The 116619-nt window shown below is 41.3% G+C and overlaps 5 protein-coding genes across 10 annotated transcripts; 4 read left to right on the top strand and 1 right to left on the bottom strand.

The window, feature by feature from the left end:
* Positions 1-442: 442 nt before the first annotated feature.
* On the top strand, positions 443-6250 carry LOC145445764 (transcription initiation factor TFIID subunit 1-like). The gene has a single exon (XM_080323898.1). The coding sequence runs from the start codon at positions 529-531 to the stop codon at positions 6112-6114; it is 5586 nt and encodes a 1861-aa protein (XP_080180024.1). The 5' UTR covers positions 443-528; the 3' UTR covers positions 6115-6250.
* Positions 6251-8754: 2504 nt separating this feature from the next.
* LOC145446778 (uncharacterized) lies at positions 8755-14732 on the bottom strand. 3 transcript variants are annotated; one of them, XM_080325147.1, is made up of 8 exons: positions 14514-14732; positions 13679-13825; positions 13364-13603; positions 13227-13301; positions 12866-13171; positions 11731-11902; positions 11264-11352; positions 8755-9927 (listed from the first exon to the last, which is right to left on the bottom strand). In XM_080325147.1, the coding sequence occupies exons 4-8, from the start codon at positions 13278-13280 to the stop codon at positions 9835-9837; spliced, it is 714 nt and encodes a 237-aa protein (XP_080181273.1). In that variant the 5' UTR covers positions 13281-13301; positions 13364-13603; positions 13679-13825; positions 14514-14732; the 3' UTR covers positions 8755-9834. The 3 variants fall into 3 exon arrangements, with proteins under 3 accessions (XP_080181273.1, XP_080181271.1, XP_080181272.1); XM_080325145.1 differs by lacking the exon at positions 14514-14732 and having other exon boundaries at positions 13679-14505; XM_080325146.1 differs by lacking the exon at positions 14514-14732 and having other exon boundaries at positions 13364-13559; positions 13679-14505.
* Positions 14733-31920: 17188 nt separating this feature from the next.
* On the top strand, positions 31921-35231 carry LOC145446915 (hippocalcin-like protein 4). Of its 2 annotated transcripts, XM_080325284.1 has the most exons (4): positions 31921-32185; positions 33218-33386; positions 34738-34990; positions 35069-35231. In XM_080325284.1, exons 1-3 carry the CDS (start codon positions 31977-31979, stop codon positions 34954-34956), a joined length of 597 nt encoding a protein of 198 aa, XP_080181410.1. In that variant the 5' UTR covers positions 31921-31976; the 3' UTR covers positions 34957-34990; positions 35069-35231. The 2 variants fall into 2 exon arrangements, with proteins under 2 accessions (XP_080181410.1, XP_080181409.1); XM_080325283.1 differs by having other exon boundaries at positions 31922-32185; positions 34738-35231.
* Positions 35232-49713: 14482 nt separating this feature from the next.
* LOC145446847 (rho-associated protein kinase 1-like) lies at positions 49714-79798 on the top strand. 3 transcript variants are annotated; one of them, XM_080325221.1, is made up of 31 exons: positions 49714-50717; positions 52136-52217; positions 52961-53121; positions 53186-53439; positions 54286-54370; positions 54437-54550; positions 54619-54788; positions 54849-54940; positions 56182-56341; positions 59122-59200; positions 59760-59851; positions 60685-60847; positions 61698-61883; positions 62695-62851; positions 62913-63019; positions 63091-63238; positions 64509-64669; positions 64736-64858; positions 65549-65680; positions 65742-65845; positions 67179-67344; positions 68746-68839; positions 69244-69404; positions 69472-69600; positions 70452-70611; positions 71209-71371; positions 73646-73724; positions 73788-73992; positions 75334-75393; positions 75458-75668; positions 77288-79798. In XM_080325221.1, exons 1-31 carry the CDS (start codon positions 50607-50609, stop codon positions 77745-77747), a joined length of 4569 nt encoding a protein of 1522 aa, XP_080181347.1. In that variant the 5' UTR covers positions 49714-50606; the 3' UTR covers positions 77748-79798. The 3 variants fall into 3 exon arrangements, with proteins under 3 accessions (XP_080181347.1, XP_080181346.1, XP_080181348.1); XM_080325220.1 differs by lacking the exon at positions 67179-67344 and adding an exon at positions 66489-66672 and having other exon boundaries at positions 50411-50717; XM_080325222.1 differs by lacking the exon at positions 67179-67344 and adding an exon at positions 66489-66672 and having other exon boundaries at positions 50418-50717; positions 78445-79798.
* A 20158-nt stretch (positions 79799-99956) lies between these two features.
* On the top strand, positions 99957-109321 carry LOC145446713 (rho-associated protein kinase 1-like). The gene is made up of 7 exons (XM_080325065.1): positions 99957-99965; positions 100830-100950; positions 104253-104415; positions 106460-106538; positions 106601-106805; positions 107801-107860; positions 107928-109321. Exons 1-7 carry the CDS (start codon positions 99957-99959, stop codon positions 108032-108034), a joined length of 744 nt encoding a protein of 247 aa, XP_080181191.1. The 3' UTR covers positions 108035-109321.
* Positions 109322-116619: the final 7298 nt, after the last annotated feature.

The raw sequence follows: 116619 nt of genomic DNA, 5'->3' as shown, positions 1-116619 counted from the left end.
CTTGCTAGAGGTCGGTTGTAATCGGCTGTTTGTTGTATAGGTCTATATCCCTTAATTATTTCCATCCACCGTGCATGCCACTCATTTACAATGCCTAGGCATATGTGGGTGTCTGATTTCAAAGATTAGCCTACTCCAAGTCATTTCGACACCTTGTCATTCCATAGCAGTCTTGAGTTTTGAAATAATGAAATTAATAATAAACTGATGTAGGCCTAGTAATTGTAAAATGTTTCAAACAAGATATATTGTGTTGATGTAATATCTTCTAGTATGTTTGTGTATTACATATTTCATCATCTAATAATATTCCTCTGATAACTGAGCAGCAGGTGATACAACGAAGTCAGTATATCAACAGGTCAATAGCTTGCTGGGTTCTAATTTAGTAAGAAAATAATTCCTATTCCTAATATTAAATATGTTTTGACTTTTGGAATATTCAGGTTGTATAATATTAAAATCATGTAGTTATCATTATCATGCAATTATTAAAAATGTTTTTATCATATTCAGGCTGTATATAAAATGTCCAGCTCAGACTCGGACGACGCTGGCACTACCGACCTCACTGCAATACTTTTTGGGAATATTGACGAACACGGTAGATTGGAAAATGACATATTCGACGAGGAATCGAAGGGACACCTGAGTCATCTGAATGCCTTAACGGGAATCGGCAATTTCGTAAAAGAATTCGAAGACGGTGATGAGGATTATGATAACGAATCTAACAGTAGCGAAAAGTCCCAGTCACGTATATGCAATCTCCCGAATGCGATAGACTACAGCAATATCAACGAAGAGATTGACGATGATTATGATGATGTGACTACTAACGTAAGATCCATACCAACAAGTGACGGCTCAAATGACGAACGGGCATCCAGTTTCAATTCGACCCAGGCCTCGTCATCTGAGCAAAAGTCTGGTTTTGGTACTGACATCATTTTACCTTCAATTGTCACCCATTCTTCTGGTCAAGACGCGGACAGTCGGAAATTATCATCCGACTCTGCAGCACACACCGGAGACAAACGCGATACTAAAAAGAAAAAGCACAAACTCGATAAAAGGAAGAGAAAGAAAGAGAAGCAAGTCGTGCAAATGAGCGAGGAGGAAATAGCGTTTGAGAAACAAATGAAAGAAATGGAAAATCAGGTGCAGGAAGCGAAAATACAAGATTTGTTCCCGGAATTTCGTTCCGACGAAGTCCTCAGGTTTTTGAGATTGTTTGGGGCAGGAAAAGTCTCGTCGCTACCGAATCGGTGGCGAAATTGCCGGAAACGAAAAAGGAAAAAACGACCCGACGGGACATTGCCAGCGGCCGAGAAAGCCGAAACGCCGGCTGGGTCTGCGGAGACTTCAAAAAAATACGGATACATCCCTAGTCCGAGCGAGTGTCTCACAGATGATGAAGTAAAGATGCTTCGTCCTGAAAAAGTAGCGCGGCGAGTAGTCTCATCTAAGAAAGCTTCTGACGATAAAGCCGCGATACCGCCTTGGAGATATGGCCCAGCGGCGTTATGGTACGATATGCTCGGCGTTCCAGAAACGGGTGAAGGATTTGATTACGGTTTTAAGTTAAAATCTCAATCTAGTTCCGATAAAGAGACCTCTTCGGAACCGAGTAATGTACTGGGTCCGTCTACCGATCACTTCTACATGGTGTCTCAAGTGAAATGGGAGGATGACATCATTTGGAATTCCGACGATATCATAAATAAAGTCGGGAATAAAAATATTCAAATGCCCGCTGAACTTGACGATAAATATAAACTCCGGGTCAATCGTGCTGCGCAAGCAGGATGGGTACCCACAAGCACACAACGCACCGCCTTGCCAAATGGAGGTCAAAGTGGAAAGAGTCCACTATCCTTTCCAGCGGCCGAACGCATTAAAAAGGATAGCGACACGAAAAACGAAAAGAAAGAAATCAATTCGATATTTCCGATAGAAAATTACGATCTGATATATGGAGATTGGGAAAAAGATATTATTTGGGATGATCAAAACATGGATTCTATCCCCTCGCCCAAGGTTTTCGCCTTGAATCCTAACGACGAGAATATTATTCTTGGCATGCCACCCGAACCAAAGCTGCTTGGCTCTGTGGAAGAAAAGGAAAGTAAGAAAGAGAAAAAGGCAAAGATTTTGCTCGGTAAATCCAGCGCGAAAGAGGCGGAAGATGAAGAAACGCGAAAAGTGGAGTCGAAGTTGGATCGGTGGAATTTGTCAAACGATCAGTTTTACGACCCGCGAAAATCCAACGATAACTCTTTGGCCGTCACCATGGTGGGAGCTCTGCAGCATTCGATACCGGCTTTGGACCTTCAACAGCCTTTCTTCCCAACACATATGAGTGCCATACGTCTGCATCACTTCCACAGGCCGCCTCTTCGAAGGTATCAACGAGGGCCTTTGAATAAATCAGCGTTCCACGTGGTGCAGTGTCTACGCAAACACATCAGACTGAAAGCGAAACAGAGAGAACAGGAACGCGCCGCGTCTGGTGGTGGCGACGTGTTCTTCATGAGGAGACCTGAGGATTTATCGTCAATGGACGGGATATTAGCGCTTTCAGAGTACAGCGAAGAGTACCCCTTGCTGTTGTCTCAACCCGGCATGGCAACAAAGGTAAAGAATTACTACAAGCGCAAGCCCGATAAGGATTCTCATCATCCGCGTTTTCGGTTTGGAGACACTGTATTTTCTCAGACTTCCCCATTTTTGGGCTCGATCTTACCCGGTAAATCGTTGCAAGCTTTTGAAAATAACATGTTTCGATCGCCGGTGTACGAACACAAAATGCCGAGCACTGATTTCCTGGTGTTACGCACCCGGCACGGGTATTTCATCCGGCACCTGCCCCATATATTTACAGTAGGTCAGCAGTGCCCGATCATGGAAGTGCCGGGCCCTAATTCCAAGAAAGCCACGAATCACGTCAGGGACTTTCTGCAGGCGTTTATTTACAGGTTGTTCTCGAAGAGCAGCGATAATCCGAAGCGTATCAAAATGGAAGAAATCCGCAAGGCGTTTCCGAGCCACTCGGAAAGCAGTATACGGAAACGTTTGAAGCTGTGCGCTGATTTTAACCGCACGGGGCCTGACAGCAACTGGTGGGTGATCAGGCGCGACTTCAGACTTCCGACAGAAGAGGAGATTAGAGCCATGGTATCTCCCGAGCAGTACTGCGCGCATATGAGCATGATTGCAGCCGAACAGCGTCTAAAAGACGCTGGTTACGGAGAGAAGAATCTGTTGGTGCAACCTGAAGATGAAAATGGAGAGGACCATCAAATGAAAGTGGACGAGGAGGTGTTGAACGCTCCTTGGAACACGACGCGCGCTTACTTGTCCGCTGTGAAAGGAAAGTGTCTTTTGCAAGTCACAGGTCCGGCAGATCCCACTGGGTGTGGAGAAGGGTTTTCTTACGTCAAAGTGCCAATGAAACCGCAACAGCAAAAGGATGAAAGCGCGCCAGCGCCACCAAAGAAATTAGTGACAGGCACAGACGCGGATTTGAGACGCTTGTCTCTGACTAATGCAAAGAATATCCTACGGAAATATGGCGTTCCGGACGAGGAGATCAAGAAATTATCTCGTTGGGAGGTTATCGATGTGGTCCGTACCATGTCGACTGAGCAAGCCAGGGCTGGCGGCGCTAGTAAGTTCGCAAGAGGCACGCGATTCTCTGTAGCCGAACACCAAGAAAGGTACAAGGAAGAGTGTCAACGTGTCTTCGACTTGCAGAATCGAGTCTTGTCCTCTCATGACATCCTGTCGACAGACGAGGACTCGAGTTCCGGAGATGACTCCGACTTTGAGGAGCTGGGGAAAAACATTGAGAGTATACTGAGCAACAAGAAGTCTACGTCGCAAGTGTCTCACGAGCGAGAGGAACAGGAAAGGAAAGAACTTATAAGGATGATGAGCGAAGGAGGCAAAAGCAATGATGGCAGCAATCAAGGTACTTCGATTAACAAAAAGGATAAAGACCAGGACGGCGCGGCAGGTACTTCAGCCGGGGCAGGAAAATGCTTGAAGATTTACCGGAAATTTCGCAGCGAAGATGGTGAGGAGTTTGTCCGTGTTGAAACGGTACGTAAGCCTGACGTGATTGACGCGTACGTGCGGATACGCGACTCGAAAGACGAAGACTTTATCCGCAAATTCATCATGATGGACGAGCAACACCGGGAGGAGATGAGGCGAGAGAAACGCAGGATTCAGGAGCAGCTGCGCAGGATCAAACGGAACCAGGAGAAAGAGAAACATAATCAGGAGAGGCACAAGGAGAGAAGCGTTAAGGCTAAAGACAAGCAGGAGCCCTTGAAGACTGCGCAAATGAAGTGTGGCGCATGCGGCCAGTTGGGGCACATGCGCACGAACCGGTTCTGCCCGATGTACAATCGGTCCAACGCGCCACCAGACCGGCCCGTGGCTCTCACTGAAGAGCAAGAGGAAGACATGGAGAGGCAGATATTCGCGGACGCCCAGAATCTCATCAAAGTGGAAGGAACTAAGATCACACTGTCAAAGAATCTCTTTAAAAACGTGGAAGCCGTCAGGAGAAAGTCTCTGGTGCTTAAGTTTCACAAGCCAGAAACTCCGCAGCAGAGCGCTCCACAGCAAAGGCGCAAACGCCGGTATCAAGGTTCTGCGATACACTGCGATTACCTGACGCGGCCTGCGAAAAAAAAGGAGCGAAAACGCGCAGACCCGGTCGTAACACTATCTTCTGTGCTCGAAAATGTCCTTAATGGCGTGCGCGATTTACAGTCCAGCCATCCGTTTCATGCGCCTGTAAACCCACGCACGGTCAAGGACTATCACAAGATAGTGGAGAAGCCGATGGACCTGCAGACGATGCGCGATCACCTGCACAAGCATTCGTATCTTTCGCGGGCCGATTTCAGGGAACATCTGGAGCTGATCGTGAACAACTCGAAGTTGTACAACGGCGCGGAAAGCCCGCTGACTAAAGCTGCGGTGGATATGATGGAGTACTGTGACTCGCGGTTTAGTGAGCTGGAAGATAAGCTGATGCGATTGGAGAAGGCGATAAACCCGTTGCTTGATGACGATGATCAAGTTGCGTTCTCGTTTGTGTTGGAGAACGTAATAGGTAGTAAAATGATGGCCGTCCCCGAATCTTGGCCGTTTCACAATCCAGTCAATAAAAAGATAGTACCAAACTACTACAATGTAGTCGATCACCCGATGGACCTCGGCACGCTGAAACGAAACGTGCAGAAGCACGCGTACCAAAACCGCGGGCAGTTTATGGAGCATGTTGAGCTGATCTTGATTAACAGCTCGAAGTTTAACGGTCCGGATTCGAAGTTCACGGAGACTGCCAAGAGAATTGTGGAAACTTGCAGGGCCACGCTCGATGAATACGACGTGCACCTGACCCAGCTTGAAAACGATATTGCAGCAGCTAAAAGGGCCGCGGAAGAAGAGGCAGAAGCTGCCGGGGCTGATGATGATGTCATCGGTGGCGCGGATGACAATAGTATGGACGCGAATGTGGATGAGGATAGTAACTCATCGTATCTTGGAACGCAGCCTGTCGATAAGGACGGTATGGATACAGAGGATGAAAAGATAGACGTGGAAAGCCGCGATGTACCGTCTACGAGTGATTTCGTGTCCGAAGCCGCAGCTCAGATTATGGACAAGGGTGACGATTCTAATTTCGCACCGCAGCCTTTGCCTGAAAGCAAGAGTCTGTTGCTGGAAGACCTTTTGATGTCAGATGGCGAAATGTCTGCCAGCGACGAAGGAGGTGATAACACGGAGGAAGATGAACAAAATCCGTTCGGACAGTCTGAGAGCGAAGCCAGTGACGACGAAGGACTGAAAATGAGTGCGTCTGCTCAGCCGTTGCCATTTCCGGGTATGGAAGATGAATCTGCCAGAGACGCCAACGACTCTCTAAATGTGATGGATGTGTCCGAGCCCGTGTTGTACCGGGATACAGAATCAACTTCGCAGCAACCAGTGACGGCGGCTACTCTTAGTTCTGACGGAGAGGACAGCGAGGAAGGGAGCTTCGTGTCTGTGGGCGGAGAGGTCGTGAGCGAGAGTGACTTGTCTGAAAATTAGCAACCAACTGGTGATGACTTTTTGGACTTGTCTCCGACTGAGAACTGCTACGTTTGTCGCTGCAGGTGAAGAGACAACGCATTTTGTTCTGCTGCTGCCTCTGTTATTGCCAGGGTTATCTATACTCTAGTCCAGATATCCCTGGTTGAAACCTTCAGACCGAATCTGGAGTGCACTTCGTAACTCAATCTGCGTTAGAGGCGCGTTGTGGATGACTAGTCGCGAGTACCTGCGTTAGTAAGTTTAGCGTCGAACCCTGTCGCCTGTTAACGGATTTGGCACGATGTCGCTCATCGAGAACATTTTGCTGTTGACTTCGTTCTGAATTTTGGGTCAATTGAACCGCGGTTGTAGATCATGATTTTGAACATGACCTAATTCCACCTGATTATACGTCGGCTATTTCAGCCATCGCTTTCTGGATTGGCCTTTCCGTAATTAGTCGGACCGCGGCGCAGTGCTGATTTCTCAGTATATTTTTCATAGGAATCGTTGGATATATGTTGAACAACTTATTGAGCTAATGAAATCATTTTTTATTGTAACGTCTGCCGCTCTTTATTCCCGGATAGTTCATGTACTGTACAGATATGCGGCGACTTGGAAGTAAGGGTTATTTATGCAGGAAATATGCAGGAGCCATTGTGCAGGGTGTTTTCATTGTCTCTGACTAATTCGCTTGGTCGTGCCAGCTCCATGTCGTATATCCTAGTTTTATGTGACACTAGCGAAAGTATCAGTGGCGCGTCGAGCCACACAGTTCAGAATTCTGCGAAAGTACTCTCACTACCGAAAATCTGGTCGCTATGATTCATATAGTCTGTGAAACCTCAAGATTTAGTTCAAATGCCTCGGCGATGGGAAGTATTGACTTACTGTGAATGTATACTAGCCAGTCTTCAGGATTACCGGACCTCGCCACACGCCACCTTATTTTGTCACTTGCGTATTATATTCTCTGCATTACTTTTCATTCAGTGTGCATTAGGGTTATGACTAAAAAAAAAAATTTCGCCTGTAGCAGGAATTAATGAGCATTTCGGTATAGATTAAAAAAATTATAATCATTTTGTTCAAATCGAAAAAAATGTCCCGCACAAACCAACTTCAATTTTCGACACCGGTCCAAATATAGAAAAATTTTACAATTCAAAGGTATTCTTTGCTACAAATTTAATCTTCATATATATGTCCTTTTGTACTTCTGGTAAGTTCATCCATCAATTTGACTTCTCTTTCTGTTATTATGTTAGTGCCAGGGACATCTACAACGGAAATATCCGACTTCCAATTGGATTTTAAGGCACTTTATCGCTGCAGGACATTTGAGCCCAGAAATAGCAGCAAATAATCTTTGGTATACTCTAGAGCCCGATCGATGTTGTATTATTGGGTCGATACCAATAAAACCGATATCTCACACCTTGATCGAGAACCCCAATACATTCAGCCGATATTCAAAAGAAGTTGGATATACATAAGCACATTTTCAAAGCTTCAGAGCATTTATTTGAACATCTTTACAGCCATTGTTATATTTTAACATTAAATAAACTAGTAAGGCTACGTCTGGACACCAGTTAAGTGTAAGCTATGTGACATATATCAATGTTCTCAGTCTAGCCGTCATACATTATAGTTTTCTGACTTCCTACTGCCATGTTGTGACGTCACGAAAATTGCCGATAATTTTTCAGCGTCAATGACTGATACCGATAATTCTTTCAAAGTGTGATATCGTCCCGATATTATCGGCGAACCGATAAACGGTCGGGCTCCAGTATATTCCATCTATAGACATCTGGTAAGAATACCAGGCTTCCTGACACACATTTGCGAGGAATAAGCATGATATCTCAAGAGTTACTCTCCGTCTGGGGACTTGGAAGTACGGAATTATAGCCCCTGAGCTCCATCTCGCATTGCGTGGAGATGGAAGTTTATGCCATTTGATTACTGGTAATCTACTATTTTCTCTGAAAGAGCGGCATGCTCTGCACAGCACATAGATAAACTTAAAATCATCCCTCCATCCTCGGTTTTCTAATATTTGCATTTGAAATCCTGGCTTGATGGATTGTACCAAGTTTTCGTAGTGTTTTACTATATCATCTCCAAATTTGTAGCTGATTGTTGGATTTGCTGAGGATGTTGGATTGAAGAACTCTGATATAGGCTTTGAGAATCGATAATATTATGTTGGCAACGAATGTATTGTGGTTTATGAAAACCCTAGCTCATCATTGCAATTTGCAGTTACGCAACAACGCCATTCCGCCGCCCAGTATCAACAGATGCTGAGTCACATATGATATGACATTTTCAAATTTTCATCATATTCCTCTAATCGGCTTTCTAGACCGCTGAAATTATGTTAAGTTGTTCTACTTTCGCCTTTTTGAACAACCAGTTCGATTTGTGTCAAACAAATTGAAATTATACGATCCATACAGTCTACATCTAAAATCGAAATTAATAATTATTTATTAATTATTTAATTTTGACTGTAAGCAAGAAAACGATAGGAATAATTCAATACGAGCGATCAAAATTTACCAAAATACTATTTTAAATCTTCGTAATTGGAATTGTGTCAGTTATAAATTCAAATCAGTCGGTATATATATTATATAGTCTGTACCCAGCAAACACAAAACTTATTAAAGATATTTTTTAAACATCTTCCATGAGTTCAAAAGATGTCCTTCAATGAAGTGCAAAATATATACATTTGTCGACAGAAATGGATATATATAAGATGTCCTGTAGGACATCCTCAAAGATATCCTGATAGACATCCTCAAAGACATCCTGATAAACATCCTCAAAGATATCCTGATGGAGATCCTCAAAGATATCCTGATAAACATCCTCAACGATATCCTATAAGATATTTTTTGTACAATTCGACCCTGTGTGGCCCTGAACCCTGGTTGGCTAAACCTGCTATATGCTGCACTTCACACATGAACGAATACGAATCCTCAGTTTTACAAATCATGTATGGCTTTTTGTTCTGTATTGCACCAGTTCAAAACACAAAAAAATGCATTTGACTAGACCTCGACGAAAAATTGGAATAAAAATGGATGAAGAATGAAGGTAAAATAATAGTCCCTGCCATAACATACGTTAGCAAGAAGTAGGCCTTTTTGTTCAGAAGGAAAACTAATTGCCAATTTTAAAAATCAGCATGTATATTAGGGTTGTTCAAAAAAAAACTTTCATTTCCAAATCGAACTCGCCTAGTGACTAAATCGTCAGGTTGTCCAAGAAAACGATGCACACCAAATTTGACTCAATTCCAACCAGTAACGGCCGTGCAATCTTGAATTGAAATTTTAAAATTATTATTAAAAATAAAAAAATAAAAATTCTCAAATTTTTCTGTCAACCCCATGAAATTGTTGAGCTGTCTTCAAAAACGATGCAAAACAAATTTGAGTCAATTTCGGCTAGTAGAAGCGGAACTATTTGAGTTTTTCGTTGATAATTCCACAAAATTTCAATTGAAGATTGCACGGCCGTTACTGGTTGGAATTGAGTCAAATTTGGTGTGCATCGTTTTCTTGGACAACCTGACGATTTAGTCATTAGGCGAGTGAGATTTGGAAAAAAAAGTTTTTTTTGAACAACCCTAATGTATATGGCTTTCTGTTCTGTATGAAATCAGTACAAAACACAAAAAAAACATGGATGAAGAAAATACGTTAGCAAGAATTAGGCCTTGATACAGAACTGTACAATCACTTCAGCCAATATTTCTGCCTCCTCGATAACAGTCTTGCTCATGTTTTCTCCTTTATCGTTGTCCTATAACATAAATGAATTGATTACTTTGATTGATTAGCAGTAGAGCAATAGTCATTATATGTGTTTGTTTGTGAGTAATGCGGGACGGTCATGTCAAGTCACATTCATCCAAGGATTCCGAACCGTCTTTAGGAAGTCACGACGAACTTGGTGGAGTGTGACAGCCAAGTCAAACTTTACCATCTACTTCGACGACATTGTCAATTTAACTCTGCGCGCCAAATTTGGCTGAATTCCAACATATAGAAGCCAATAAACCAGGGGTTCTCAGCCATCTTTTGGGCGTGGCCCATTTTCGGGTTTGAAAATGTTCTTGAGACCCATCTCTTACCACAGAGTAGCGTCGTAGTCCTTTTCAATGTGTGGTAATCGCCACCACCAATTTGCATATTTCTCTATTATAAGCACCTTTTTATCTTACTAATCATATTTAAATGTAGACCTACAGGGACAAAAAATCGCGCAAAGCACGACAAAAATCTACTTCAACAAATGACCAACAAAGTAATTTTGGGTTCAGTCAAGCTCCCCTAATTGGGTGTTTGGAGTGTGACGGCCCTGGAAGATCGTATAACTCATCGTTATCGTTCTGGGCCAGCTTCAAACATTTATTTGGTGAACGGGATACTATAGCTAGCTGTAAAATGTACCTAATATATATACCAGCGAAGTTTCAAATCCCTAATTTTGTATCTCAATGATTTGACTTCTACACGTTGGAATTGAGCCATATTTGCCATGCATCTTGTTCGCCACCGAAATAGCCGACCCAATGCTCCCTCTAATTTTTGACGAGTCTGCACACACTCACCAACTCACAGTAGTGCATAACGACTAAAAAAAATGACATCACTTCAGATTTTTTCTGTGCGCAGAGACCAACTAAGCACTGTGCAATTGCGCACGTGCGCAGTGCAGCTTAGAGGGAACATGGGTCAGGCAATAGCAATCTGAGCCCCCCACGCGGTACGAATGCGACCAGTTGAGGATGAACTTGCTTCCCGTGTAGAAATGTGAATTGAAAGGAGTTTGAAATGAGTGACGGATTATTGGCAAAAAAGTTTTGGAGACATTGGTTCGTGGTTCCACCGCTAAATCTGAGCAAGTGTAACGAGATGATCAAAAATTTATGCAAGCAAGACCAACAATTTTGACAAAATTAAATGACTATAAATTTTTTTAAAAATTACATCACGTCAAAGTTTGGGAACCACTGGTATAGTGTTCTGAAGATGAATGGAAGCGGCCCTGGAGGTAGCAACGATTCACTTACTGTCAAATGATATGATAAAGAACGCAGCTGTCACACAGACGTCAGATTCATAAACAAAATTACCTTGCAAGCTCCAATAACAGTTAAAAATCGTCCCACTTTGGTTGTAATTGTTGTACTCTCGGCCGTAGGATGAGCCACTTTACATGCTCCTTCAAAGATAATATAAGTAGATCAGGGGCTGCATTACAAAACAATGCGGCAAATCGGAATCTCTGCCAGCGGTAACAATCTCTCTCGAATGTGATCACCCCATAGTGTCAAAATTGGTATTTCAAAACATTCCAGACTCAACACCGAGTTGCGCAATCAACGCACTTGTTTGTGATTTTGCCATGTCGGCAATGTCAGTGGAAGATGACTTCAAACGAGGGCTTATAAGGCTGTGTGGTCAGCAACGATTTGCAATTTAGCTGCGATGATCTTTCACAAGAAGGGAAAGCAAAATACTTTAACTCTGTATAAATGCTCTCGAAGGCATTGTTATCGAGGGTTTTGTAATCTCGATTGTAATATCAGTAACAACTTACGTGTAATAGTCTTGTAAAGAGTAAAATTTTGAAAACTTCTTTTTTGTCCATTTTTGCTTCTTTGACCTTTTAGGCTGAACAATTGCCACACATCTTTTACAGCTATGCTTGTCATGATATTTCTGACCGTTGAAGCCAATTGTTCACCGTGAAGTCCTTTCAAAGCAGATACCTGTAGTACAAAATACAAATGGCTCTGCCTTACGATAGTGGTGTGTACCAGAATGAAAAATAACTAGATCAGCCCAAAAAAGAAGTAGGGTTTCGATATTTTGCGAATTCACTAATATAGCATCAATTCATCATGGCAAAGTACATGCATAAATGACGATTATACCCCCAAACCCCCCCTCTAGCTACGCGTCTGCATAAACATCAAATAACTTGATGGAACGTTGATCTTGACGAGAGGTTAGATCAGGGTGGGCAACTTCTCCAGTCGGCAGGCCGGATATAGGAAAATTAAGTACTTGGGCACCGGATTGCTGAATCGATGCATTATTCTCCATTTATCCACAAGGAATATATCGTATCTAATGAATGTATTTTAACGACAGCAATGTCACTTCAAAGCCATTTCTCGCCGATAATGGAGAATACAATGTGGATTTGAGAATAACATTGTCATGTAGGCAATCTCGATACTGAATTCATGCGGCCTGTGTCCTCTACCAAATTCAAAAAGTGGCCTACAACCCATTTTGAGTTGGCGCCCCTGGCATAAGCGGTGCCTTACAAAAACCTAGAAGTGTGCCGTGCAACAAGTCGGCGGTTACGGAATCAAAAATAGGAAATATCAGCCTGCTGACCATTGAAGTCGACAAAAATCATGATTACCACAGACCACATTAGGTTTGATTGCATCGTCAATGCCGATAATGCAAGTCTTCACGCTTCAACGAACTCCACTCTCGCAACGCTGCGCAATGCGCATACACGTATAATATAATAACATAGTCACTAAAATTTGACGTAGTAAGGAATTAGTGGGGAATCTCGGCAAACTGGGGCGGGGCATCATCATGTAGGACAGAAAACTGTCGGCGGGCCGGACAAAATCACTTCACGGGCCGTATGCTGCCTGCCCCTGGGTTAGATACTCCAGCTAAGTTTGCTCTAATCGACAAAATCATACCAGTTCAGATTTCTTGCAATCGCCGTCAGTCAAGTTCTTTTCCAGTTGTTCCAGCTGAGATACGGTTTGACAGGGGTTTTCAATAAGATCTTCAAGCAAGATTGGGGCTGTTGTACTGTGTTTATTTTTTGAGTCGTCGATGATGTGACTTTTACTTAGATCCATCATCTGGTTCATCTGCTTGGAGCAGAGGTCCATCATCTGGTTCATCTGCAACTTGATGTCTTTGATGTCTTTACGCATCAGAGAAATATATAGAGTGGTCACTGTGTGCAGATGTTGGAGTTGATGAAGAACATGGAGGAGCTAAAAAATTATTTGAATTCAAGAAAACTGGATTGATCATATGCGATAAACTTACCATTACTTTGTGATAGGCCGTGTTGTTGACAGTCAGAATTTTGCAGTTCAACATTGCTTACAAATGAAGGATCGTCTGGAAAATAGAGCGACTCTATTGCTTAAATTCGAGAATGAATCAAAGTGTTAGGAGCTTACTGCATTGGTTGATTCCCTGCAACTGGCCGCTACATTCAATGTTGGGATCATGCTGTTCTTGAACACTCTCCTCACTTGATGATGGCAAACTTGCATTTGAAGCATCATTAACAAGAGCACTTTTGCTTGTCACACTTTCATCGCCAGAATCAGGAGGTGACCGCACTCTTGGAGTTGGTATAGGCATGTCTTGTGTCTGAATACTTGGGTTACGTATTTTCTTTTAAGGAACAGCATCATCTACAAAGTATGAAAGTTATACATATGTCACTTCTGCGTATAACATATTAGGCAGAATAACAGTGTAGGCTATACCTTGATTATCAGATGACATGGACTTGTCAAAAAATCTTTTGGCGGCTGACGTTTTCGGTTAGGCCGTTGTAGGTCCTCATGAAGCGGAGGGCAAGCTACTATTGTCTGCAACTGCCCTCACATCACGAAAGGCCTTGACCCATAAATCTAAAACAGATGGATAATATAGATGGTAAGTTTCCAGATTTATCAAACTACTGGATTTGTAAACAGCGCAACTAGATCTAGAATTACTCAAATTTGAAAACTCGCACAAACTTGAAAAAACGATATTGTATCGCACACGCAAACATAGAACTGCTAATGAAATACTGTACGCAAGTAACTGTATATATAGCTTAGTGGTTCCCAACCTTTTTCGGTGTCAGGGCCAAATTTAGAATTTCAGAGTATATAGTTGGGGCCGCACGAATTCGTGACTGCTTTAGATCAATAAAAAGTTCACAAAATAGAGTAAAATCGAGGAGAACTGCTGCTGGGTTTTGCCTCAGCGTATTCAACCGTGAGTCACGTGTTGTACATCTATTCGTAGATTAGTTATCAATACCTATATACAGTAGTGACATAACGTTAGCACTCTACTCAGAACTTTTCTGCAATCCTAATTAACAACTCCAGACTCCAAGCTAAGCAAGAGAATTTTATAAATATAAATTTTATATCATAAATCGATTTCTTTAAATTTTTGTGGGGGACGCAAGACGGCTAGCTCGAGGCCGCGGTTGGGAATCACTGGTATAGCTACATGCTACAGTCTCATTTTTGTCATGATTCAAGTCATCCCAACACTGGTACTGAGTAACGGTAAACCTTCACAAATCATGAGTTGACTTACCGGATGAGCATTTGATACCTATTTTGTACAGAGTCCAATTGCCCGTGTCATATTTCACTTGACGATGATGAAACGATCCGTCCCGTCAAATCGGCGGTTCTAGCTCGCTTGAACCGTAGCCACTCTTTCTGGTATTGCCTACGTCTGTGCTTCCCCCGTCTTATTTTATATCTGGGCATTACCACGTTGTAGCTGAGCTCTTACTACACTATTATGGACAAAAGTACAAGAACATTCGATCACAATGAATGATTTTAGCGACCACCATCTGATGATATTATATAATCCAGCACTGTCACAATAACTTATACGATATTCGCAAAAGTGCAAACCAAGTTCTATACTCTGTGACATTATACCATTCACTATATACCTATGTTTCGTATCAAGCATATATAAATTACCATCTACAGTTCAGTTTTCAGGTATCCTCTGAAGGAATATGGTTGGTTGAGCCTTAATTTACCACGATTAATTCCAGAACGCAACTAAACCTAACATACGACTGCGTAGCTGTACGAGAGCGCTTTGTCTGACAGTATTTCGCGCCGAAACTTATGTGAACTCGCAAGGGAGAAATGGCCTCTCGTTTACACTCCGGATCAGAAGCCGGAGTCGTAGCAGGATTTCAGCCGGACTGGATGCGGATTCTGAATTTATTTCGACAGTCGGATTTTGGCAACATTCTTAATTATAATCTTAAATACGACATCATGATTTTGGCAGAATTTTTTTGGACGCAGAACCGGAAATTCTCCAGTCGGATTCTGCGGACTTTCAAATTTCCTTCCAAAATTTGGGAACCGACCAATTCCAATCAAATACAACCCAACCATGCACCGAAAGCAGCGGAGGTAGCGGAGCGCGAGGATGCGGGCTAATATGATATTTAATTTTAGTCTGCAAAATGGCAAGAAAGAGCGTGACACTAGGTGGAACATACGGTAGTGACACAGGTGATTAATCGCCCCATGAGAGTAAAAGTTCAATATAATCTACTGTACATTTATAAACACCACTCTACCATAGTAGGAAGCAATAATCGAATTTGATATTCCTAACAAATATATTTTCAGCATTCGACAAAATTTGGCCAAGAAAAGTTGTGGTTCAGCACAAGGTATGCACATAGCAATTTACAACGTAGCTACGTTACAAATTGCTATGGTATGCACAGGATATGATTTGGACTTGACTGGACAAGAACAAGATATATTTAAGTCGTGCTTCAGCACAAGGTATGGACAAGATATGATTTGGACTTGACTGGACAAGAACAAGATATATTGATGTCGTGCTTCAGCACACAAGGTATGGACAAGATATGATTTGGACTTGACTGGACCAGAAAAAGATATAGTTAATTCGTGCTTCAGCACAAGGTATGGACAAGATACGATTTGGACTTGACTGGACAAGAACAAGATATATTTAAGTCGTGCTTCAGCACAAGGTTTGCACAAAGATATGATTTGAACATGACTGGAGATGAAAAAGATATATTTAAGTCGTGCTTCAGCACAAAGCATGCACAAGATATCATTTGAACCTGGCTGGACAAGAAAAAGATATCCTGACAGGTTCAAAAGACATCTAGTGTTTGCTGGGTATCTACAAAAAAAGCCTATATCCTTCATACCGTGAAAACTGGAAAATTTTTGTGCGGGAGGTTTTTGTTTAACCAGTCTTAACTTTTGGTATTTTTGCAATCAGGACACAAAAGTTCATCGTTTGTGACTACAGGACACACAAAATTTTGAATTTTTTTTCTAGTCATAACCCTAGTGTGCATGCCTCTTCTTTACTTCGCCTAGGCTAAGGTGGGTGTCTGATATTAAAGGCTACTCTAAGTTGTTTCGACACCTTCCTATCTTTTCATTGTATCGCAGTCTTGTGATGTTTTGAAACGATGAAAATATTAATAAACCTGATTGATTGTACTGTTCCAGTTCTGCGGTCCGTAAGTGACCTACGAACCGACTGACTTGCCGCTATCCCCGATGAAAACTAAGCTGAACAAGTAGCACCGAACTTTATCAGCGACTTGCTATGGGGGGAATATATCGTTGGATAGGATATTTTCATCCGATCAAGACGCGATACAATGAGAAGATTGGACGGTGCCAAAACGATCAGTTATGCTTTACTCGGCATTGTCCGCGATGTAACAATGTTCGATCACCATGTTTATTCGGCTGTCTTATTTAGCATTTAGGTTAGGCTTACCATATTTTGGAAATGTAAAAAGAGGACACTTTTTTAGAAATTTCAGACATGCAAAACTGGAGAAGAATCCTCAAAAACTGGTAAATTTTTCCCAATTCGTGATCGGTTGACTAAAAAAAAAGGTCATCACTTTCACTCACAGCTCAAAATAACGTTTCTCTCTCCACATTGCCAGGTGGATGACTAAAAAAAAAAAAGGTCTTCTTTTCGCTCAGAGCTAAAATCACCGCTTTTCCCTCCGAAATACCCGCCTCAAAAAAGAGGACAAAAGGGCGTCCTCCGAGGACACTTGCAAAAACGCCAAAAAAGAGGACAAATCCTCTTAAAAGAGGACGTATGGTTAAGCCTAATTTAGGTGCTTTTCCTTGCTCCTTTCATACTTTTCTTTGTGTGGTTCGTTCAGCGGGTCTTTTTTGTGGCAATAGACCTAATTGGCGCTCAAGCTGCCAGGGTATGGTGTTGTATGACCTGGAACGAAATTTGGGTATGGAATATGGAAATGTGCAAGTATGGTATGGAAATTTCCAAGTATAGTATGGAAATGTTTTTCCATAGGCTACTTAGGCAGTTTTGCCGGAACCATGCCAATGATCCAACTTTCGATTTGTCAAATCGATTTCATACCTCAGAAAATCGTTCACTGACAGGTCTATATTCTTGGTCATATCTCAAATTGCGACTCAGACCCACTTTGTTCGAGTGCTGAAGACAAAAAAGTTGTGCAACTCCCATATGAATGAAAATAATATTATAATGATAAATTATTCCAATCTGAATCTCATAAAAACGAATTTTGCTTAAACACCTGATGAATAGGAGCAGAGCTCCGAAAGCTCGATCGTGTATCTAATAATTTTATAGGCCTATTCATACAAGTGGACGTCAAATAGGGTGATAGGGTCAAATAGGGAAATTATCAAGGTCTTACGTTTATATATATCGTATGCTGTCGGCAGGGCCGTAACAGCACTTCGTCAGCCCCCCCCCCCCAAAACGTTGGTCCTGGGCCCCCATAGGTCGATAAACCTAACTTCTGGGGGCTTCGTTCCCCAGACCCCCCTCAGGGTGTACGTTGTTTACCGCTGCTTATCATCTATATTGGGGGCCGTTTAGTGAGTCAGTTTTTATCGCCTGAACGCGCCAAGCGCGAAAAAATTCTATAATTCATGACTGAATCGGGCAATATGATCAGGGATTGCATATATATTGCTATCAATTTTTATCATTTTTCTGCTCACGTAATCAGATTTACCGGTAGAGCAGAGTGAGGTGTGTTTGAAAGGGTAGGACCCCTCAATAATAAATAAACATCTCCGGGTATATTGTATACCCGATGGCAGGAACGAAACAGCACTTCGTCAGGCCCCAAAAAACTGGAGTCTTTGGCTCCCATAGGGTGACAAACCGACCCTCCAGGCCGCCACCGCGTTGCTCACTTTGCCACAAAAGTATAGATGTATGGCGTGGTTAGCCAGCGCGAACCGCGAAAATTTTCGATAATTCAAGATAAAATCGGTCAATAAGATCGGGAATTGCATATATATATTGCTATCGTTTTCTTGTCCTCTACACTTATAGTTGCTCACGTAATCAGATTTACCGCGGTAGAGCTGAGTCAGGTGTTGTCTTGGAAAATGTAGAGCCCGTAAATAATAATTAAACATCTTCGGGCAGGTGGACCCGTTGGTATGACTTCGTTACATGATGTTATTTCGTGATCTCCTGTCTGCTATATCAAAAATATACAATCGCCGAAACGTATTAAACTAAAATATCTCACGATTTCAAATTGGTATTTCTTCACTGGCATATAATTTTTCCCTGCGGGGTGGTATTTGTCTTGTGAGGTTCAGATTGTCCAGACAGGAACATTTAGGTGCCAGTCATTTAGGCGCCTATGGACTATTAAACCCACATGTATTTTGCAATACTTGCGTCCTTTTCGGCCAAGGTTTTCTCGCTGCCGATCGTTCTGGCACACTTCTTGCAGTCGCATGTAACATGGCCTAAAACTTTACACGTCTCGGTGCGTCGTGGCGAGGTCATGGCCGACGCTAATGTGCCCATTTCTATAAATCTTGCGTATTTTTTCTTGTGCGAAGAGTAGCCTACCCAATATTCAAGATACTTGACAACTTGAAATCGCGCGCGGCGCGAAAAATTTTTGATAAAGTTGCTTAAATTTTCAAAAAATACTCTATAATTTATGCTAATTCACGAAATAATTTTGGGTCCCCTTCGAGCTCGGGCCCCCCCAATTGGGGGGTTTGGGGTGCGGCAGTTACGGCCCTGGCTGTCGGCGTAAAGAAGTATAAAAAACTAATCATATTCGACCCCTGTCGCGTGGCATCGTTAAGCTCCGTAAACCACTACTTATTCCTCCACTTTACTCTGATAATCATCATGCAATGCCTATTTGACAAGCATCATTGTAATTCAAAAATATGTAGCTTGTCTCGGAGCAACGTTACGCCGTGCCGGCCTCCAACGCGCATTGTAACTTCATTAAATCTGATGATCTCTGATGAATGAATGGACACTTTGATGTTGGCTAATGAAGCTAATGATGACCTACACATTGATGGGGTAATCGGACATTTAATCGGCTGCCTTAAAATCCCTAATGATTGTAGCGATATAAAATTGTAGTCTGACTCTGAGATATATTCTAATATAATATAACGATATAATTAGTGCATCAATTTCATCCAAAATGATTAGAATGCCAACGCCGGCGGAACATCGAAAATACAATATAATTATCTGAGAGGTTGAGAAACTGCGAAAGTAGGAAAAAGTATCAAATATGGTCAGAGGTGGTCAGTAACGAAGTACTTCTACTTTTTCGAAGTACTCAAGTAGTTTTCCTCTACTTCTGGTACTTACTCAAGTAGATCTGATTTTCGCTACTTCTACTTCTACTTACTTACTTTTCGCTATTTTCAGTTTGTCAAGTAGAAGTAGTTCAAGCTTCCAATCAGGAAGATAGCCTGAGGAATTTCGGGGCTGTTTTCACGGAGTATCAACATTTAATTTCATAAAAGTTTAGTAAATCCCAGAATTTTCGTCACGCTTCGCGCACAGTGCTGGAGGCGGAGTGACCAGTATGATTTCACGAAAGTATCGGTGAATATAATTTAGGTATAGGGTTAGCGTGGTTCCGTTCACACCTCATTGTCGCCTTTCGTCCATATCAAATAATTCATCACAGTATATAACGTTTGAAACAAATGTTTCGCAATCTAGCATTTACTTGTCATATCGTTATCTACCATGTCGATGGCGTGTCCAAATCTGGAAAAGTGGTCTCTGACTTTTTTTTTTAGTTTTAGAGCAGTTTTAGCATACCAACTTTGAAACTTTCTGGACTAAAAACATGAAATACATGTTCTGCTTTTAGAAGTAGTATTTATATTTCACTTTCAATTCCCAGTATTATATATAGCCTACTTTGAGTTATAATTATTATAAGTTCTTTTGTCTGGATAACATATACATGTAGAAGTATAAAAGCAAGTGTATTAATGCCTTTAATTTCTGGGAATAAAGCTACACAATATGGTATTTTTACGGTCCACCATACTTTTTATTAGCGTAAACTTACTAATCGCGCAAAGTGTTTACACCGTATCCTATACAACTTCTACGTATTGCTCTTCGACTAAACTACGGGCCTTATAATATGGGGAATGGCGCCATACCCAGGGCCGCAACAGCACTTCGCCAGCCCCCCCCCCCCCCCCCCAAAAAAAACTTTGGTCTTGGGCCCCCCATATGTTGATGAACCGAACTTCTGGGGGCGTTTAATGGGTCAGCTGTTCTCGCCTAAACGCGCGAAGCGCGAAAATTTTCTATAATTCATGATTCAATCGGTCAATATGATCGGGAATTGCATATATGTTGCTATCAATTTTTATTCTCTCTCTTGCTCACGTGATCTGACTTACAGGTAGAGCTGAGTGAGGTGTCTTTGAAAAGGCAGGACTCCTCAATATTATAATTAAACATCTTCGGGCGTATACCCGTTGGCAAGAACGAAACAGCACTTCGTCAAGCCCCGCAAAAATATCTTGGGTCTTGGGCTCCATAGGGTGATAAACCTACCCACATTAACTTGCTCGCTTTTGCCACGAAATGCGTTTACTGCTTAGTGAGCTAGCACGAAGCGCGAAAATTTTCGAAAATTCCTGATAAAATCGGTCAATAAGATCGGGAATTGCATATATATTTCCATCAACTTCTTGTCCTCTCTGCTCACATAATCAGATTTACCGGTAAAGCTGAGTGAGGTGTCTTGGAAACTGTAGGGCCCGTTCGTATGACTCCTTAACATGATGTTATTTCGTGACCTCTGTCTGCTATATAAAAATATAAAATTGCCATAACGTAGGCTACGAAACTAAAAGACGCACACGATTTCAAATTGATATTTATTCACTGGAATATAATTTTTCCCTGCGGGATGGTGTTGTCTTGTGAGGTTAAAATTGCCAAGACAGTATTCTGTATATATAACGAAGTTTTCGGTCAGCATTAGTGCAGTCCTTTTCGGCCAAGGTTTTCTCGCTGCCGATCGTTCTGGCACACTTGTTGGAGTCGCATGTTACATGGCCTACTTTATGTCTTGTCGCGGTAATTGCCAACGCCGATATGCCCATTTCTATAAATTTTCCGTATTTCTTTGCTGAGGGGAGAGTACCCAAAAATCAAGATAATTGGCAACTTGAAATCGCGCGAAGCGCGAAAAAGTCATGAAAAAGTTGCATAAATTTTCAAAAAATACTCTATAATTTATGCTAATTCACGAAATAATTTTGGGCCTCTTTTGAGCTCGGTCCCCCCTGAATTGGGGGGTTTGGGGTGCGGCAGTTACAGGCCCGGCCATACCATGCTATTTTCTAAAACGTTTTGTTCGAGAAAACAGAGGATTAGCATCGCATTTCCATATCAATACTATCCTTTTCTTCCCATGGTGTGGACGAATACTTATGCTATCGAAAATTGGATACCTGCTGGTATGCATCAATATGAATCAAGCTCATCACCTATCGCATAGCTCAATTTGCACCTTTTTACAATCCATGTGAACGAATTAGGATCGTTTTCATAACTACTTACTTACTTGAGTACTTTTAAAGTCAGTCAATTCTACTTCTACTTCAAGTAGTTTTAGGTTGCTTATGGAAGAAGTACTTCTACTCGTACTTGAGTAGATTTTTTCGTTGCTACTTCCACTTCTACTTGAGTAGATTTCTTGACTACTTTGACCACCTCTGAATATGGTATGGTATGGTATGGAAAGGTTGATGCAGGTATGGAGTATCTAGGCTTGCCATATTTTGGAAATCTGAAAAGAGGACACTTTTTCAGAAATTTAAGACTTGCAAAACCGGTCCGCTCAGAGCTCAAAATACCGTTTTTCTCTCCACAATTCTAGGTGGATGACTAAAAAAAAGGTCATCTTTTCGCTCAGAGCTAAATTCACCGTTTTTCACTCTGAAATACCCGCCGGAGCGTCACTTCTGTGCTAATTTACGGCATATCACTCGCAATTTCCTCTAAATCTGACCTAAATTTTCAAAAAAGAGGACAAAAGGGCGTCCTCCGAGGACACTTTCAAAAAAGTCTAAAAAGAGGACAAATCCTCTTAAAAGAGGACCTATGGTAACCCTGGGGGACATTTATCATTCCATACCACACCCTATGCAAGTTGGTCATGGTCATTGGTCACTGCTGTCAACAGACTTCTGCATTCTGCACTGTTTGTCAACAAATCTATTTGAGAAAGCACATTCATAGTTATATGCGATTGAAAATCTACACGAGTACCAGTATCAATAAAATGTGAACGAAGGTTGATGAATTTCCGACTCTGTCGCGAATCGAAAATTCACAATAAGCGCTCAAGATAATGGCCGGGTCGCGATGGATAGACCATTGCCTTTCGACACGTGTCAGGGTTATTGTTTCTTCTTTCATTTAGTGTGCAATGTGCGATGTGCATGTCTCTTCTTTATATCGTCTAACTTAGGGCTACCGTACGTTCTCTTTTGAGACGATTTGTTCTCTGTTTTTTTTTATTTTCCCGAATGTGTCCTTGGAGGACGCCCAAATGTCCTATTTTTTGAGAATTTGTCCTCTTTTTTGAAAATGTTGGTTAAATTCGTGTTAACATTCGACTGAGATATAGGAAATCAGTAGGTTACTCAAGTAATGTTCCGGTGGGTATTTCGTGAGTTGAGCCAGAAAGCTGACCTTTTTTTAGTCAACCACCGGAGAATTCAACAAAAGTGTATATTTCTGGAGTCGAGTCGAAAAAATGACCTTTATTTAGTCAACCAACTACAAACTCGGAATAAATTGATCATTTTTTCCGAATTTTACTCCGGTTTTAAGTCTGAAAATTTCGAAAAAGTGTCCTCTTTTCAGATTCCCAAAATATGGTAACCCTGGTCTATAACTAGGCTCAGATTGGGTGTGCTTTCCAATACTGCTCCAAGTCGTTTCGACACCTTCCTGTCTATTCATTATATCGCAATCTTCTATAGTCCAGTGGTTCTCAACCTTTTTGGCTTCGCGGACCCCTTTTGACCGTCACGGACTCTCGCGGACCCCCTGAAGTTTTAGTTCAATTTTAGATCTATTATGGTGCAACCTTCATATCTGTCCTGTGCAAATATGAACTGTATAGGCTTGTGATGAATACCAAAATAATGATTTTTCATGCAAATAACATCATACTATTTCTGTAGAAATTGGTAGACTTCTATTATTTCAAAGCTAATTTTGCTGCTGTATTTCTTGAAGTACGTGGTCGTGTCTTGAAAATTCGCGTCTTCGTTATGATATGAACGAGGAGTGCCGAAAACCATTTCCGCAGAGATAGATGGGGGCTAATGCAATATTAACGCATAACGCTTCGACGATACTTTTGGGGCGATCGCAACATTTATGGCATCAAAATGAAGAAACATGTATTTTATAAACATATCACGTCCAGCATCTAGCGCAGGGACGGGCAATAGACCGCGGGCCGGATTCGGCCCGCGACGGCATTTTGATCGGCTCGTAGAGAGTTTCCGAGGTCAAGGTAAAATCCTAATCTAAAAGTATAGACAAATTTTATGCGCCCAAGAATGGATCCAAGTTTTCCAACCTGAGAAAGACTGTCATGAAACTACTTGTTCTGTTCGGTTTTACATATATATTTACGAGCAAACATTTTCGACCATGAACAATTGAACATTAACAAGACAAGGCTGCTGCATACCAATATAACTGGTGACATGAATCTCAGGGTTGGAGCGTAATGCTTTGATAGCAACGAACACTCCTTGTTCATTAAAAAAACAGCCTTGTCGATAGAGGATCCGCAATCAGAATGCGCCAAATCTGATAGCCCAGCTTCATCATCATCATTGGTTTATTAGCAATTTTATCAGTTCAATACACCACAAAAATGCGATACAATGAAAAGACAGGAAGATGTCGAAGCGACAAGGAGTAGTCTATGGAATCTGACACCCACCTTGGCCTAGGCGATGTAAAGAGGAGGCATGCACACTGAATGAAAGTAAAGAAGATAGTATATAAGAAGAATGCGACAAGAAATAGGGCTTTAGGAGCATGTATACCATTGTCCGATTTATGACGGGTTTCAGCCAAAAATATTCGGGTTCATTTCAATATGAATAATGAATATACTATTCAATTGCATATTGAAATTCTGTGCCTCCAAGAAGCTGTTCAAATAATGGTTTTGTATATCACAGGATAAAATGGGTTTTGGGGCGAGGTTTCAATCCCTGCATTGGGACAAATTAGTGAAATAATCCGGAACCTTTTATTTCAAACGACTGTTCACTAATTTGAGGAGACTGACAACTTCAAATCTAGAAGGTTTCGCAGACATTACGAAGTCACCCTGATTGACGTTACTATCTCCATATTCTTACTTTTTTCACAAACCCAAACAAAACGTCTCTAAACAGCAATATGTTTGTATCAGCAGGTTAATGGGAAATTGGCTATGAAGATGAATTTCCACACTACGATCATGTCAGACGATTATTACGATGATATGAGTCATGAGGTTTTAGCAGTTGTTGTGCGAAACTGCCTCATGCTTTCTCAAATAAAAAAATGAAAATTAGAATATCAACCATACTAAAAATTTGGAGGTCTCGCGGACCCCCTGAAATTGCTTCGCGGACCCCCGGTTGAGAACCGCTGTTCTAGTCCGTTGGAAAGGATAAAATTATGTATAAGAATACCAAAAAAGAACAATTCCGAATAGTGTTCGCGGGTCGCATGCGACCCGCGTGCAAGGGTTTGCACCACCCTCGTCGACTTCATCAGGTTGTTCCCCAATCTTATTTTCGTTATAGGCCCATCGCAATATTGCGTTGCTTTGACCTGATTAAATATTAATGCTAATAAAACGGATGTATATAGTGAAAATACGTCACAATGCATGATGACATCGATCAAAAATATCCTTTGTGACATCCTATATTCGTTCCGACCGAAAATCTCCACTGTCAATAATTTTGATATGCGACTGTAAATAAAATTCAGACTAGTAATAAATTATATATTATTTACACAATACACATCTGCGCCCTGCGGATAGCGTCCGGCCTTACGCATACGGAATTATCCTTTCGCATTGTCTGTTTCAGAACGAATCATGTAAGCATCATAGATGACTCCATCCGCGGCAAGCACAAACACGGAACACTGACAACGTGATTATGCGGTTATAATAAAAAGATGCGATGCGGGATCCGGAAATTCTAGTGTTGAAGGGCGTTAACGAGGCACGGACGACAATAATATTGCCGGGTGTTACGTGTATCAGCTGTGCTTGGGACATCGCAACAATTCGAATTTATGCTAAACTAGGCTAGCCGTGTATAGGCCGTCTTCGGTTTGTTCAGAATAAGATTTTAGTTCCAGGAGTATTGTAGTAGATGTCAGTCTAATATTGACATAAAGTTTAGATTATCTCGCAGCGAAACTTCTTCTATTTTCGTTTGTGTTCGGCGATCCTCACACTTCACCGTTGGGACTCATTCAAAACGGATTCTTTAATCTTAGTAGGCATATGCCGCATGCTCGCGGGACCCTGCACAGTGCATCGTCTGTACAGTGTACATTGTACAATTGTACATGAGCAGTTCACGCTTATAGCCTACGGAAAGCGGCTGCTCTCTAGAGCACAGGACGCGTTTACCAAAAGGCAGCCGTACTTCACCATTTATGGTGGTGATCGCTCAGTATTATTGTTACCGTGGCTTACTGCACTATAGTAGGCCTTACTGCTACCTGCGATTTACATGTGATACGAGTGACTTTTGTTTAGCTGGATTATTGTATGTATAGCCTAAAACTTCTTTAGGGAGCCAATCGCTCAACCAATGCCCCGTATTTCGAGATACATGCAGTGCTTGGTGTACCTTTATTCGATACATATACTGAGGATGACACAGTTAACTCTGTGAAGTACTTTCACCACTATTTGTATAGCCTACCACCAACATCCAAGTCATTAATCATAATCATAAGATTATGCCTCTATTCTTAAAATGTCCACGAACAATGCGTAAACCTTGTGAAGTATGTTGTGAATGCTGAGTTATGACCAACCTATAGGTTTTTAGGGCTCTCGCGGTGAGAAGGAAGCATCGAAATTGGAAACTGCAGTCATCGCTGATAAAATAAAGCGGGCGTATACAATAGACTCGAAAAAATATCCTCTTTCACTATCCTTGAGTCGAATCATTAGCCTATATGATTGTGATTAACGCAATCATTACATCATAAGCGGTGTCTTAAAAGCCTAGAAGTGGACCGTGCTACAAGTAGGCGGATACGGAATCAAAATAAAGAATATCGGCCTGTGTAAATGACCATTGTAGTCGGAAATCACCATGAATGCCACAAACAGCAGCAATGATTAGATGTGTGCTTTCGACGCTCCGGTCACGTGATCGACAGAACGGGCGAGAGGGCAGGTTGTGCGGTTTTACTGGAACGTTTTTAAAAAAAAACATTGAACTATATTGCGCATTACAATACATACCCGACTCGGATTCGAGCACTACAATCTTGATGCCCAGTCCTAATCGCGATACCTTGAAAATATCGCATCAAACAGAAGCTGTATAGCCACTCAAACCTCCATGCCTTTCGGCCCCATTTTGGTAAATAATTATTTTATTTGAATCAATGTGGGACTTCTTTAAATTCAATTTGACAAAGTTCTCAAACGGCGGACCGGTTCAGGAGTGACCTGGATTCCCACTACCGCTCACCATCGCGACGTTACGTGCAGAACGATAGTGATTCCGGAAATAATTATCTCTCAAACAGAAGGCTTCTTACATTTCCCAGTAGGGCGAGCAACTTTGAAATTTACTCGACTCGTTTCCGCAGCTCATACCCAGAATCAATACCAATGATAATTGTCCTGGAATTCATTCATCGACCATGGTTTTTGCAGCTTCGTTGAGTAATGATTGGTGAGTAATGATCAATATGAGTCGCTGGGGACAAAATATTGAAACGAAGTGCCAGAATAGCAAGCAAATACGATAATCCATCGAAATTGGCGATATAGAACTACAGATGTTATACTCAGTAGATGCCAGCACAGCAGCCTGTATCATCGCTATTTGTTTCACGTGCTAGGTCTTATACGAGATCACACCTATAGAAGCAACCAATTCATTATGACGCATAGGCTACCTATTCGAATATGCTTCGTCATTTCCCCACAGAGTTATCGGGCCGAAAGAAATATCCTCTTCTTTTACTTTCGTTCTAGTTTCGTCATATTTTAAACAATACTTATTTTCATGTTACCTCTGGCATACAGTACACCAGAACCAACAGGCTGCGCAATCTCCAAATTCCCTTGTCCGACTCCCATCCTGTTTCTTAAAATGTTATCCCCCTCCGATTCGGATCCGGCCAGAAATAGAAAAAAATCCGACGGATATCCGGTCCGTGGAATATCCGCGCTCTGCTCTGCAACCGGGGCTCTGCATTGTCATAAATCATAATTAAACACATGAAAGTGCAACACAAATGATTTTGTCTGTCTGTTGTTTGGCAGAGATTTAACTCAATCGCGGCCAAGAGTGATAAATTAGAATAGGGCATAAATTGGCAAGCAAAATGGATTATTATACAGTTTTATTGTAAATTACAACATAGTTCTTAGTGGTAAATCATTCATCCACGAGAGGGGGATGGGATATATTTGTAACAGCAAGAGTGCCTCTACTCGATATTCAAGCAGAGGTGGTTAGTAACGAAGCATTTCTACTTTTTCTCGGAATTCAAGTAGGGTTTGCCTATACTCGTACTACTTACGTGTTTATGCTTCTAGACTACTTCCACTTCTTTTGCTTTAGTAGAATGTAGTTTTGGGTTATGCTTTAATCACAGTTTTGAGTAAAATTTTCGTGCCAACTGGGCGAACGAGCCCGTTTACAACGCTAACTGAATATATAGAGTATTTTCAAAAATTGAACCTATCTGTGATGTCCTTGCATGGTCATTAGGGCTCTTCAAAAATGACTTTTTTTCTCAAATCGTACTGGCTACTTGATAAAATTGTTAGGTTACCTAATTTAAGCCTACACACAAAATTTGGTTCAATTCCAGACAGTAACCGCTTTGCTGCAGGAGAAGAAAGTTTCTATTTATTATATAAAAATCAATAATAAAAAATTTGAAATTGTTAGGCTGTCTATAGAAACGATGCTCACCAAATTTGGTTCAATTCCAACCAGTGGAAGCGGAGTTATCGCCGTCGAAAATTTTGGATTTGAATAAAATAGTATTTACGGCAGTGGTTCCCAACCTTTTTGTCTTCATTCCCCACTTCAGATTTATTCTGAGCCTTCATTCCCCACCAGGACCGTAACAGCTCTTTGTCAGCCCCGCCCAAAAAACGTTTGTCTTGAGCCCCCAGGACCCCCTCAGCCCCGCTGAGCCTGTACGCTTTTCCCTGCAACTTATCAGCTGCATTGGGTCTACTAGTGCGTCGTCTTCCTACGACTAAACGCGCGAGGCGCGAAAAATTTATTTAGTTCGTGTTTGAATCGGACAATATGATCGGAAATTGCATATATTTAGCTATCAATTTTTCATCCCCCCTCAGCTCACGTAATCAAATTTACCGGTAGAGCTGAGGGAGGTGTGTTGGAAAAGGTAGGACCCCTAAATAAGAATTGAACATCTTCGGCGGACCCGTTGGTATATTGATTTCGTTACATATTATGCTATTTCGTGACATCCTATATCTGTTATGTAAAAAGATATGGAATCGCCAAAACTAAAAGGCACACACGATTTCAAATTGGTATTGCTTTACTGGCAAATTATTTTTTCCTGCGGGATGGCATTTGTCCGATAGGGTTCAGCTCGCTAGGACAGGAGCATTCGGCGCCAGTCATTTAAAGCCAGTCAATTAAATATATATATTGTATATACATCGAAGTTTTGGGTCACCACAAGGGCATTCCTTCTCGGCCAAGGTCTTCTCGCTGCTGATCGTTCTGGCACACTTCTCGGAGATGCATGTTACATGGCCTATAACTTCATATGCCTTGGTGTGTCGTGGCGCAGTGCTGGCCGACGCCGAGGTCTCCATTTCTATCAATTTTACGTAGTTTCGTGGGGGAAGGGTAACCAATAATCAGATATTTGCCAATACTAAATCGCGCACCCAGCGCGAAAATTTTTCGAAAAAGTGGCATAAATTTTAAAATAAAATACTTTAATTTATGTTAATTCATGTAAGAATTTCGGGCGCCTTCGAGCTCGCCCCCTCCCCAATTGGGGGATTTGGGGTGCGGAAGTTACTGTCCTGTTCCCCACTACCCAGCAATTTTGTCGTCACAGAGCAGCTATTTGCTGGTTTGACTACACAAGACACACAACCACACCAGTACGCAAGAAAATCGCCTATAACTGCAACATAAAACGAATTGTGAACCGATACCAGTAACGCTCATAATTTCGCGAAAGCGTTATTTCACGCCAAATTAGTCGTGCTGGATGCGTTTGTGACGCCATCATTGGCCATCCAGAGTAAAAAATGAGGTTTTGTGAAAAACACGCAATATAATTTTCGATACATACTTTCCAGAGCAGTTAACTGGTAGCGGTAATTGCGCAATGCGCATGTGTCTCCGTGAATATGTCGACGGTCCTGTATATAACTTTGAACAAATGCGTCTATTCCCCACCAGAACCCATTGAATTCCCCACCAGTGGGGAATTCCTCACCGTTTGGGAACCACTGATTTACGGTGACCGATTCTTTGTTTATTTATTACAGTATAAATACTACCGTAAATACTATTTTATTCAAATCCAAATTTTTCGACGGCAATAACTCCGCTTCCACTGGTTGGAATTTAACCAAATTTGGTGAGCATCGTTTCTATAGACAGCCTAACACTTTCATGGGGTGAACAGAAAATTTTCAAATTTTTTATTATTTATTTTTATATAATAAATAGAAACTTTCATCTCCTGTAGCAAAGCGGTTACTGCCTGAAATGGAACCAAATTTTCTGAGTAGGCTTAAATTAGGTAATCTAACAATTTTATCAAGTAGCCAGTACGATTTGAGAAAAAAAGTCATTTTTGAAGAGCCCTAATGGTCATGGTCATTTTGCGTTGGAAGATGCACCCTGTAATATCGAGTGTGGCCAACACCTCCTATGAACTTCTAAAATTATGCGACCCGTCTATCAAATCTACTTTTACTATAATTATTTACTTGGGTAGTTTTCACATCTTCACTTTCTGATTTCATGAAGTAGTTTTGACATGAAATGACATATCCCGGAAAATGTTATTTCTACTTCTAACTGAGTAGAAATTTAGAGCATTACTCGACGCCGAATACTGTGCTCCCTACTGTATTATAGTTATGAATTATTGATGAAATTAATTGGCGTAACGTTGCACATATTTCAAGATCCAAACAAGGCTAATAGCGTGTAACTTGGCGTAGGTTTACGAGTCTGCAGCCCCGAAAATATTTCCGTGACAATTTTTCGGCCAATTCAAATGCACCATATTACAAACCAGGTGCTGCTGAAGTAATCCGGGCGTTATATACGGCAACCCACTGCACACTGGTTTTCAGCGCTCTCCCGTTGTTTTTTGTTCGTTGTGTCTTATACTGTCGCCTTGTTTTGAAATGATTATAAATTTTACAGTCAGGAAAACGATTCTGGTGTGTATGCAAAGTATATCTCTACAAATTTAGACAAGAAAAAAAAAGACTTCGAATTGAAACAAGTCCAAGCGATGGTTCAAAACAGGACCACTTGTAGGAGAAACACTATTGCAGAGTACTCAGTTCGCTAAATCGTTACGACTTGGCGAACGCAAGCGACCGGTAGCCTATATATAAAAGTTTTGACGTATCCATGTTGCTAAATTACTGATGAACAATGGGATAACTGTAGACACCGTTTTAATCTTGACGGCATGTGTTTCCAAAATCGCAGATATACACATGAAAGCCATTGTCGCGTCTTGAAAGTCAGAACTCAATTTCGCCTATACTGACGTTTGTCGTGAATCGATACATCTTGATTACTGTAGTGGAAAAGGATGCTCTCGGCGGGACAAAGAGTGTTTTATCGACCCGGAAAGCTGCCACATCGACTATTTTTATCGCCGGCGAAGTCTTCTCTCGAACTGAACGATTACTTATGTGTCTTTGATTTCAATTAACTGTTCCTTTTCGGTATTATATTGCAGCTGTTATTAGGGTATATTTTAATCAGTTAGTTCCGCCCAGCAAATATGTATTATGAGAGTATATATATATATATATCTGTGGTTGTTATTGCGATACCTCACATATACAGTAACATGTGTGGATGTCGAAGCATCGTTTCTGTATGCTTGATCCGCTTTTTTTTGCATTGTCTGGATCGGTGCATGTATACATAGCAGTGAATCTCTGTGATGTTTGCTCGTTAATGGCGTCGGTCGGGGCCTGCGATAACTTATAGTGGGCCCGGGTCTGTGTTTCATTAATTGCACTGAATTGATGTAATTCGCGAAGGCACACTGGAAATTCCTATGCAAAATTATAATCAGCGCATAGTCAACATGCAACATGCACTAGCGCTATGCATACTCAAGGCGGTGTGTTATACGATCTCGTCTTTTTCGTAGGTACTTAAGTTGTTAGCGATGGGACACAATAAATCAAAACTCACTCCGGCCGATTTGACCGAAATAGCCGACAGTACAGAGTTCAGTGAATATGAAATTCAGCATTGGTATAAATCCTTCCGGAAGGATTGCCCGTCGGGGATCTTGTCGCTGGCGGAATTCAAGAAGTTGTATGGCGAATTCTTCCCATACGGCGACGCGTCAAAATTTGCGGAGCATGCATTCAGGTAAGAAACGGCGGTCCAACTCCACAATTTGGTGCTTATTGCCGCTTAAATTTTCAACATTTGTTAAAATGAAAATACTTGCTTCCCTTTTGGAATGCCGCTATCCTGAATCAGTGGATAATTTTTTGCTTATAGTTGACCAAATATGATTTAATTGTAGATTGCTCATCGACAAATATGTACGATTAAGAGTGGATTTTTGTGTTCCCAATATGATCAGTGAGTTTCGCATGTGTACTGTACGTGTTTTTGTGGTATTCATGGCTTTTCTTGGCTACAATGGTTACATATTACACCAAGCCTATTCCCTGTCTGCAGACTTGTTGCACGGCCCACTTCTAGGGTTTTCAAGGCGCAACTCACACGGATCAGATGGCGATAGTTGGAGCCGGATAAATCTACAATTCTTTGAAAGGGCTTCTGGAGACGTCCTCGGTCGGTCACGGCCCATTGGCTTCGCAGCTGTGGATCATACCACTACGCTATCTCACCACGTTGTTGAGTTCGCATTATGGTGTAACCGCCATTTGAAACCCGAGTGTTCATATTTAAATAGGATTTTTGATCGATATTCTATATGACCTCCTTGTGGTATAATCCATTGACCGAGGTAAAAAAGGCCATCAGGCAACGATCACCAAATATTTTTGATAAAATATACAGCGCAACAACTTCCATGGATGATATATGACGATTGCTCACGTGGCAAACTTTCCTTGTCTCATCGTGAACAGTGAAAATTATGTTAAATCTTACTATTTTTCGGACGCGATCATTTTGCCGCTGTAAATGGATTAATTATAAGCGGAACACTATATATTTCAACTTAATAATGATAGCAAACTATTTTCAGATCGCGGGAGTAGTCCGCCCTAATGTTCGAGTCCGGGTCAACGCAGGTTATGGCAATCATAGGCACCGCACACGATTTTGATACTTATTCCACCAATAGAGAGAACTATAACCTGCAAATTATCGTGTGACATTCTTTCACGCATCGTTTATTAATGAATGTTTCATTTGCAATTACAGAACATTCGACAAGGATAATAACGGAACCATTGATTTCCGAGAGTTTATGATTGCGTTGTCGGTTACGTCGAGAGGGAATTTCCACGACAAACTACAATGGGCATTCGATATGTACGATCTGGATAAGGACGGCCACATCACCAAGAAAGAAATGCTGGAAATAATAACGGTATGTCACTCATCAAGTTCAATGACGAAGTATACATTGAGGTCAATCTCCATCTTCGTTATGAAATCGGGGGAAACGCTTTGTACTTACCATTTTGTGTTAGTATCACTAATAAGGTGCATTACTTATAAAACAGATTTGATCGGATTTATTGGTGGATGGATACTGATTCGAAGTAGTTTTGACTTAGCAAAGGCACCATGCTATCTTTTCATTGTAGCATAATCATGAGGCGCTATGAAGTGATGAAAAGGGAACCTTCGAATCATGCGAAATAATGGATGCATGATTGAGCGTCTGAATCGCCATAGCAACCGAAGCAACTGTGATCGAAATTACATAAACACCAATAAGCGCAGCACCTCCGGAGTGAAGTAAAGTACCAGTAATTACATCAAAACTCCGTTCAATAATTCAAGAGTTGAATAATATTAGACTTCGTAGTTGAAAAGTTCAAAGAGCTTCAATTGCTCCAGACGAGAGGGCAGCTATAAACATAAATATGTCAACACTTTTCATTCGTGACTGCCTTTCGACGCCAACCTCCATACAAACAGCATATATTAAAGCATATTAAAACTTAGCCAGCACATCCATCACTATGCATTTTATTTCATAAGTGCCGATCGTATTGAGCATGAGCGTAAGATTCCAACCCAGAATTTTTTTATTTATTATAGCTGGGTGATATATAAGGTGCTGCATCAGCTCCCAAGTTCAAACATACACAATATCGTAACTTTCCGCATTATCCAATTGTTATTGTTTTGGTTATCGCTTTTTTATCATTGTTGCAGACCGTTTCTTTGTCTCTGCTCAAATAGCCTACACATCCCGATTTGAAATATCGATTATTTTCATGGACTTGACCGATATGGCAACCTACATGGGTATTGTTGCAAGTGGTAGGCGTGTACTTCACGACAATCTTTCTGCAAAGATATCGATTTCATCCTGACATTAATGGCGACGAAAGTCTTGCTCAGATGGCACTAACAAGATAATCTTCACCAGTTCGAGCGTTCGTTGTGACGTTTCTTCAGTAACCTGACACAAATGAGCTCTCGCGAGTCAAAGCATGCTCATCAAGTAACGCTTGCAAAATCACGCATGCGTGCTGCCGTAACCAGCTTCATATTGATTCAGGTCCTATCATGATTAGACACAAGGATGTCAACCTAAGCTTAATATATCATAACCAGCTACCCATATGCCATAACCAATAGCCGTTGCATATGCAGCGTCTCTTTGCAATGTATTTTTGCGTCCCGTTTATTTCTTCCTACTTGAGTAGGCCTATATGTCATTGGTGAAAATTCAGTCTGCTCACGCGATGTTCAATCCCGTTAAGGCAATCTACAACATGGTGGGCAGCATCCTATCCTCAAATATGAGCGATGGCTTAACGCCACAGCAAAGAGTGGATAGAATATTTTCTAAAATGGACAAGGACCACGACGAACAAATTACGGCGGATGAATTTTCCCAAGCGGCCAATGAAGATCCGAGTCTTGTTATGTTGCTACAAATGGGATATCAAACTGCTGGGGGCGACGGCGGCGCTGAGTAACACTAGTACCGATTGTATCAGTATCATTTTTCTTGTTAAAACGAGTGCTTCGAGATTAACGGCATTGAAATTTGAGGACATGCAGACTTTTTAACCTTAATCTCAATATAAGAATCGGGCTGACAGCTAACATTTCGCCCATTCACATTTCGACTCCTTCTACATTGTAAGAACGGAAAGCACTATATACATTTATGAGCTCGACGGTTGTTGCAATATCACGACGAATGTATTGCTTGTGTATTCCTGTAAATTGGATTACATATATCTTGTTTTCAAGTCATTTATGCTGTTCTCTGCTGTATATTTATTGGTGTCTACGAAAGCGGGCAGAGGTCAATTGAGCATGCAGGGATATCTAGATATCCCTGCGAGGAAGAAAATTTTGAAGGGGCGTGGGGAAGATGGGCGTAGGCAAGGGGGTAACAGGAATAGTACAAGTACCCCCTTCATATTTGAGATTTGGGCATTGGGACGAAATCATATTTGATTTTATATTGATATTCCGTGATATTATTACGTTTTAGAAAATTACTTTCGCCCCACACATATTGGATGTATATTACATAGACTATATTATCAGGGGCCAGCAACCTTTCGTATTGTAACAGAAGGCTCGTGGTGCCTGAAGCAATGCGTAGCTGATGGCGACTTGTTGTCCTGTCGTGTGAGTATTCTTAGCCGGGCAGATGCACTCTTCAGCACCGTAACTGCCGCACCCCAAACCCCCCAATTGGGGGGGGCCCGAGCTCGATGGGGGCCCAAAATTATTTCGTGAATTAGCATAAATCATAGAGTATTTTTTGAAAATTTATGCAATTTTTTCAAAATTTTTTCGCGCTGCGCGCGAATTCACGTAGCCATTTATCTTTCTTATTGGGTATTGGGCCATTACCACGCCGCGACCCACCAAGACATACAATCAAGTTTTAGGCCATATAACATGCGACTCCAAGAAGTGTGCCAGAACGATTGGCAGCGAGAAAAGCTTGGCCGAAAGGGTCTATGCCCTTATGCAGATCAAAGACTTCGCTATATATACAAAATACATATAGGTTTAATTGTCCATAGGCGCCTAAATGACTGGCGCCGAATGTTCCTGTCTTTGCAATCTGAACCTCACAAGACAAATACCATCCCGCTGGGAAAAAGTTTATGTCAGTGAAGAAATAAGAATTTGAAATCGTGTGCTTCTCTTAGTTTAGAAGCCTACGTTTGGGCGGTTCTATATTTTCTGATATAGCAGACTGGAAGTCACGAAATAACATCATGTAACGAAGTCATATCAACGGTTCCGCCCGCCCGAAGATGTTTAATCATTATTTACGGGCCCTCCCGTTTTCAAGACACTTCACTCAGCTCTACCGGTAAATCTAATTACGTGAGTAGAGAAGACAATAAATTGATAGCATATTATATATGCAGTCGCCGATCTGATTTACCGATTTTATCATAAATTATCGAAAATTTTCGCGCTTGGCGCGGGCTCTCAATACAGTACGGGTAATTTCGTGACAAACGTGAACAACGTGATGGGGGGTCGTTTTATCACCCTATGGGAGCCCAAGACCCGCGTTCTTGGGGGCCTGACGAGGTGATGTTTCGTTCCTGCCAACGGGTATACGCCCGAAGATGTTTAATTATTATTGAGTGGTCCTACCATTTCAAACACACCTCACTCAGCTCTACCGGCAAATCTGATTACGTGAGTAGAGAGGACAATATATTGATAGCATATTATATATGCATTATGCAGTCGCCGATCTGATTGACCGATTTTATCATAAATTATCGAAAATTTTCGCGCTTCGCGCTGGCTCACAATACAGTGCGGGTAATTTCGTGACAAACGCGAACAACGTGATGGGGGGGGGCGTTTTATCACCCTATGGGAGCTCAAGACCCACGTTTTGGGGGGCTGACGAGGTGCTGTTTTGTTCCTGCCAACGGGTATACGCCCGAAGATGTTTAATTATTATTGAGTGGTCCTACCTTATCAAACACACCTCACTCAGCTCTACCGGCAAATCTGATTACGTGAGCAGAGAGAAGATAAAAATTGATAACAATGTATGCAATTCCCGATCATACTGACCGATGAAATCATGAATACTAGAAATTTTGCGCGCTTCGCGCGCTTAGGCGACTAAAGCTGATTCACTAAAGAAACTCCCAATGAAAATGATGAATAGTGGTAAACAGTGTATCGCCGGAGGAGGGTCTGGGGGGCAAAGCCCCTCAGACGTTCGGTCTATAACACTATGGGGGGCCCATGACCAAATTTTTTTGGGGGGGGGGGCTGACGAAGTGCTGTTACGGCCCAGGCACTCTTTACAGATATATTTCGGAGAAGCGTACGTCGATGTTGCGTAGATGAATCTCAAGTCTCAAGGGGAGACAAGAGAGAAAATGTGGGTTTTTATACCCATAAAATTCGTAACAATGCATGTGATTGTAAGACTTCAGCCAATGAGAGCGGATTATTAAAGTTCTAGCACAGGGAAAAGGCAGCACTATAGCTAGGACTGTTTGGCGTAACAATGCCTACGGAGCTTGCGCAATCTAGAAGAGATAGTAGCGTTCTAATGGTTGTCATGATATAGTGAAATCCTAATAAGAGCACAGTATATTTCCTCCATAACAGATACCAGGCGAGGGACATGGAATTCAAAGGACCAGCGGTCTGCTACAGTATGCAGCGTGCCAAAATATCAAAATATTGTAAAATATTACCAACCTGCGTGCCAACCATTTATATTTTGTCATAGTGTTTCAATCATGGAATCACACGAACCACCTATATCTGCAGCTGGTAATGGCATCGGTTACGTCAGTGATTCTTACAGTATTGGTCGCGAAGGGTATAAATTTTGGTCGTTACCGCCCAATGTACGTAATATGTGCATCATTTAAATTTAGTCGCGTAATTGTTGATCTTCTGTGGTCACCTTGATCGTTTCCAAGTCTACTGTGTTTGGTACTATAGACGATTTCCACTGGCTGCGCATGGGCGGCGCCATTGTTACGAAAGGCTGGCCAGATGTCGGATCGGAGGTTTTGATTATAGATAACTAACCTACGTAGGTTAGTTATCTATATATTGATACTCCATCCCTTTTGAAGGGGCGTAACGTAGGTCATTATAGTTGTAGATCTATATGTGCCAGTGCTTGCATATAGCATGTAAAAACGAAGCCGAATGGTGTCTCACACCTTCATTATTGTTGCTTCCCTATGTGTATTGTGCAGTAATGAGAGAATGGTGAATGGTACCGGTAGCTTCCATCGCAAAGGACAAGAAGCTATAAAGAAAGATTGTATTACGTTGGAACATAAGAGAGGTTACTGTGGAAAGGATTTTATTTAAGGTTTGTGCAACACTGGCGTATTTGTGAAAAAATTGTTATTTATAACATTTATTTCCATCTACTTCATTGATAACATTTATTTCCATCTACTTCTATCATAAACATCATATTATTATGACAATCTGCATTTTATTATTGCCTCGACTCCTATTTGTGTTTCTTCTTCTGTTTTCTCCACTGAACTGTATCCTCTGTAAAAATGAGTGCACTGTATTGGTCCACTGCAATAGTTGCGACTAGTAGTATAAGACCTTTACATGTGATTTCATGATTTCCAGTCAAATTTGTTTATTTGTGACGAAGCAATAAATTGTCAATATGTCTGTAGTTTGTGATTTGTGAGTCTGTGAAAGACATTTCGACGATAGTGATATCAGGCTTGTCGCAGTCAGTGATTTACATAACTAGAGCTCTCGGAATACAAAAGTATATGGAAGACAATTCCACGATAATAACATCAGGCTAACGCATTGCTGCAGGCAGAATACGAGATATGGCTCTGTCCCGACAGAATACGAGATAAGGCTCTGTCCCATCTAAATTTCCGTGGCAAAAAATTTCAGTCGAGCAACACCGAGTGAAGAGAATCTCTGACAGATTGTGTGTAGACGTGGATATTTTTCTATAGACTCATAGAGACAGATCTAACCAGTTTGTACAGCAGGGTTCGCAAACCCAATACCAGTCTCAAGGCAACATCGAGACGAAATAAGTCACACATAGTTACCACAAAAGAACTAGTATTTTATTGAAGGAATACAAATACAACAAAGAATATCGGGATCATGAATATCATTTTATTCTCCAGTATGAGTTGCGTACGATTCCTGACAACAGTTTGCATAACAGTACTATCTGAAAGACATCTCTTGTGGGAATCCCTAAGTGGTTTTCTAAGACTCTCAGTCATGGCAGGATCTGCGCCATTGCACGTCAAAACAAGATACCCCACCCATTCATATCAGCTGATTCTGTCTCGATTAAATGCTGTTACCATCGCCGAAGCTGTTTCAGCTAGTGAGACAGGCCGCCACTGGTTTTTTACACCCAGATCGGGGGTTTTCGAGCATCCCCTGGGTTCATCATAGTGTTCGTCAGGTCAGTTTTACGCTCGAAAATCAATTATTAGACCACTAAGATCATAATGTCGTGAATAGGGTTAGTTCGGATATCAATAATTTTCACTATCCGGATAACGGATATATCCGGATATTTTGGAATTTATCTAACCGGTTAACCGGATAATAACTGCTAAGTGAGAATCGATTTCATTAGGTCTGCATGTAAAACGGATCGCAAAATCATTACACAGTGTTATTGTAGAGTACCTACTTACGCGCGCAGTATGAGCGAATACGAGAAAAACCACGCAAATTTAATGTTCACTGCTTCTGCAATGCCCTCTCTATAAATCACAGATGCATCAATTGTGGGATCCTGTAGCCGGGACCGGAATTTTGTAACAAAGAGTCCACGTTCATTGAATGCTTTTTCAGCTTCCACAGAAGTGGGCTGAATAGAAAGCAGCGCTTCGTAGAGAGTCAAAAGGTTGGCAGGTCGTACGCCGGAAACTTCAACGGCTTTACATCCTTTTGACCATCCTTATGTTTAGGTTTGGAGTACTAGAAAGACGACTAGCTGATACTGGAATTGCTGCCGACATGATACCTCGCTCTAATTCACGTGATCAGGCACGCAGCCAGCCGAAAATGTAGGGGGATTGAAATAAAATCAGGGGGTTTCGATCTTTTTTTTTCGAATTAATCATCAGCGGAAATCAATTACGCTTGCACGCACGCACATTCTTGCGAACATTCGATGTCATTCAGTTTCGCGGTGTCACTCTCAGAATCACTAATTAGAATACACTTAACGGCATATCGTCAACAAGCCATGGAGAGATAGGAGCCAATGCATGCTGGGTCCGAGATGGTTAGGCCAGCGATTATATCGTTCGTAGGCCTATTGCAGATGCGATTGTGTAGGTAGGTCAACGATAATATCGTGAGCACCAAGCCAATGAACATGCGATTGTGCAGGCCAGCGATGGAATAGTGTGTACACTGCACAATAGGGCTCTTCAAAAATGACTTTTTTTCTCAAATCGTACTGGCTACTTGATAAAATTGTTAGGTTACCTAATTTAAGCCTACACACAAAATTTGGTTCAATTCCAGCCAGTAACCGCTTTGCTACAGGAGAAGAAAGTTTCTATTTATTATATAAAAATAAATAATAAAAAATTTGAAAATTTTCTGTTCACCCCATGAAAGTGTTAGGCTGTCTATGGAAAAGATCCTCATCAAATTTGGTTCAATTCCAACCAGTGGAAGCGAAGATATTGCCGTCGAAAAATTTGGATTTGAATAAAATAGTATTTACGGTGAGCACAACTATAATAAATAAACAAAGAATCGGTCACCGTAAATATTATTTTATTCAAATCCAAATCTTTCGACGGCAATAACTCCGCTTCCACTGGTTGGAATTGAACCAAATTTGGTGAGCATCGTTTCTATAGACAGCCTAACACTTTCATGCGGTGAACAGAAAATTTTCAATTTTTTTATTATTTATTTTTACATAATAAATAGAAACTTTCTTCTCCTATAGCAAAGCGGTTACTGGCTGGAATTGAACCAAATTTTGTGTGTAGGCCTAAATTAGGTAACCTAACAATTTTATCAAGTAGCCAGTACGATTTGAGAAAAAAAGTCATTTTTGAAGAGCCCTACTGCACATGGCCTATTGCAGATGCGATTCTTCAATCCAGTGGAACTATCGGCTTGTTGAAGACGCGATAAATCAGGCCAGAGACGATAGCCGAGCGCGCGGCAATCAATGACCTAATTTAACGATCTTCTCAGCAGGAGATCGCGTCAAATTACATTGTGCAATGTGTACAGACGCATCTCGCTAATTGGCAACACGCTTCTAGTTAATCGGCCGCGCCAACACTGAATACGACTTATTGAAGCTTACTAAAACGTGTAAAATGCATTAGCCACGATTCTTTTTTATCCGGTTAACCGGCAGAAAAATATCCGGATATCAGATAGTGAAAATACCTGCGGTTAACCGGTTAACCGGTTAACCGTTATCCGGATAATCCAACCCTAGTCGTGAATGTACATTGTACGTCCTTCAGTTCGAGTTCACCATTGTCGATGGATTCAGCTGATTGTAACGGCAGAGTCTTGAGAGACTGTTTACATTCGATAGTTCTACTACTAAAATGAGATGCCTTGCGATGCGATGGAGCTTCATTGAATGCTTAATGTAAGGCACTTGGCTGCAATCATGTATGTCTTCATCTTTGCAAACCAAAGATTGAATGAGCATATAGGAGTCAATATTGTTATGCCGTTTTGGGTATGCTACATCAAGATAGGCAATCATCTCTAAATAAGTTCCATGCAGCATTTAATGCCAATAAACGAACACAGTAAATTAATATGTACCAGTACTGTGTCTGATAAAATGAGAATACTTGAATCCGTGTATTCTACAAACATACTAGTTGCTGACCAGTTGCTGACGATTACCCCTGACGAGTGTCAGCCGAAAATATTCGGGTTCATTTCAATATGAATATACTATTTAATTGTATATTGAAGTTCTGTACCTCCAAGAAGCTCTACAAACATTTTGTAGCCTAATAATCAATTATGTTGATTATGGTTGCTGTATAATATTTGGAACATATATGGTGTCCTTGCTTCGATAAAAGTCCTTGAAAAGAAGTTCATTAACAATTTCCGGAGGAATATCGTACCATTCCTCAACAACATCACGACTTTCGAGGCCATAATTTCAATAGATATACTGTATAAATGAGTATACATTAAAATGTTTATAATAATAATTAGACAGATCCCATGACAGTATACTGAATTAGTATTTTTCCGACTAGTATTACAACCAGGGAAGGCACAACTGTTTGCAGGCATTTCCAATATTCGATAGTTGTAATGAATCACTAATACATATCTGCAAAACACTTAATATAAGGTCAAATGCCACAAAAGATCACTAACAGAAAACATAAACTTTCTCAATGCTAAGGTTTTGTGACTGGCGCGAATTTGCTCAACTCGTGAGGTCACTATCACCCGACCGGAAATGATTGACAGGCCACGCAGTTACCGTTCTATCCCATTCAGTTTTCCATAATGGGGACGCATGGGAGCGAGAGACAATGAAGATGGCTGCGAGAGAATGATAAAGACGTTCCCAACAAGACAAAAAAAGCAAAGACCAATGAACTTTAAGAAATTCATGTCGTGGGACACAAGGCCTAGAAAGGCGATAAGCCCCACTGTGTTGTGCCTATCAATACAATACAATACAATGTACTGTACAGAACATGTATAGTAGGCTAATAGTAAATGCGTAAATGCCGATTATACAAGCTTGTCGTGTTGACGAACTTGCGCGCAAATGACAAGTTACCAGCGATGGTTATGTTTTAGTATTAGCGGAAATAGATTACCGGTACGCATATTGAAGTCTTCTCGCGACAATTCGATGTCATTATGTTTTGCGCGGCGAACCATCATAACATAACCATCGCTAATCATTATACCATAGTGTCCTATATGTAGGCTTACCATATTTTGGAAATCTAAAAAGAGGACACTTTTTCAGAAACTTGAGACTTGCAAAACCGAAGAAGAATTCTCAAAAATCGGTAAATTTTTCCCACTTTGTGATCGGTTGACTAAAAAAAAGGTCATCTTTCTGCTCAGAGCTCAAAATAACGTTTTTCTCTCCACATTGCTAGGTGGATGACTAAAAAAAAGGGCAACTTTTCGCTCAGAGCTCAAATCGGCGTTTTTCACTCCGAAATACCCGTCGGAGCGTCACTTCTGTGCTAATTTTAGGCATATCACTCGCATTTTGCTCTAAATGTGACCAAAATTTTCAAAAAAGAGGACAAAATTTCAAAAAAGAGGACAAAAGGGCGTCCTCTGAGGATACTTTCAAAAAAGTCAAAAAAGAGGACAAATCCTCTTGAAAGAGGACGTATGGTAACCCCACCTATATGGTGTCGACACAAGCAAATCTCACGCCTCAGTGAAATTGTATCACGTCACAATTTCCATCTGGCTACAGGCAATTTGACGGTCATTTTTGACCGGCTTGACGGGCATTAAATTTGGTAAAACGGGTATCAATCGAAAGCTGACTCTGCACTAACTGCGAAAATATAAATTTTTTTCCGCTCGTGGCCCTGGAACCCAAACAATCAGCCTCGAATTTTTCATTGTTATGGAGATTGGCATTGAATCACCATATGGTAATATTGGCACGGAAAAAAGTTTGTCGTCATTTGCCACGGCTACGGGACACCAATCTTCCCGGCAATCGGTAAATCCAATCCTAACCCAGTAAAAAGAAAATCTCAAATCCTAATCCAATCCCAATCCAGCAAAATTTCACAAATCCGGTTTCCTCAAATTGTAATCCTAATCCATGCTCTGCTCATTGCTCATCTATGCTAGGGTTGCCATACGTCCGGAATTTCCCGGACATGTCCGGAATTTCACTGTTAAAACTGCGTCCGGGAGGAATTTCTAAAATATGCCTAAATGTCCGGAATTTTGAAGGCTTGAAGTAAGCTCATATCTTTTTTTTCGTAAATCAACCTAAACAAGACTATTTTTGGGCAGATTTTTGCTACATGAAATTTTTCTTCGCGCTGCGCGCGATTTAGTATCATATATATTGGTTTTAAGATGGGGACTAGCGCCCTCGCAAAAACTGCGATCAAAAAATAAATAAAAAATAACATTCATTTACAAAAAGAAGTCTAATTGTAATCTCAATTACAAGATAGCGGTATTCATAGAGTCGTCGTTTTAGGTCGTTTGGATGCTTTATTCAAAGATGTTGGTTCGAAACCTGGGGGTAGTTTGCCTTTATTCTGGGGTTCGCGAAGATGTTGAACGTAATTAGCTTCCAAAATTGGCTGTGAGTAAGTCTGGGCAAATGTGCCGACCTTTAATTAGTAATCAGCTCATCAAATTTTGAGCTGGGCCACGGCACATTTTCAAATTGGAAATGGATTCGCGACCATAAAAGGTTGGAAAACACCGGATGTGCGGTGTTTATATAGCTCTGTGGTGAAGTACACACCCGCATTAGGCTGATAAATAATCTTATCGACGTGACATGACACATGACTTAACGATGTACAATTACGCCCCTTGCAATTTCGAAGTCATCATCCTACATCAGCTCTATTCTACCGCTGACTCTGATTATGTGGACGGAGAGAGCATTAAAATTATACAGTATTATATGGAAGAGCCAATATTATTGACACAATTCATTCAAATCATTTAACGACCAGATTCATATAGTAAACCCCCAGAAGTTGCATCGAATACCCTACGATGGGCCCAAGATCAGTGTTTATTTGGGTGGGATAGGGCTGTAATATGTGGCTACGGCCCAGGTTAAAACATACAATACACAACCACATACTCCTGAATCGGATCGCGACCACCTTTAGTCGATAGACAAAGCGTTGCTGGTGTGACGTCATATTGATCGACAATGCGCTCACAGCTCATTTTGAAATCCGCTAGTGGGCGCTGAAGAGCGTCCGGAATTTGTGAAACAAAAATATGGTAACCCTAATCTATGCAAAGTATAGGTCATGAACGCCTATTCTATTACGACACCATGCAGTAAAATGCGTTACAAACTTCTAAATAAACTTAAAATTTGATGTTGTAGGCTACTTCTCTGTGAATTTTAAACGGGTATGAGCTTAGCTACACTCTGCCAGTCAGCGTGCTGTTGATACTTTTCAACACTCTATTCCTATCAAAGTTACAATACGGAATTCTTTGTTGGGGTGCTGCCTGCAAGAATACGATTGACCCACTGCAAAAGCTTCAACATCGGATCATCCGTATCATTGCCAAAGCCCCACGGGGGCCTGGATGTGCTTGTGCAACTGATAAATCGCTTCTCAAAAGATTTGGTATTCTAAACATAGAAGATATGAGGAAGCTAAAAATTGCCAAGTTTATGTATCAGTTCCATTGCGGTCAATGTCCCTCAAGTTTCAACGACTACTTCACCTACGAGTCAAAAGCGCACATGTACAGCACACGCGCGTCATCGAAGAACAACTACCATATGATCAGGACGGAAAACAAAAAGACACATAGCTCTGTCAAGTATGCCGGACCCCAATTGTGGAACAGCATCTCGCCGGGCATCCGACAGTCATCGAGCATATCCGCATTCAAGTCGAAATACAAGCAATTTCTTCCAAATGAATACTAGCCAGCCTTCAAGATTAAAGGACCACATCGAACTCACCCTCCGCCACATGCCACTTCATTTTGTCGTTTGCGTCTTATATTATCTGCATTACTTTTCATTCTGTGTGCATGCCTCTTCTTTACTTCGCCTAGGCTAAGGTGGGTGTCTGATCTTGAAGGCTACTCCAAGTTGTTTTGACACCTTCCTATCTTTTCATTGTATCGCAGTCTTGTGATGTTTTGAAATGATGAAAATATTAATAAACCGATTTATTGATTGATTGATTCATCAAGAGTTTTCTCCCCTAATTCCGAATATGCCCTTATGTTTTGCTAGCACATCAGGTTATTATTGAGATATTCGGATTTTAGAATTTTGACAGTTATGCTGCCATGAAGATTGCGAAGAGCATTTGTAATTCAATTGTGACGCAAATGTAAATTTTTCTCACTGCGTGGACGGTTGACTAAAAAAAAAGCTCAACTAGTTTTTTCCTTCACGTTATACCCGCCGGAGCTTTACTTCGGTGCTGATTTACAGTAGGCTATCTCACTACAATTTGACAGTAAATTTGACCAAAATTCTCAAAAAAGTGGAAAAAATCTCAAAAAAGAGGACATTTGGGCGTCCTCGAATGACATTTTCAAAAACCTGAAAAAGGAGGACAAATCCACCTAAAGGCCGGAGGACGTATCGTAACCCTAGTTCATAGCGAATATCTTATAAAAGTGCGTGGTAAACGAATCAGAATCTTTTAGTGGTTTCAGCTATAGGTGTTACGTACAATGTTCCCTCTAATTTTGGACGGGTCTGCGCACACTCACCAACTCACTGCGCAGACCCTTGGAAAACAGTGCGTAACGACTAAAAAAAAGGTCGTCATGTCGGATTTTTTGTGCGCAACTTGGATTTTCTGTGCGCAGAGACCGTCTCAGCACTGCGCATTTACGCACGTGCGCAGCTTAGAGGGAACATTTGTTACGTAATAACCAATTTACTTACATTTTTTCAAGAGATTCCTGTAGGTTATTTTTAGTTGTTTAAGCAAAATTATAGGCCTAAAATACCTATGCTTTTTACTTACTTGTAAATCATCGCTACTTCTACTTCTACTTGAGTACTTTTACTTATTGACCACCTCTCGTCGAAACCAAGTGCGGTCTATCAATCTGGCATCCTCTTCGGCCTAATGGTATTCAGTTCGGTTTATTAGCAATTTTATCAGTTCAAGACAGCACAAAAAATCCGATACTAGCCCTATATGAAAAGATAGGAAGGTGTCGAAACGACTTGGAGTAGTCTTAGGAATCAGACACCCACCTTGGCCTAGGCGATGTAAAGAGGACGCACGCACACTGAATGAAAAGTAAAAGAAGATGGCACAGAAAAAAGCAAGCGACAAAAATGGTATGACATGTCACGGAAGGCGAGATCGATAGCCTGGGCAGGTCGTGGTCCGATAATCTCGAGGACGAGTTAGTACTTACTTGGTAGTAATTGCTTGTATGTCGACTTAAATGTGGACCTGGACATTGCTCGTCGACTGTCGGATGGCTGGTGGGATACTGTTCCACACGTCAGGTCCGGCATATTTGATAGAGAGATGATCTTGTCGGTCGGTCATATGTTATTTTGACGACATGGACATTGGACGCGCGTGTGTTGTAGGCTACTTGTGCGCTTTTGATTTCGAGGTAAAGAAGTCATTGAAATATTCGGGTCAATGGCCGCAGCGGGATTCTAGCTTGAGAGAGTGAGAGAGAGAGAGAGAGAGAGAGAGAGAGAGAGGTAGAGGGAGAGAGAGAGAGAGGGAGAGAGAGAGAGAGGGAGAGAGAGAGATCGATGCTTGATTTTACGATATGTCCTTCATCGGGTCTTTCTCTTTGCTTTTTTGCAACGACATGTTAACAAAATTTCATCGTGTCTTGGGTGTGTCTCACTGTATAATTGTACATTGTGTGTCTTGAGCGGAAAAAGTTGTAGAACCGCGTCTCTACAATGGAATGTTGAGTGATCTAAAATTTTTCTTATACTTTTGGATTTAACATTATTTATAATTATTTCAGGATGTAACAGTCTTTATATGAAACACTTTGTTACTGTATTGCGAAATATTTTTCTTATTTACCTGAAATGGTTGTGGATCGCACAACAACAGTAAATATTTGTGATAAGCGTCCCATGTACTATTTAGATGTCCTGGTACTCGACAAAAACTTGGCTTCGCCCAAACTTCCGTTACATCGGTAGATTTGTTAATTAATGGCCGATTTTGTCGTCGACAGACTGCTGACAATCATGGGCGCAATAAATTCTATACTTTTATGTGAGGCGTTATAAACTAATACACTTTCGTATTGAAATTACGCTACGTTGGCCTATGAGTTGAGGTCCGGACACACAAGCCTCTTGAACATTTCTGTCGTGACTTGATAGCCTTCAAGTATATGTATTTGCGGTGATAGTAGTGTATACTGGTACCGGTGTAATGCATAATTGTTTAGGTCATAGAATGGAGTAATTACCGATAAAAAGAATACCGTCATTGTAGCAATATGGGCAAGTACATTGCATGCCGACGATGCAGTATACTTGTATACTTTACAGTGGTCTTGGAAGTTGGAACTATTGCTGCCGCTTTCACTGTCAATACTGACAACTTAATGCTTCTGGGTCATTTATCTCCGCATCTCCGATTTGTCCTTCCTCTATACTGGCGGTATTTACCGTATTGTTACGTTATTCGGAGAATGTCATTAATAAGTAGTGTATCAATGCTTGTAATCTTCTAGCAAGATGTGTGAAGACTGAAAAGAGGTAGAAACCATGATGATACCAGTTGTGATAATAATGTACCAGTCAAAATTCCGTTTTGATATTTCTATTCCTTACGCTTGAAACAAATACCGTATATACAAGTGAATAAGTGGAATGAATTTATATATAGCCTACTTTTGCGAAGTGAATTGATTGAGACCGGAAGAGCTGGTTGATATGATTCAATTGAGCTTGGAAGTCACATGTATCATGGCATGACTGAAACTCGTGTCACCTAGTGCTGTAAAGAAGTATATGATTGATAGGCTTTTCATCATTGTGCTGGTCTGATCTCTGTCAATTCGAAGCTACAGTACATCAGACACCTACATTTGATTTATTGTTTCGTCAAACATAAATTTTGATAGTGATATACTTAGTTAAGGAAGGAGTCTGAGTATGAATGATTTGAATTGAAATGGCTTGTATTATCAGCCTACGCTGGCTGTAAACTGCAATTGTGATGTCATTGCAACATCGAAATGAAATGAGCAAAGCATCAATGCTTAGACTTGGTATAGGCCTAGTTGATAATGATTTTTCCATACATGTCGAACAGTTTCTATGATATTTAGCGACGAAAATTGATAGCTGATTCGCTGATTCTATCCGGACAATGCAAGACTTCAATGGTGTAATGAGAACAAAATGCTCCTGCAGTTTCTGGTTTTCAGTTTTTTACTATGTAAAATCGGCCAATACTAATAACTACTACAAAATGCATTTAATGCATTTGAGTTTTAGTTTGTTGTTTAACTTCAGTTTTAATGACCCATTACAATAATAATCCCAGATTATAGGGCCCCCTCCCTGAATAGGCTAGATCTGTTTGTGACTATTAATCAGATTTATGCTGGTTGGTCAGCATGCTGAAGAACATCGCTTGATGCCGGTATGGAATCTCCGTCCTTTTTTTGAAATAAATCCTGCGTGGTAGGAGCTTTTTTCGCGTGACAGAGCCAACTTTGCGGCGTGACAAGCAAGGTTACTGACTTCAAATGACTGTGCTAAGGCAGTGACAGGAGGTCAGATGCTAATGGTTAGTAACTGGCAAGGTGCAAGTACTTTACCAACAGACAGTAATCAACAGATCCTGGTTTGAGGATTAGGTCAAAACACTATATACCACATACTAACTGGAATATAGCATTTGGGGTGGCTGAGAACATTGACTTTTTTCGATTTTTTTTTTTTAATGAAATCAACGACCCGTGATGGCGTGACCGCGTGCAACTGGCGACCAAGTCGGCGTGATCCTGCGTGCCTTGGACACCGATTCCATACTGGGCTTGATGGAATTAGTCAACTTTTCCACTGTGTAATGTATCCCTGGATAATATGAGGGCAACAGCGTTGCATGCACAAACTTGAACAGATATTTACTAATGCAGACGCCTGCCCTATACATCTTGGTGATGTTTTGTGCGGTCACTCACAAAATACCTTCAATAAACTTTCTCCTCATCTTTTCTCCCACACTGTCTATCATTACGTTGTGATATTTGTCGAAAACACAAATCACATGAAGGTAAAATTATGCCGGACTTATTAGACTAGAATTTTTACAAACTTGTATGTTCTTTTCGGGACAATGATGCTCAAACTAGCGTACCATAATGTAGGCTACTAATTCTGGCTCCTATTTGACTCCAGTGATCCCGACACACTATATTTAATTATATCGAAAGAATAGCATGTCCACAATATTTGATGCGTATAAGTGATATTATTTCAAGAATTCATACATATTTTCGTCATGTTTGTATTTGTGTGTTTTTGATTCAGATTTATGTGGGTTGAACAAATGGATTCCCTCCGTTATTACAGAATGCATTGTACCATGTTGTTGATCAAGAAATTGATGTTCTCAATAGCTAGATCTCTATACATGATCACTGATCATAGTTACACCTGTCCAGCCCATGCTGAACTACTGTACAGAATAACTTACCATAATTTTGAGTGTAGCAGTAATATTATGTCACAGAATTATCACAATTACAATTTTATATTTCACCTGCAGATGATAGCTGTGCAAATTTGTATAAATATAACGAACGGTTTCGATTGAGCTTGGTAACGGCCGTTGTATTCTGTTGGTATCATTCTTCAATAATGATCAATTCTCGGGACTGACCTAGTTGAAAATTGGCTTGAAGCAAGAAGTGCAAGCTGATAACATTTATGCGGCATAAACAAGAAGCAATGGCGGGTGCTGACTTCAACAAAAGACAGGATGAGCTTTTTAGTATGGTGGCGAAAGAGAATTCCAAGCTGAGCGTCGATGCCCTCCTGGTAAGTGTACATTTCGTCAGTGCCCTCAGCCCCTCAATATGAAGTGATTGGATGATATCATGCTATCCTAGTCTCAATATCATAGGTTGGCATGCTCAAAATGGGATTGATCAAGGGTGCGGGCATGGTAAACAAATATTCCCAGTAAGCTATACGAGTGCTTGTGTAATTTGCGTAACTCGTCACAATCAGAATTTGACAATGTCAAGTGTATGCAAACACACATGTAAGTTTGTGCATATGGCATGAGCGTGAGCGTGTCTGATAAGTAAAAGGTTTTCAATTGGTATGATATATTATGTAGGCCTATGTGTCGGTATTGAAAGTGTAATCTTAGGGCACACTTTTTAACATTCTGATTTTCTTGGTCCTCTAAAATGAAAGTGTACCTAACGGCTTGAACCTGCGTGTTTCAAACAACTCTCTCACTTTGAAACATTGATACTGTGCTAGTAGGTGATACTTTTGCAATCCATGGAATTATTAGTTTGTTATCTATATGAAGGTATTCTATTGCTAATCTGAAAATTTAAAGTACGATATTCTGTGTGAAAGCAAGTTGGTTTGATTTCAAACAATTGTCACTGATTTTTCAATTATTGGTAGGCCAAGATGCCGATCCGGATTAAAATTTTTATTATTCTTGCTGATGATTTGAATTTGTCAGAGTGAAATCTTTACTCCAAGTTTCTGAATACTATTTGAGATTTGAGCTCACTTCACTCATCTGACCTACCTATTATGCTATGTCTCACCTTCGAAATCTGTTGGCATACCGTTAGTAGCAGTATTTGTTGACTGTTGATCAATTTCGAATACTGTCAACACACGAGAAGGAACTTTGTAGCTTTGCTGGATTTTAATGATTATATTTATAAGTTGGAAAAGAACAGTCCTCATTTTGTCTAGGCCCCATAAATTGATTATAGCGAACCAATTGGCTTGCAGACCTGAAGGTGACGCCTACTGAGGTAAATGGTTTTAGCAAACTATGCTGTGATTTCATGGACATCGTTTGTATGTTGGACTCCCTTGGAGCAAATGTGGAAGGCTGTGCTATATCATGCTTAGTATATATACATTATACAACTTGCTATATTATTTGATTTAGGCTATTTCATCGACTACTATTCTATTGTTTATCATGTTGAGCAATTTTGTTTTCATGTAGCACGAAGATTTCTGAGTCTAATTTAGTTCAAAATTTCGTTCCCAATCCTAAAACGATAATTTTGGAGAATCGATTTAATTACATATATAACTGAATGCCTGGAATATTTTTAGAATTTTTTAGTCAACTCTCACATTGACTAGCTGCTATATTGATTTCTGGTTAGCAGCCCATTTTTTTCTCGTTATCTTTGTAGCTCGGTTGACAAATGTCTCAGAAAATTTCTAATCAACCGTTTCATATGCAGGATGGCATCATTGCGTTGGTGACGGATCTTGATACCCCGGCTCTGAGGAGGAATAAAAATGTGGAGAATTTTCTAAACAGATGTAAGTCGCTGTATAACTAACTAGTTGCCCGAAGATTTCAATTTCTATTTGTACAGTATTTTTGCATCCATATCGTTATTGGGATCCAAAGAAAACGCAATGGTGTATTGCTATTTTCTACCATCCTCGAAATCACTGTGTTTGCCCACCTGTATTATATTTTGGTAAAGATGTGGGTAAATAAAGCTGTCGGTTGTCCTGCTTTTCATCAGGATAAGTGTTGATACGGTAAGGGCTAATGGGCAGTAGTGTGTATATATAGTGCATACTTCCCAGACTGTGACAAGTCATTCGCCATATGCCAATACATATGCCATCAGGAACATTATTAGTGCTCGTACGCACTAATGAGAGCGATTTAATATTCCTGTGAAATGCATTAGATAATAATTGTGATCAAATAATATCAGAAGGACCTTGTTTTTCATATAAATGTGTATTCCTCTCCTATTCAAAGTAATTTACGTTAGTTTGATTGTGGACGGTCGATTTCAAGACTTACGCATAGTGTTAACTTTCTAGAGGCACCTGACACACTTGAAACTTTCAATAGTTAGTTTAGTGGGAACAGGGAATAGTAGCAAGCAGAATTGGATTGGATTGGTATATTATCACAGGTGTAGACGCGGTCAATGTATTATGCTTACTTAGTAGTGTGATGTCTGTAGTGTTACGTCGTTTTCTAAAGGTATCTAGAAAATTGCTTCGTTCCGTGAGTTAATTACATGTTTGCACTCGTTCAGATGCTCGTCCTGTAAGGAAAATTCATGAAGTACGCATGCGCGCTTCCGATTTCAAAGTGGTCAAAACCATCGGAAGAGGGGCGTTTGGCGAAGTGCAACTTGTGAGACACCAGCCGACGAGCAAAGTGTACGCCATGAAATTACTTAGCAAATTCGAAATGGTATTGCCCGCCTGTTGCGTTGAAATGATTAACTTCTCAAGCGAATGTTTGCGGTCTGTTTCAGATAAAAAGGTCAGAGTCGGCTTTCTTCTGGGAGGAGAGAGACATTATGGCTCATGCCAAGTCGGACTGGATAGTCCGGCTGCACTATTCTTTTCAAGACAACAGATACCTTTATATGGTGATGGAGTTCATGCCCGGCGGAGACCTGGTCACTTTGATGTCAAACTATGACGTGCCGGAGGGCTGGGCCAAATTCTACACTGCCGAGGTGGTCCTGGCCTTGGAGGCGATACACGGCATGGGATTTATACACAGGTTGGTTGTGCCCGTTTCTCTCTATTTTGGATTGACGCCGTCTGGAAAATAAGAGAGATTCCAGGCGTGTTTTTCGTATGGCGGTATAGCTACTTTAATTACATCATACACCACTACATAACCTTTTCAAGCGCCCGTAGTCACGATAACGTAAACTATGGATATGTTGTTTACAAGCGATACATTCACTAGCTTTTGTTGTCGGAAGACTGTTGCAGTGTAATCTGCAAAGTGTTGTCTTTTCTTCTCCCGCTGTGCTGAGTCTGTTCCTGTATAACGACTTGGGTGAATCGATTATCCTATGCGATGAATAATAAATCACACTAGTTCACAATCACTGTGTTGTTGAGATAACGTAAGGAAAGGGATTGATCAATTCCTTACGATGTTTTTCTTTGAGGTATTGAATTACTTCTTTTCCCTTGAAACAATCTAAGATTTGTAATTTGTATCGATCTGAGCAGACAGTGTTAATCGATATTTCCTTGGATTGTGTTGCTCTGATTTCCCCAAAAAGTCATTGATAGTAGCGTTTTGAATTGATGCCACAGAGTCTTTAATACAATTAATAGTGAAGGATTGACTCTTGCCTCGTTTTGAATGAATAGTTTCGAGTATATACCAAGAATAAGATACCACATTAACACATGTTATTGTATATTGACTGATTTATGAGAAGATAACATGTAGGTTTCGAATTATATTCAAGCCTTCACTGTTTTGGAATAGGTTGTCAGTAACTAAGGTTTCCGAAGCAATACCGTTGCAAATAGACTGTCTGTTTATATTCGTTTTCCCAGTGATAGCTATTTAACTGAAAATTGACGTATTTATAAAAATTTCAAGGGACGTAAAGCCAGATAACATGCTCTTGGACGCGCACGGACATCTCAAACTTGCCGACTTTGGTACTTGCATGAGTCTGGACAATGTAATTCAATGCGTTGATTAGCGTTGAAGCGATATACTTATGAATCTGGATTGTTTGTTGCAATAGGAGGGTATGGTCCGGTCTGACACCGCTGTGGGAACACCGGACTATATATCACCAGAGGTGCTCCAATCGCAAGGGGGTCAAGGACACTACGGAAGAGAGTGTGATTGGTGGTCGGTAAGTGAAATCTTAGCGTTTTGTTTGCTTTATTCCTACCCTGTTTATATACCATGGTTTTTCTGCAGGTCGGTGTGTTTCTGTTTGAAATGCTTGTTGGTGATACGCCATTTTACGCCGATTCACTGGTCGGCACTTACGGAAAAATTATGGATCATAGAAATTCTTTAAGTTTTCCTGACGACGTCAGTATGTCGGACAACGCGAAAAATCTCATATGCGCTTTTCTTTGCGATTGGTACGTTGCAATGCGTTTGTTCGATGGCATTTGTACTCATCGTTCTGGGATTCCTTTCAGTAACCAACGTCTTGGCAGGACTGGCGTGGGCGAGATAAAGAGGCATCCTTTTTTCAAAAATGATAATTGGACGTTTGAAAATATTCGACACGGTACGTACTGGATTTTCATTGCCCGTGTTTTTGCTATGCAATTGATGCCCAATAAGAGCCTTCTCGTGCTAATTGCCATAGGTTCGGTGGTGCATGAAGCTTTCAGAAGATATTCACAGATCTATGTATTGTATTTCTGTGTTAGCCTAGTACATTTCTAGAGAATATTCATCACCATGCAAATGTGTCAGGTCTGTTAGTTTCTATGAAGAAGGTGAATGTTTACATGTTCGATTCTAGTATCTCGACTAATATCGAATACCCTGGGGAATTGATGCATATAGTTTTATCAAATGTAGGAAAATTGATTGACTATTAAATGCGATTATCAATAATATGACACTGCAATGGTAGGCTACTGTTGTCCAAATTTTTCACAAACTTCGAACGGTAGGGTTTTAGGCAGTGCAGTGTTTTTGTTCACTGAATTTCACGGATTTCGTTATCCACCACAAATAAGCCAGATACCATTTGATTGCCGAAGTAAATTTTGCGGTAGAAAAGGGTTGAATGTAGGGTGATCCACTGTAAGTATGTTTGCAGCGTAATTGAAACAGTTAAAACAGTGTCTGTACCTTGATGAGTGACTCTGATAAAGATCTGCATCTTAATCACATTATTACCATAGTTATATAATTATGTTTTTGTTCTCTATCTGAAGAGAGATCACTTAGTTGTAGCATAACTGCATGCTGGTTTTAGCTGTTTACAATGGGACTCGGTACAGTTTTTCCAATAATGTCTGCTTATATATGTGCTTCGTACATCTGCCCGGAAAGTGTGGAGTCAGTGATTTACTTCACTGTAATTTCCTGTTATTAGACACTGTGTGACATGTGGCAGCGCACAGTCTAAGTGGCGCGATATCGATAGGGCCCCGTATTTAAGTGATGAAATGCGTCCGCGCTTTGGACAGTTTGATCCATTATAAATAATCAAAAGACATTCCTGTTATGCTCCAATACCCTTCCATATGATGGATTGTAGCGAAATATGGCGATGGAGAATGATGCCTTTTTGAGGTGCTTCGCTTGGAAATATATAAATATGGTGTTGTTTGGCGAATTCGGTTATGGAATTTAAAACAGAATACAACCTCCAAATATGTGTGGAAGTGCGACTTAGCTGGTGGTATAATATAATACTCAACAACACACACCATTACATAATGTAGTTCAGTTATATATTGAGCGGCATTAAATTATGTGTGGCAAAGACGCAGCAATGTCTTTTTGTTGTAGTTGTGGCTCCTGTAGTTCCCGAATTGAGTTCCGATACTGACACGAGGAATTTTGACGAAATCGAAGACGACAGAGGCGACCAGGAAATATTCCCGACACCGAGAGCGTTCACGGGCAATCACTTGCCTTTTATCGGATTCACCTACTCGTCGGAATCTGTGTAAGTGGATATTGCTTTTTATGAGCACTGTACTTCTGTTAAGTCGTGGCGACGTCGCTTGGACGGTAACTAGTAAATTCAGTATTAGAAATGTTATTTTAGATGTTCCTATTATTATTACGAAAGTGATGCATCAATATTATATGAATGAATTCGTATATGAAGGTTTTACTGAATATGAGCTTGAATTATGATATACAGCACTTGGTGAATTCTGCACCCGGCATGTATATATGCGGGTTAGGTAAGGATGCGATTAGAATTTGGGGCGGCCAAGTGCCGTATTCAACTTGGCAAATTCACCAAGTGTGGAATTCATTGGTAACCGCTTGGACCTGGTAAATTCGTTTAAGGTATGACGTGGCAAAATCTTGCTGACTTCACAATGCTCGCTGACTAATGCCATAGCGTTATGGCGTGAATAGGACGCTGTGGCGATATGCAGTGTGTCCCATCGCACAATGGCTTCGTAACACTACATTTCTGCCATCACTCATGCCTTCCGTGATTAAATCTTCATTCTTTCACTTGCGGACTTCAATGCTGTTTTTGACACTGGTGATTTGCTTTGTCTCATCAACGGCGCGATGCCTTGGTTGTTCTCGATAAATGACTGCTGCATCGAAACATGTCTCAGATGGAATTTTGTCAATGTCAATTTCGTGCGGAAGATGACTAGAATTGCACTGGGTTACGAGTACTGAATCTGAATCGAGTATTCATTTTAATGATTCAAGTCGAGTAGTAGAAGACGATTTTTTGGAGTGCTAAAATTTTTCGATGACTCGAATTGGCTCGAGTCATTTTATCAAAATACGGAAATGACTCGACATGACTCGAGCCAATCTGTGTATTGACTCGACTTGGATTCATGACTCGAACCAAGTCATATGACTCGAGACTCAGACGCCCAACGTACCTGAGGGATTCGATTCGGAATAGAGTATCAATCTTCAAGTATTTGAGTCCTTTTTGGCAATCATAAAGGAATAATGCCGATTATACTTGACCAGAAATGATTATAACTTTGCCCATTGTGCCCTTGTGGTTTTGAATGCCAGGATCAAGGTTTCAATGCACGAAGGGCAGTGGTGTCAAACATACGGCAATTCTGTGTATATTGATGAATGCTTGTATTATCCAGCACATTTGTAACAAAAATGTTGATGCTTTTAGTAAGAAATACTTCCATTAAATAATCCTTCAACACAGCAAATGTCGATCATGTTCATAAGGCCATTTTACAACCATCAGACAGTGGTATTTTAGTTTCACTCACCATTACAGAGAAGTCGATGACATTGAAACCTAATTCCGAGAATGCAAAAATTGCATACTGAATTCTGAGTTTTATGGAAAAACTTACCGAAAAGTAGTTATTCGCAGAAGTCAAAACGCCAGTGCAAACCGTTATATGTGGAATGTGCTTATATGAAGATAATTACATAAAAATAGAATTCAAATATTCGTGATCGCAGTGCTAAAACCAGATTACGACTAAACAAAGAGAGCATAGAACTATACGAACCTATAATGCCGTTAGAGCCACTATTTTAGTGGTTTATAACTGAATTCAACCGGCCAACATAGTATTTTTGGCGATTCCGTAATATAATATAATGCTTGATAATAAAATATTCAAGTAACAATGAGGTCACGGACATTATGGAATCATTTGACTGGTGCGGCCCGCGAGCTACCCGTAGGTTTGAATCCGGCCCGCGACGCAAGTTGATGTAGGATGCCCCTTTATTATTATTTCCATTTGACAAAGAGCAGTATCATCATACAATTGAATAATAAATTCATATTGAGATAAACCAGAATATTTTCGTATTGAAAAGATAACGAATATAATTATGATTCAACTGCGCACTGAAGTTCTGTACCTCCAAGAGTCTCTTGAAGCTGTTTTATCCGTGGGAATTATTGTTTCGGTACTCTCTTTTCAATATTAAAGCCTTGAAATTTCAATTGGCTTTATCACGGCTCATCTGAACATGTAGCATGATTTTAAGCATGTGCACGGTGACGTGGAATTCGGTGTAGTGATCAACCCGAACTTTATCATGGAGCGTATGCCATAGTTGTGGTTCATGAATAAGAAAACATTAATTTTTCCCAGGGTAACTGACATTTTATTCTTTGCGACTGAATGAAAGATATATATATGAATTTTGCAGTTTGCTATTGTTATGTATCATGTCATAGTGAATGATACTCCAATACACAACTTGGTATCGAGTCATAAGGTGTTTTTGGTCAAATATGAGACAATATTTACAACTCTTGCATATCTGGACACGTGTCGTTGTTCTCTATGGATGAACGTTGACAGGCTCAGCGCCTGTTTTTGTCGTTGCTCAAGCCTTAATAGTGAATTTCACCCATTCTAAACACCATGAGGTTGTTAAAGAATGAGCATATAGCAAGCCATCAAAACAACTTGTTGAAGTCTATTATTCGAACACGCACCCGGCCCTACAAATAGTAATGCAAATAACTGAAATTACAAACAAAGAACATGTTGAGACAACGGATGCTTACAGAGTAAGAAATACATAAATGTTCCCACAAAACAAGCATACCATTATAGTAAGTAGTAAGTACACTTGTTGTTACAAACAGACTGTTTGAAACAGTGTAAAGTTATAGTTGGTTTATTGTTATTTATTCTGGCTCCTTGCTCTATTTCACTCTTTTCAATCTCAAGAATGTGATGTTTTAGTGATCAGTCTATTTTTCCATTGCTGTTAGCGACGCTCCTGTTCACTTTTCAGGTTTTCAAAGGCTACCTTGTCGTTCGATTCCCCGACCACTGGAAGTAGCAACGATATTCCTAATGGTGTCACAAATGAGGTAATTTTGATGAAGTTGCGGTATTCTTGCTCTACTTCTGTGAATGGCGTAGTCACTGCATTGTACCTGGTAGAGAGGACTCGACATGGTACTGTAGTGGTGACGGTGATCTTGATGGAGGGAGTGGGCTGTGTTCGCCTTTTTGCGAATTCGCACACGGGAAGTGTGAATGAATCTGTTAGCATATGAAATCTTTTCTAAATCTCGATACTTTTGAGTATAAGACACAGCTATGATTGAATTTGAATATGCTATTAATTTGAGACTTACTTCATTGTATGTGCACTTCGAAATAGATAAGCAATGTTTGTAAAAGCGATCTGGGTTTCAAGCTCAGACCTGTAACATAATCGAGATAGGAAATGTAGGCCTACTACTGGTGCCGGTGGTTTGTGGTAATTTTAAAAGTGTGCTGTGCATGAAATCTTGAGATCATTGGACATGATTCCCATCTGTAAGTCATTTGCATTTTCAAAATCCTGGACTTTAATATTTCACTGCAAATTCATGTCTTTGCGCACCGTGGCGTGATCACGTTAATCACATGAGATCTGTTTAGGAACTCGACAAGACAATGTCGAAAGTCAAAGAATTGGAGGGCGCCCTTAATCAAGAATCCGAACTCAAGGAGGAAGTTCAAAACAAACTCAAGTATGTGTCGATAGTATGGCATAGGGTCTCACGTTGGACATTTCACGGTGGATGTCCCACGCTAGAATTTGCACTGCTCCGAGCATATAGTCAACCATGGTGGTATGCAAAGTGTGGCCCACGGAGAAGTGTTAATTTTAATGGCGTGCGGCATGGGAAAGGACTTTCTAAATTTATCTTGGGCTCATCCATCCGAGCTAAGGTTGAGTGTGAGCTGGGAGACTGGCCAAAATGCACATGTTGGTTTTGCCCGTATGAATATTTTCGACAAAATTCTTTCAACAACCGGAAATATTTCATTTCGCCTTGCGCAATTTTCATTCAGCTATTCACAATTGTTATGAATAGTACGATATCCGACTGGTTTCATCATTGGTGGTACCAATGCTCAACGAGAGTGTTGACCTTGCAATTACTAGAAAGCTGTTAAAATCTGTCTGCAAATATGATCTGTCAAAAATGCACACCCCTGGTCTATGATCGGAAAAGAAGTGGGCCTGTGGTACCAATACCAAATATGTACCGTATAGAAGTAGATATATATAGCCCATCAACAAGGATACAAATATGCCCATACCTGCCGCCATGTGCAAGCTCTGAAAACAAATCACTTGGTATTGATTATAGTCAAATAAGGTTTATTGTTTTCTATATTCTTCCCTCTACTCTTCAATGAATTAAAGCAATGTCGTAAAGGGTTGCAATGTGGGATTTATGGAGCCAACCTAATTTGACCAGCTAGTCACAATAGCCAAATCTAATCCGTTACTGTACCGCACAATGTTATTTGGCGAGTCGTTGCGCACGTGTAAGCTGCCCGTATCTTTCGCCAGGCAACTTAACGCAAAGTACGACGCGGCCTTGAGAGATTTGGACAGTGAGAAAGACAGCCGGCGGCACTTTGAGACGGAATTGCGACAAGTGAAGACGATACTCCAAACGAAACAGACCGAGTTTCAACGGAAGAACAATCAAGAGTCGGAGGAAAAGCGAAAGGTGACGAGAAATACTGGTTGTTGAGGTTGGAAATTTCTACTCGATAATGAGCGCAGCATGGTTTTCGAAACATGCTAAGACTACTCAAAATAATAGTAGAAACCGGAAAGTCTGGGAATTACTCGAGTACCGTAAATAGTTTGTAGAAGTAGATCGGGTCGAGGTGTTACAGACTATGACTAGTTGAGCGGCCGTGACTAGGGCTGGGTATGACGATTCGAATATTAAATTTGCTGATTCGCTTCAATGTTCAAGTAATCAAAGTCTATCTGTTCCAGTGTTAAAATTTTACACCCCTGGGAGATATTTTAGCAATGAGAATATCTGTATGTGCCTCTTCCCCCTGCGGCCCTGAAACTTCGATCATATCGCATTTGAAACATGTAGCACAACTCTGTGTTTGTTCACCGAAACAACATTTTTGTGAAGTAGCGATCAACTTGAATTGTCAGAGAGCGTCAAAAAGTTGTAATCATTTTCTAAAATTAAGTGTGATTGACTTGTTTTACTTTATAATCTCCTAGATCCATAAAAAGGCACATGCTTAAACGCTCCCAAGCCTGTCATATTGTTACCATGCCATAATGTCCGGTGCTCAAAAGCTTGATGATAAACGACTGATCGTGCCTCAGGTTGCTAGATATAATCTTTTCGTTATATTTCCCGGATGACATGCTGATTTCGCTCGTAGTAGCGATCCAAAACTGACCGAGCATAATTTTCCAATTAAAAAGCTTGACACCGATAGCATCAAGTAGAGGTAAATCCAACTTAACCACTCGGCGAGCGTGCAGGCAAAACCCACTCGAGTATTACGAAAAAGTAAAGACTGTCTATGCACGGGTTTCAGCTCGAGGCGGAAGTGAACAGCCTGAAGAAACAGGTGGAGGACTCGATTATCAACGCGGGCGAGAAAATGGAGCAGGAAAACAAGCTGGACAAGCTGCTGAAGCAGGTCGACGAACTCAACATCAAACTGAAGACGGAAAGCGACACGGTTACGAAGTTGCGGAAAGCGCACCAGCAGTTGAATAAGGTACCGTGTTTTTTGCATCCTTGCCTGGCATAGACGCAACTCTGTTATATACTGTGTGATTCACCATCGCGATTGATCTAATATTTTTTTACTGCGTGCTCAATATACAATAATTAGGAAAGGTGGTTCTCAAAGGGGCGAAAGTACGCCAATGGAAGATATTAGGGCATTAACGCCAAGTCTTCAGGCTTTTAATTTCGGTTTCCAGCTAAGTTGGTACATCGTTGCTAAGGCGATAGGCTCCGATGCATTTTCACCTCGACAAATTTTGATTCATGGTAAGCGCTGGGCTTGAAGGCCGGTTTGCCGATTCATTGTCTAGTAGAAGGGATGGAAGGGCGTCTAAGACTAGTTTTCACTGGACAAAAATTTGTATTCCTGCATCAAAACGTTTCTATGTCCTAGTGGTCACCGAGGCTTATGTGGTCCGCGCTCGCTGACGCCTCTATTTGTGTGGGCTTTTCTTAGCTATAAGCAATTGACAAGTATCAGGGTAAATGACATGGACTAGTATTTGCAAATTTCCAATGCTATTGCGATCCACCGTTGATATTTGACTCTTCACAATCACGAGTAGTGTTTGCGAACTAAGGTTTCGACCGTTCCTGTAGTAAATTATGTTAAAAATGAAGATCTTGAATGTTTTCTGAATTTTAACAACTCCACCGCCACTTTCCAGCTAGCCCACTCGGTCTGGGACCTTAATTTTCACACATAAAGCCAATCTATTTGCAAAAGCTTTGTCTCGGTTATATGCAATTAAAGAGCCACACACAGAACCAACATGATCATTGCATTTGACCTTTCTCAGACCGTCGCCTTCCACGAAAATAAAAACGCCGAGCTCAAAGACAAGCTGAGTAAGCAGGAGGATTCGAAAAAATCCCTGGAGAGGCAGCTGCTCCGAACCAAAAATGAGCTGGAAGAGGAAAAAAGCCACGGCGGCAACAGAATACACGATCTCGAAGGTGAGCGACGCGTGCCTTCGGTAATTGTTTTACGCTATTGCGACGTTTGATAAACTTTCAGATAACGCAAAGTCGTTGCGGCAAGAATGTGACAATCTGAAGAGGCAGCTTTCGAAAATCGATGGCGAGAAGAGCACTGCCTACGATAAAATTTCTACTTTGGATAGAGTATGATTATTTATTTATTTATGATCGTTCTCGCCCATGGTATTCGCGTCGTGCGCGCCATTCGTTTTCAGAGTTCCACGAAGCTCAAGTTTGAATTGAAGACTGTCAACGATGCTCTGGAGAAGGAGCGGAACGAGCACGAGACGTTGCGGAATACGCTGGAGCTTAGGAACAAGAAATACGCCTCCATCGAGGGCGCCAAGTCGGAGGCTATGAAAGGTATCTTGGCGGGAAGTGCGATATGCTAGTTAACTCAGAAAGTTGGGATCGACATATATTTATCCTTGTCGAGTGTCGATCAGTGGCGTATCCAAGGGGATTTTTTTAGAGGCGAGAACCCCGTTCGTTGCAGTATCTCTTTTCTGTAATGGGTCAAATATTGTAACGTCAAATCATTTTGGTTGTCAATAAGTCCCCTCAGAGTGTTGGAATTATCAATAATATTTTGCTATTTTCGTGATTTTTCATTAAATTTCAGCTGCGATCGGTGTTGATAATTTGATAAATCGATAAATTGCATCTGATGCGATTGAATAATTTCAAAACTGCGAGAGTCTCCTGAAAAATGGTTGGCATGAGTTTATTGTCCGTGAAGATATCGCTGCCGTCAAGCCGTTCACGGTGTTCTTGAAAACTTGGCCAAACGAATTTTTCTGAATATCGCAATTAGGGCTGGGCAAAATCGAGTACCTGAGTGATTCGATTCTGAATCACGCATTATGCTTCGAGTCGAGTATTCAAGTATCACTCGTTATGATGTAGTAACAGTATGTAAGATGTCCGTGTTCAAATTTGTACTTTTTTTGCGTCCACAAAAAAGATAAAGCGTCTTCTCCATCACATTGCAGATACTATAGTATTTTTTCAACGATACCGATTTCATTGCGTTTTGTGACATGTAGTGGGTTGATCATGACTCCAGAAATATGTTATTTCCAGTAACGCTAGTAGCTTGTACTATGTGTTTTGTATGCTGCGATACGGCAATCCAAGGTTTCACGGCTTCCACAGTCAAAAATAGTATTGAAACTATAATTCTCGTTGATAAAGTAACTTTTAGCGGCGTAAAGCGTATATTTTCAGTACTCGAAAAACCGCGTTTTGATACTCGACTGGAATTATGCCCAGCCCTAATAGCAATCCTATTAAAAAAAGTGTCGGCATGGGGCAAACATGGCTCGGCTAGAATGCATTTGGACAATGTTTCTTAACCTGGGCTCGATGGCCAATGGTTCACACCACTTCCTAAGAAAATTGAGGGGTGGGTGAGGCTGTGAACTCGCGTTTCAAGACATTTTTGAAGCCCTTGCTGAAATGCCTGTTGCTCACGACGTTTGTGGCTTTTTTTTTTATCTACGACTATGTTTTGATTTCTAATTGCTCAAATAATGGAGGTGTTTCCGTGTTCACGACGATTTTCCCACTAGATTTCCAAAAATTTTCTGCTGCAAACGATTACTGAGATCATGCGAGACTTTTGACTTTCCAGCTCTAGAAAAGCAGCTCGCCCAGGAAAAAGAAGAGCGCGTAAAATCCGAGCGTAAAGGCGTCGAACTCGGCGAGCAAGTGGCCTTGCTCAGGTTTGACTTGGAGAGCACGACTTCCAACCTCGCCAGGATCACCGAGCTCAAAGACCGAGCAGAGAGGGAGGTGCGGTCGCGGAAACTCAAGGACATCGCGACGCGCCCTCTAAATAACATCCTCGTCTCGGTTTAGTTGAAGGATCTGCTGAACACGAAAAATCACGAGTCCGCCCAGAAGAGCACGCTGCAGAACGAGCTGTCCACCATGAACGCCGAAGTGAAGACGCTACGCGCCAACGAAAAGCAGTCCAGCAAGGTACGCGGGGTTTGTGTTTTGTGTTGAATCTTCTGTCGTTCGCCTGTGGTGTGAAATTTTCCAAAAGTGTTCGGAAGGCAAGGTTTTTACTACATTCTGATGTCAAATCTGACATTGTCGCCGGGTTCAAGCGGAAGTAGAAGTAATATTGTAAATTTCCACTCAATTACAAGTAGAATCAGCGATCCTTAAATATTACGTCTGCAATCTTTTTAGCTCTACAGATCGATTTAAAAATGAAATTATTCTCGCGGACCCTTTTCTAAAACACACCGATCTTTAACGTTGAAAATTGATTGCACCTCATACAGTATAAGGTCAGTAACGGGTGCACATGAAGGCAGTAACACATATGTTTCTATTGAATAGATTAAATTGATTCTATTTCAATTTTTATCAGTGATCTTGACCACTGCCTTAGAGTAAGTGAAAACTGCTAAAAAAGAGAGTTGTGAAAAGTAGATTTGGTCACACCAGCAGTCTTTCTCTGGAAATTGTTGTGCGGTAGTGGAACTGGTCCAAAAACGTAACCGCTCAAGTAAGTAGCGTAAGTAAGCAAAGCCTCCTTATATGCTCTGATTAAGTAGAGGTACGTCATTGTCGGCCACCTCTGCAGAGGAGTGCTCGGCGCGAAATTTTATTTTCCCACTTTTTGATTATTTAATTTTTTTTATTATTTTTTACCGACAGGATCTCGCCAGCTTGCAAGACGACAAGCAGTCGCTGGAGAAGAGGATCCAGGAGATGAAGAAGCAGAAGGCTAACGCCGACGGCCAGATGCAGGAGCTCCGCGATCAGCTGGAGGCCGAGCAGTATTTCTCGGTAAGTCGCGCCTGCCTTGTATCTAGACGTCGACGTGTATTTAAACGCCTCTTCCCCGCAGACGCTTTACAAGACGCAGGTCAGGGAGCTGAAGGAGGAGAAGGAAGACTTGGAGAGGAAATGCCTGGAGATGGCGCACGAGATTGCGAGCGTGAAAGACGAAAGGTATTTGACTCCGCTTTTTGCATCGCCTATTTGTTATGGCACGTGGGCGGCGCACGGGTTGGGTCATTTCATATTTTGATTGTCATTCGACGTTTTTGACACATCGAAGCCCCTGTGTGATCACAATCGACTGGCAGAGGTGTTGGAAGTGGTCAGCATTGATACTGGAGTACGATAAATTACTAGTAGATGGTAGAAGTAGCAATATTCAAGACTAGTCAAAACTACTTCAAGCGGAAGTGGAATATGTAGATCTGCAAAGTCTGCACTCAGTTTCAAAAAGAGATTTGGTCAAGGGATCGTATGCATTTTGGTGATAATTGGAGTTGGTTTATGTTGCAATAACAGGGCCTTCGCGACTGAAGCGGAATGAAAAATAGCACCAAAAATACGTATGATTGAAAATTGATGCAAACCTATTGCAAGACGGTTTTACCTTCAAAACCGTTTAGCCAAAGTGGAGGTAGTGTAGATACCGAGCCACTCCAGTATGCAGTAGAAGAATGTGGAACCTACCTAGTACTCTGAAAAAGTAGAAGTTATGATATCACCGTGGGGCAAACGATTTCGATGGTATTGTTAACTCCCGGGGCCATGCTGTGTCCCCCCCCTGCTTGCCAATGTAAACGTTGCCGCTCCCAAGGGACACGTTGAGGGTCGACTTAGCCGAGGCCCAGCTGAAACTCGACGCCGAATTCGCGTCCAAGAAAGTGGTCGAGGCCGACAAGGCCGGCGTTGAGAAGCAAAAGCTGGACCTGGAATACGAGCTGCGGCACGCCCGAGAGAAAATGGACGCGGAGAAGCTGCAGACGGCCGAGATGGCAGCCGTGAGTGGGGTTTGCGAGCCGCGGCAGAAAGGCATACTCGCTTGGATGGCAACCTCTCTCTTTCCCCTTTTATGATTTCTGTCAATCGTTACTAGTGAATTCGGAATGCTGAATTCGGACATCGGTGAATTTGGCATTAGAAATTTAGTAACTGATATCATTACGAAAGCGACGCATCAATGTTGTATTGATATATTCGAAAATAAGTGTTTCACTGAATACAAATACGAATTGCGATATACGGCACTTGAGGAATTCAGCACTCGACACTTGGATTGTGTGTATTATGCATTCGGGTTACCGTATGGTTTAATTAGGATTAGGATATCACAAATTCACACTCGTGTTAGGTAAACATTCTAATTTATTAATGCAGCACTGATACATCGCTTTCATTATAATGATAGTAGTTGCATTTGTTATGCTGAATTCACCGGTAATCTCTCTCGCAACTCGCACACGATCACGCATGCGAAAAAAATCAAGTTGCGCTCGCGCCGTCACAGGGAAAGTCTGGCGATGCAGATGCGGAGCATGCAAGCGGCGCGCGCCACGCAGGACCAGCTGCGCGCCCGCTACGAGCGCGAGTTTGTCCAGATACAGATCGAGAAAGTAGAGTCCGAGAACGTGGTCAAGCAGGAGCTGACCGGCGTCAAAAACAAAATGGCATTTGTGAGTGGCGCGCCTCCGGCCTGCTGCCGTAGCTTTGTCGTCGCCTGCATGGGTTTAACTCGCGGTAGCTTTAGCGTTTGTCGAGTAGATTTGGTAGAGTGTTAACGTTGCTTTTGCGTGGTCGAGAATAACAAATCTAACCAGTAGCCATAACGAGTTGACTGAGAGTAGCCGCTATGCGACAAACTAATTTCGCCTTGGCTGTCGTGGCAAATAACGGGAAGCAAACGCTTGTACGTATACAAACGGAGGTGGTTGAACTGAAAACTCTTCGGTGGAAGCAGAAGCTGTCTAAACTCTTAACCACTTGAGTGAGTAGTGGAAACTGGCAATATTTGCTTAAGCACTTCGAAAAAATAGAAGTATGACGTTACGGACCACCTCTGTATACAACAGAGCCGGGGTTCAGTGCTGTGTATTCACTGTCTCGTATGCATCGGTTCTCTAGTCATTGAAATTTTAAAACCTTAGTATTATTGCTCTGTAAGCTGAAAGTTTGATGTTTAGTAGCGGTGGATTGTCCGTAGATTTGAGTCACAGTTGGTGAACGCGGAAATCCTTAACTTAGTTGTATTTGTCAGCACCCAATTGCTGGAAGAAGTGTTTTAGATCTCGGTCTCGGTAGATGACCAGAGTGGCAACGCCATTAGCGATAAAAGCCAGACTGGACATTGCAGGGTATATTTATATCCTGTAGAAATGAACCGTCACGGAATTCATCATGTAGAACTACGATTCTAATAGATTTTGGCAGAGAATGAAAATAAATGTTTCATTCGAATCAGTAGTGATAGTGCTGTCGTTGTACTTGGCAAAATTCTGCTTGTGAGGATGCTTGCGGCTTTGCGTAAGAAGGCATTTTCCGAAGTAGTGGAGCGTGAATTTACGGGACGGCTATAGCAACACGCTGATGCGGATTGGGTAGCTGCTTGCATTGCTGCTTTTCTTTTGATTTTTACTCCGTTGCCCTAACCCTAATCCAAGCTTGTATGCCTTGCTGCGTGTGCTGTAGATATAGTTTGGAGTAGTTAACTTCTGCAGCTAATCCGTAAAAGCGGTGGTTCTCAACTATAACTGCAGTGTCACAGTTCAGTGGCGGCCCTCCTAATTTTGAGCCATGCTTTAGCTAATTTTTAACCTGACTTGAGACTAATAGTCTGTTTACAGACACATGTAACATAGATAAGTCTCAAAAGGCCCTATATTTTTACATTGTTCGATGATTTTACTCAGCGAATTGCTCTATATTTTGGTGACGCATATCTGGAATATGAAAACAGGTTTGAGAACCACTGCCGGAAACTAACATAACTTGGATTACACATATGGTAGTTGCAGCGATATCAGCCATACGGCTAACGTCAGTTCTTTGTGGTGAGAACGTCGGTGTTCCTTTTCCAGATGGAGGAAGATCTGCAAGCTACCAAAGATATTCTTGGCAAGAAGGTTAGGGAGCTGGAGGAAACGCAAAAGAAATTCAGCAGAGCCAACGAAGGCAAGTGACTGAAGCATGTAGCGGGAATTATAGTTGTAGTTACGCATGATGTGGTCTATGTAATTAATGTCGGCACGTACAAGTAAAAGAATGCCGTACTCAACGCTAAGTTGAAGTAGCTTTTTTTGGTACAGGCCAAAAACTACCTCATGTAAAAGTAGGAAGAAGATAGTTTGCAGCAATCGCTGGCGGCAGTCTTTAAAATTTCAAAATGCATCGTAGCCATAACGACAAATGTGAAATGATTGAAATAGTGTCGCAAATGGTATAGTTTTCTAAATTATAATATGTTACCTTTGTACGCCGTGTAGTAATATCTCTCATGGCTGAATTTAGACTGAAATATAACGCAACCGATTACCTGATGCAAGTAGACATGTCTTATTGTCTCATTGACGTAACAGACCGAGGAAAAGCTATGGACGAATTGGGTGAGTTGAAGAAGTCCACCGCGTCCATGAGGAAAGAGTTGGACCTCGAAAAGCAAAAGAAAATGCAGGCCGTCAACAAACTGGCCGAGGTCATGAACAGGAAGGACATGATGCCAAACAAGAGTAAGAACAAGGTACCCGGGCGTGATGCGGATTTGACCTGTTGATTTCCGTGACCTGACGCCTGAATTTCTTGGACAGGTATCGGCGGACACTCTCAAGAAGAAAGAAAAGGAATGCCGCCGGTTACAGGCCGAACTGCAGCAGGAGAAGGACAAATACGGCACCGATTCATATAAGTATCAACAAAACATCACAGAGTTACAAGCGGTGAGAAACTGCGGGTATTTGAATCGGGAATCTCGGGGCCATAGAAAGATAGATGCTTTTCACCTCGAAATTTTGAATTTTGGGGGAGGTCTCCGAGATTTATAACAAAAATCAGAGTGTCTTTGCTGTTATCGTAAACACCGATAAAAGTTATGTGCTCAAAGTGTTTAGCGAGAAAACACCTGTTTCTTAATTGGCCTGTTGTGGGCAACGCTTGACTTATTCTTCGCTAGCTTTTGTGCTCGGTTGAACCTGTGCCCTCTGTCTACTGAACTGCCTTTAGGGTGTTGATTTGAATATAATTGACTTTTTGCATTGAGCGCAGACTACTTGATTTTCTAAGTAGTAAGCATGCTCTGGAAATGGGTGTTGTTGAGTGATCGGACGTTTGGAATTCTTCGTTTGAATATTTACCTGGTGCCGAAGTGCAAATTGAGTTTGTCAGTTCGCCAATAGCGTTTTTAATTGGCTGGAAGTGTTGCCATGTACACTGTACGGAATCGGTGTGTATTGAGCAGATTGTGATGGCGTTAATTCAATCATTCGAACTCGCGTTTTGCTAATAGTATTAGTTGTTGGAACCTTGATGTTTGGTGTAGAAGTAGATCCCCATGGCAATATGCATTTGGAACTCAATATGCAATATCTAATTACCAATTTAGGTTATTAGTATGCAGTTGTTACTAAAATGATTCGAAGCCATGTTATGCGACTTTGATGGTTTTACTGAAGCACTGCTACTAGGCACTGTACTCTGAGCAGGCTGGTGAGTTACACGAATATGTGAATATGTTCTGCAACCCTATCAGATCCCGTGCGATATCAATGATATTGTCGGTTGCTTTTGACAGGCTCTGGCTGATGAAAGTGCGCGGTGCAATGAGCTTCAAATGGCGTTGGACAGCAAGGATAGCGACATCGAAATGCTAGGCAATCAGCTGCAACAGGCGCAACTTCACCCAACCAACGTCGGTACGTTGAGTCTTACGGAGAGCGAAGACAGCGTTCTTGGTAAGTTCGATTTTTTGTCAAAGCAAATAGTTTTATGCGGTATCCAGATGTGCGCTGTGCCTTGATGCAGGGACTTCTAAATCATTCATGCTCTGGTAGATGATTTTCCAAAAACCCATGATGAGCTCATTTGTCTGTAATATGTGAGAACACTCTGTTACTTTGGTGGCGCAGAGAAACAATATATTACATGTTTTCATGAGTTCTAACATCTTGGGTATGTGCTCCTCTACAACACGAAGTGCCATTACCTCTGTCAGCATCTCATAGCAATATTCACTGCGCTAACAGAATTTCGCCGTGTGGCTTAAACATAGGTTTAAAATTCCTGCAAATTGTACAGGATCTCAATTTTCAGCTGTAGAATTGGATATATATTCGTATTTAAATAGATCAATATTTTCAGCTGACACTCATCAAGGGTCATTGTCAGCAACTACTAGAGAATGGGAAGGAACAATATTTTTCATAATGTAAAAGTTTATAGGTAACATTGAAACGTGGATCAGCCTGTTTCGATTATCTATGATCTGGAACCCCTTGAATAGCAGATGGAATGTTATATAGAGCTTTGAAGTTAACATATTGGTATTGCAGAAAATCGTCTTCAAGGCTGGTTATCGATTCCGAACAAGTCGAATATCAAGCGACACGGATATTGGAAACGGCAATTTGTCATCGTCAGTAAAAAGAAGATTATTTTCTACGATTCGGAACAGGACAAAAACGCGTCCAATCCGAGCATGGTTTTGGATCTAGAGTAAGTGTTGCTGACACGTTATATTTATAAACAGGGTTGCCATACCGTCCTTCTAAGATTTGTCCTTATTCTTAAGCGCCATGTCTTAGAAAACTCAACTGTCCTTATTTCTAAGATATGTCCTTCTTTTCGACTTGTATCCCTATTTTGTCTTATTTTGAGCAACTATACAGAACTTAGATCGTTTTCCTCTGGTACCTGCATGATATTCTAAAATTACGCTTTTGCGTCGAGATTTTATGATATTATTAATGAAAGGAACTCCCGTGGCATACACACCACAAGATTTAACTTCTAAGTGGTGAGATAGCTAGGTCAGTGAGTGGTACAGTAGTTTCGGCTGTACCAAGCTATCCCAGCAGACGTCATTTTAGTAGTGAACAGCAGCACCAGGTTTCTACCGTCTAGTCAGCAGAATAAACTGTGGGTAAACTGTGGGGAAGGTAGCATTTATTGCGTACTGGAAAAGAGCGCAGTGCAGTCGACACTTGGGTTAAAAATAGTACAGCTGGATCTGTTTAGTTAAAATGAGCAGGCGTAAAAACGTTTTTCGTGACGATTATGAGAGATAATTCAAAGGAAGCCTGAAGGGCGAGTGTTTCGCACATTGCAATATCTGCAATTGGGACATTAACCTGGAGGCCATAGGAAAAACCGTTATTTCAATTCACATTGATACCCCAAAACATAAGAAGTGTGTCATAATGATTGATTCGAGCTAGTCGATGAATTATTTTTTCACAAGTCGATCATTACCAACGACCAGAGACTACTAGGCAGCAGCTGCTGCTGAGGGTACCTGGGCATTTCACAACGTCAAACACCTGCAATCATTTCTCTACAACGATTGCACATCGCAATTGTTCAAAGCAATATTCCCCGATTCCAACATCGCAAAGAAGTTTGCTTCGGCCAGGATCAAGACTACAAGCATTGTTACTGGAGCTCTTGCTCCATAAGCTCAAAAAATTTGTCTAAACTTGATGTAACCTACAGCGTTTTTCCATCTTGGTTGACGCCTCTAGTCAGAACGAGTAAGATAAGTAAAGATGAACCTAGACCTGCGCTGTCGTGAGATCCAGGAAGCATATTCTAATAACAAGGAATTGCAAGAGCAGGCTGTTTCTTGCGATAATAATGTAATGTGATATGCCACGGCTCATATAAATACAAAGTATGAACAACATCGCTTTTAACGGTAATATAATTTTTCGACTGTCCTTATTTTTGGGTCCATATCGATGGCGACCCTGTTTATAAATAAGAGATCATCGAGTCAGAGTCGATGCAATACATTTATTTTGTGTTTTCTTCTTAGCGGTCTATTGGACAAGAATTTGGAATTTATTGTCAATGATTGAGATATGTTCCGATTACTGGCATGGTTACAATACGCTTGTTTAAAGAAATCCTGTTCGAAATTGAAAATCTCAGTTTTCGTATATCTACCTTGTGGCTGCAATATTTAAGTTTCAATGAAACTGCCATTTTTTAAATCGCCGGATGCTGAACCGACGCTCTAAGCCCATTTCAGTATCCGAGGCATGGTAAATTTGAAATCAGACGATTGCTCATTTATCGATCAATGTGCTACGTGGCGTTCCGTAATCGTAGCGGGTGTTCTGTACGCTGGTGTTGTACTATTTGCACAGTCTTTATCCGAGCTCATCCATAGTAAAGAAGTACTCAGCCCTTTTTCAAGTACCCGGTATTTGCCAGGAGTGCCAGTGCATTACTCGAGTGTTCATGGTTTTAAACTGATTCCACTTTCGTTTTGAAGTGAATCTTCTTGCTGTTGACGTCTGTAATTCAGCCTAGTAGAAGGTAGTATTTGGATTAACTCCAGTTATTTTCATAACTTTTACGTTCTATTTCAAGTAGTTTTTGCTTGTCTTTAAAATCGTCACTTTCACTCAATATTTGAGTAGTAATCTACGTTATCACTTCCACTCGTGCCCATTCAAATAAGGAAAATGACTCTACTCGGTATGAGTCCATTCGTGTGTTGACTCGCCTTGTACTCGAGTCATTTCGAACGACTCGACGAAGGCATCTGACTCGAGACTCGGAGGGCCGGGACAGGCATTTCATTGTAAATTCGAAAAATAGCGAAGTTACTACATGTTCATATTTCGTTTTTCAGTACTGCTGCTTGAAAAGTAGGGCCCGAAACTTGACTCGAGTCAAAACCTTACAAGCTCGTTTCACTCATGACTCGGAACCTTGCGACTCGGTTACAAGCCTGCTCCCATGACCCGCATTCTTTTTTTGCAGCAAGTTATTCCACGTCAGGCCCGTGACGCAAGCGGAGGCCATCCGCGCCAAGCCCGAAGACATCCCCAGCACATTTCAGGTGACTCTTGTCTGTGTGCCTGTGAGTCTCGCCTTGCGTAACATATGCACGATCGTGTGACAGGTGCTGTACGCCAACGAGGGGGAGAGCCGGCGCGACCTGGCCAACGTCTCGAATCTGGTGACGGACGCCGACGCCAAGGCGGCCGAACTGAAGTCCAAGGGTCACGAGTTTGTCAACATCATGTATCACCTGCCCACCAATTGCGAGGTGTGCCCCAAGCCGCTGTGGCACATGTTCAAGCCGCCGCCCGCCATCGAATGCCAACGTGAGTACGAGGCTTGCGTGTTTTATCTGCACTGCCATATGTCAGATGGCCGTTCCGCGTTTATTCCTGACAAGGTCTTTGTTATCTCCGGTTCTGAAATTAGTCAAATTTTATGCTTCCGCCGTACAAAATTGTCCGACTTTTGAAACGAGCATCGTGTCCAGTATGCTAAACGATCGTTGCTGATGTTTCTTTCAAAAGTCCGCCATCAGTGTGGTAATATGTCAGCAGGGTTGTGACCAAGTCACAGGCTCCGAATCACAAGTCAATCTCGCTTTTATAGTTTTTTTATAGTTTCAATTCAACACCGAGACAAGTCTGAGTCCAAGTCGTCGTGCAGAGGGTCGAGTCCGAGTCATGGTATTGTGACTGGAGTCAGAGTCCAAGTCATTGTGTTGACTGCTCGGTTTCCAGTTAAAGTCTTGTCAACCCACTTTTTATCACTCTGTTTGGTGATATCGAATGGTTCGCATTTATAATATACTAAATTCCCTTACTTTTAGCAGTTTCTAGTTGCATTTTCAAGTAGCAGTACGAATACCCGAAATCCCAATAGTATGGTTACTTTACTATTGGAAATTACAAAGAAATGTCTGTCTTGGCCATCTGCGTCTCGAGTCATGCGCAATGACTCGAGTAGAGTCATTTCCGTATTTTGAAAAAATGACTCGAATCAAGTCGAGTCTGACAGTGAAAATTCCACGATTATCTCCTAATATCTTCAATACTGGCAATAGTATTTAATACAGCCCGACCGAAAATAATGTCGAGGAGATATCACACTTTCGAGGAAATATCGGTATCGGCCTTTAGGGGTAAAAATATATCGGCAATTTTTGTGACGTCACTGCATGATAGTTTGAGTCAGAGAATTGTAATCTGCGTCTGCTAGACCGCAAATATTGATAGAAATCTTATAGCTTACGGGTTCAGAGGCATCATTTCTAGTATATTTCATGTCTAAGCATAGCAATGACCGTAAAGCTGTTCGAATAAATTCTGTGAAGTATTTGAAATGCGCCGTAATCTAAATGCCATATCTGTTGAATATCAGCTCAATATACCGGTGTTATCGGCGAAGGTGCCAGGGATCATTTTTATTGTTGTCGGCCCAAAAATCCAAGAAAAGTTGTTTCAAATCTGCATCTTAATCCACCAAAATTCGCTACAAATCTATGTGGTAATCTACTAATAGTCAATTGAATAATCTGTGTGGTAATCTGCTAAAAGTTGCTGAAAGTATACGTGGCAATCTTGCCGAGTTAGCTGGCAATCTTTGTGGTAATCTATCTCCGGAGGTTGCATGAGCTGACCCGCTAATTTGACCCGATCAATTTCCAGGCTGCCGAACTAAATGCCATCGGGAACACTTGGAACAAGGACACATTACTCCTTGCCGAGGTGAGCTATCATATTTTGCGACTGAATACACCGATATTCATTGCCTTGCGTCATCCTTTCCCAGTGAACTTCGACATCAACTCCGCCAAGGACCTTCTGATCAAGGCGCAAACGCCGGAAGACCAGAAGATGTGGGTGACGACGCTCACAAAAAAGCTGCCCTCTCACCCTCCGAGCCACCCGGACGCTTTCAGCGGCAGGAATTCCCCACGCGTGGCGTCAGGAAGGTACCCGCCAACCCGAAGACAGAGCAGCAGGGGACAGCCACCGCAAAGGTTAGAATTTATTTACTTTTTCTAGTAGAGTGAGACTTGCAAGGTAGCACTTTTCTTTTGAGTCCCTCGCTGTCTTTGGTTTTTGAACGCAATCATATCAGCATGGCATGTCGGATACGTTTTTATCAATTCTATCTCAAGTGATGGGCGCTGTTGAATATCTTGTGTGATATTCGATGGGTTTATGTCATTTTTCGGTTATTTTTATTGCGTTACGTTGAATTCGAGTGCGTACACTTTTTATTTCGCTGTGCAAGTTTTGCCACCCTTGCCACACGTCTAATATTTCGGGTTTATGGCCTGCTTTTTCGTGTTTTCAATGCAGTGCGATTGATTTTGGATGAAATGTTTTTCCGCTGTGACTTATCGATACTTTCGAGCGATTAGCACCGTATTATTGAGCGTTTTTCACTTGCTATTACCACTCATGATACCGTGTGTTTTTTGCGCCAAGTGGTTTGCTATGTTTTGTTGCTCGGTACGGTGTCAAAGTGGCGGCTAGCTCACAATATTTTAACGCCGCCTTTTCCGGTCCTACCCCTGTACCAGCTCGACTCTACCCCCTTTTGAAATCCTTTATTGCGCTCTCGGAGAGAGTAATCTGATTATCCTTTAATAAATCCAAATGCATTCCAATATTGTTCAGATTGTTTCTTCATGCTGTTGTCATACACTGTCTTAATGACATTAATCTTTATAATTTACCTTAACCATTCGTCATACGATTTTATGCCCACACATTCAGTCACTAACAGCGCACCAAAATTTGTTTGTGATTGACTTCCCCCCCCGCCCCCGCTTCTCGAGTAAGTCAATATTGACATTCAGGCACGAAATTGAATAAAATTGATCTGAATCTATATTTTAGTAACTGACATAACTTTACGCGTATATATACGTTAGCATGATCAAGGTTATATGATCCTTGCGGCATTGGCATTAATACATAGATTTAACCCGATTAAACTCTTACAATTTACAACAAAGCTGTCTTTGGTTTCACCTTGCCCTTCTTTTCTGTTGGCTGGCTATGCGGCTGCTCAAAGAGTGTTTGCGGTATACGATTAAATGGTGTGTAAAGAGGGAGCTTGCCGTGGGCCAATATCAAAACAGACAAATGTCTTGGACTTGACATAATAACATATCGCCAGGCATACACCATCAAACTGTGGTATCCATAGCGAAATCTTCCCCACCTTTGGTTTGAATGAGAGAGACAAACAGAAGCAGTCATCAAACTTGATACATGTTGCGGCATGTCGTAGCAGTCTTGTGCGTTTTTGAGCTCATTTCGTTGATGTTTCTGCGCGGTAGTCACATTTAAATTTCGTCGCTGTTAACGCCACCCTCCTTTTTAGCAAATTCATCGAATTTTTCTAGCCCAGGGCGACCAAATTGCTGCTGTTTTTTCTAACACTCAGTCGCACCGTTTTGTTAACATCGAGCATTTTACTTTTCCGCCTCACATGTTTTCGTTCTATCACCGCAAAGACAATGACCGCGGGGCGCATCACGGTTTCGTTGGCATGATTCGTTTGTTTGGGATGAGGTTTGGTTTGGTTCACCCGTTGGGACCTTGCCTACGTCACAAGAAAAAACAGATTATCCTTTTCTTGAAGCGGCGGCGACAGGGGCAGCCCGGGCCAGAGTTCCATCGGCAGCAGCGCCTCACTGGACGTGCCTGTGGGTTCTTTCACCGGGGAGGTCCTAGAGAAAGTTGCACTGGCCCTGGACAAGTCCCCCCTTAGCGAGCCCGCGCCTTCGGCCAGCGTGACGCGCAGCACGTCGGACCGTCTCAAAAAGCAGCCCTCGGGCGGGTCCACGCCGACCGATTTCAAACAGCACTCGGGGCTGTTCAGGCGTAAGGACAAAGACAAGGAGAAGAGCAAGCTGCAGAAGAAGCTGTACAGAAAATCGCACCATGAAGATTACAGGAAATCGATGAGTCCGGTCGAGGAGATGAAGCCGAGACGCAGTTTTGGGGGGATATTGAAACGATCGGAAAGCGGCAGGCCCGTCAGCACCTCGGCGCCGTTGGTGCCCGGGTCTAGTTTCGCCGCTGACAATTCGGACAATTGATGCGGGTTCTGTCGACCCGAGCTCGTAGGGCTGGGCGAATTCGAGTACCTGAGTGATTTGACTCGAGTATCGCAATTAATTGGAATTTCAAATATGTACCTTTTATGCTGCCAGATAGGAAACAATGTCAATTCTGCACCACGTGAAGATAATTTGGTATTGTTTGACCACTTATTGCATTGCATTATGTGGGAAATGCTGCGAGTTGATTTCAAACAAATTTCATTTCCACTAACCTACTGCATGTTAATTGACATTTGAAGGCTTGCGAACAGTATTTCTCGTTGATAATGTACCTCTTAGTTGAAACATGCTTACAATTTCAGTACTCGAAAATATCGTCTCTCGCTGCTTGACTTGCGCTCAGCCCTACTTGGCAGTCTAGGTTCTAACTAGGTTAAGTATCTAAATTTTTTCCACGCCTTTCTTTTCCTACTGCTTTCGCCGAATTGGCGTTTGCAATTGTTTGTGCTCTTTATAAGAAATAGTAGGGACCTCTATACGTATGTGTATGTATATCCTGGTGTCCATGATTTGATACACGTCATGCTGATATGATGCGTGCTTCCGTTTTGTACCATTGAATTGTAGTACGTCGCTTGATAATACTCTGCCGGGAACAACGTATGTCGACCTTTTTTGGGACGCTGTCTTTCTTTATCGTGTGCAAACCTTTTGTATTATTTTCTTTCTGTAGTTAGCCCAGATTCTTCGGATGGAACGGGAGTGGAATTTACATTTGCATGTTGAGACTCGTCTGCATCCGCGCGTCGGAGCTGCCTTGCCGGCTGGCACGCGAGTGCTTATTATCCGAAGAAGTATTGACTTACTGACGCGGGCTTGTTCGAAAGCCCGTTACGGTGCGACAGCGTTTCTTGTGCCTTACTAGCGATGCGGTGCCCTGAGGTGATCACTCTCTGCCCCGGACCCATTACTGCCGCGAAATGAAATCGATTGCCAAACTGCGACGATATTGTTTCTGGCGCGACCTCGCTGTCTGTCGTGTCGGCGTGCGGAGATTTTTTTTATGTTTCCTGCGATCCTGTTGTAGATATAGTGATTTTAAAGTGGCGAATCATAACCGGCTTCGTTGGCGTTCGATCAGCAATCATTTTCTCGTCTCTGCGCGCGTCGACGGTCCTCTTAACCCTGATTCTAACGGCGCGTGTGTTTTTTCGCGTGGAATTTTGCGACCCGGCGTTATTTTTCCGCGTAGGATTTGTGCTTTTTCCGCGTTGATTTCGCAGCCCGCGCGCTCGTTTTTTCCGAGTGAAGTTTGTGCTTTTTCCGCGTGGATTTCGCGACAAAATAGAGTAATATGTCTCAATTCAATAGCATTGTGATTGTTTCGATTTGCGACAGTTTCTTAATGATCTTTTTACGACCTTTATTATTCGCATTTCTGAGTTGTCTGTTCGCGAAAGTGCGCTTTTTATAAAATGGCAGTCCCGATGAGCGCAACCGCGCTGTAGACGACCCGTTGCCGCCCGAATATACAACCAACCCTCCTATTGAGTATTTAAGTTCAATCGCTCGCAACTTGAGAGGGAGTTCGTTCAAGCACCAAAATGCTCGCTCGATTCGGTAGAGATTAAGTGCCTTTGGTAATTCTTCACGTAACCGCGGGCTTTTTCGTATCGGATGTTGTCATGCTTCATGCTATTTACGGACTTCTAGCGTCCATCGTAAAACTGTATATCCTTCTTTGCGACTCACTGGTAGGGGAATTAAATGATAGTACTTATGTTTCACGAACCGTTTGGAGTGCTACTCTCAGCATGTATGCGGCTGCGGTTATTAATATCCGCGCCTCGCGCCTTCCTGAGGTTCTTTTTTTCGCGTGATGGAATTATAGCCCGGCTCGGCAGTCTTTCGGGTAACGGTGTCTCTCCTATTGTTTTGCTACCGATATCATTCATTGCTATTAAACTTATTTTCTTATTGTAATAAAGTATCACACCGCTGATACTTGGGATATTTAAAAATTGCGAATCAGCATGCTATTCTGCATAAATATAACATTGATCTACCGCACACAGGTGGGTGGTGAATTTTGCTGTGCTTCTTTTGGTTGTGTAGCCTGTAGTAATAGACTTTGGTTATTATGTGTTGGTAGGCTGTGTGGTATTCGCACTGCCGAGTTCGGGCGATATGGTAATGCGTTAAGATCGCATTTAGTTGAGGAAGATATGCCGGGCGGGTTTGCCATGTACTCGTGGGAGCAACTACACCGTAGGTAACGAATGCGACTGCATTACGCGCAGTATTGCTGCCACCGAAATGACCTGACTTTGTGGTTTATCTGCAGTGATTCCCGGTGGTTTCTGAGCTTCAAAAAGTCGTTAAGGCATCTATCCATCTCAAAAAATGAGCTCCTATTCATTGCTACACCAAAAAACAACTAGAGAAAGAGCTATTTTATAGGTAGGCTGCCGCTAAATTAACTATAGGTATACGAGACAGACATGGGGCGATTACTTCAACAATGTCATCGATTGCGATTACGATTACAGCAAAATCTCGAAGTAGTCGGTTACGATTACAATGGAAAAGTAATCACGATTACTATCAATTTGCTACTTGGAACTTGTGAATCCAACGCATATTGGAAGACAATATAACCATAGTGTCCTATATGGTGTCGACACAAGCAAATCTCACGGCTCAGTGAAATTGTATCACGTCACAATTTCCATTTGGCTACAGGCAATTTGACGGTCATTTTTGACCAGCTTGCCGAGCATTAAATTTGGTAAAACGGGTATCAATCGAAAGCTGACTCTGCACTGATGACGAAAATATAAATTTTATTCCGCTTGCGGCCCTGGAACCCCCACAATCAGCCTCGAATTTTTCATTGTTATGGAGGTTGGCATTGGGACGCAACAATGCTTTTTGGACCTTTTTCTCTTGAGCTACTCTCTCGTTTCGTCAGACAGCATTGTTGCGTCATGAGCTACTCTCTCGTTTCGCCAGACAGCATTGTTGCGTCCCAATGCCAATCTCCATAACAATGAAACATTAGAGGCTGATTGTGGGAGTTCCGGGGCCACGAGCGGAATAAAATTTATATTTTCGTCATCAGTGCAGAGTCAGCTTTCGATTGATACCCGTTTTACCAAATTTAATGCTCGGCAAGCCGGTCAAATATGACAGTGAAATTGCCTGTAGCCAAATGGAAATTGTGACGTGATACAATTTCACTGAGCCGTGAGATTTGCTTGTGTCGACACCATATAGGACACTATGATATGTCGACACCATATAGGACACTATGATATATAGAATATAACGATTGCGATGAGAAGGCCTCATGAGAGAATAATTTCCATTTTAATGTGACGTCATATTCCTGTTACGCCTCGATGGATCAGTTGCCGAAGTTCATCGCGGACAATTTCTTGTCCCAACTATTTCCATTGCAGTTACAACCCACGCTAACGAGGTATATAAGCAGATGGCTGTAGCGGTTATTGCGAAATAAAGATTGGTCCCCGTTTCAAGTATGGTCATATGAGAATGACTCAATCGCCGGAACCTGGTATAGATCCCGACCGTAACATTATCCGAGGCGTCAGATCTGCAGAGACCAATGACAGGCCGAGTTCTGTGTGGAGGAGAGACACTACCGGATGTTCCGACCATCTATATCAGGGGTATCAAACTCAATGGTGCTCGCGGACCAACTTCCTGTTTTTTATGCTGCCGCGGGCCACAGCACCAGTAATACGGGTATTCAATGAATTTCCAAGTAGGTCTTATGTTTGACGGGACCTTGCAGACTGCCATTCCACACACATGAATCTCGACTTTATCACGACAAAGTCAAATGAATCCAAGCGGCTGACCTACTCTCACGCTTCAGTAGTAAAAGTCCAGGGATCTCCGAGTGATTTGCAACTTGGGTTTTCACATGACGCATTGACAACTGCTATCATCGTAGCACGATTTTCATATAAACGGAAGTAAAAATTGATCCACCTCCACCATGAACATAACAATGCAAAATGTGATAAATCTAGAATAGAACTAATATAAGTGTTTCTCTACTAGGATATAGCTTGTAAAATTAGCAGTCAATCGCTTCAAGTCAATAGAAACCACATTCACCTAGAAAAAGTCAAGTATGGATTGCGCTGAGGACTAGCGCGTCTACACCTTTTTCAAATTTCAGCTAATATCATCCAGGACCGTTTCCCGAGGAACACTCTGATTTTAAAACACTCATCTGATTCTATGCTGTGAGATAAAAGTAAATTTAAACCTTTCTAGCTCCGACACGATGTCCAACTATCACTTCGAAATTGGCCTATCAATACCGGTAGGCTAAATAGCGATTACCAGCCGCGCGTCTGTACCATTTTCAAAGCTAATTTAACGTCACCCAGAACAGTTTCACGAGCGAGGACCAATCTAGTTTTAATATACTCCAATGATCATATATTGTGATATAAAAGTAAATTAGGATACTTCTAGGTCTGACACGATGTGCAACTATCACTTTGAAATTGACCTATCAATACGCGTAGCCTATATTGCGATTACCAGCCGCGCGTATGTACAATTTTCAAAGTTAATTTAACGTCTCCCAGAACAGTTTCCCGATGACCACTCTACTGGTTTTAATATACTCATCTGATTCTATAGCCTACTGTGAGATAAAAGTAAATTAAAATCTTGCTAGGTTAGACACGATGTCCAACTATCACTTTGACCCCCCTCTTTGGTTTTAGCGCTTTTTTCAAGGTTTGTAGCGAATAGACGTGGAAATCCTTGTACCAATCAAGAAGATGATTGCGTTCAGATGAGTCAATCATCAAATCTCCGCATATATTGCTATAAAAGTCCCATATGACGACAATCATCAAGTCTGTGCAATAGTGTGCATGCCTGTAAAGTTGGTAGGCGAAAGGGGGGTCTGGGGGGCGAGGCCCCCCAGAAGCTGCGATTACATACTTATAGCCCCCCGGAATTCTCGCCCAGGGCCACCACTGTATGTACCATTTTGAATTTGAAGTGAACCGATCATTGGATGACTCGGATTGCCGGCTAAACATGAGCGGTAAATCGATGTCGAAACACAGGATTTATCATGATTGCAATTACCGCTCATTTTCAGCCGACAATCCAAGTCATCTAATGATCGGTTCACTTCAAATTCATATTTCAACATCGTTTCCGGCCTAGAATTGTCTAGAGTAATTATCAGGAAACGGTTCTGGGTGACACTAAATTAATTTTGAAAATGGTACATATACGCGCTGCTGGTAATCGATCGCAATTTAGCGTATTGATACGGCAATTTCAAAATGACAGTTGGACATCGTGTCAGACCTAGAAATGTCCTAATTTATTTTTAGCTCAAAGTATATGAATATTTGAGTATATTAAAACTAGATTGGTCCTCGGGAAACAGCTAGTCCAGGGCGTTGCTAAACAAAATTTGAAAATAGTATATACGCGCTGCTGGTAATCGTATTATGCGTAATGATAGGGCAATTTCAAAGTGATAGTTGGATATCGTGTCGGACCTACAAATGTTTTAATTTACATCTATATAAATTACATATATGATCATTGGAGTATATTAAAACCAGATTGGTCCTGCAAAGTAAGCATATATCGCGTCAAATTCTTGAAAATTCGCCGATCAATTGAAATATATTATAGTTGCTAACATTTCCCGGCCAGAGATCTTCCCTACATCACACGACAAAGCACGAAATACCCTGCTCCAAAGACGAGTCACTAATCTCACGCCAAAACGCATGACAAAGGGCTCAGTATTCTCTCGAATCGATCACACATAACCGATCAACTGGAAATCTCATGACGCGTTCAGGTGTGTCGTGATACCAAATTTTGAATATTCTAATTGGTATTCTACTTGAGATAGTTTGTCAAAATAATTAGTTATAGACACCATGCGAGCGTAGGATTGCATCGGCATCATGACCAGAGATGGTCAGTAACGGAGTACTTACACTTTTTGCAGTACTTGAAGTAGATTTTGCCTGCTCGCACTACTTATAAAGTAGTTTTGATTTTAGACTACTTCTACTTCTACTTGACAGTTTTCAGTTTTTTAGGCTAAAATAGGCGTATAATTCCTACTTACTTAGGCTACTTGTCAACCGCCACTCCTACTACTACTTGAGTAGAAATTTTGGCGTTACTTCTACTTGAGTAGCGACAGTGACTACTTTGACCACCTCTGATCATGACATCGTAAAACCAAGTCACGACGTTCCGAGTCACAAGTCCTTCTCTGGTTGTAAAGTTTGAACCGACTCAACTCGAGTCATTTTTATTTTATCACCCATTCTGTCCGAGTTCGAGTAATATTCTACAGAAGGTCGCGCCCAAGTCCAAATCACAATTTTCTGTCACGCATCATCAACGGGTCATGTTTTACCACCATAAACAGGTAATGCGACGTAATAGCTGATCTTTCACCGCAGTCTAACTTTTGAAAGTGATGTGATAGTGATGTTTGGTGAGTCGTTTCAGGTTTTTGGAGGGGTTTTAGAGCGAATTTGAAGAAAAGATATGTGGCGGTTAAATATTGTCGAGTACTTCCAAACCCAAAATGATCTCGCGGGCCGCATGCAGCCCGCGTGTTTGAGACCCCTCCGCTAAAGAATTCAACAGTTTCGGCTAATCCATCTTTTTGATACTTGAGCAATTTTACATTTTTTCGTGTGATTGTAATTGTAATTAAAGCTTTTCTATTTTGTATAATTTTGTGTAATTGTTTTAACAAAAAAATTTCCCAATTACATTTTCAATCACATTTTTATATAGACCTGACAATCACAACATAAAATAATTAGCCTATTATTTAAATGGGTGTTCTATGCGTGCCTCGTTATTAACTAGATAATTCAGCCATGCTAAGCTGTTTTCCAAACTTCAGTAGCAACAGATAACTTGGTGAATTGCAATATAGGCTAAACCAGCGGTTCTCAAACTGGTGGGCGTGCCCCCCTTGGGAGGCATGAAAGCATCTGAAAGGGAGCACGAAGCTCCGGTAAACTGAAAAATATTTTCGCGCTTGGCGCGATTTACCTCTTTCTTAGTTATTGCTCTGTGTATAGTCCTAATTTCATATAGTAGAATTATCTCATCAACAGTCATAACAATCCATACCATCAAACTAGACGTTAGGATTTCTGGTTTTATTGTATGATATCATGATAAGGGGGCACGAAATATTTCAATGTCATTAGGGGGGTGGGGGGTGGCTGTCTAAAAAAGTTTCAGAACCGCTGGGCTAAACTAAATCTTAATATTTAAGAATGAGTGAATAGCAAATAAACTCTTCTGAAACCTGTGCTGAACCATTTCCTACACCCTGGTCAAAGTTTCTTTTTAAATATCTGACCAATACTTGATGCTTGATGCAGTAATAGTAAAAATAACCAACCAAGGCTTCAGCAAATTTGATCACGCATTGCTAGAGATTCTATTCCAATCTTAGCCAAATATATTGGGGCCGGAAACTTTTTGTACCCTAATGTTCATCAAATGTGATCCAACAGTTTTTGAGCAAGTGAAAACGTAAATGCGAACCAGAATTTTGTAATTCGTAGTTATCAGGAGCGACCATGAACAACCAAAAGTTTTTTCTGTGTTTGTATTTTTCAGTACCAATGATTAGGCATAGTTCGAATATGTTCGAGTTTTTTTTTTTTAATTAAATGTATTGTACGTAGGCCTATTATGAATGAAACATGAATAGCTTGAGATTGTTGCTAATGACGTCGCTACGGTTGTCTAAGAGCACCTCCTATACCGAATCAATAACTCAGGGGTGGGCAACCTGCGGCCGTAGAAAGGAATATGTGCGGCTTCGACACGTAATTCAATTAATATGTGTTGGCGCTCGTCGATATGCAAATTGAAACTAGAAATGCACTCCCGAATTTTTGAGAGATTTCAATTATTCTTGAAATTATCTTCGCGCTTCGCGCGATTCAATGCGTCTTCGCTTTTCGGTTTTAATATAGTAGCGCCCTTTGCATTCTGAGCATGAGCTCATTGCGAAATAAATTTGTTTTGGTACATTTGGGTGATTCCAAGATGTTTCCACTATACCAGTGGTTCTCAAACTGAGGGGAGCGCCCCCTTGGGTTCGCGGAAGCATCTAAAGGGGACGCTGAGCTGCAGGCAACAGAATTTTTTTGGCGCGCTTCGCGCGATTTACCTCCGATTCAAAGGTCTTGCTCTGTATATAGACCTAATTTTATATTGAGGAATTCTCTCGTCGACAGTCGTAACCTTCCATGCCATCAAGCTATCCATTGGGATTGCTAGTATTCTGGTTGCATTTTTTGATATGACGAGGAGGGGATCGAAATCTTTCACCAGCATAAAGTTTGGGAACCACTGAACTATACCGACAATTCTGATGTAGGGTAAAGAAACAACAGCATGCTAGAAAGTGACTAATAACAATTGGCCCACCCGAAGATGCATTTATCATTTATAACTTGCCCTAAATTGTCGAAAGCACCCCTCTATCAGCTCTACCGGTGATCGAATCCATCCAATGACGGAATACATTAGTGAACCTGAAAAATGCTCGCGCTCCACGGTTTCGGTGCGTATAATAGGTCGATATGAAAAGTGGAATCGTCCGGAGTTCACTGGAAATGGACATGGACATTTGATAGTCTAACATATTTTACGTCCAGTTTGTTCATTACGGCCATGAACTGGAATGCGGCCGTAGGCTATATATAAGTAATCAAAATGCGGCCGTGATTAGCAAAAAGGCTGCCCACCTCTGGATTACACGTTTAACATTAATCTTAATTGTAATTCAATATTTTTAGCATTGAATAATTGTAATTGTAATGTAATTGAAGCATGCTAGGGAGTAGTTGTAATTGTAATTGTAATTGAACTGAATTAATGTAACTGATCCAACTCTGGTTATGACTAGGGCAAGTTTTTGCAACTTTTTTACAGCTTCCTGCAGCTTCCTAAATACTCGGAAGTTATGTCGAATGCTTTTTTAAGCTGTTTGAAGGAATCTTATAGTGCAACTTTTTGCTGCAACATTTGTCCATTTCCGTCATTCTAGAACTGCGTGAAAGTCTTGCAGGTTGTTTCAACTGGCGCAGCATAACCACTGAGCTCAATACCGAAATCCATAACGGCTGTATCACTTAAACGTCTTGAGCGATCCACAATACACATGCCCTGCACATGTAAACCCGATCCTGTACCACCCTTTTCGACCCTTTGGGTGTGAATGCCACCCTTTTCGCTCAGAGTGTGGCCGGTCGCTCACTGACTCACAGAATTAGAGGAATAAATTATTATACGTTTAATTTATTTTCAATCAGATTGGATATTTTTCTTGTGCGCAGCACAGATTTTATTTGCGCAGAGACCGTATCAGCAGTGCGAATTTGCGCAAATGCCCAGACTAGAGGAAACAGTGAGAGGAATACATCGTACTGCCAACCAGGCTTAGGTAAATGCAGCGTCCTCCGTTGCTGCGCCGTATCCATGGCGGCCATTGTCTCTCGACCGATCAGTGCGAAGGTTGGTTTACGGCCGTGAATGTAAACGTTTACATTCTACAGTGAAAGCAGCCAACGTCGTTTACTTTTACCCTCTCTGAAGTCTGGCCCATTATCACCATGTAACAAAAATTTAGTTGAGCAGATTTTTTGATATATCCTACACCATATTCCTCGATAAAACATGTTTCCGGCATTTTTTCCACAAGTGTCGTTCAAAAATGTCATTTTAAGCTTTTTAAACTTTCCGCAATATGTTTTTCAAGTTCCTTTACTGAATTTCCTGTTACCTGTGACGTCATATTCATCCATCATTCAATTCATAATAGTTGGTTGTTAGTAACAATCATCTTCTCACCTTTGTCCAGTTCCAGGGGTTCTCATAGGGTGGGCCACAAAGCTATTTAGAAAGTTTTAGAATTATAGTAAGTTTAGTTATATATGTTATGTATAACGCTTAACACATATTCATAAACCTTCTCATTCTACTCTGATGAGACGTAGTGGCACGTATGGAGTCAGCATTTACAAGTAGAAACCGGGAGGGATAAACGGCGGCTTTTTCCATTGGTTGTGACAACCTACGGCTAAGAGTAACTAAAATAATTTCGAGTATATAATAACTGGAAGGTAATGCTGAAGTAACCAAGTACTCCGGCAGGGTCATAATGTCGTATGCCGTTGAAAGGGGTGTGCAATAAACTCGGAATGAAGTGTTATTGATGTATATATTTACTGTACTTCGGCAAGTCGTTATTGTAAGATAAAAATAGCCATAATTGCGAATTATTAGCAACTTCCGGTGAAGGTATACTGCACGACCGCAACAAATCGTAAGCGGAGCGCATTAATCTTTGGAGTTGGTTTAATATGTGCGGTCTGGAAGCCATTGTACATAATGTAAGAGTCACATGAATTGATTGCATCATTGGATTGAATATTCTGACATCGCAACTTCAGTTGGTTTGGTACAAGACATACAATGTACGTTGTAGAGCATGCATATTAAAAACGGTTTCTCCACTTCTCTGTAGTAGCCTACCCCATTCATTTATGAATTATTTGAAGCTGGTCCAGAACGATTATATTATTTCCCACAATAGTGGAACTAAAATCCCAATCACACAGTGGATGCGGGGATTTGATCATTGTGTTTCGCAACGCGAATGGAGCAGCGGACGATCATAATATACGCAGGAGAAAATTGGGGGAGCTCGAAGGGGCCCAAGATTATTTCGTTGGTCGTTTGTTGGAGGAAATTTATTCAACTTGAAAATTTTCGTCGAATTTCGGGTGATTTAATGTCCCAAGAGGTCTAGATTTGAATGTCATCAGTAAATTAGGAGTAAGTAGAGACGTAGGCATATCGGCGCCGTCGATTAACACGCATTGAACGGGATTATGACTCTAAGATAAGAGGTGGGCCACAGCACATTTTCAAACCGGAAAATCGGCCACGGTCAAGAAAGGGCTGAAAACCCCTGAGTTAGTCAGTATTGGCTACAGCCAGCAATCTCAAATTCATTTTCGTTTTGTTCTGTTAATGTAATGATTGTGGATCTGGTGAGTATAATCTCATCATTCAAGTCAACATCACAAATTTAATCTGCCTGCTGGCTGTTTCTGCTGTAACTGTGGTCTGCATATCAGTCTGGCATGAAGATTGGAGACAAATATAAAAACTGGGCATTTCATGCAATCTGCGAAACATGCCGATGGAATATGGATGGATGAATAAGAGGAGATCGGCATTCAATGTCATTGGCTATTAAAGAATCTGAAGAGAAATTCGAAAGCTTATAGATCAGTGGTTCCCAACATTTTTTGTCTTTATTCCCCACTTCAGATTTATTCCGCGCCTTCATTCCCTACCAGGACCGTAACAGCACTTCGTCAGCCCCACCAAAAAACGTTGATATTGGGCCCCCACAGAGTGATAAACCCTACTTCTGGGGGGCCAACCCTCCCAGAACTCCCTCAGCCCCGTTGAGCCTGTACGCTTTTCCCCCGCTACTTATTAGCTGCATTGGGTCTACTGTTTGGTGCGTCACTATATTTCGACTAAACGCGCGAAACGCGAAAAATTTCTATAATTCTTGTTTGAACCGGTCAATATGATCGGGAATTGCATATACTTTGTGATCAAGTTTTTATCCCGTCTCTGCTCACGTAATTTACCGGTGGAGCTAAGTGGGGTGTGTTAGAAAAAAGGTAGTACCCCTAAATAAGAATTAAACATCCTCGGGCGGACCCGTTGGTATATTGACTTCATTACATTATGCTATTTCGTGACCTCCTATATCTGCTATGTCAAAAGATATAAAAATCGCCAAAACTAAAAAGGCACACACGATTTCAATTTGGTATTGTTTTACTGGCAAATAATTTTTCTCTGCGGGATGGCATTTGCCCTGTGGGGTTCGGATCGCCAGAACAAAAACATTCGGCGCGAGCCATTTTGCCGCCTATGGAAAATTGAACATACATGTATATTGTATATATATCGAAGTTTTCGGTCACCACAATGCCATTCCTTCTCGGCCAAGGTCTTCTCGCTGCTGATCGTTCTGGCACACTTCTCGGCATTGCATGTTACATGGCCCATAATTTCATATGCCTTGGTGCGTCGTGGCGCAGTAATGGCCGACGCCGAAGTCTCCATTTCTATAAATTCTACGTATTTTCGTGGGGGAAGGGTACCCAATAATATTCGGTAATATTGAATCGCGCCACCAGCGCGAAAAAATTTTGAGCAGGTGGCATAAATTTCAAGAAAAATACCTTAATTTATGTTAATTCACGTAATAATTTTGAGCCTCTTCGAGCTGGCCCCCCCAATTGGGGGTTTGGGTGCGGCCGTTACGGTCCTGTTCCCCACTACCCAGCACATTTGTCATCACAGAGCCACTATCTGCTGGTCTGACTACACAAGACACACAACCATACCAGTATGCAAGATAATCGCCTATAACTGCAACATAAAACGTATTGTGAACCGATACCAGTAAGGCTCAAAATTTCGCGAAAACATTATTTCACGTCGTGCTGGAGCCGTTTGTGACGCCATCATTGGCCATCCAGAGTTAAAATTAGGTTTTGTGAACATCACGCAATATAACTTGCGATACATACATTCCAGAGCAGATAACTGGTAATGGTAATTGCGCATGTGTCTCCGTGAATGTGTAGACTGTCCTGTATATAATTTTGAACAAATGCGTCTATTCCCCACCAGAAACCATTGAATTCCCCACCAGTGGGGAATTCCCCACCATTTGGGAACCACTGTTATAGATGGATGGCTGTCATTTCTGTATGGGTGACATTCCAAGGTTCAGAATAACTAAAAAATGTAAGTGTTATGTATAGGCAGAGGTGGTCAGTAACGAAGTACTTCTACTTTTTCGAAGTACTCAAGTAGTTTTCCTCTACTTCTAGTACTTACTCAAGTAGATCTGATTTTCCCTACTTCTACTTCGACTTCGTAATATTTTGTGATCTACTTACTTACTTTTCGCTATTTTCAGTTTGTCAAGTAGAAGTAGTTTAATCCTCCAATCAGGAAGATATCCTGAGGAATTTCGGGGCTGTTTTCAAGGAGTATCAACATTTAATTTTCATAAAAGTTGAGTAAAGCCCAGAATTTTCGTCGCGCTTCGCTCTCAGTGGATACGGAGTAACCAGTATGATTTCACGAAAGTATCGGTGAACATAATTTAGGTAGCGGGTTGGCGTGGTTCCGTTCACACCGCATTGTCGCCTTTCACCCATATGAATATTTCATCACAGTATATATGGCTCATCATAACGTTTGAAACAAATGTTTCGCGATCTAGCATTTACTTATCATATCGTAATCTAGCAGTCCATGGCGTGTTCCAATCTGGAAAAGTGTACTCTGACAGTTTTTGTAGTTTTAGAGATGTTTTAGCATACCACCTTTGAAACTTTCTGGAATAAAGACATGAAATACATTTACCGCTTGGAGAAGTATAGTATTTATATTTCACTTTCAATTCCCTGTAACATATACTTTGAGTTCTTATTAATATCAGTTCTTTCTTTTGTCTGGATAACATACATGTTGAAGTACAGCCAGTCTTCAGGATTACCGGACCACGACCTAACATCAACCTCGCCCTCCGCCACATGCCACCCCATTTTGTCGCTTGCGTCTTATATTCTCTGCATTACTTTTCATTCAGTGTGCATGCCTCTTCTTTAAATCACTTAGGCTAAGGTGGGTGTCTGATCTTAATGGCTACTCCAAGTTGTTTCGACACCTTCCTATCTTTTCATTGTATCGCAGTCTTGTGATGTTTTGAAACGATGAAAATATTAATAAACCTGATTGATTGATTGAAAGCAAGTGTAGTGATGCCTTTAATTTCTGGAAATGAAGCTACACAATATGGCAGATTTACGATCCGACTTTATAAATCAAAAATATGACTATAGCCTATAACATAAAAAGCTGATTTATGATCTAACCAGGAATATATGACTTTATAAGACTTCATAACTTTCTTAATACACCTCATAAGGACCCGGATACTGTGTTTAAATTGATTTCACGACTTACTGATGCATAGAAAAAATATGAATTTCATGACTTTAAATGGACCTCGTAATTATGCTTATTGTTACAGGGCAATTTTGAGTAAAACGAGAAATCAGAAAAATCGACATTTCTCCAAGACTAGGGACACTTCGGAAGATATTTTTGTATTTTAGCGATTGGTTTCGAATAGCAAAACACAATATATAAAAATTTTTACTCAACTAAAATTTTGCAAAATTTTCTGACATGGTGTTTTTTGTGGTCCATAGTAAGAGAAGATTTATCGTTTCACAGACGAGAGTCACGCAAACAAAACCACTTCTGACGATTTTTAAAGTGTTTGCATTGCTACTTGATGCATGAGTAAGTAAGCAAGCTATATTTGTTCATATAATCCTTTTCATTGGCGTTTTCTTACGTCCAATAAAGAATTATTGTGATTAATGCGGAGCAACTATGAGTAAAATCACAAATAATAGATATTTGGATTTCTTCAAGATTTGAGACAGTTCAGAAAAAATTATGGTATATTGGTAATTAGTTTGGAATAGTAAAACCATAGTGTCCTATATGGTGTCGACACAAGGAAATCTCGCGCCTCAGTGATGTATCACGTCACAATCTTCATTTGGCTACAGGCAATTTCACGGTCATTTTTAACCGGCTTGCCGAGCATTAAATTTGATGAAACGGGTATCAATCAAAAGCTGACTCTGCACTGATTACGAAAATATAAATTTTATTCCGCTCGTGGCCCTGGAACTCCCACAATCAGCCTCGAATTTTTCATTGTTATGGAGATTGGCATTGGGACGTAACAATGCTGTCTGGCTCTTTTTCTCTTGAGCTACTCTCTCGTTTCGCCAGACAGCATTGTTGCGTCCCAATGCCAATCTCCCTACCAATAAAAAATTCGAGGCTGATTGTGGGAGTTCCAGGGCCACGAGCGGAATAAAATTGATATTTTCGTAATCAGTGCAGAGTCAGCTTTCGATTGATATCCGTTTTACCTAATTTAATGCTCGGCAAGCCGGTCCAAAATGACCGTCAAATTGCCTGTAGCCAAATAGAAATTGTGACACGATACAATTTCACTGAGGCGTGAGATTTGCTTGTGTCGACACCATATAGGACACTATGCTAAAACACAACACATAAAAATTTTTAGCCAACTAAAACTTTTGCAAAATTTTGTTACATGGTGTTATAACTAGACCTAGGCCTACTATTTAAGGCTAACCCAGGCGTGCGTAATACGGAGAATAGGCCTACGTGATATTGTGTGTAGTACGCATACTTTGAGCTAATATTTAACGGCCAAGGTATTATACCACTGCACCAGCTCAGTGTCTGTCAGCTGCAGCGTTAATAGTGACTAATTCGACTATCGTATCTAGAAAAGTTTAATAGGAAGGTTATGGTTAATATACAACTGTTCGTAAGTTGGACCTTGTACATTGTAAAATTGTACGCTATACAGTCGGAAGAATTCAATCAACTGTAGGCCTACAACAAACATACTTCGACCGTTTCGTTGTATGAAGTGATTTGCGATACGCTACTATCGCTACATTGTAGTGAAAAGGTGTTTCGTGATACGTTGCTGTGGTCAACGAGTAGGCCAACTATTCAAAACTTGATGGTAAATGTGGTAGCTTGCCTTTATATCCATACTGATAAGTGAACGTTTCTATCAACATTTGAAGTCGACAGCAGTTTATGTGCAGATCTAGATATACATTGCATTAATGAAAAATCGCCGGGGTACTGCAATGTATTTCTCCCACGATCGCATAAAACACCATCCGATTTGCACCTCTAATCAATCATTCCGTCCCCAAGTATATTTCCCTCAGCTATCTGCTTTATATTCCGGTGACACGTATCTGAAATGTGTAACCAGGTTTGAGAACCACTGCCGGAAACTAACAAAACTTGGATTACACATATGGTAGTTGTAGCGCGATATCAGCGATTCGGCGAACGTCGGTTCTTTGTAGTGAGAAAGTCGCTGTTCGTTTTCGAGATGGAGGAAGATTTGCAAGCTACCAAAGATATTCTTGACAAGAACGTTAGGGAGCTGGAGGAGACGCAAAAGAAATTCAGCAGGGCCAACGAAGGCAGGTGACTGTAGCATGTAGCGGGAATTACAATTGTAGTTACGCATGATGTGGTCAATGTGATGTGACCATTGTCAATAAGTACAAGCAAAAGAATGCCGTACTCAATCCTAAGTTGAAGTATCTATCGTAAGTACAGTCCAAAAGTACCTCAAGTAAAAGTAGGAAGAAGGTAGTATCCAGAAATCGCTAGTGGCAGGTTTCGAAATTTCACGATGCATCCTAGCGTTCGTGTTAAATGTGGTATGATTGCAATAGTATCGTACATTATAATAATTTACCTTCGTACGCCATGTGGTAATATCGCTCATGGTAATGATGCAAATATATCCAAATACTGAAAAAGTCTAAAGTAAGTAGTTTGATTTACGAAGCTGTTGAAGTGGAAGCGTCCTGAAAACGTGAAAACTTGAGTAGTAACAATAGATAAATCCGCTAGAGCACGCTGAAAAAGTAGAAGAAAATCTTGGAGTTACAAAACTTCAATATGCAATTGAATTTGTTATTTAGAAAGTAGAAGCTTTGTTGCTGGCCCTATCTCGTTATGGTCGGTGTTGATGTGATCTTTGTCGCTCGCAGTAAATAGGCTACGTGTGTCGGGTCACGGATTTTTAGTGCAATGGCCTATATTGCACTAGCACTTTCTACCAGAGTCCCAGGCAAGACCCTACTCGAAGTAATTTCTAGCTGGACTATTCTATCATCTGTCGACGGTTTTCGGTAATAAGGCGTACTTGCGAATCACAAGTATCGCCGTTGAGTGAGTAACAATGTGAATTTTCATATAACACAGCCGACTATCAAGTTGTAGTAGGCCTATACAGGGTTGTAATGACTCGAGTCATGACTCGACTCGAGTCAGACTCGAGTCACGATTTTCGGATGACTCGACTCGACTCGAGTCATTTTCTCAAAATACGGAAATGACTCGACTCGACTCGAGTCAATCTGTGGATTGACTCGACTTGGACTCGAGTCATTGCGCATGACTCGAGATTCAGACGGCCAAGACCGACATTTCATTGTAATTTCGAAGTCAACACATTATTGGGATTTCGTTTGTTGGTACTGGTGCTTGAAAATGCGACCAGAAACTGCTAAAAGTGAGGAAAATTGATATATTATAAATGCGAACCATTCAATATCACCAAACAGAGTTAAGAAAGTGGGTTTAGGAATACTTTAACTGGAAACTGAGCAGTCAACACAATGACTTGGACTCGGACTCGAGTCATAATACTATGACTCGGACTCGATCCTCTATTCGCTGACTTGGACTCGGACTTGACTCGGTGGGAATTGAAAATGACTCGACTTGACTCGAGTCAAAAATATAAAAGTGAGATTGACTAGTGACTCGGAGCCTTGTGACTTGGTTACAACCCTGGGCCTATATATACTTTAGTAACTCGCGTTAAGTGTGTGACTTGACAGTCAGAGGTGGAACTAATTATTAAATCATCTGGCTAAATTTAGACTGAAATAAAACGCAACCAAATACCTGACGAAAGTAGACATGTCATACAGTCGCATTGACGATGCCGTTTGTGCCTTGTCACAGAGAGGGGGAAAGCGTTCGACGAATTGGACGAGTTGAAGAAGTCTATCGCGTCCATGAGGAAAGAGTTAAATCTCGAAAAGCAAAAGAAAATGCAGGCTGTCAACAAACTGGCCGAGGTAATGAACAGGAAGGACATGATGCCAAACAAGAGTAAGAACAAGGTACATGGGCGTGATTCGATTTTACCTGTTGATATCCGTGGCCTGATGCGTAATTTCTGGGACAGGTATCGGCAGACACTCTCAAGAAGAAAGAAAAGGAATGCCGCCGGTTGCAGGCCGAACTGCAGCAGGAGAAGGACAAATACGGCACCGATTCATATAAATATCAACAAAACATCACGGAGTTACAAGCGGTAAAAACTGTGAGGATTTGAATCGCGAGTCTCGTGGCAATGGGAAGACATATGGTTTTTTAAAAATTTGAAACCTGGCGATTGCGAATTACGACGGAAGTCTTAAAATAATACCTTGGCGAGATTTATAACGAAAATCAATGAGCTTTATGTTCTTGGAGAGATGCGCGATAAAACTCCCGTTCTAATTTGGCTGGTTATCGGGAACGCTTAACTAATTATTCGCTAGCTTTAAGTGTCCGGTTAAACCTGTGCTCCCTTTCTACCAAACATCCTTTAGAGTGTTGAATATAATTGGCTTTTTGGAAGAGGCACATATGTTAGATTGTATATGATATCTTGAGTATAGTATGCCTTGGCAATGGTGTAATTGAGTGATCGGACGTTTTTGTAGACCTCAATGTGAGGGTTAGGGGAGACCGGGGACAAATGTAACTAGGGGTAACTATAGGCTTACCATACGTCCTCTTTTTTGAGATTTTGTCCTCTTTTTTGAAAATTTAGGTCAGATTTAGAGGAAATTGCGAGTGATATGCCGCAAATTAGCGCAGAAGTGAAGCTCCGGCGGGTATTTCGGAGGGAAAAGTGGTGATTTCAGCTCTGAGCGAAAAGAAGACCTTTTTTTTTAGTCAACCGATCATGAAGCGGGTGAAATTTACCTGTTTTTGAGAATTCTTCTCCAGTTTTGCTTGTCTGAAATTTCTGAAAAAGTGTCCTCTTTTTTCATTTCCGAAATATGGTAAGCCTAGGTAACTATAACAATCGACCTCACCGCTAGTATGGTGGAGCAATCGCCTTGATATTTTGAGTGCGCATGCGGTAGTTATGTCTCCTAACCGAAGTTACGTTGAGCTACGACGCGTAACCCAGGAATTAGTAAAAAAACGAAATTTTGGCCTCTGAGTAACTATTGTCTGGTCTGAAATAATTTGTTCAGAAGAATAGTACCTCAAGTGGTTACAACGTAATATATGTAGCTGGAACAATGTCACCATAGCCTACCGTATTGATGGGAAAACTAGGACTTGCATCGCCGGGAAGGTACCATACTGAGACACTAATCATGGTCGAGCGTGTCAGGGGCAATTGTAACACTCTGTTACTTTTGCCCCGTTAGAATATATTTTCAATGCTGAATATCTTTGTTCATATGTTGGTATAATCATTTATCTACTGCAGATGAATCTTGTAACAGCCAGAAGTTCAATACAAGAACAGATACTACCTTGCCATACCAATTCTAACATGAACATATGTCGGAATGGCCATACAGAAATAGTGATGTGAATCTTAGGGTACGGTTATTTCAGTGATTCTACCACCCTTCCTCATGTTGATCGACTTTTGATGTGTCGACCTTCAATGATCACATCAGAACTTGTCCATAACTGATAATCCTCATCCTCTCACTTTGAGCATGGCCCACTTACATTTTGTCATTTACTGTGAACAATTTATTTTAATTTGTACAGAACAGAAGAATGTCATTAGCTTTGACGCCGGACACTGTTGTGTCCTGGTTTTGCTACACAATCATGGTCCCATTCAACCAAGGTCGGTTTCGCACCTTCGCGGACGACCGAATGCCCAACCCATTATACCAGCTGAACAACAGCACCTTGCTAGAAGAGGCTCAATATATGTAGGGAGATGATGGAATGAATGTGTTTCTTGTAGGGGAGACCGGGGACAATTGTAACACTTTTTGTATTTTCCAACATTACATGTTTTTCTCGTGGAAATTTCACTTCCAAAGTTTTATATAAAGAAGCCAACAACTCCATAGTTGATATAAAAACTAAATTGGAAGTCAATCAACAATCAATCATGGAAATTTTGGGTCACAAAAATCGCTGCTCAAATGTTACAATCGCCCCAGGGGCAATTGTACCACCCTTGCGGGGCAATTGTAACAGTGTTATTTATAACTAGGGCGGTTTTTTACCTAAAAAAAGAGAATTTTGACCTAAAAAATCAAAATTTTGACTTTTTTTGACCTATAAAAACTGAATTTTGACCAAATTTTGACCTATCGTATGCAAATTAGGTGTTTTCCCAAATTATGTCAAAATTGTCCCAGTTATCTACATTTCCGGTTGTAACTGGCTGTCCCAACAAAGTATTTTGGCCTGAAAAAACGTTTTGGCATAGAAACAGGCAACTTTGTATATATAAAAAACAATATTTTAACGAAATCTGGCATGATTTGATATGATTAGTGTCTCAGTATGGTGCCTTCCCGGCGATGCAAGTCCTATTCTTTCCATCATCACGGTTGACTATAGTAACATTGCTCCAGCTACATATATTACGTTGTAACTACTTGAGGTACTATTCGTCTAGACCAGTGGTTCTTAACCTTGCCCCCAGCGCCCCCCAGGGGGCGCTGGCGATGTTGAAGGGGGGCGGAAACGCTCAGGGGGCGATATGGGGGGCGCTGGGCTCAGGGGGGCGGTATGGGGGGCGCTGGAGAAAAAGGGTTCGCAGTAGATGATGTGGTGATAGGACATATCCTTAATGAGTATTCAGAGCAAATTATCACCGAAAACTTCGTTACATATAGCCTTCAAAATACATAAATGGTTAATTGTCCATGGGCGCCTAAAAAACTGACACCGAATGTTCATGTCTTGGCAATCTGAACCCCAGAAGACGAATTCCACCTGGCAGGGAAAAATTATATGTCAGTGAAGTAATACCAATCTGAAATCGTGTGCGTCTTTTAGTTTAGTACGATTGGGCGACAGGGATATTCCTGTTGGGCGATATCCCCATTGAGTGATTCTATATTTTTTGATATTGCAGACAGGGGGTCACGAAATAACATCATGCAACGAAGTCATACCAACGGGTTCGCCCGCCCGAATATGTTTAATTATTAGAAACGGGCCCTACAGTTTCCAAGAAACCTCACAATGTTCGCTTCAAGTTTTGATGAGTCTGCGCACACTCAACAACTCACTGCGCTGACCCCTGGACAACAGTGCGTATCGACTAAAAAAAGGTAATAACTTCGGATTTGTTGTGCGCAACGTAGATTTTCTGTGCGCAGAGACCGTGTCAGCACTGCGCACGTGCGCAGCTTAGAGGGAACATTGCACCTCCCTCAGCTCTACCGGTAAATGTGTTTACGTGAGCAGAGAGAGGATAAAAATTAATCTCAATTTACATCCAATTTCCGATGATATTGACCAATTCAATCATTAATTAGTGAAATTTTTCGCGCTTCGCGCGACTAGGCGACAATAGCTGCCTCAGTAAATGGACACCCAATGTAGATACCTAACAGGCTTTCAGCAAATAGAGGACAGCCTAATGGGGGTCTGGGAGTGAAGTCCCCCGGAAGCTCGGTTTATCACCCGATGGGCGCCCAGGACCAACGTTTTTTGTTTGGGGGGGGGGGGGGCTGGCGAAGTGCTGTTACGGCCCTGGTGACGAATAATTGTGCCTGCGGGCACTCCCGAATATGTTTAATTATTAATTACGTGCCCTTTATCTTCCCATACAACAGCTCACTCAGTTTATCGCGACGTATATATGTAATTGCCACCTATTCATTCATGCATTATAGAAAATTTTGGTACCTAGGGTGACCAGGCCACACAAACTTTGCTGACCATCGAAATCACGATAGGGGGTTCGTGGGGGCGAAGCCCTCAGAAGTTCGGTTTATCACGCTATGGGTGCGCAAGGCAATCGTTTTTAGGGGGTTGACGAAGTGCTGTTACGGCCCTCCCTCTTACTCATTGTCTTTATTACATTCCTTACATTATGAAGTTTGGGGGGGGGCGCTGGAGCACGATAATTTTTGAAAGGGGGCGCTGGAGGAAAAAAGGTTAAGAACCACTGGTCTAGACAAATTATTCCAGACCAGAAAAACTTTACTCAAGGGTCAAAAATTTCGTTTTTTGCAAATTATTCCGGGGTTTCGCATCGTAGCTCAACGTAACTCCAGGTAAAATAGGAGAGATAACTACTGCATGCGCACTTAAAATATAAAGCTGATTTCTCCATCCTACTAGCGGTGTTACATTTGCCCCTAGTTACATTTGTCACCGGTCTCCCCTACACTTTGAGTCATGAAAAAGGTACGAAGGGAGATACTATATTCAGATGCCAACAATGCGATGGGGCGTAGCCTGGACGCGTTCAAACTTCTATTTCTTTAGTTTAATGCAATAATACAATTTGTACTCCCGCTTTCGTTGTTCATTTCGTTTGTTTTCAGTTATAAATAACACTGCTATAATTGCCCCGCATGGGCGGTACAATTGCCCCTATAGGTACCCTTTTTTCCGGATTTCACTCCAGGATTGCAAGTCTGAAAGTTTTAAAAAAGGGTCCTCTTTTCGGATTCCAAAAATATGTTATCCCTACTCAACGCGAACCGGGATATGATAGATGTACTTTCCTTCGCTGCACGATAGTTTATTTCTGTGACTGGAACACAATAATTTAAGCTTTCCAAACGCGTGTGTTGGAATTCTTCGCTTGAATATTTAGCTGCCGCTGAAGGGCAAATTGAGTTTGTCAGTTCGCCAATAGCGTTTTCAATTGGCTGGAAGTATTGCCATGTATCCTACACTGTACGAAATCGGTGTGCAGATTGTGATGGCGTCGATTCAGCCATAGCTTTACTAATAGTATTAGTCGTGGAACCTTGGTGTTTGATGTAGATTCCCATGACAATATGCATTTGAAACTCAATATATGCAGTTATGCACTTTTCTGAATTTTCTCACGATATCTAATTACCAATTCAAGTTATTAGTATGCACTGCAGTTTGCAGTTGTAACTAAAATGATCTGAAGCCACGTTATGTAACTTTCATGGTGTTACCGTAACGTTATATGAATAATGAAAATGTCAATACCGTATGATATGAAATATTGTTCCGCAACCCCATCAAATCCAATGCGATATCAATTACAATGTCATTTGCTTTTGACAGGCTCTGGCTGATGAAAGTGCGCGATGCAATGAGCTTCAAATGGCGTTGGACAGTAAGGATAGCGACATTGAAATGCTAGGCAATCAACTGCAAGAAGCGCAACTTAACCCAACCAACGTCGGTACGTTAGGTCTTACGGGGAGCGGAGACAGCGTTCTTTGTAAGATCGATTTTTGGCAGAGTAAATAGTTTTATGCTGTATCCACATATGTGATGTACCTTGGTGCAGGGACCAGACATGGGGTGATTACTTCATGATTGTAATCGATTGCGATTACGATTACTTCTGAATGACGCGATTACGATTAAGATTACGATTACAGCAAAATCAGGAAGTAGTCGATTACGATTACGATTACATTGGAAAAGTAATCACGATTACTCACGATTACATTCATTTTGCATCTTAGAAGCTATGTTGGAAGACAATAACTGGATTGCGCTGAAGAAGCGTAATGAGATAACAAACTCCCTTTAAAAGAGATGCGTCATTTGCTTGTTACGTCATAATGTACCCATTGCCCACGTCAATTTATCGCGCCCAATGATTTGCATTCTTGCCAGGGCCATAATTGGGCACCCCGAATTTCCCAATAGGATGGGGAGCGAGCTCGAAGGGGACTCAAAAAGTATTTCGTAAACTAACATAAGTTACAGACTATTTTCGAGAGATCTAATTAACTTGAAAATCCTCTCTAGATCAGTGATTCCCTACCGCGGCTCCGAGCTAGCCCACTTGCGGCTCCCATTGACGTTGGAAAATCAAAAAAAATATTATAAAATAAATTTAGAACAAACAAAAAAATTGATATTCAAAAATTACACTTGCTTGGCTTGAAATGTGGAGTTTATAATTAAGGGTGGAGACCAATTCCTTTGCTGTCGAGTAGCGATTCTCTACTCAGCAACGATTTCGTTACTCAACTCACGTCAAAAAGTATGCTCACACTCAAATGTGTTTGGATTGTCCCTCAAATTTAAGTCTACTCATCATCAGACTTAATTAAGTGCAGGTGGTGTTGCAACACGCTTTACAACACGCTATCTGACCATCAAACCAATGGATCGTTTGACTTGATTGTTTAGTTCAACGGCCGCAGTGACGAAATGAATGCTTTTTCCCCATGATGAAAATGTTTCAAGTCCTGTTGTAGTTAATGTGGCCACTGACCCTGATAATTTACAACTTGAGTTGCTAGACATGCAGTCAGATATAAAGACATGACAATTTGTTTGTGCGTCTCACGAAAGTTTTTCTTCTAGTCTGCAACGCTTGAGTCACTACGTTTGATTATATAACAACAGAGGTCACGAATTAACAACATACACTAAAGTAATTATAACATCCTAAGTGTTGGAGGTTTACCAAAGCTCCTCTTCGCCATATCATCCGCGTCAGCGGTGTCTTACAAAAGCGTGGAGGTGGGCCGTGCTATAAGTAGGCAGTCACGGAAAATAAGAAGAATATCGGCCTGGTGTAAATGACCATAGTAGTCGACAAACACCACGAATACCCCAAAAACAAACAAACATACCAGAGGTTATAATTATTAATTACGTTCCCCCAGCTCTACATGTGATTGTGTGGCGAGATAGCGCAGTGATATAATCCACGGCAGCAACGCCATTGGGTTGCGGGTTCGAGTCCGACCGAGGTCGACTTCAGAATTCCTTTCTAAGTGTTGGAGGTTTATCTAGGCTCCTCCTCGCCGCCTCACCCGCGTAAGCGGTGTCTTACAATAAGCCTAGAAGTGGGCCGTGCTACAAGTCGGCAGATACGGAATCAAAAATGCAGAAAATCGGCCTTGTGTAACTGACCGTTGTAGTCGACAAACACTAAGATTATCTCAAACAAACAAACTCTACAGGTAAATCTGACCATCGGGGGTTGAGAGAGGATTAAAAATCAATAGTAATATAATGCAATTATTGACGAAATTCAGTCTTCAACTTGCGATTACCACCCTATGGGGGCGAATTGCTGTTTTGGTTCTGATTCCAGCTACAATCCATGCTAACATGATATATAAGCCCATGGCCATGGCGGCAGGTCCCAATGTTGAGTAAAGAATTGTGAAATAACGATTGGCGCCCGTTTCAAGTAGAGCCATATGAGAATAAGACGAAGCGAACATAAAATTTTGCCTTCAACTAAATACAGATATTGTACTGCATGCTGCCGTTACGAGAAACGGCAAAAACGGCTCGGTTTTGATAGATATATATATATCACCAGCTGTTGATTTTTACTGCTTCGTTGGGGAAATCGCAATGTTTTATTTGACGAGTACAAAATTTCTAATGTTTGTCCGGTGTACGTACGTACTAGATAGGCCTACTGCTCGCCAAGCAGCTACGGTCAAATTGCGTTTAACTAAGCATAAGCATAACCGAGCATCAACCATAAGTTACTATTTTAAACTAGGCAGAGCGGAGATAAATTATACTGCTGCGAGGTAGTGGCGTGTGGAACGTGTTGATAACCTGATATACAGCACGGCGGGTGTTCTTACAATGACACTTATGTTCGACGAACGCACATCGAATATCTATTTAGTGTGGATACTTCTTACGCAATGGCGCGCAAAGCTAATAGGCTGCTTCTGACGTAATAATGAGCTGTGACGTTCGAAAATCAGACGTTTGTGCTGTCACGAGCCTGGTAAAATATCTCTTCCTTGTTCAAGAATGTTCAGTTTATGTCATAGTTCTTGCAGAAATAAAAAGTAATCGTTCTTTCACAGAGAAATCGATTAGATATGGGAAGTAGTCGATTACGATTACGATTACTTCGGAATTTTTTCGAATGTAATCGATTGCGATTACGATTACTTGAAAATGCTGTAATCGTCGTAATCGATTACGATTACTAATCGCGATTACCCCATGTCTGGCAGGGACTACTACATATTTCATGCTCTGGGAGATTATTTTCCAAAAACTTGCCAGGATGAACTCATTTGTCTGTAGTGAGAATACTCTGTTACTTTGGTGGCGTAAACAAACATTATATTACAATTTATCCCAATGCGAATAGCTTTTTGTTTTCATGAATTTTACATCTTAGGTATGTGCTTCCCTACATCATGAAATGCCATTGACTCTGTCAGCATCTCGTGGCAACAATATTCACTGTGCTAACAGAATGTCGCCGTGTGGCTAAACATAGGTTTAAAATTCATGCAAATTGTACAGGATCCCAGTTTCAGCTGCGAAATTGGCAATACATTCATATTTATACGGGCAAGGGTAATTGTCAGCAACTAGTAGAGCATTGAGAAGAACAATATTGTTCATAATGTAACAGTTTATGGCTAACATAGAAACGTGAATCTGCCAGGTTCGATCATCCATGATGATTGGTAACCCAATAACAGATGGAATGTTATGTAGAGCTTCAATGTTCACATATTGTTATTGCAGAAAATCGTCTTCAAGGCTGGTTATCGATTCCGAACAAGTCGAATATCAAGCGTGACGGATATTGGAAACGGCAATTTGTCACCGTCAGTAAAAAGAAGATTATTTTCTACGATTTGGAACAGGACAAAAACGCGTCTAATCCGAGCATGGTTTTGGATGTAGAGTAAGTATTGTCGACACGTCATATACATCATCAAAGTCTAGAGTCAATTTTATTCTTAGCAGTCTATTGGATAAAAATTTCTGATTTATAGACAATGCATGATATATGTTCCGATTACAAGTATGGTTACAATGTGCTTATAAGAAATCCTGTTTGAAGATGAAAATCTCAGTTTTCATATATCTCACTTAGTGACTGCAATCGTTAAAGTTTGAAGAAACTTCCATTTTTTAATCGTTTGATGCTGAATCGGCTCCCTAAGTCCATTTATTAAGTATCCGAGGCATGGCATATTTGAAATTGGGCAATTGCTGATGCATCGATCAATGTGCTACTTGCCGTTCCAAAAAGTAGTGCTCACACCTGATGGGAAGTGAATTCCATTCCATTCCATGTTCATAGATCGTAGATAGATACACCGGCGTTGTACTATTGCACAGTCCTTATTCGAGGTCGTCCATAGCAAAGAAGTACTCATCCTTTTTTTCGAGCACTCGGTGTTTGCACACCGTATGCGCGTTACTCGATTATTTACGGTTTTAAACTGCTCTCACATTCGTTTTGATACTTTTTGAAGTGACGCGTAACTACTTACTGTTGACATTTGGAATTCAGCCTATAGAAGGCAGTATTTGGTTTGACTCCAGTTATTTTCACACCTTTCACATTCTATTTCAAGTGGTTTCTGCTTAAAATCGCCACTTCCACTCGCATTTCAGTAGAAATCTATGATGTAACTTATACTTGTGCCCACTCAAGCACCTTCAATGACAATTCTGGACCTCCTATGCATGGTTGCAATGACTCAAGTTGCGATATTTGGTGACTCGTCTTGACTCGACTTGGGTCAATTTGTGTGTTGAGTTGACTCGATTCGTACTCGAGTCATTTTGCACTCGATCAAGTCATAGTCTAGTAGTTGACTCGATCGAATCATACCAATCTAGACTCGGAGGGCCAAGACAGGCATTTTATTGTAAATTCGAAGAATAGTAAAGTTACCACATATTCATATCTCATCTTTATGTACTGGTACTTGAAAAAATAGGGCCAGAAACTGTTAGGAACGAGGAAATTAGTATATTATGAATGTGAGGCATTCGATAATTCATTATTACGCAATACGCATTAGGGCTCTTCAAAAATGACTTTTTTTCTCAAATCGTACTGGCTACTTGATAAAATTGTTAGGTTATACCTAATTTAAGCCTACACACAAAATTTGGTTCAATTCCAGTCAGTAACCGCTTTGCTACAGGAGATGAAAGTTTCTATTTATTATATAAAAATCAATAATAAAACATTTGAAAATTTTCTGTTCACCCCATGAAAGTGTTAGGCTGTCTATAGAAACTATGCTCACCAAATTTGGTTCAATTCCAACCAGTGGAAGCGGAGTTATTGCCGTCGAAAAATTTGGATTTGAATAAAATAGTATTTACGGTGACCGATTCTTTGTTCATTTATTATAGTTCTGCTCACCGTAAATACTGTTTTATTCAAATCCAAATTTTTCGACGGCAATAACTCCGCTTCCACTGGTTGGAATTGAACCAAATTTGGTGAGCATAGTTTCTATAGACAGCCTAACACTCTCATGGGGTGAACAGAAAATTTTCAAATGTTTTATTATTGATTTTTATATAATAAATAGAAACTTTCATCTCCTGTAGCAAAGCGGTTACTGACTGGAATTGAACCAAATTTTGTGTGTAGGCTTAAATTAGGTAACCTAACAATTTTATCAAGTAGCCAGTACGATTTGAGAAAAAAAGTCATTTTTGAAGAGCCCTAATACGCATACCCAAACAGAGTTTTAAAAATGTGGATTGACCTGAACATGACCTGAACTGGAAACTGAACAGTGAACATGATGCCTTGAACTAGGACCCGTGTCTCAACGCTATGACTCGGAGTCTACCCGCCGCACCCAAACTTGAACTCGGACTTGACTCGAGTCAAAATCATAAAAGTTCGATTGACTCATGATGGGGAACCTTGCAACTTGGTTACAAGCCTGCTCCAATGACCCACCTTTTTGCAGCAAGTTATTCCACGTCAGGCCCGTGACGCAAGCGGATGCCATTCGCGCCAAGCCCGAAGACATCCCCAGCACATTTCAGGTGACTCTGTCTGTCTGCCTGTCAGTCTCACTTTGTTTAACATATGCACAATCGTGTAACAGGTGCTGTACGCAAGCGAGGGTGAGAGCCGGCGCGACCTGACCAAAGTCTCGAATCTGGTGACGGACACCGACGCCACGGCGGCCGAGCTCAAGTCCAAGGGTCACGAGTTTGTCAACATCATGTATCACCTGCCCACCAATTGCGAGGTGTGCCCCAAGCCGCTGTGGCACATGTTCAAGCCGCCGCCCGCCATCGAATGCCAACGTGAGTATGACACATGCGTGTTTTGTCCGTCAGATGTCAGATCGCCGTTCCACGTTTAGTCCGGACAAGGTCTTTGTTATTTCCGGTTCTGAAATTGGTCAATTTTTATGCTTGCTCCCTACAAAATTGTCCGACTTTTGAAAAAAGCATTGTGTCCAGTAGGCTATGTGTGTTGCAGTAGTGTGCTAAACGATCGTTGTTGACGTTTCTTTCAAAAGTCCGCCATCAGTGTGCTAATCTGTAGGTGAAAATTCTAGGATTATCTACTAATATTTTCAATACCGACAATAGTATTTCGTAGAGCCTGACCGATTATAATTATCGGTACGCCGATAATACCAAGTATAGATACCACACATTGAAGGAATATCGGTATCTGCCATTAGAGGTAAAATATATCGGCAAATTTGAGACGTCACTGCATGGTAGCAGGAGTCAGATAGTTGTAATCTGCTGCAGCTGCTAGACCGGGAATATTGATGGATTTCTTTTAGCTTATGGGTGTTCAGATGCAACATTCTAGTTTATTACATATCCAAGTTTAGAAATGACTGTAAAGCTGTTCAAATAAGTACTGTGAAGTTTTTAATGTGTGCCATACGCCTAATTCCATATATTTTGAATATACTGCTGTTATCGGTGAGGATGCTAGCTATATCGGTTTTATCGTTATTAGTCCAAGATCCAATATTGCCCGGGCTCTAGTAGTTAGGCTATGAAATGGTGTATTAGGCATGACGTACGTTCGCAACTCTTTTGTCGCCATACTGCATTAGTCCGCGTGATACCTTTGTTGTAGAAGGCTTTCCAGTCGGTCTATGCCCTGTCCAGTGCCCTAAAAGCGTGAACCCGACGCTTCTTTTTTCAAAACCAGCCATCCGTCTGTTCATCAAATCCGCATGGTAATCTACCAAAACTAGCTGAAAATCTACATGGTAAATATTATTCCTTCGGAGGTTGCGAGAGCTCGCTGACTTGACCCGGTCAATTTTCAGGCTGTCGAACGAAATGCCACCGGGAACACTTGGAACAAGGACACATCACCCCTTGCCGAGGTGAGCGATCATATTTCTCGCGACTGGCAACACACTGAAACGCATCGCACGTATCGTGTTTTACCAGTGAACTTCGACATCAACTCCGCCAAGGACCTTTTGATCAAGGCGCAAACTCCAGAAGACCAGAAGATGTGGGTAACGACGCTCACGAAAAATCTGCCGTCTCGCTAGGGATGATATAACAATCCCATAAAATCAATATCTTTCGTCGCATTGCCAACAATTTCGACGAGGACTTGCAAGGGAATATAACCTTACGCCTTAACGGTCTATAGGCCATACCGGACAATGTAGGCCTATACGGCGTCTGAGTATTGCTACGTTGATATTGAGCAGAGTGTGAACGGGTTTTATACTTGCTACCTATATTACGCCATTAACAAGTTCTACAGCAGTGGTCAACACCCCAATCGCACGGATTTGCTTTTTGTTATACAAAACACACATGAAGTCAAGACTGACCTCGTACGCCGGCTATAGATTTTTTACATTGACAACGTTATCAATTTCGCTGATTGGTTGAATAAGCATCATTCGCTGACTACATGTAGTGTATTTCGCTCTTGATGTTATGTGATTGCGGGTCAAGCTCACAGCAGAGAGTCACTGAATATTATTCACAAACGGAAAACTGGATATTTCGAGGAACTTATCTAAGAAAGCAAGTGCAATTGTTCATATTGTCAAGGGGCATGGTGGTCGCTTAGTGTTGATTTTTTTCATGCCGTCAGCGCCATGCATAGAGTGGCCCGCAGTTGAAATGCAATAAACTTCAACCACTTCAACCAAAGATGTTATAATGAAGTTAAAATTGTAATCTATGAAAAAGGTTCACTGTGCAGAACCTACCAAGGTTCGTTTGTGAACGTGAACCTCTAAATTTATGAGATTCATACACGGAACGCGAACGTGAACCTCACGTTCACACCATCCTTACCTCTCACCCTCCAAGCCACCCGGATGCGTTTAGCGGCAGGAATTCCCCACTCGTGGCGTCGGGAAGGTACACGCCCATACGAAGACAGAGTAGCAGGCGACAGCCAGCGCAAAGATTAGAAATTATTTACTTTTATAGGACAATGCGACTTCCAGAGTATCTTACATTACTTTGGAGTTTCTCGCCGTCTCGGTTTTCAAACGCTATCATATCGCCAACCTAGTCTAGAATAAAGAAACTAAAGCAGACTGTACCAAGCTGATACAGGAAAAGGGAATAGGAGGAAGGGAGGTAGTCGATATCCCAAGAATAGCAGACCTACTCTTCCTGTTCCACGCAATAAGGTACCTTGAAGGAGACTGAAAAAAAGAATGGAGAATGGGCAGGCCGACTTGAGCGAGCACTTGCTTCCAATTACCCCCAAAAGATATAGGAAAGCAAGAATCCAAAACAACAAACCACACGCGCACCACTCGCAGTCCCATTGGGAAGAGGTCAACAAACTAATGAAAGAAATAGGGACACAAGAAAAACACTTAGATGATGACCATCAGTCTGTTGAGAATGACCATCCGCGAAAAACCGTAAGGCGCAAGTTAGTTGTAGTATTGGCGGAAGAGCATGATCTCTGCAGGTCAATTCTTCGTCATCTTTCAACAGCCCAAAAAGATAGTGAGTTGTGTCATTTGAAAACCGGAATCGCAGTCTGAACTCGTTGTTTGAATATCTTTCGAAGGGATTCTGAACATCTGCGAGATACTTTCTTGGCAGTCTGTACTGTTCATCATCATCGTCAGTAAATTCCAACAACTCCAGCAATTCCATAATTCTCCACTGATCTCCTTTCATTCACCCACGAGCAACTCAAAACAATAACAATCTGGCCTCGGTTCCGTGTTGAACTCGCTACAGCGACGAATTACACAGTAATTACTCGTAACTAACGGACTTGGCCGAGCCCGGCGCCAAATTGACATTTGAAACCGAAATAAGACCGCCGACGCCTGGCGACTTGGGCAAGTCATTCACTGGCCTTAAGCCAGGTATAAATTAAGACAACTTTTTGAAACCCACCCTTAAAGATGAAAGGGACTAGAGACACAATCTAAACTCAGCACGGGAGAGAAATAGGGGAGATGGAAGGACCCAACGGGGAAAATATCAGAGGTGGTCAAAGTAGTCAAGAAAGCTACTCAAGTAGACGTAGAAGTAGCGACGCGAAAATCTACTCAAGTACGAGTAGAAGTACTTCTTCCATGAGCAACCTAAAACTACTTGCAGTAGAAGTAGAATTTGCTGGCTTTAAATCTACTCAAGTAAGTAAGTATAGCTTTGAAAACGGTCATAATACGTTCGCATAGACTTTCAAAAGCTGCGAATTGAGCTATGCGGAAGGTGCAGAGAGCTTCATGTACAATGCATATTGATGCATCCCAGAAGGTATAATCTCCGACAGCATGAGCATTCGATTGCATCATGAAATACAAATGATAGTTTTGCTATGGAAATGAGATACTAAACTTTTGTTTACTCGAACACCCGAATATTTTCGGCTGACACTCGTCAGGGGTAATCGTCAGCAACTAGTAGAGAATTGGAAAGAAATTATATATCAACAATCGTATCACAAAATATGACGTCACCAGCATGAAATTTCGTAAATGAGAGAGCGTTCAATGTACTATTTTTAGGTGGTACGCGAACTCTTTTTGTTGACAGAGTTTTGGTTAGTGTATTTTGATAAAAGTCGACTCCAAGGCACACAAATGGAATTGTGAACGGCCTCGCCCAACGATTCGAAATCGGTCGTCTCGATAATCATTCGCACAAATCGGATTATCTAACAGATGTTTGCCGATAGCAGAATTTATGGCCTTTGATCGATCAGCATCAATCTTAAGCGGATGAGTTAAGGGTGAGCTCACCATGCAGCAAACTCCCCAAAGCTAAAATCTCGGCCATCATGTTTTTTTTGCTTATCCGCGGTGCCTCGTCTCGGCAGTAAAATTTCGCTGACGAGTTTCCGTGGCCTTTCAATGAAATTCATATGAAGGTTACCACCCAAAATGATAGGACCGCGACTCGTGACACCATTCGATCAGTGTATTATAATCCAAAGGTAGTTCGATTTCAACGTATTCATGAACATCATATATGAAATGAGATCCAGCAGACTTTGAAGCATCCCCCAACCGGAAGTTCTTCCAATCATAAGTTTTCTCGGTGACAATCGGTGAGCAATGAACGTTGTCACCTCTACCTGAGAATTCCAAATTATATGCTTTGTTTTATGATTTGGGTTCATGCCAAAATGTAGCGTATCATATAAAAACAATGTGCGTTTCCAATTGAGCTCCACGCAGTTTTCAGTTTCAGGTTTCGGGCCACTTTTCCTAATTCACATGACTTGTGGTTTGTACAGGTTACGTTCGGTTTACATTTAGGATGGGCTGTGTAATAGTAATAATCTATAACCGTCAGAATATATTTTCATCTGAACAAGACACACACAGTGTACAATGCGATGTAATGAACAGATACGAGGATGCCGAACGACCAGTTGCGGTCACAATTGCAGTCTCTTAAACTGGCATCCACCTCGGTCTATAGTGCCGGATGTGATCAAAGTTCCTTTTTCGATGTTAGTCTCTTTCTTATTCTCACCCATTCATTGCGGGTGAGCTCTTTCATCGAGTCTTTTTCTGGGCTGGGGCACAGGGGAAGAGGATCCAAGAATAACCTCCGGTGGGGCCGCCTGGGCGATAGGCGCTTATCGTCACCACTACGCTATCTTCCCCGAATTCTACCACGATCGCATAGAACACGCTCCAATTTGCAGCTCAAATAAATCATTCCGTCCTCGGGTGTCAATAAATTTTGTTAACGGATCATTTTCGAGTCACAAACATTTTTAAGGCCGGTGTTTTCGATATGCCTACTTCGCTTTCGTTTGTTCGTTATCGCGTCAATAACCAAGTTTTGTATCATAAAGATGTAGAGGCATACGAATGAGTTACAAACGGGACGCGTGGAAAGGTATGATGATAGGGTATTCCGCCATCTGCCAGTACAGAAATTTACTTTGTGGTCCAGGTGGTTCGCATATGTTTTGGTCTCGACCCCAAATCCCATCCATAGCAACGGCAGAGATCCAAAACGGTGACGTCATAATGAAAAATACACTTTGAATCTTCAATGCTCAAAGAAAACTGATTTGTTGCTTTCCATCACGAAGGGACACAGTCAAAATAACACGACTAGTACAGGAAAGGAAATTATAGAACTCACTGCAACCCCGGTTATCATCCGTTAAACGGCTGGAATATTGGTTGTTAGATTGTGAGTGCTATGGGTACATCCCATGTCTGATGGCTATCATTTTGTCTCGAATATATTGCTCACGGTTTGGACTGCCTGAAGGCCTTTCTCGCACCTTTCAAAAAAACACAATTGTGATATTTTGTAACCGGAATGTTTTGGAACACTTCTCAACCCATGTTTAGGTCGCGGCACATAGTTCAAGAACCACTGGCGCAGTTAGTAATATTATTGTAAGTGTTGTGCGATGTGGTATGCTACCAAAACAGAACAGAAAATACAAGCAACAATTTCGCTTGCTGAAGATATAAAATCTCTTTCGCATTTTATAAAAGATCATTTCATAAACCGAACGTGAATGAGTTCGCCACGAATCCGACAGCAAAACGGATAATGAATTAACTATAAACGACGAAATGAAGCAGCAAATGTTTATTTAATGAGTCATAACCAGGCCGTGTTATTTTTGGCATTTCAGGAGCCAGATGCCAAAACTGCCAAAAATAAAAATTTGAAAATGCCAAAAATAAGCAATTTTTGGCATATACCAAAAATAACACGGCCTGCCAATAGCGTATTTCGTTCATGGTGTTGTGTTAACAGGACCGCGTTACAAGCGGGAAGGGCGTGTGTGAAGGGCAGGTTTCTTGATCAGGGTCCAGCCCACTCATTAGGGGTGAAAGCATGGTGTCCTAAATGGTGTGGGCACAGTGAGATTGAACGGCTGACAGCATTTGCTTTATACGTCATACTTTCCATTTGTCCATTGACAATTTTACGGCCATTTTTGACCGGCTTGCAGAGTGCTAAATTTGATAAAACGGGTATCAATGAAAAGCTGCCGCTGTACTGATTACTAAAATATAAATTGTATTCTGCTCATGGATCTGGAACCTCCAAAATCAACCACGAGTTTTGCATTGTCATCGAGTTGACGCAACCAACTGTCCGGCTATTTCTGAGCTGCAGTCTCGTTTTGCCAGACAGTCTTGTTGCGTCAATGTTCTTAAACAAGCTAACCTTCCCAGGACTCTTCCATGTGGGTTGGTAATATTAAATTCATCTGAAGTGAGAAAAGTCCTCCGAAAATATCTCGATAGACTGAAGGAGATGGAATGGTCACGCTACAAAATAGAATGTGTTGGGTTGGGAGACAACACAGGAAACTCCTGGAAAAGTATCGAGAAGAAAATTCTTGCCGCGATGAGATCGATGGCACTAGCGAATTGATCTCTTTTCATGATGCTTGGAAGCCGGTTCGGCCCTCCGAAAATGTTGAAGCTCTGAAAACCTTTTTTGGAGGACTGGCAACATTCTTTCCCTCAACGGCTACTGTTGAAGCCGATATTTCCCAGATTCGACCCGAGTTTGGAAGCACTGTTACAGTGCAAACAATTTAAGTCTATTCAACAGCTATAACGATCAGGTGTTGAGCGTATTTGTTCGGCTTCTCTTTCTTTTTACTTATTGGCACCGATTCCGAGTGGATACTGCAAGTTTGTGGTTTCGTTTGATATTATATTAACCTATGAAATCGTTAGGCTTTTTCTTCTTTTTATTGTTTGTTGGCACTGATTAAAAGTGGATGCTGCACATCTTGTGGTTTCTTTTAAAAAACTGACCCAAATAAAGCGTTTTTATGACTAATTCGAGTCTGAAACTATCTATTTAGAGGCCGATGCCAAAACTGCCAAAAATAAAAATTGAAAAATGCCAAAAATAAGCTATTTTTGGCAGTTTTGGCATATGCCAAAAATAACACGGCCTGGTCATAACCCTTGTGGCCATCCCATCGATAAATCGGTGAACCGTTCCGCAGTAGCCCAAGTGAGAGTAGACGGCTATGCTTGACTAATGACAACTGACCGCTAGCATCGAACTTCGATCTCTAACAGCGAGTTTCCCAGGAAGATATCGGCGAGTCGAGGGCGTTCCCTGTAATAGCAATTTACTGGATTATTATAGGCATAAGTCCGTAGATTCGATTTCGTGCTTTACTGCAGGGGGAAAATGATCCCGCATGGCCTACGTAATGATGCACCTTTATGATATGTTTTCAAATTTCCCATGCGGTAATTCTGGGCTTGATTACCGTATCTGAATTCGTATAGGAAAAGGGCGGATAATTTAGCGATTGATTTAAGCGCAGCTACACGGCATAATGTAGGTATGGCCGTGGAAATTATATAGGTCACGATATGAGAAGAAGCAGACCTCGGACAATTTGACGATTGATTCATTCGGCCGCGACTCTACGCGTGAGATTGCAGGTAGGGAGGGAGTGCTAAGGCTACTAACCGATAAAAATATCTAACATACCGAGCCGGTGAACTGTGCAATATGGATGGCAAGGGCCGACAACCTTTCATATGCAGTTTGCCAAATGTCAAAATATGAACAGTAAATTTGGCGGTGTTCAGACAAATTTGGCTTTTGAATATTATCAGATAACGGGTAACGGATAGTCATAAGATATATTTCCTACTAAATCGCGTAATATTAGGATCATATTTAAACACTTGCCTGCAATGATCTTCTGCGAGTCAGCTGTGCTGAGGACTGAAAATAAAATTCATATACGCATATAACTAAGTGTAACCAGATACAGGGAATTCGACACGCTTCGGGATATTATTCAATTACTGGTCATGATTTATCACCACCCTACAGGGTTGAATATAATTGTGAAGTATGCTGTTGTGTTTACCGGGTTTTGAAAGGGAGCAATGGGTACACGCAATTAGTCAGCAATTTAGTGCCTCCTATAGTTTACGCATATGTGCAGCTTTTAGATTTTAGTCACGACGTGTGAAACAATCCCATTGACCGCTTATCTAAAATCTCGCATCTTCGGTCAGTCTTTACCGCACTAGTATCGACCGCGCGATCAAATTTCAAGAAACGAGAGAAAATCGATAAAATCAGACGCGTAAGTAACCTCAGACCAAGTTGGGCGGTGGCTTTGAGGCGTTTGCTGAAATTACGGCTACCGTTACCGTAGTTGAAGGCTTGAATGCTATCAGAGCAAACAAGTCATAGTAGCTACTCTTTTAAAAGGGTTATGATGATTAAACGTGTTCGGCAAATCGTTGTGGGTCCCATATAACATCAGCACACTCCATAGCTGGTTGCCGATCCCTTACGTGTGGTATATAGTATATATAGCCTAGGCTAGCGATCGCATATAAACTTGATATATTCTCATAGTGGTATCATGTATAATGTATATTGTATAATACAGAATATTTTTCTTCGAAGATTTTTTGTATGTTGAGCTCAAATACATTAAGGTAATATGGAAAATGTGATGTCGAAAATGCCGGATCAAGTATGGATAGCCGATATGAAGGAAATCATGGGAAAGGGCCTGGCTGGAAAAATATAAATTTTATTCACTCGGGGTCCTGGACCCCCCAGAATAAGCTTCAAATGTTCCATCGTAACGGAGTTTGGTATTGTGACGCAACCACGCCGTCATTCCATTTAAATCCGGACGCAGATTGCAAAATTGGTGTCCCAACCACTAATCCACAGCGGCTGGTAAATATTAAATATTCGACAGTAATGGTTTTGCAAAGCTTTAATTCCAGCATGCTGTGGCTTGAATTTTTTAGTAGCATTAGAGCAAGTATCTTAAATGGCCTATAATTACATAACGGCCCACTGGCGCGGTGTCGCTAATGTTCCTTCCGTAGACCTTGGGGCAGCACCGACACACCGACAGTGCTGCATCATATAGGCAGTGACGTCAGAAAACGCAAAATCATCTTGCGTTGCAACATTGTGCTTTGAACATTGTCAGTCAAAATCTCCGAAAAATGGAAAGTAAACATCGCACTATTTGGTGGCAGAACTACTAAAGAGTTAATCGTATGAAGACATCCGAGAACAAATATTTGTTGAATATGCGTCGTTTAGCACTGCCTATCGGCCTGGGCAACTATTTCTCATTTCAGCAATGGCTGCGATCTCGAAAGGGCCGTACTCGTAAGAAGTACTAAGAACGATCCTGAGGTTTTACCGCAACGGTGAATCTGGGTGAAAGTTCGAGTGGGAAAACTTTAAAAACTAGGTGAAAGTTCAAAATAGTCGTAATGACATCCGTGATGACATTTCTTCAACGTGTATATGGGAGAAAGTTGATGAACGTTCCACATATAAGTGAAAACCTGTCACAATCTGATTTGCGCAGCTGAAGGACTATGTAAACGGGCAGTGAAGCAAGTATATAATTTACGGCAGATTGATATTAAATTCACTTATGACAGTGATGCTTATCGCGTTTCCAGGTCTTATTCACCAACAATAGTGCTGCTCATGGCTCATCTAAAGAATCTAGATATAAGTAGGGTTACCATATTTTGGAAATCTGAAAAGATGACACTTATTCAGAATTTTCAGATTTGTGTCTTTTTCTATACTATCTTCTTTACTTTCATTCAGTGTGCATGCCTCCTCTTTACATCGCCTAGGCCAAGGTGGGTGTCAGATTCCATAGACT

The sequence above is a fragment of the Botryllus schlosseri genome, chromosome 9, assembly GCF_051294905.1.
Source record: "Botryllus schlosseri isolate E-star chromosome 9, Bs_hap1, whole genome shotgun sequence".
NCBI classification, from domain to species: Eukaryota; Metazoa; Chordata; class Ascidiacea; order Stolidobranchia; family Styelidae; genus Botryllus; species Botryllus schlosseri.
Note: the sequence above shows the minus strand (reverse complement) of the source record. Positions and strands in the feature narration are given on the sequence as shown.

Excerpts from the sequence above, each read along its gene's own strand:
- LOC145446778 (XM_080325147.1), bottom strand. The coding sequence starts at position 13,280 with ATGTTGAACTGCAAAATTCTGACTGTCAACAACACGGCCTATCACAAA. Across the intron at positions 11,903-12,865 it reads ATTGCAAGAAATCTGAACTG|GTATCTGCTTTGAAAGGACT; the intron begins GTATGATTTTGT and ends TTTGTACTACAG. Across the intron at positions 9,928-11,263 it reads CTGTTATTGGAGCTTGCAAG|GACAACGATAAAGGAGAAAA; the intron begins GTAATTTTGTTT and ends TTTATGTTATAG.
- LOC145445764 (XM_080323898.1), top strand. The coding sequence starts at position 529 with ATGTCCAGCTCAGACTCGGACGACGCTGGCACTACCGACCTCACTGCA.
- LOC145446713 (XM_080325065.1), top strand. Across the intron at positions 104,416-106,459 it reads AGCATGGTTTTGGATGTAGA|CAAGTTATTCCACGTCAGGC; the intron begins GTAAGTATTGTC and ends ACCTTTTTGCAG. Across the intron at positions 106,806-107,800 it reads GCCCGCCATCGAATGCCAAC|GCTGTCGAACGAAATGCCAC; the intron begins GTGAGTATGACA and ends GTCAATTTTCAG.
- LOC145446915 (XM_080325284.1), top strand. The coding sequence starts at position 31,977 with ATGGGACACAATAAATCAAAACTCACTCCGGCCGATTTGACCGAAATA. Across the intron at positions 32,186-33,217 it reads TTTGCGGAGCATGCATTCAG|AACATTCGACAAGGATAATA; the intron begins GTAAGAAACGGC and ends TTGCAATTACAG. Across the intron at positions 33,387-34,737 it reads AAATGCTGGAAATAATAACG|GCAATCTACAACATGGTGGG; the intron begins GTATGTCACTCA and ends AATCCCGTTAAG.
- LOC145446847 (XM_080325220.1), top strand. The coding sequence starts at position 50,607 with ATGCGGCATAAACAAGAAGCAATGGCGGGTGCTGACTTCAACAAAAGA. Across the intron at positions 59,201-59,759 it reads CTAATGGTGTCACAAATGAG|GAACTCGACAAGACAATGTC; the intron begins GTAATTTTGATG and ends AGATCTGTTTAG. Across the intron at positions 65,681-65,741 it reads AGGCCGAGCAGTATTTCTCG|ACGCTTTACAAGACGCAGGT; the intron begins GTAAGTCGCGCC and ends TCTTCCCCGCAG.